Source organism: Solea senegalensis, linkage group LG13, assembly GCF_019176455.1.
Source record: "Solea senegalensis isolate Sse05_10M linkage group LG13, IFAPA_SoseM_1, whole genome shotgun sequence".
Taxonomy (NCBI): Eukaryota; Metazoa; Chordata; class Actinopteri; order Pleuronectiformes; family Soleidae; genus Solea; species Solea senegalensis.
Window position 1 is genome coordinate 17,965,177 of NC_058033.1, and position 141,395 is coordinate 18,106,571.

The window sequence follows — 141,395 nt, forward strand, 5'->3', positions numbered from 1 at the left end:
AATATTATGATCAATGGTGTCAAATGCAGCACTAAGATCTAACAGGACAAGTAAAGAAACTAGACCATTATCTGAAGCCAAGAGAAGATCATTACTAACTTTAGCTAGTGCTGTTTCTGTGCTATGGTTTAATCTAAAACCTAAAGCCATTAATGCACAAATATTCACATAATTGACTAGCCACAAGATTTTTCTAAGATTGATTTAATATAGAGCTGTTAATTAAAGGAAACACATCTTTAAACAGTTTGGTGGGGATAGGATCTAACTGACAGGTTGATGGCTTAGATGATGAAACTAATGATGTTAACTCAGGGAGTTCTATAGGGGAGAAACTGTCTAACTGTGCACCTGGTGCTTCTAAAGCTCTTGTGCTAGAAGATGAGTCTGTCCCAATATGAGGGAGGAGATGATCAATTTTTTTCTCTAATTGATGTTATTTTATTTACAAAAAAGTTCATAAAGTCATCACTGCTCAGTGTTAAAGGAATAGATGGTTCAGTGGAGCTGTGGCTCTGTGTCAGCCTGGCTACAGTGCTGAAAAGAAATCTATGATTATTCTTAGTTTCTTCAATTAAAGAAGAATAATAGGCAACTCTAGCTTTGTGTAGGGCTTTTTTGTAAGCTACAAAACCATCTTTCCAGGCTTCCTCTAGGTTATTGGAACGCCATTTTCGTTCTAATCTACGTAACACCTGTTTAAGAGCATGAGTATTGGAGTTAAACCATGGTGCTCGGCTCATCTGGTTCACCACTTTCTTTTTCAGAGGGACAACACAATCTAATGTAGTACGCAGTGAGGCTGCTGTACTATCAACAAGGTTATCTATGAGGGCGGGAGTAAAATCACAAAAGGTACCTTCAGATGTACTGACATATGGCACAGAGTTAAATAAAGGTTGCACTGTCTCTTTGAATGTATTAATATTATTATCAGACAGGCACCGGCTGTAGCTGGATTTCTTATTTATGTTATTGTAGTTCATTATTGTACAATTAAATGTGAGTAACTAATGATCAGTAAGGAGAGGGTTTTGAGGAACTATGTTTAAGTTATCAATATTAATACCATAAGTTAAAACAAGGTCGAGGGTGTGACAAAGGCAATGAGTTGGTTTATTAACGTGTTGAATGAAACCTATTGATTCCAACAGCGAGTTAAATGCGCAGCTAAGACTATCACGGTCAACATCTACATGGATGTTGAAATCCCCTACAATTATGATTTTATCTGTCTTAAGCACTAACTCAGATAAGAACTCAGAGAACTCTGATAGGAACTCTGAATAAGGTGCAGGTGGATGATAAACTGTGACTATCATAATTGGTTTCTGTGATTTCCAACTAGGATGGGATAGATTAAGAATACGGCTTTCAAACGATGAGTATCCTGGTTTGGGCTTGGGATTGATTAATAATCTAGTATTAAAAATGGCTGCTACACCTCCTCCTCGGCCTGAGCTTCTAGGAATATGGGTATTAGCATGAGTGGGTGGAGTTGACTTGATTTAGACTAATGTAATCGTCTTCATGTAACCAAGTTTCAGTTACACAGAATAAATCAATACAATTGTCAGAAATTAGATCATTTATTAAAACAGATTCTCAACTCTGGATTGTCATGGGTTTCTAATAAAATGTCCTCAGCTGCTAGATAAGAGAGCTGCTCCATCCAAAGTGGGATGGACACCGTCTCTCCTCATGAGACTAGGTTTCCCCCAGAAGTTTTGCCAGTTATCTAAAAACCCAATGTTGTTTTCTGGACACCACCTCGACAGCCAGCGATTGAATGATGACATGCGGCTATACATGTCATCACTGGTCACATTGGGCAAAGGACCAGAGAAGATTACGTATGTGGCCCCGGGAAAACACCTGACTGTGGTCGCTGGCGTCGCTATTTTCACGTTCCTCAAGATAGAGTCACCTATTACCAGAGTTGGTTTCTCAGTCTGTGTGGTGCTGAGAGGGGAAAACTTGTTTGAGGTGTGAACAGGACTTTTAGCCTTAACACTACGCCTCTTATTGCGGACAATCACCCAGCTGCCCTGTTTGTCCCCCGGCTGCATGGGAGCTGCGGAGGGAGCTAATGCTATGTGGTCCGCACGACTACAGGGGACTGGCTAACTGATTTAGCTTCTATGGTGCGGAGCCGAGTTTCTACTTCATTATGCCTCGCCTCCATCCTAGCCAGTAAGCTACACTTTTTACAAGTACTTTTATCGCTAAAGGAGGCAGAGGAGTTGCTAAACATGTGGCACACAACACAGGAGAGAGCAGGAGAAGGAGAGAGAGAAGCCATCGCTGCTAAGCTAACTTTACGCTAGCAAATAATGAAACGCCGCACGTGATCTACGTAAACGAGAGTTTAAGCAAAAGCAGCGGGTGAAATGATTAGTCTTAGTACTAGTATTAGAAATAAACACAGACACATGCATACACACACACACATGCACACGCGTACACACACGCACGCATACATGCACAAACACGCACTGAACGCGAAAACTCACGCACATACGTACATCCACATACAGGCTGTAGTATTGCAGGTTATCAGATAGACAGACACACACACGCACACACACACGCATATAATACACACACAAACACATACAGGCTGTAGTCTCGCACATAGGCTGTCAGACAGGCACCCACGCATACACGCGCACACACAGACACACACACGCATGCATACACGCATACACACTATATTAGACATCACAGAGAATACACAGAGGCGACACTATTGAATTGAATTGAATTGACTTTATTCCTCCCCCAGGGGGGAAACACACAAGACTAGATAAGTAGATACGGTTAATAAGATGAATGCACTCAGGCTTGTCACTTGGAATGTGCGTGGAATCGGCTCGAAACATAAAAAACATAAAGTCCTCAACCACCTGACAAGCAGACATTGTCTTACTACAAGAGACTCACCTCATCACAATTTCCCCATATATACACAGCAAGCTACAACTCTAGACAGAGTCGCCGCCATCATGATCATGAGCAATAGAAAATTAAACTTCACACATAAAAACACTATGATAGACCCAGAAGGTAGATTTATAATACTTCACTTATTAAACAATAATACAGACTTCTGTATATCCAACATATATGGTCCTAATGTCTTTTTTCACACTTTCTTCTCCTCACTGTCCACTTAGACAACACTGATAATAGGAGGGGACTTCAACATGGCACTCAACCCAGAACTTGATAGGCTCAGTAAGGCAGGAACAACACAGAACTGGCAATCGACAGAAACACTTAAACAATACATGAGTGATTATGGGCTTTGTGATGCTTGGCGCTCCTGTCATCCAGCTGATAAAGAATACACCTTCTCACCTGTACACAACTCCTACTCTAGAATTGACTCACCAACAGCACAATTCTATCAGACGTCACAGACACTCTGATTCACCTATCACCATGAGTGACCCTGCACCAGTTTCACTAAAAATAACTAATAAGGCCATCACACCACCAATCAGAAACTGGAGATTTCATTCATCATTAGTAGATGATCCAAATTTCATCAAATACTTCGAAAAAGAGTGGTTAATATTTCATTAATTATTAAAGTCTGAGGTGTATATGGTGAACAGGAAGGGGGACAGCACAGTTCCCTGTGGGGCTCCTACATCACTAACCACCACATCAGACAAACCACAACCCAGTCGGACAAAGTGTGGTCTGCCTGTCAGGTAGTCAGTACTCCAGGAGATGGTGGGCGTGTACACACCCACCACCTGCAACTTCTCTCCCAGTGACAGTGGCTGGATGGTGTTGAAAGCAATGGAGAAATCAAAGAAAGTGATTCTCACAGTGCCTCCAGCACCATCCAGGTGAGACTGAACTTGATGCAGCAGATAAATGAGGGCGTCATCCAACCCCAGGTTGGGCTGATAAGCGAATTGAAGCGGGTCCAGTGAGGACTTTACCTAAGGTGGGCCAAGACCAGCTGCTCCAGCACCTTCATCACATGGGACGTCAGAGCCACTGGGCGGTAGTCCCTGGGTTCACATGATGCTGATGACTTTGTCTTGGGGACAGGAACCAGGCATGATGTCTTCCACAGCGCTGGGACCATCCCCTGTTGGAGGCTCAGGTTGAAGAGGTGCTGCAGGATCACAGCCAGCTGGGTAGCACAAGCCCTCAGTAGCCTGGGGCTAAGACCGTCCAGGCCTGCAGCCTTGTTCTGCTGCAGTCTCTCCAGTGGTCTTCTGACCTGGGTGGTTGTCACGGAGGGGGGTGGCAGGAGGTGGTGGGGGAGAGGTGGAGCGGTGGAGGGGAGGTGATACAGTGTCCAAGCGGTGCTCCAGGGGGGGCAGACGGGGGAGAGGTAGAGGCAGGGGGGGAGGGAGGGAGGTGTGATGTGTGGGGGAAGCAGCAGGGGGCTGTGTGGAAGACTGTTAGCTGAACCTGTTGAAGAAGAGGTTCAGCTGATTAGCCCTCTTGACGGAGCCCTCTGTCGATTTCTTATTCACGTTAAATCCAGTGATGGTCTTCACCACACCTCCCTCATGTCATTCTACTGGAGTTTGGACTCCAGCTTCCTCCAGCTTCCTTTTTGTTGAGGAGAGTCTTCAGATCTCTGTAAACCGAAGGTTTGTTGTTGGGAAAGCAATGGACAGTCCGGGCAGGGAGAACCGTGTGTTCACAGAACCTGATGTAATCTGTGACGCAGTCTGTCATGGAGTTGATGTCCTCCCCATGTGGCAAGCAGAGCGCATCCCAATCAATAGACTCAAAGCAGTCCTGCAGGGCCATGTCAGCCTCCTGTGTACCTTCTCACTGAGCAGGTGGCAACAGGAAGCCTCTTCACTACAGGGACATACCTGGGAGTCAGCTGGACTAAGTTGTGATCAGACAAGCCAAGGGGGGAAGGGCAGTGGCTGTGTATGCATCCCTAGCATTTGCATACAAAAGGTCAATTGTTTTATTGTTTCTGGTGGGGCAGTCGACATATTGGTGGAAGGTTGGTAAAACAGAGTCCTGGTTTGTGTGGTTAAAGTCCCTAGTGATGGTGATAAATGCTGTGGGATGCTGTGTCTGTAATCTGGACACAGCAGAGTGGACAGAGTCTACTGCTGCTGCATCAGCTGAGGGAGGGATGTCGACAGCCACAACAATTACGGAGGTGTATTCCCTGGGGAGGTAGTATGGGCGCATTCCCACAGCCAAAAGTTCCATGTCCGGGCTCCACAGACGCTCCTTCCCACAGACATGTCTGTGGTGACACCACTTCTCATTCACGTATACAGCAACGCCACCCCCTTTCTTCTTTCCGCTCAGCGCAGCATCTCTGTCCGCCCGCACAGTTTTAAAGCCTGGTACTGCCACGCTGTGCTCGGTGAAGTGTGAGTGCAGCCATGTCTCAGTGAAACACATGAGGCTGCTCTCCCTGAACACCCAGCTGGTCCTCACAAGCACACAGAGCTCGTCCATTTTGTTCCCCAGAGATCTCACATTCCCCATGATTATTGCAGGTGCGGCTGGTTTATACCTCCTCGCTTTGGCTCTCACTTTGGCTCTGCAGCCCTGATGCTTACGCTTCAGTTCCTTCGGAAGTTCGGACCGTGTTGTGATCAGGAGATGCGAAAATAATAAGTTAGAAAGAAGTACTTAAAGGGAACATATTATACCCTATTTCCCCCATTAAAATAGTTCCCTGGTGTCCTAATGAACATGTCAGTGACATGCCTTGGTCAAAATACCATAAGTATGAAGCATCATAGCAGTTCAATAACCCTGCTAAACCCGCCCCTTTCAGAACGCTCGGTTTTCGTACATGGTCCCTTTATATGCAAATGTGACACAGGCAAACACACACCCACTTCTTCCAGGGGGTTTCTGATTTGTCCTCTTTACAGCACTCGCTCGCTCACCTCCATTTTTCTCCCCCTCCCTCCACTAGTTCTCTGACAATATCAACATGGCAGCGTGCGCAGAAAACAGCGAGAGTGCCATCACAGAAGAGACGTCCTACATAAAGATTGAGCCGAACAGTAAATCAGTTAAAAAGACTTAGGAATAGCAACACTGATCGCCAGCGGCGCACGGCGAGCTAAATAAACTGCCGCTGTATGTTACTGTATCAGACCGGTGACTGTGCTCCAGAGACATCGCCACCGCTGACCAGCTCCGGTGCTCCGGTCACATACAGCGGCAGTATATGGCATGCTATATGGCTATGCACACCAGTGTATACATTCTGGTGTAGGGTATGCGAGGACCTCTCAGCATGTCTCGAATACACCATACCACCTTCCCCTGCACTATGCATACTGGGTGATTTAAACGGAATACATAAAGACATGAAAAAATCAAGAAAACAAACAAGAAAACCTTAAGTTTAAACCAATACAGGAATCTAATTTTAGATCACATCTCTGTGGAGAGAATGTCTGCTTCCATAAAAAAAAAAAATTAGCTGTCTTTGATTTGACCTGTCTTTGGGCACCTCTAATTGATTATATTTCAGGGATCTGGGACGCTGGGGCTGTCTGGTGGTCTGTGTGGGTTGGTGGCCCTAGGCCCACTGTCCCTCGGTGGCTGTGGGTCTGCCCTGCGGGGGTCGGGGTGGATCTGTGGGGGGGTTGACGCCTTGGCTTGGAGGGCACGTGGGGGTTGGGGGTGGTGGGCCATGGGCTGGGCTGCCTTCATGCTGTGGGTGGGGCAGACTTGTGCGTAATAATGATAACGTAATAACGTATATCACGTAATAACGCCCTATAATGTAATAATAATTTAAATGTAATAAAACCAATAACGTAATAAATAATAATGTAATAAAGTTGTTCAGCCAATAATGTAATAAAGTTGTTCAGCCAATAACGTAATAATTTTTTGCCAATAACGTAATAACTTATTACGTCATTGACCTTGCATTTAAAAAAATCCTTTCATAATGTAATAACTGAGCCAATAATGTAATAATTGCGGTATCACTTTATTTTATTTCAATTTCTGGAGACAAAGTCTCACACTTAGCCTTAATATTGCATCTTGCAACAGATGCTTAAATATCCGACCTTATAGATACCCCTCCACCCTCAACCCCCCCCTCCACAGGAGGCCTAAAGGAGCTATTAAGAGTCAATTTTGATTTATATGTCACTCTTAGTGTTCTGTTATAGTATCCAACTCTGTGACCATACAGGCGCTTTGACAGGGTTTTCAGTATGGTATTGCAATTCACCGCCAGAACTCTAGGGGCTGCGGGAATGAGTCGTTAACTGACCAATGACAGCACCGCGGTCTCCATTGGTCTCAGTTGCCTCAACGGATGATAACATTGTTTGGAGGCACACGTCGGGCTACAGAGAGGCTCTCGGACAGGGTTAGCTACGATGGAGAGGGCTCTCCGTGGTTACAGAGAGTCATTTGCCAGTATCCTAAACAAAGCTTTACTTTTACTCTGGGATTGTAGAATCGGCCAAAACTATTTAGGTCACATGACCTGGAAGCCATTGAGCTAAAATGCTAATATTCACATTAAAAAACTATAAAAAGTATGGGAGATATTTAAATGGAATAAAAAGAGGTATGTCCTGACTAGGCAGGCTAGTACTATGTTTCTGCACTGATTTGGTGTCTTAAGGTCACATGGGCTGGAAGCTATTGAGCTAAAATGCTAATATTTACATTATTAAAATTACAAAAAAATATGACGTATTTAAATGGAATATAAAGAGGTGTGGCCTGACTAGGCAGTCTAACAATATGTTTCTGCACTGATTTGAAGTCTTTAGGCCACATGGCCTGGAAGCTATAGAGCTAAAATTCTAATATTTACATTATTAAAATTACAAAAAAATATATGACGTATTTAAATGGAATAAAAAGAGGTGTGTCCTGACTAGGCAATAATTACTTAAATGTGTCATTTATTATTTTAATACATAAATACACCATTCAATAATTACTTAAGTGTCATTAATTATTTAAATTAATAAATACACCATTAAATAATTACGTAAATGTGTCATTTATTATTTTAATACATAAATACACCATTCAATAATGACTTAAGTGTCATTACTTATTTAAATACATAAATACACCATTCAATAATTACTTACACATTGGTTTTCTTAGGTTACAAAATACTGACATGGGTTTTTTTCCTCATCACTTAGTAATAATAATAATAATCATAATATTATTCAGTGGAGCTCCACTTCAGGTTTTACTTGATACTCATTCCAAACTAAATGTTTAATTAAATATTAGTTTAAATGTCATATAATAAAAATCAAAGTGTTAAAGTTTGATTGTACACTTACATTTAAGTGTTAAGTGTGTTTTTTTCTGTTTGGTTGTTTTGAGTTTCTGTTGTACTCACACCAGCAAACCAAATCCAGTCCAGTCCGTCCATGAAATCCAGTCCGGGGTTTGTAGCAGGTTCGCGTTGTTAGACATTAAACATTGTGTCAGTGATTAAAATATATAAACGTTTTTAATAGCTGTAAAATATGTGATTTCAGCCTAATACAGCGTTATGTTAGGGAGGCAGATACACTGCTCGGGAGGCTTGATAAAAGATTCACAGGTTTTTATTTTCCTCTCGAAAATACAAACAAAATCAAAATCACTTCTTCCTCGAAGTTGAATAAACTAGAGAAAACCTGGCGCTAGAGCTCACTTAAAAAAGGCGACACAGACCGGGACATGTTCTCTGGAAGCATCAACGACGCGCTGGCACATGACAGCACATGACAGAGGGAATCAAGGGCAGGTGTGAGTGATTACTGAAGGATCACCAGGTGAAGGGATGAGGGAATGACAACTGAACAAACCACGCAACAGGAAGACATGAACGTTTACCAAAATAAAAGGGGAAGTGAAAATCAAACCCATACCAACAGTGACATGAACTTAAAGTGACTTTAAACCTAAACTAACACAAGAACTGAACTCAACAAGACAAAAACACCAACAGAACTGACGCCTCGTGACATTTCATTATTTATAGATTTTGCACCGTGGTGCTGTTTGTGCTGCATGTGAACATATTTGACAAAGTGGCCTCAACACACGCATGTGTGTGGAAGCTGGTGTCTCGCTCGCTCGCTTGCGTGCGTGTGGACACTGGCGTCTCACTTGCTCGCTTGCGTGTGGACACTGGCGGCTCGCTAGCTTGCGTGTGGACGCTGGCGTCTCGCTCGCTCGCTTTCGTGTGGATGCTGGCGTCTCGCTCGCTCGCTTTCGTGTGGATGCTGGCGTCTCGCTCGCTCGCTTTCGTGTGGATGCTGATTTATGGCTCTATGGTCATTTTTGAGGACATTAAAAGGGAAGACAGTTAAGTGAGAGGACACTGAGGTCTTTTCATGACCACACAGTCCTAGTTCATGTTTTACATTTTATAAACAATGGATTCATAAAGTAAGAAAATTGTTTTTTCTTTCATGTCAGTTTGATGTTTGATGCAAATAAAAGAAAAATGAAACGGGAAGCAGTTTCTTCACGCTGTGTGTGTGTGTACGTTTAAGGATTTTTAAAACATGTAAAGAGGAAGGAACTCTTGGTGTGGTTACAGTACACACACACACACACACACACACACAGGATATAAACCTCAGTCTTCTGATCTCAGTCTAATCTTGGTCTAATCTCGGTCTAATCTCAGCATGGAAGAGATCTACATCAGACATGTGGAACTTCTTGGCTTCGAGAAACGCGACTTCCCGACGAAGCATTATGTGAGAGTGAAAACATTGTTTGTTTGTTTGTGAGATTGAGATTGTGTTCATGTAAAGGATCACAAAGTTGTGTGTGTGTGTTTGTGTGCGCTCAGGTTTACATGATGATGGTGAAATGGAGCGACCTCTCAGAGAAACTCATCTACAGGACGTATCCTGAGATCCACACGCTACACGTGAGTCCACACGTTAATTTCCTGAACACAATCACCGATCATGATGAATTTATTATTCTAATATGAAATAGTTTCTTACTTTTTGTACTTTTGTTTGTATTTTGTGCAACAGAAATCAGTGAAGGAGATGTTTCCCATCGAGTCTGGACGCATCGAGAAGAGAGACAGAATCGTTCCTTCGTTACCAGGTAGAGAAACAAACAGGATGCACCTGTGTTTGAGCAACACTTCTGCTTTTCTGTTGTAACTCAAACTAAACACAGGAAGTTGTTGTGAGGAAAGCGTGTGTGGCTGTTTCATAACAAGTGAACATTTCTCTTCATCTGAAAATGAGGAACTGACAAACATCTGCTTTACTTTCATGGCAGATCTCCAAATAATAGTAATATTATTGTGATTAAATATTCATAGATTTTGTAATTTATTAGTTATATTAATATAAAATATGAACACGTGTTTGTGTTACTGTCATCAGCACCGCGGTGGCTCGACTCACAAAAGTCCACAGAAACTCGTCAGAGCACTTTGGTGGATTATTTTCACTCACTCATTCGTCTGCCGCCGCACATTTCACGCTGCACACAACTGAGCGACTTCTTCAGAGTTCAACCAGAGGACGAGAAACCACCTGCTGCCAACACGTCAGTGACACACACACGCACATACACACACGCACGCACAGACACGTCAGTGACACACGCACGCACGCACATACGCACGTCAGTGACACACGTGGTGACAGACACACACACATGCACACAGACACACATCGTCAGTGACACACAGAAACGTCAGTGACACATTCCAACCGTCAGTGACACCAGCAACATACACGTGACACACTCAGTGACACGACACATGACACGTCCACACTGTGACACACAACCATGACACACACACAGCAGACACACAGACAGTGACGTACACATGACACACTTGACACGCGGAACACACACACACAGAAACACAACATGACACAGCAACACGCAGTGACACACACACAGTTGACACACACGGAACACACGCGCATGCAACCGTCAGTGACACACTGAGTGACACACACACAGACATGTCAGTGACACACTACACACAGATCAGTGACACACACGCATGCGCACACGTCGGTGACACACACAGACACGCAGTGACACACACACACAAACACGTCAGTGACACACACGTCAGTGACACAGACTCAGTGACACTGCGCCAACGCAGTGACACACGTCAGTGACACAGATCGCAGTGACACACAAACACAGTGACACAACATGTCAAGTGACACAGACACAGACATGTCAGTGACACACACACGCACAGACACGTCAGTGACACACAGACACACACACACGTCAGTGGCATACAGACATGTCAGTGACACACAGACACGTCAGTGACACACAGACAGACAGACACACACACACACAGACACACAGTAAAAACCATCATTTTTCTCCTCAGACTGAAAAGCAGTGAAATCTTCGTTGTTTCCACAGAATCAGCGTCTGGTGAGTGTCAATAAAACATGTCTTTGTTTTTAAAGATGTTTTTAATTTAAAGGCGTTTTTAAGAATGTTTTAAATTTAAAGATGTTTTGAGTCTCTCAGAGATTTCTGGCCCGATCATCCTCGACACATATCGAGTCATCGCAGACTTTGCAAAGACGTCCAAACATGAGATTGAACTCAGAGTCGGAGATCTGGTGGAAATCGTGGAGAAAAATCAGAACGGTGAGAACAGTGTTGTTAGAACAGTGTTGTTAGAACAGTGTTGTTAGAACTGTGAGAACAGTGTTAGAACAAAGTTGTTAGAACTGTCATGTTAGAACAGTGTTAGAACAGTGATGTTGAACAGTGTTGTTAGAACAGTGATGTGAGAACAGTGTTGTTAGAACAGTGTTGTTAGAACTGTGATGTTAGAACTGTGAGAACTGTGACGTTTGAACTGTGACGTTAGAACAGTGTTGTTAGAACTGTGAGAACAGCGTTGTTAGAACAGTGTTGTTAGAGCAGCGTTGTTAGAGCAGCGTTGTTAGAACAGTGTTGTTAGAGCAATGTGTTAGAACAGCGTTGTTAGAACAGCCTTGTTAGAACAGCCTTGTTAGAACAGCGTTGTTAGAGCAGCGTTGTTAGAACAGCCTTGTTAGAACAGCGTTGGTGAAGTCAGAAGTCTTTGTGTCAAACAAACGTGTGACTTGTGTCTTCAGGGTGGTGGTTCTGTCAGTGCGACGCTAAACGAGGTTGGGTTCCTGCTTCGTACCTGGAGCCTCTGGATCAACCGGAGGAGACAGAGGACGCAGAACCAAACTATGAAGGTGAGACGTTGAGGTTTGATGTTTTTAACTGGTTGCCCATGACGACACTGTCTGTCTGCAGGAGAACTCTTCATCACCGTGGACAGTTACAGAGCCGAGCAGGACGATGAGATTTCTCTGGACGCCGGTCAAAGAGTCCAGGTCATTCATAAACTGCTGGACGGCTGGTGGGTCGTCAGGTGACGTCCAACATCTTCAAATTCATTTATTATCATTTCATAACTTTCATTGTTAAATATAGAAGGTCTTTGGTTTTTATTATTTTAACAAAGTAGTTTGTAACTTATTATTATGACTTATGTTACAGAACGTTTCTTTATTACATTTATGATCATATTGATTCATCATATTTATTCTTGGAGTCACTTAATCTTCCTTTAGTTTAAGACAATATGACAAACAATATTTTAAATGAAGTGACTAATTCATTCAGTTTAAACTTAAACTAACTTTTGTCTCATTTGAACAGAAAAGGAGACGAGACAGGATATTTTCCCTCCATTTTTCTACAGAAGGATGGACACAGAGACAAACTCAGGACCGGACGGACAAACCCACACGGACAGAAGCTGCCACCTCGAAGGTCAAATGTGTATATATATACATATACACACATACATATATATATATATATATACATATACATATACACACATACATATATATACACACATATATATATACATATACATATATATACACATATATATATACACACATACATATACACATATACACACACATATATACATATATATACATATACACATATATACACATATATATACATACACACATATATATACACATATACATATATATACACATATATACATATATACACACATATATATATACATGCATACATATACATATATGTGTGTGTGTGTGTTTACACATATATGTTATGTTATGTTACATGTTAACATTTCCTACAACTATCAGAGAAAAGAGCAACCAAACACAGTGTGATAGGGATCACAGGCCACAAGCCCTGTCTCACTGTCTCACCCGCCTCACCCGTCAGATCCACCATCAGAAACGTGAAGAGCGTCCACACCAGGACTCGCCGGCGCCTCAGTCAGGATTCTTACCGCAGGAACAGTCGTCGTTTCCTGCAGCTGAAGAATTCTGAGAAGAAGAACGAGGGTAAAGAAGAAGAAGAAGAAGAGAAAAAATGTCATTGACTTTTTATGTTTCAGATAAAAACAAAAGAAAGAAAAGACTTTGTTTTGATATTTCAGGCAACATTCCTGAGACGTTTCCGGTCATTCCTCCTCGTCCCAGTCCACAGCTGATCCTGGAGCGCTGCACCGACGACACGCGCCGGAGGCTCAGTGTCCACAGGTCAGAGTCCAGCAGCTAATGTGATCAGCTCTACAGCGCCACCCAGAGGACACTTTAATAAAGTCACACTCATGAAGTCAATATTAAAAGTTAGATTGACTGTTGTCTTGATTCCAGGAGTGAAAATGTCTTTGTATGAAAGTAAACATATTCTTTTCTCATCTGCTTCATACACTTTATGACAAGTTTAGCACTGATTAGCAGAGTTTACACATTCTCCCCACGTGTTTGTTCTCAGTTTTATTTGTAAAACAACTCCTAACATTCATAATCTCAAGTCTCAGAAACAACAACAGTTCACACAATGAGCAAACACCAGGGGGCAGTGGAGAGAAAAAGAGAAAAAATCAGAACCAGACTCAGAACCAGACATGTGCAGAACCAGACTCGGGCATGTGCAGAACCAGGGCATGTGCAGAACCAGACTCAGAACCAGACATGTGCAGAACCAGACTCAGGCATGTGCAGAACCAGACTCAGAACCAGACATGTGCAGAACCAGACTCAGAAGGACGAGAGGGAGGAGAGGAACCAGGAAACAATTTTTATATTATAATATTATAAGTTCACATTATTATAATAATAATAATGATGATAAAAAACAATGGTAATAATAATTCTTATTATAATTCTTATTGTTAGCATTATCGTTATTATAATGATAATGCTATCATTATATTATTATTAATAGTAGTAATAATATTTATAATAATTATGTTATTATGAATAATAATATTAATAATAATAATAATAATAATTATAGTGACTTGTTCTTAAAATAAAACAACAAAACGAACCTAAGCCACTTGAGGGGGCTGCTGTACTGGTAGTAGTTGACGCGTCATCTTTTATTAACATTTATTAATCAAAACGGACAGCGGCGGCGGTCAAAAAACGTCATGTCATGCTTCCCCAGTCAGCAGCACACCTGCCGAGTAATTACCTGTTGCTCTATTTAACACCTTCCTGCACAGTGCAGAGCACCACCTACTGTGGCCTTCAGGTAGGTATGGCTCTAACAATAATAATAATAATAATTCATCCATTTTCCATGAGTAATAACAACCCTAACAATAGAGTGAATTACAGTGACACATGTTCAGGGAAAAGACAAAAGAAAGACAAAGTGAAGAATAGTGGAAGAACTTGGACTGCACTGCCGTGAATTTAGAAGCCATTTAATCTTGAATTCAGTCGTAAAATCATACAAAAGGAGTGAAAAAGGTGAAAAGGAGCCACAGTGTGACTCAGAAGAAATCAACGTTTCCTCGCTGACGTAGACGAGTGTGGAGGAGAAGAGGAGGTGAAAACAGGAGGTTATTATTTTTAAAGCACTACAGACGAGGTGCGTCGCCCACTCACCCGCCGAACCACCGGGCGTCATCGTCTCTAATATGCAGCAGTCGCTACGGTAACGTGGATTAAATCATGTACACAATTAAAAAAAAGTCTTTGCTCCAGCAATTACATCTGCACAGCAAAAAAGAAACAAAATAAATACAATTACAAACACAAAGTGGCTACTGTTTGTTTTTTCCTCTAAAAGATAATACAGAAGACTGGTTATTATGACTATTATTATTATTAGTAGTAGTACTTTGTTTTCTGTTTTTTAGAAAAAAAAGGTTTCTTCATAAAGCGCACGTACTTCTTCCTCTTGGTCCAACACATCGGTCAGTTACTCGTCATCATCGTCAGCCACAGGATCTGCGTCCCAGCACGTGATGTCGATCTCTGAGGAGACAAAGACGTCTTCATCAGTGTAACGTCACGCGATCACGTCTCTAAGGAGACAAAGACGTCATCATCAGTGTAACGTCAATCGATCACGTCTCTGAGGAGACGAAGACGTCTTCATCAGTGTAACGTCACGCGATCACGTCTCTGAGGAGACAAAGACGTCTTCATCAGTGTAACGTCACATGATCACGTCTCTGCGGAGACAAAGACGTCTTCACCAGTGTAACGTCACATGACGTTACTGATGATGTTACTGCTGATGATGATCCTGCTGTTACTGCTTCTGTTACTGCTGTTTCTGTTGCTGTTACTGCTGTTACTGCTTCTGTTACTGCTATTACTGCTGCTGTTGTTATTGCTTCTGTTACTGCTGATGATGATGCTACTGTTACTTCTGTTACTGATGATGATGATGCTGCTGTTACTGCTTCTGTTACTGCTGCTTGATGATGCTGCTGTTACTGCTTCTGTTACTGCTGTTACTGTTACTGCTGCTGATGATGATGCTGCTGTTACTGCTTCTGTTACTGCTGTTACTGTTACTGCTGCTGTTACTGCTGCTGACAATGATGCTGCTGTTACTGCTTCTGTTACTGCTGATGATGCTGCTGTTATTGTTGTTACTGCTTCTGTTACTGCTGCTGATGCTGCTGTTACTGCTGTTACTGCTGATGATGATGATGCTGCTGTAACTGCTGTTAATGTTACTGCTTCTGTTACTGCTGTTACTGCTGCTGATGATGATGCTGCTGTTACTGCTGCTGCTGATGATGCTGCTGTTACTGCTGCTGTTACTGCTTCTGTTACTACTGTTACTGCTGCTGAACTGAACCATGATGGAAACACAGCTTTTCTTTCTCACCTGGAGGCTTGTTATAAAAGACCGGCACTGGTTTGGCTGAAGAATCCTCTGATTGGCCGAATTCTTCCTCCTGTGATTGGCTGAAGTATCCTTCACTCACCTGTGAGGAAAAAAAATGAAATCTGAGTTTGAACATAAATCACCATCATCTTCACCATCATCTTCATCACCATCTCCATCATCATCCCCACCATCATCTTCACCATCATCATCATCACCATCATCATCATCATCACCACCATTGTCATCATCTTCATCACCATCATCATCATCATCTTCATCACCATCACCTCTGACCTGTGTTCCTTCTTTCAGCAGTGTCTCTCCATTGGTCATCAGTAGCTGTCCATCATCTTGCTCTGGCTCTGCCCCTGATGCGTGCTGCAAAGCATGCTGGTAGCTGAGAGTCATCTGGTCAGAACCAGTCACGTCCACCAGACTGGACGGTTCGTCCTCAGCGGCGATCATCATCTCGTCGAAACTGAGGAGAGGCTGAGGTCGACTGCTGGCGGCGCTGGTCAGGACATCGTCGCCCATCAGGTCCACCAGATTGGTGGAGTGGGAGGAGTTTCGGGGGGGGGTGGGTGGAGCCGTGCTGCTGTCCCACAGGTTGACAAGACTGTCTGTCCCAGACTCCCACACAGAGAAGTCGGAGGAGTCTCGGGCCTGAGGAGCGACACTCTGCACGGGTTTAGAGGCTGCAGACTCCTGAACCGGAGGTTGGTGCTCCAGATCTGAAGACCACAAACAAAATCAGGTACCACCCACTCTCCGCCTACCAAGTACAGGTACTGTTCTCAGTGGAAACACAAGTCTGATCCAGGACTTTACCATTCCAATCCGTACTAAAGTGGACTGTACAAAACTTTAGTTTATTTCTAAGTGAAACAAAAACAAGGCCCAGGACCAAGGCAAAAACAAGGACCAGGCTAGCTGGTTGGCACGCTAACTTTAGTAGTTAAGTTCACAGCCTGATCATGCTAATGCTAATGCTAACTAGGTAGAAACAAGAGTCAGTCTGAAATAAAGACACAAAAAAAACATGGTCAAACACGCAGACATTAGGATTAACAGACTGAGATGAATAGATTAATGAGATGAACAGATTAACACGTCATAATCAGAAATGACATCAACACATTTAGCTGTAAATTCTTAGTCTGCTGTTAGCATTAAAGGCTAGTTAAAACTTGTTAGCATGAGACTGAGATATGGTCTCTGTAGACTAGCTTAGCATTACAGGCTAGTTAAAACGTGTTAGCATGAGACTGAGATACAGTCTCTGTAGACTAGCTTAGCATTACAGGCATCCTGATGACTGGTTGGTTGGGTCTCACCGCCCACGTCTGTGGCGTCCTCTTCCCCGCCCACGTCCTCTTTAATGGCTGTGGTGACGATTTTGGGAATGGGCGACACGGCAGACATGTTGTGCTCTGTGCTCGCTTCATCATCACCATCATCATCATCACCTGGAAATGACAACAAAATCATCAACGACAACAAAACCAGGTTAAACCAGCAAACCAGGCCAGGTCAGACCAGAAGAAACCAGACCAGAACCAGGGTTTACATTAGCTGGTATATGCCGTCTTTTGGCCGTTCAGGTCCAGTGGTAAAAACGCGGACATTCCGTCCACGCGGAGACAGATCAGTGTCTGTACACCACAGGTAAACATCAGTGGATGACTCCGCCCACACTAATGAGTAGTTGTAGTTTGATTCACACACGCACACACACACACACTCACACACACAACCTGTAAACAAACACAGAGCTCCTCCCCCTTTTCTCTGCTCTCAAACACAGGCCAATGAGCAGCAGCGACTTCAAACACACACACACAAACCTGTGTGAGTGTGATGATGTGGACATTTGTCTCATCACAACTCGTTTCTTCGTCTTTTTCACCGTCTTCTGTTGTTTTCTTTTATTTTTGGTAAAAGTACGTACCGGCTGCAGCGAGGGGCGGGGCTTTTGAGCTGCTGGGACTGTGCTGCTGCTGCTTCAAGAACGGGCTGTCCAGGCGACCTGACGGTCAGCACGACAGACACACACACACACACACACACACACACACACACACACACACACACACAGGTATACACACACACACACACACACAGGTGGGCACACACACAAGGACACAAAGCGACGCACCAGGACAAAGATGAGACGAGATAGACGACGACGACCCAGTTTAACCCAGAGGGAAAATGATGAGAGGCAGAGAGGATTATGGGGGAAAAAATGAGAGGAACCAAAGAAGTCAAAGAAAGGAGGGAGTGAACGAGGAAATGGGGAGACAAGTGAGGGAGGAAGAGAGAGAGAGAGAGACAGAGGAAGAGTGTTAGTGTTAACAGCATGCAGTTCACCAGAAAGAACACAAGGTGGCGTCTGTTGGTTTTTATAAAAGCATCAAAAAATCTCAAAATAAAATCCATTTGAAAGTTTCAAAATAAGTTTTAATAAAAAGCTTAAAAAAGTAAAGTCTCAATAAAAAGTAAATAAAATAAAATAAAAGTGCAGATATTTATCAGACGCCTCATCAGAGGTTTGTGAGGTCACATGTCTCACTCATGTCTCGCTCATGTCTCACTCATGTCACACTCATGTCACACTCTTGTTTCACTCATATCTCACTCATGTCTCACTCATGTCACACTCATGTCACACTCTTTTGCTTACCTTATATCTCTTACTTCATGTTCCCACTTCCTATATGTCACACTCTTGTTTCACCTATATCACACCCATGTCTCACCTTTTGTTTCACCCTATCTCACTCATGTCACACTTGTCACACTTCCTTGTCTCACTCTTTTGTCACACCCCTATAAATCTCTTACCTATCTCACTATGTCACACCCCATGTCACACTTCATACACCTTATGTCACACCCTTGTTTCAATTTCAAGTGTTCTCACTCTTGTGACTCTCGTCACACTCATGTCACACTCATGTCTCACTCATTTCACACTCTTGTTTCACTCATATCTCACTCATGTCTCACTCTTGTCACACTCATGTTCATGTCACACTCATGTCAAACTCATGTCTCACTCTTGTCCCATGTCTTTGTTTGCGAGGACAGGACAGACTTAAAAATGGACAGAAACGAAAAGCAGTGCAAACATGGAACAAAGACAAACGTTTACTGACGATCAAACATTTTCAAACCAGTGGAGTCGTCTACTGTTGGACATTCACAGGTGAGACACACGTCCACAGTGGTCATCCACAGTGATGTTCCAAAGTGGTCCACAGTGGTCCGGGTTAGGACCAGGGTCTTGTGCAGGATTTTTATAGAGGGCGGAGCAGGAAATGAGAGCGCGTGTGTGCGTGTGTGTGTGTCTGTGAGTGTGTGTGTCGTGGTGAGGTTGTGACGTGGTGAGGTTGTGTGTTTACCGGTCCTGTGGACAGAGACAGGGGACGTGTCCACACTGAAGGTCATCGCTCGCTCCTTCTGTTTGAAGAACTCTCGAGGATTAGCCTGACGCTGAGCAATGATAGCCTTCGCCTCCTGAAAAAATACAAAAAACATTTATTTCATAAAAAACATTTGTAACCTTTGACCTCACCCTAACCCAGTCACTTAAACTCATTATTTAAGTGACTGACTCATTATTCAGAATCACCTCCACCTCTGACTCCTTCTTGTCCAGGTTCAGGTCTTCAACGCTCGGCTCTGCAGCCTGAAGACAAACAGCAGAAAGTACACATTTACATTTACACCAGCAGGAGGCGACAAACACTGTGTCAGGATTAGCTGTCAATATTATCAACAACACATCAATCATGATTGTGTTTGTCTCCTACACAACTCAGCAGCCAATCAGCAGGCAGCGTGCGTGTGTGTGTGTGTGTGTGTGTGTGTGTGTACAAACACTCACTAAAGTCGTCTGGTTCCTCAACCTCTCTCTGGACTCCTCCTCTTCCTGCATCTTCTTCCTGTTTCACACACACACACGGACATGGTGAGGTTGTGACATGGTAAGATGGTGAAGTGGTGAGGTTGTGACGTGGTGAGGTGGTGACGTGGTGAGGTTGTGACATGGTGAGGTTTTGACGTGGTGAGGTTGTGACATGGTGAGGTGGTGAGGTGGTGGACGGTGAGGTGGTGGACGTGGTGACGGATGAGATTGTGAGGTGAGGGTGAGGACATGGAGGTATGGTGAGGTGGTGACATGGTGAGGTTGTGACGTGGTGAGGGTGGTGAAGTTGTAACGTGGTGAGGTTGTAATGTGGTGAGGTTGTGACGTGGTGAGGTGGTGACATGGTGAAGTCCACTCACCTGTGCTCCTGGATCTGAAGCTCCTTCTCCTTGTACATCTTCTCTCTGTTCTCCTGCTCCTTCCTCTCCAGCTCCATTCGCTCCTCCTCGTAACGCTGTCGCTCCTCTGCCATTTTCCTTCGCTCCTCCTCCTTCCTCAGCTCCTCCTCACGCTGAGATGTAACACATGGACGAGAGGAAAGACAAACAGACATCATTCACAGAGATCGTGGTTAATCCAGGGCTGTAGGATTGGATTCGAGCAGGGGTGTTTAACCCATGGGGGGAGTGTATCTGATCCGGCTCCCTGGGGCGTTTGAAAATAATGAATGAGTATTTAATTAAAAGATATTCATAATATAATATTTAATAATATATGTATAATATAATATTTTATTTGAATTTTTTAGTTTTTAAAATGTAATTCTAAATGTGAAGATGATGGTGATCTAGTAACATCTCGTCTCTGGACAGACAGACTGACGTTTCACCAAGAGGCCGGAATGCACACAAGTCACGAATGTTGTCAAGATCACGGCAGAAGGTTTAAATTCGCGTCAGGTCCGGTGGTTACTGGATGAGCTGGAAAGCACATATTCTGATTCTCCTGCTGGGTTAGGCCGTCCAAAGGGGAGGTGCCGAAAACTCCACTTCATGACATCTGAGGGGCAGGAGCCATGCTCCTCTGCATATGTGCAGAGGAGCCCCTGCACATGTCCAAGTCGACAGTGGTAGCCAGAGATTTACAGAAAGGAAACACTGTCATACTTCCCCAATTTGAGAGAGTTCAAAGAAGCTCACACGATAAATCTGGAGTATTCACATTTACATACACTCCCCCGAGCCACGACCCCCACCTGCAGGTGTGGAGATGGAACCGGCCGACGTCCATGTTTAAACACTGACGGCACACCTTGAACATGTTGCCGTTCTTGCTCAGAATGACAATACTGTAACATTATTATTTGTCTGATAAGTTTTCTTAAAGTGACAGATCTGTGTGTGAGTGGACAGTCTCCTCCTCCTCGTCTTACCTTAGCCTGCTCCCAGAATTCCTCTCTGTTGATCTTCTTCATCTCCACCTCAGCGTTCGTCTTCTCGTAAACTGTTCCCTGGAAACAATGGAACACTTCAACAACAAGTACACCTGTGTGTGTGTGTGTGCGTGTGTGTGTGTGTGTTCACACCACGTCTCTAAGCTCCTCCTCTTTGGTTCTCAGGCGGCTCAGAACAGGACTGGCCACCACTGCCGTCCCGTTGGTCAGTCGCTGACCGATGGCCGAGGGTTCGATGTCGTCCAGACTGCTGGCATTGACAATGACCTCGACGCCCTGAAGAGACACAGACAAGCTTGACATAACTTCACCCTTTCATCCAGTCAAAGTGTGTGTGTGTGTGTGTGTGTGTGTGTGTGTTTTTGACCTGGAAGAAGTCTGCGATGGTGGCGACGTGACTGGCACAGGCGCACTTCCTGGCATCTGGGACATCATCCCCCACCTGTGTGTGTGTGTGTGTGTGTGTGTGTGTGAGTGAGTGAGTGAGTGAGTGAGAGAGAGAGAGAGAGAGAGGGGCTGAGTTATGAACAATAAACAAATTAATCATGAAATCAAAAACAAACAGATGATGAAAACTGGGAAAAATCATGATTTTTGTCATGATTACGCTTTTTACTGGCTCATGATTATGTCCTGTGTCTGTCTGTCTGCTGAATTAAAATTGTGCTGTGACCTTTGACCCTCAGTGATACCCCCCACACACACAGACACACACACTAACCCAGTTGATGAGGATGTATCGTGGCAGAGCAGCAGTCGCTTCCTTCAGGCTGCAGAAGCCGTACATCACTCTGCTGATGTCAAAGGTCAACGTGATCTGTGCCAGTCCACCGCCTGTACCACAACAACAACAACAATGACAACACACTGTGTCACAACAACAACACAGAGCAGATGGACAGAATAAGTGACACACAGAGAGACAGACGAGGACAAACCTCCTGATGCTGCCAGAGTCAAATCATCACTGTCGTCCTCGTACGTGAACAAGGCCCTGCAGACAGACAGACAGACAGTAGGTCAATCAAATTTCACGTACACGTCAGCTGTCAATCAGAAAAAATTAAGTTAAATTAAACATGTGTTAGTGCGAGATTATTCTGAATAATGTCCCTGACAGCCCCACACCATATACAATATCTACAATATCTGTATAAACACACATATTATGAGTAGTAAATACAGAGAGCAGCTGCTCTTCTGTCCCTTAGTCTCTCTGTCTGTCCCTCAGTCTCAGCAGTTAGACACATGTTGTGCTTCATGGTGCATGTCCTTTTCTCTTGCAGGACAAACTGTAATGCTGCTTTGTCTGGGATGTTTTCAAATTCACTGTATTATTGCAGATTTTGGGGAAAAACAAGTCTCTCAGGTCTTTGTATGTGTGGCAGTGTAGTAAGAAGTGCACGTCTGTCTGTCCTCTCTTGGTTGCCAGGTCTGTCTGTGTCAGTCCTGTATGGGGTCAGGGTCTTCCTCAGTCTGGGCTCTGTGGTCTGTAGTCAGATATTGTGCTCATGTGTATTCACAGTTTAATGCCAGGTAACATTCTAGTTTGCTGTGAGTTTTCTTGACTTTTCCCAGTAAGTAATATCATTGCCCTTTTGTGTGGTGATCATTTGATTGGGCCAGATATTTTGGGGGTGTTTTGAGGCAGGGGAGGGTTGTTGGTGGTATGAGGCGGGGTCACTGGTTTGGAGGTGTTTATAGAATGAGATGGCTCTTTTCTGGATGGTGTAAGTGTATGTGTTTGTGTAAGTGCAACTGTATGTGTGTGTGTATGTGTTTGTGTAATTGTATGTGTATGTGTATGTGTTTGTGTAAGTGTGAGTGTATTGTATGTGTATGTGTAAGTGTATGTGTTTGTGTAAGTGTATGTGTTTGTGTGTCTGTGTTTGTGTGTATGTGTATGTGCGTATGTGTGTTGTGTATGTGTATGTATGTGTATGTATGTGTGTGTATGTGTATATGTATATGTATGTATGTAAGTGTTTGTGTATGTGTTTTTGTGTGTGTATGTGTTTGTATGTGTTTGTGTATGTGTGTATATGTTTGTGTGTATGTGTTTGTGTAATGTGTGTGTTTGTGTAAGTGTATGTTTATGATTATGTGTGTAAGTGTATGTGTTTGTGTATGTGTGTAAGTGTAAGTGTATGTGTTTGTGTAGTGTATGTGTTTGTGTATGTGTATGTGTGTTGTGTGTGTATGTGTTTGTATATGTGTATGTGTTTGTGTAAGTGTATATGTGTATGTGTTTGTGTTTGTGTAAGTGTATGTGTAAGTGTATGTGTTTATGTATGTGTTTGTGTAAGTGTGTGTGTATGTGTTGTATATGTGTGTTTGTGTGTATGTTGTGTATGTGTATATGTATGTGTATGTGTATGTGTGTGTAAGTGTATGTGTTAGTGTATATTGTTTGTGTATGTGTTTGTTGTGTGTTTGTATGTATGTGTGTGTTGTGTATGTGTGTATGTTTATGATTATGTTTGTGTTTGTGTTTGTGTTTGTGTATGTTGTGTGTATGTGATTGTGTAAGAGTGTGTATGTGTTTGTGTGTTGTGTATGTGTATGTGTATGTGTATGTGTATGTGTTTGTGTTTGTGTTTGTGTTTGTGTATGTGTATGTGTGTTTCTCATTCTGAAACACCATGATCTTAGTTTTCTTCTTGTTGACTGACAGAATTGTTGAAGGTGGTCTAGGAGCTGTTGTAGTCCCTCTTCAGGTCTAGGAGCTGTTGTAGTCCCTCCTCAGGTCTAGGAGCTGTTGTAGTCCCTCTTCGGGTCTAGGAGCTGTTGTAGTCCCTCTTCAGAGTTGGACAGCAGCACTAGATCATCTGCATACCAGAGACATTTGATGTGTGTGTTTTTCAGGAAGAGGCGTGGCGTTGACGAGTCATCTAATGTTTTTGCTCGTTGATTTATGTAGATGTTGAAAAGTGTTGGGCTCAGACTGTTTCCTTGCATTACTCCTCGGTTCTGGGAGAAAAAGTCTGTTCTTTTGTCTTGGATTTTGACTGCACACTTATTGTTAAGGTACATTGTTTAGATGATGCAGGATGCCCTCGTGCCAAATTGAGTCAGAGGCTTTTTCAAAGTCTACAAAACAGGAAAATATTTAAGATTTATTTTGATTTAAATGTTTCTCTATAACTTTGTGTGTGTAGCGTGTGGTGTAGCGTGTGGTTCTATGGTTGTATGAATGCAGTTTGACTGAGGATATTGTGATCAGCGAGGTATTGCTGTAATCCATTTTTGAAGATGGCCGTTATTAGTCCCTGGCTCCAGATGTCGGGACAATGTCCCCCACTCAACACCATGTTGAATTATTTCTACATGAGAAGAGAGCTGCACTTTTTAATTTGATACAAATTAAATTTGATACAAAATTAATTTTGAATGTCACTTTTATTCAAGAGACACACAGCACCTCTGATAATGAGTGTGACTGGAGAAAGGAGTGGAATGGGGAGCTGGTTTTTTAAGTCACAAGGAAAGTAACAGTGGGGGGGTCGGGATTCTCTTCTCCAGAGAATTCACACATTTTAACTTCACTGTCGACGAGGTCGTTCCAGGCCGACTTTTAAAAGTGACTGCTCAGTTTGAGAAGATGAAACTGGTTCACTCTAGAGGCAACATACTGTCTTTAGCAAGACTCGATAGGTTTTATTGTTACGAGCATCATTTTAATGTTTTTAAGAGCAGTGTGATCAGCCCTGTCGGGTTCTCCGATCACTCCCTGGTGCAGTGTGTGGTTTTTATAAAGAACGTGAAATGCAGAAGTGCGTACTGGCACTTTAACACCACACTGTTGACCGATAATGGTTTTAAAGAGTCACTCAGATATTTTTGGTTTTATTTCAGACGGACTAAGTCCGAGTACAGTTCTCTGCAGCAGTGGTGGGACGTGGGAAAGGTTCAGATCAAACAGCTTTGCTTGCAGTACACTCTCAGTGTCACTAGAGACATGACCAGGTCTATGAGAGATCTGGAGAGAGAAGTGGTGGAACTGCAAAACCAAGCAGACTCAACAGGAGACCGAGAACACATTGAAGTTCTCAAAGTCAAACGCTCAGCTCTGTCCGACCTGCTGGGTTTTCACGCCCATGGTGCCCTGGTTCGGTCACGCTTCCAGAACGTCGCGGAGATGGATGCTCCTTCTCATTGGACCTCTCTAGTTCATTAGGCTCAGAGTTTGGTCTGATTTCTCTAGATCAAGAAAAAGCTTTTGACACAGTTGAACACCATTACCTGTGGCAGACGCTGCAGGCTTTTGGCTTCAGCTCAGGATTCATAGCTAAGATCAGGGTCTTGTACAGTGACATTGAGAGTGTGCTGAAAGTCAATGGTAGACTAAGCGCTCCTTTTAAGGTCCAGAGAGGTGTTAGACAGGGCTGCTCAATGTCGGGCATGCTCTACTCTCTGGCCCTGGAGCCTTTTCTCCACAAGCTGAGGTCTCGTCTGTCTGGTCTGTCCTTTCCCAGCTGTGAGGGCTGTTTTAAATTGTCAGCGTACGCTGATGACGTCATTCTGTCTGTGAGGACTCAGGATGACATAGATGGTCTCACCCAAACTGCCGCTGACTTCGGAAAACTCTCCTCCTCCAGAATTAACTGGGAGAAAAGCGAAGCTGTGGCAGTGGGGGAGGGGCTAGAGAAGAAGCTGGTTTTACCCGGGGGCTTAGTGTGGAGAAGGGGAGGACTTAAGTACCTTGGTGTCCATCTTGGAGATGAAGCCTCCACCTCCCAGAACTGGGACCTTTTAATTGAACAGGTTGAAGGTCGTCTTAAGAGGTGGAGATGGATTTTACCCAAGATGTCCTTCAAAGGTCGAGTCCTCATTATTAATAACCTTGTGTCCTCCATGCTGTAGCACCGGCTGATGTGTCTGGACCCGCCAGAGAGGCTGCTGTCCAGGGTGCAGGCCGCTATGGTGGACTTCTTCTGGGACCGTTTGCACTGGGTCCCCCAGAGTGTCCTCTTTCTCCCAAAAGAGGAGGGGGGCCATGGACTTGTACAACTGGCCAGCAGGAGAGCAGCGTTCAGACTCCAACACATCCGGCGCTTTTTAACTGGACCCTCGGACTTGGTCTGGAGGCCGGTGGCTCGCGCCATACTGGAGCGGTGTGGTGGACCGGGTCTGGCAGACTCTCTGTTTTTAATGGATTTACGTGGGCTTAACTTGGATAATTTCCCCACCTTTTATAGAGGACTCTTCAAAGTGTGGGGACTCTTCTGCACTGGCTCCTAAAAGAACCAGTGACTCACGGGACACGGCTCCACTGCGTCGCAGGACCATCCCTACTCCAGAAACTGCGCAATGCCAGGGTCCTGACCCTAGGCCGTGTAGTTCAGGTGTGCGGACCTCGCCTGGACAATGCTGCTGCTCTGGCCCAGTGTCTGGGGACCAGGCCAGTCAGGGTGAGTGGTCTCCTGCTGAAAGACTGGAAACAGCAGCTCACTGATCCTGAACTGACTCTTTTAACGAACTATTGCGACGGCTCAGCTCAGCCTGACCCCACAGACTCTTTCCCTAACATGAACATTACTCCTGTTCTTGAAAGTGACTCTGGATTTTATTTGAAAGTGAATGATTTTATTGATTATGGTTTGTGGAACATGACGGGAAAGACAATGTATTACTTGGTTTTAAAAGCATTATTGCAAAGCAAGCTCAGGGACAGAGTGGACACTCCTTGGAGGACCCACCTGTCCCTCACAACAGCTCAGAAGCCTGAGTGGAAGGCTCTGTACAAGCCACCGCTAACCAAGAAAGCTGGAGACCTACAGTGGAGGCTTCTCCATGGTGCCGTGGCTGTAAATGCTTTTATCTCTGTTGTAAATCCAAATGTCACTGATTCATGTCCATTCTGTTCACTGAGAGAAACTGTCTTTCACTGTTTTTTACAGTGTGTCAGATTAAGTCCTCTGTTTCACTTTCTGTTTCAGGTTTTCTCTTTGTTTAATGAAACGTTTTCCCACTCTGTTTTTATTCTTGATTACAAATATGACAGGAAAAGAAAAAATCACTGTCAGCTATTAAATTTTGTAATCGGCCAATCAAAGATGGCCGTTTATTTAACCAGGAAGAATAGAGTGGACAACAGTGTGGATGTAGATGCTAAACGGATGTTTGTGCAAATGCTGAAGACAAGACTGAAAACTGATTTTACTTTTTATCGATTAACAAATAATTTGGTGGTTTTTTTGCAAGTGTGGGGGGAGAAGGGAGTTTTATGTTCGGTGAAAGACGATGATTTAGTTTTCGGTCAAATCCTGAGTTGATTATTTTATGTTTGTTGAAATTTCTTCCTCTGTTTTTTTTTCTCCTCCAGAGCCAAAATGTAATGAATAACATGCTCTGAGCAAATAAAGGAGACTTAAAAATCAAATCTCTCTCTCCCTCCCTCCCCCCCTCATTTCTGTTGTGAATGTGAGGACGAGTGGTGATGTGCCAAAATACCCCCCCCCACACACACACACAGAATGTGAAGTAGGTCAGAGGACGAGTGAATTAAAACACGTGATTTCACATTCATCCTTTCACAGTGTTAACCGGGACACCCAGAGGCTCCACCCACAAATACAAAACAAAACAATCAGTCTCAGTTTCTCTGTGCGAAGGATTATCATAAAATATTTTGAAAACATGAGGAGGAGCCACAGAAGTTCAATGTGGATGGGGGAGGAGCCACAGAGGTTCAAGGTGGATGGGGGAGGAGCCACAGAAGTTCACGTTGGATGGGGAGGAGCCACAACAGTTCATGGTGGATGGGGGAGGAGCCACTGTTCATGTGAATACACAAGAATCTAACAATCACACCATCAGACCCGAACCCAAACAATCCAGAGTCATTCACAGTCAAACCCTGAATCTGAACCAGGAAAACTAATCAACCAAAGACTAAAAATACAAATCAGGTCAAAGTTCAACAGGAAAATACTCACAGGAAATAAGGACAATGAGTTTTCGGAGTGTATGTATAGGTTCACTGGGGGAAAACAACAGGGACAGGAAGTGGGCGTGGTGTGGAGTCCATGGTCGTTCCCAAAAATGCAAGTAATACAAGTTTGCAAGTACATACTGGTCAAGTACAGGACTGCTCAAGTACATACTCGCCAAGTACAGGTGCGCTCAAGTACATACTTGTCAAGTACAGGACTACTCAAGTACATACTTGTCAAGTCCAGGACTACTCAAGTACATACTCGTCAAGTACAGGTCTACTCAAGTACATACTTGTCAAGTACAGGAGTACTCAAGTACATACATGTGACATCCGTGACATGCATAACATGTGACATATGTGACTTACGTGTTTGTGTCTCAGCCGTGAAGCTGAGCTCCTATGTTCAGTGTCGCTCTGTGCGAGGACATGCACAGAGACATATAATCTAAATATTCCTCAACAGTTGATCGCGCTGATACAAACATAGTATAGTATAGAGTTGCACGATACCCATGGTACTCCTCCCGGCTTTTCACTGCATGCTACTCCCTTGTAAACAAACCCACATTCCAACTACTGCAACCTAACGACACAGCTGCTGAATGATTGGTTGTTTGCTTGTTACTGGTGACGTTCGGGGATATGATAGGCTGTTTCCGCACGCTGGTTCCGCCCGTCTGTTAGCTGATTGGTTGTTCTTGTGTTTCTGCCGGCAAGAACGAACTCCATGAAGATAGCTCCGCTTCGATAGAAATTAGTTTCAAAACAAACACAAGCTAAAGTTCTGTCTCGCCCAGACGCGCGCACAGCTTACAGTCACAAACACAAGATAATACACTCACCATGGCAGAAGCACCGGGCCTGAGCGGCGAGTCTGCTGCGGCGTCGTCTTCAGTGGCACCACTAACTTTGCTCAAAAACAACAAAATCCAAAAGTCGCATTTGGAACTATTTTGGCTTTAAACAAGGCACAGACGGTAAAGCAATAGACGATGTCCGTCCACTGTGCAGGCACTGCCACCAAGCTATAGGAGCTAAAGGAGGGTATTTTGTTCGATATGGTTTATTATGTTGGAAAAGAAGCATTATTGTCAAATAGATTTTTTTTAAAAGACAGTAAAGTTGATTATTTATATTAGTTTAACATAAATTAATGTGCAAAGGAAAATGATTTTATATATATATATATATATATACATATATATATATATATACATATATACATATATTTATATATATATATATATATATATATATATATATATATATATATATATATATATATATATATATATATATATACATATATTTATATATATATATGTATATATACATACACACATCTATTATACAGTTAGGCTCAGAAATATTTGGACAGTGACAAAATCTTCATGATTTGAGCTCTACATGCCACCACATTGGATTTGAACTACAATGGAATTGAAGTGCAGAATTTAAGGTTTAATTTAAGGGGTTGAACAAAAATATATGATTAAACATGTAGGAATTGTAGCTATTTTTATACAAACACTCCTCATTTCAGGGGCATTGAAAAGAAAAATGTTACTTTTCAATATTTTGTTGAGAATCCTTTGCAGGCAATGACTGCCTGAAGTCTGGAACCCATGGACATCACCAAATGCTGGGTTTCCTCCTTTGTGATGCTTTGCCAGGCCTTTACTGCAGCTGTCTTCAGTTGTTGCTTGTTTGTGGGTCTTTCTGCCTTAAGTTTTGTCTTGAGCAAGTGAAATGCATGCTCAATTGACTTGAGATCTGGTGATTGACTCGGCCATTGCAAAATATTCCACTTCTTTGCTTTAAAAAACTCCTGGGTTGGTTTTGCAGTACGTTTTGGATCATTTTCCATCCGTACTGTGAAGCGCCGTCCGATCAACTTTGCTGCATTTGGCTGAATCTGAGCAGAAATTATATCCCTATACACTTCAGAATTCATCCGGCTGCTTCTGTCTTTTGTCACATCATCAATAAACACAAGTGACCAAGTGCCATTGGAAGCCATGCATGCCCATGCCATCACGGTTGGAACAAGGGCCTTTCTGCATGGAGTTTGCATGTTCTCCCCGTGTGCGTGGGTTCTCTCCGGGTTCTCCGGCTTCCTCCCACAGTCCAAAAACAACACTCTAAATTGACCATAGGAGTGAGTGTGAGAGTGAATGGTTGTTTGTCTCTATGTGTGTGTGGCCCTGCAATGGACTGGCGAACTGTCCAGGGTGTACCCCGCCTATCGCCCGATGTAGCTGAGATTGGCGAAGTGAAGAAACGTGAGACGACATTAAGAGACAATATGTCCACAGAGTCAAAGACGGAACATGACTCAGCAAAAAAACACGACACGTTTTCACTCAAATGTAACCAGATTCAAAGTACCCAGTTCAGAACTTTTAACACCTGAACATGTGATCAGATCAGAACTGTTAACACCTGAACATGTGATCAGATCAGGACTGTTCACACCTGAACATGTGATCAGATCAGGGCTGTTGACACCTGAACATGTGATCACATGAGAACTGTTGACACCTGAACATGTGATCACATCAGGACATGAACATGCCACATCAGGACCACCTGAACATGTGATCACATAGGGCTGTTCGCATGAACATGTGATCACATCAGGGCTGTTCACACATGAACATGTGATCACATCAGGACTATTGACACCTGACCATGTGATCACATCAGGACTGTTGACACCTGAACATGTGATCACATCCGAACTGTTCACACCTGAACACACATGATCACATCAGGACTGTTGACACCTGAACATGTGATCACATCCGAACTGTTCACACATGATCAGATCGGACTGTTCTGAACATGTGATCACATCAGGACTTTCACCATGTAATCACATCAGGGCTGTTCACCCTGAACATGTGATCATATGAGGACTGTTTACACCTGAACATGTGATCACATCAGGACTGTTCACACCTGAACATGTGGTCATATCAGGACTGCTTACACCTGAACACACATGATCACATCAGGACACACACACATGATCACATCAGGACTGTTCACCTGAACACACATGATCACATCAGGACTGTTCACACTGAACCTGAACTGTTCACACATGTGATCAGATCAGGACTGTTCACCTTGATCACATCAGGACTGTTCACACCTGAACATGGATCAGATCAGGGCTGTTCACACACACATGATCACATCAGGACTGTTCACCCTGAACATCAGATCAGGACTGTTCAAATCAGGACTGTTCACCTGAACGGATGTCATCAGGACTGTTCACACCTGAACAAGTGATCAGATTCACCTGAACACATCAGATCTGTTCACACCTGAACACACATGATCCAGGACTGTTCACACCTGAACATGTGATCAGATCAGGACTGTTCACACCTGAACACACATGATCACATCAGGACTGTTCACACCTGAACACGTGATCACATCAGGACTGTTCATGATCGCATCAGACTGTTCAACTGTGATCAGATCAGGACTGTTCACACCTGAACATGTGATCAGATTAGGACTGTTTACACCTGAACACACATGATCACATCAGCACTGCTCACACCTGAACATGTGATCAGATCAGGACTGTTCACACTGAACACACATGATCACATCAGGACTGTTCACTGAACACATGATCACATCAGGACTGTTCATACCTAACACGGATCAGATCTCACCTGAACGCGGATCAGATCAGGATTGTTCACACCTGAAATCATCAGGACTGTTCACACCTCAGGACTGTTCATGTCACATCAGGACCTTTCACACCAACACGCGGATCAGATCAGGACTGAACACACATGATCACATCACACTTGTGAATAAAAGCCTGAAATGGTTACCAGCTTCCAGCTGCTTCAGAGTAAACGAGTCACACAACTGAAGAAACAAAGCTGCTCCTGGACCTGGTCCAGGCCTCAGATCCAGGACCTGGTCCAGGCCTCAGATCCAGGACCTGGTCCAGGCCTCAGATCCAGGACCTGGTCCAGATTCAGACCTGCAGTTTTTTTACCCTCAGTCTGACTTTTGCTGCATCAACGCATCAAAGAGCTGAATCAGGAATGTGTGTGTGTGCGTGTGTATTTCAGTGTAGGGTGATGAAGAAGATGAAGAACAGAGCGCATAACAGCCACACATCGTCGTCAGTAAGAGCAGCGGTGACTCAGAGCAGCAGTGACCGGGCAGCGCGGCCCTCGGCCCCGCAGAACTCACCAGTCGGTGTCGGTGGTTTCGTCGATGACGTCCTGGTAGGCGGTGAGCAGAGTCAGTCTGTTCTTCCCCAGATTCACGGCCATGATGGTTCCCGAGAAGCATCCAGAGAGAGAGGGAGAGAGAGGGGGGGAGAGAGAGAGAGAGAAGAGGAAGAAGAAGAAGAGGAGGAAGATGAGGAGGAGGATGGTGTGTGTGACAGAGAGAGAGCGAGCTCTCAGTGTGGAGACAAAGAGCAGCCCAGTGTCCTCCGGGTCCTAGCGCCTGACAAGTCCTAGTACCAAAGACAGAGCGGACAGTTATTATTTATTCATCTGTCTGATTGTGTGTGTGTGTGTGTGGCACACTGTCAGGAAAATGAAAATAAAAATCTAAATGATGTTAAAAATTCAGTCATCAAATAACATTTTTTATACCTTTAAATCTTATCTTATAAGTCCCTATATATACAGATATATGTGTATGTACTGTATACATATATGTATACATATGTATATGTATACATATACCAATATGTATACATACTGTATATGTATTTACATACACATATATGTATATATATATGTGTATGCATACACATATATGTATATATATGTATATACATATGGGGCACACGGTTGTTGTCGTGGTTAACACTCTTACCTTTACAACAAGGGACTTTTTCTCCCACAATCCAAAAACATGTGATAAGGGGATCAGGTAAATAGGTCATTCTAAATTGACCGTAGGTGTGACCACAACAGCTGGAAATCAAAGATGATGATGAAGAGGTGAGGAAGTCAGAGAGCACTAACCTCAAAAAACACTGAACAAGCTCATTCAATGCTACAAGTGAAACGAGGCTGTGGATCCTCAAACCCTGACAAGAGCTCATAAACAACACATGAAGAGCAAAAACAAGCCTGTAAAGCAACAGCAGGGGAAAAGGTTCTAACTGCTGACCACTTAAAGGGGGCAGAGCATGAACTTGTCCGCTCTTGTCAAAATCAAGGGTTTCAAGATGAGGTGTCACCTTCACCTTCAGAAGAACATAAGACTTGTATTTGACTTTAGAACTTTTGCAGATGTCACAAACTCCCAAGTCGGAGCGCTGACACACTTCAGGAAAGAGGAAGTTGCTATAATGACAGATGAGTCATGAGGTAACATCCTCTGCACTTCCTCTGAAGGAGACACCAATCTCTGCACTTCCTCTAAAGGAGACACCAATCTCTGCACTTCCTCTGAAGGAGACACCAACCACTGCACTTCCTCTGAAGGAGACTTCTGCTCCCTGCACACTTCCCATACAGAAGGAGACACTAATCTCTGCACTTCTTCTGGAGACACCCACCTCTGCACATCCTCTGAAGGAGACACCAACCTCTGCACGTTCTCTGAAGGAGACACCAACCTCTGTACTTCCTCTGAAGGAGACACCAATCTCTGCATTTCCTCTGAAGGAGACACCAATCTCTGCACTTCCTCTTAAGGAGACACCAATCTCTGCATTTCCTCTGAAGGAGACACCAACCTCTGCATTTCCTCTGAAGGGGACACCGAGCAGCACACGTGGAAAATTCAGTCACTATGACGACGACGTTAAAAAAACTGTTTTGTGGAGGAAAAATTAAATTCACATTCCAAACCAATGAGACAGAGACACACACAGGTTTAATCTTTTTTTTTTCATTGTTTTCATCTAAAAACTTTATTAAATGTGATATTTGTCTCCATCTAGTGTTGACTTTGAATCATTGCAGGATGTTCAATAATAATTAGAATTATATAATTTTTAATTTCCTTAAATATGAGACACTTAACGACCCTGATAATTGTCTTTTGTTTTTGAATTGCCGTCATTTCTTTAAGGACGTGAACAATAAGAGCTTTTATGAACACATTATTTTTTATTATAAATATACAATGTTAAAATGGAATGGTACCTGACACTGATCAAGAAAAAAAAGAAATGGAAGATGACTTTGTGCCGCATCATTATCATCAAAGACCACAGGAAATCACACCCTGTAGGGGTCAAATAAACTGGGATTAAACCAGAAGTAAACCTGGGATTAAACCAGAATTAACCCTGGGATTAGTCCATTTTCTTTGTGTTAATGAATAAAAGAAAAAAATCTGTTCTGGAATTTAATTTCAAAGAAAAGGATGAAACATGTGAGACAGACATTCATTCATTCATTCACATCCAACAGTTTGAAAAGGAGCCACATGACTACATTTCCCACAATCCCCTGTTTTCTCTCACTCAGCTCACGTCTGAAATGATGTTTATTTTTTTTGGTCACTTTGTAAACAAACGGCCTCAGATTATCCACGTCACTTTGGTCAAATTAAAGTTAGAGTATGTAACTTTTCAATATTAACAAACACCCGTTACATTTTAGCAGCTGGTCCACCGCTGCCTCGTGTGGTCACTTTGTAAACCACTCACTCTCTCACACCAAACCTCATCCAGAAAACCAGTGACTTTAGCTGCAGGGACACAAGAGCTGCTGCTCCTCTGCTGCCTTGTGTGGTCACTCGGTGTCACTGAGGTCAGTCTGAGTAAAGGATTTCAAATCATTACAACTTGGTGATGGAGGATCGACAACTCCTGTGTGTGTGATATTAAAAACACTGATTTTCTCTATGAGGTTTGATATGAGAGAGTGAGTGATTTACAGTTTAACAATGAGATAAAGACATGATCATGTGACACAGAGATCGAAGATGATGATTTTATGAACAACTCTTATTAACGTGGATAAAATCAGTTTTTCCTGATGTCTCTGCTGGTTTTCACTCAGAGTGAGTCTGTGTGTCTGAGTAGCAGGGGGCGCTGTGAGTAGTTTGTGTCAGTTCATCTGTTAAACATCTGTTCAAATGTTACATGTGGCTCCTTTTGAATTTGATCTTTAATCTTCACTGGATTAAGTCAGATGACCAAGTGCCGGCCCCATACAGCCACCTCGTTTGTCCCCGTTTGTCCAGTCTTTGAGGTCCAGTTGGCTCATGCTTAATGTCGACACTTTAACTTGTGAAACATGAGACCAGGAGGAGGCGCTGTTGTCTGACATCTGGCACTTAGCGTTTTGAGCGGCGCGGCTAACGTCGTCATGTGCAAAAACACTTGAAACACCAAACGTGAACGTGTGAATCAAATGTAAACATTTTAACCAAATTCAACGTAAAGAAGAAACTTTTCAAAACTAAAACTTAAATAACCAAGAATCAGACTGGTTTAACAAGCTCTGCCTCGTCCCCTCTACACGGACACACCTCCATGAAGTCATGTGGTCTTTAGCATAAAGACATGCAGGGAAAAAATGTCTACAACTGGTCCAAAGTTATGGTTTAATCAGAACATTGCCAATGAAATTCGCACAAAATGTGTACGAAGTTCATACAAAGTTCATACACATTTTATTTACGAGTTTTCATCATGAAATAAAATGGACTGCAAACGTTTCCACAGAATTTCTACAAAATTTAATGTTCGAACGAATTTGATCCAGACTGCGTTTTTTCACAATCGTGGTTTGATCGCGATTCCTGCGCGAATCAAGACTCTCTGCAAAAGTTCGTACAAAGTTCAGCTGGTGTGATGAACAACTGCACGGATCGCTCATCTTATTCCGTCAGACTTAAGACTTTTTTTCAGCGCCCCCTGGTGTCGCAGGTGAAAAACTTTGCTGTAAAGTTTATTTCTGTAATTGTTTCATTAGAAAAAAACAACTTTAAAAAGGATTCATTTCATGTGAACGCTAACACAACGTAAAACGTGTGCAAAATTTGATGTTATAAACGCGAACTAACAAGACGTTACAAAAATGATCGCAAAAAAATGGAGTGTTTTTAACTTATAACAAGTCGTAAACAGGAAACAACGCTTCCTGTTAAACAAACATGCTAATGAGGAGGAGGCGGAGTCTGGAGCGTTGGTGCTTTGTCAACAAAACAAAAAACAAGAATAATAATAGAGAAGAATATGGCAACTAACTAACTAACTAACTAACAGCACCAGGTGATGTTCACTTTAACTCTGGAAAAATCAAAACTTGGCAAAGAAAGAAAAACAGATTTTCATGAATATAAAAAAAAATCACGACGTTGGCAAAATAAAAACTAGAAAAAGTTTCTTTTAACGTTTGAATTCTGCTGAGGAGGAGGGGCAAGATGAGGAGGAGGATACAAGAGGAGGAGCAAGATGAGGAGAAGGATACAAGAGGAGGAGTAGGATACAGGAGGAGGAGCAAGATGAGGAGGAGGATACAAGAGGAGGCGACAGATTGTTATGATGTAAAGTTGACATGCAGAAAGAACAGGAGGAGCCTCGGTCATGTGACCCTCCTCAGTCATGTGAGTGTTGAAGTAAAAAGGAAATAACAGTTTTCTTCTACAGCAAGTAGAACAGTGAAAGAACTTTGAAATTCTCAGTTTTAGAGGCGGTGCTAATGGGGCGTAACCATAGCAACAGCCACACATTTAAAAGCAGAAATTTAGCTACAAGTGAGCGAGGAGAGAAAACCAAAAAAAAAGAAGAGGAAAATGTAGTGTTTGAATCAGGTGGACATAGGCTCCGCCCCCTGATGCAGGTAAAGCTGGTGAATAATGTTTAATAATAACCTGAGGTAGTCTGAACGTTTGGGTTACAGGGTTATCATGGCGACGCTAATAGTAGACGTGGCCAAGGTCTCCACACGATGAGCATCACAACGGTAACGTTGCAGAAGCCGCAGACGCCACAGATGGCATGACTTTTAAGGCACGTGTGTGAAAAGTTTACATCTTCAAAGTAACGAGCTAAAACAAAATAAAGATATAACGTGAAAACACTTAATTATAAAAGTAACGTTTACGTTAGCGGACGCTCGTAAACGCGACTCCATGCATAGCATCCACCGCTCACACAACCACTGTCATATGACCAGGAGTCCGGTGTCATCATGGTGACGGTCATCATGGACGTCGTCGTCATTAGTTACAAAGTCTCAACCATTTAGTGATTGTTCAAAGAGAGAGGATGATGGGAAATGAAGAGAAGAACTTTGACCTGAGCCCAGAACCAGAACCAGTAGTGAAACCTCCCTGTCAAAAAAAACAACGCTGAAAACAGTGCGCGTCAGTGTTTGGGGGCGTGGCTCACTTCAACGCCGCTGGACTGGGAGCAGCTTGGTGGGCAGGGCCCATCTCCTCTACCTCCTGCTGCACTTTGTTGCTCCTCCCAGTTTCCACCACCACCACAGTCTCCTCGGCTGCCGTCACGTCCTTCTTTACGGCCACTCCTCCCTCAAGTTTCTCCGCCTCAGTCTGCTGGGCATCGGCTTCAGTTCCCGTTGGGAGGAGTTTCCTGAACCGCGCCCCATTCAGGTCCTCGTCCAGTTTTACCTGGAAAGGAGGAAGTCCAAGCAGAAAGGCCCGGATCCTGCTGGGTGAGCTCAGGTCTGCAGGTTCCTCCTGGTCATTTACATCTGATCCTGCACCTGTGGAACTGGAACGCCCCCTCTGATTGATGTCATCATCCAGCTCCACCCTGGCTCTCTTTGGCGAAGACTGCTGCTCAACATTTCCGTTTCTCGCTGCTAGGCTTGGCTCGGCTTCCTCTGCGCTCGCTCTCTTCAAGATGAAACGTTTGCTGAGGTTGAGCGGCAATGCCTGCTCAGGGGGCGGAGTTATGGGGGAGCAGGGCGGCTTGGCGCTCAGGTCCTGCGACAGCGCCTCCGACAGCCGTCGGGTGAAGGTCTGCAGCTGCGACGAGTCCAGACAGCGAGTTCTCATCAGCTGACACACCTGAACGCTGCAGTCCAGGTTCAGAGGCAGGACCCGGAGAGGAGGCAGCGGGGGGCGTGTCCTGGCGTCCCGGCCGCTGCCGTGTCTCTGTGTGTCTCCTTCCACGTTACACCCAGAGCAGCGGTTGAGGTGACCAGGCGGCGGAGCCTGGAGCTGCTCCGCACTCAAGTGAGGAGGATCTGGAAGAGGAAAGACGGTGGGACTGTGCTGTGCCGGACTCTCTGGCACCCTCTGGAGGCTGATGCGTTTCCTGAACACGTCAAGAGGACACACCCCTTTGACGGGGCTGAAGCCACCCAGAGACCCACCCACAAAGTGGCGGGGCAGTGTGGACAGGATCACGCCGGGGGGCGGTGCCACCGACGCCACCGACTTCAGCTCCTTTGGTTTGGGCGAAAACGGCAGGAAGGGAGCGGACATCGGGGAGAGGTCAGGGGTCATAGGCAGGGTGACCTGAAGAGAAGAAGAGGACGAGTTTTCAAAATAAAAGATACGTTTCTCTTCATCCACACTAAAACAACCCCCAGTTTTCAAATTAAAGATCCCTGTATTTTTAAACCACAGGTTTTTCAAGTTAAAAGTCTGTTTTATGGAGACAGGGCCTGTTACCCGGTGTGTGCTGCTGACTGATGATCCTCCTCTGCCTTTGGGGGGCAGCAGAAGACTCGGAGTCTCTAAGACTTTGGCTCTCGCCTGCTGCTGCTGCGCGATCAGCGTGGCCTTGTTACGAGTTCCTGGCGGTCGACCTCTGCCTCTCTTCACCATAATGGGGCCGTTTGGGTTGATGATCTGTTCAGACAGAATCAGAATCAGAATCAGAAGAGCTTTATTGCCAAGTACGATTTGCACATACAAGGAATTTGTTCTGGTGTCATTGGCGCATAACAAGCATACAAAATTTTAAAAGGAAGGAGAAGGAGGTGAACATTGGATCAGGACTCAAACAGAAGGAGGTGAACAGTGGTCAGGACTCTGTGTCTGACAGTGAAACACAGAACTTACAGCATGAGGAAGAGGAGCAGCAGGAGTCTTTGTGCTCATCATCTTCATCTCCTTGGGTTTAGGTCCTGGTTTCCTTCCCCGTTGAAGTGGTTTTCGTCCTCTGATCCCCCGCGGCTTCAGAGGTGACAGAGTTTCTGGGACCTTGAATTCTGTACCTCCGGTTCTGAGATGTTCTTCATACGGAAGAATCAACCTGGAACACACACACAGACACTTACATTAAGACCTGAGTGTGCGCACGCGTGCGTGTGCGTGTGTGTGTGTGTGTATCAAACCTTTCATAGTGTCTCCTGGTGCAGGTGGCGGCGCTGGTGCTGCCTGGACATCCTCCCAGCTCATTATACACCACCTTCCAGAGCCGGTCTGCTGTCACCTGTGACACACACACACAAACACACACACACGCACACGCACACACGCACACGCACACGCACGCACACACACACACGTTATGGATTCAATGTGTGAACATTGAGATGTCTATGATATTGTGCAGTTGTCTCCTGACCTTCTTGTGTCCTCCGAGACGTTTGACCACAGAGAACATGAGGAAGAGGTCGACTGAGGACAAAGACAATATGAGACACATGAAGACCAAAGACATGTCCAATAAAACCTGGCTCAGCTGATGATTCATACATACATGTGTGGTTTAAGTCTGGTTTAAGTCAGACTAACACGTGTGGTTTAAGTTAGACTAACATGTGTGGTTTAAGTCTGGTTTAAGTCAGACTAACATGTGTGGTTTAAGTCTGGTTTAAGTCAGACTAACATGTGTGGTTTAAGTCAGACTATCATGTGTGGTTTTGCTCTGAGGTGAAGGAAACACAAGTTGTCGTGCATTAAAACAACAGATGAGCGAGTTCTGCTGCAGCGCCTCCTCAGGTGAGGAGGGGAACATGTTATTAAAAGGTTTGTTTCACTAAAGTGGGAGCAAAGACTCTTAGGTGTGGTCTTCTAACAGGACGTGAACGTATATCAAAATAGACACAACTGCACAGGAAAGACACTGACTCTTCTTGAAGCCCAGGTTTGGGACTTTGAGGATGGGTGATCCGGATCGATCCATGAAAGAGAAGAGTTGATCCAGAAACAGCTGCTCCTCAGGATGAGGCAGCCAACTGCTCTCACATCCAAACTCCACACTGCCCATCACGTTCTCCTGCAGACACATGGACCAGGAGTCACATGACCCAGCTATGGTAGTCCCACTAAGGCTAGCTTGGTTTTATTCAGATTAACATGACAATGACATACATTTAAAATGATTTAACTTCATGTTTTCATGCTTCATGACATCATATTAATATGTAACAGGACAAACTTTCATCCGGTCAATCCAGGCCTCTGATTGGCTGCCGGACATCGGAGAGTCTTTGCCATCGCAGCCTCTTCTTTTACGAGGTCGACCTCGGAGACTGAGAGAAGGACATCCTGCAGAAAGACAAACATGGAAGGAACCATGAGAGAAAGACATCCTGCAGAAAGACAAACATGGAAGGAACCATGAGAGGACATCCAGCAGAAAGACAGACATGGAAGGAACCATGAGAAGGACATCCTGCAGAAAGACAGACATGGAAGGAATCATGAGAGAAGGACACCATGCAGAAAGAGAGACATGGAAGGAACCATGAGAGAAGGACATCCTGCAGAAAGGAAGGAACCATGAGAGAAGGACATCCTGCCTATGAGAGAAGGACATCCTGCAGAAGACAGATGTGGAAGGAACCATGAGAGAAGGACATCCTGCAGAAAGACAGATGTGGAAGGAACCACGAGAGAAGGACATCCTGCAGAAAGACAGACGTGAGAAGGACATCCTGCCATGGAAGGAACCATGAGAAGGACATCCTGCAGAAAGACAGACGTGGAAGGAACCATGAGAGAAGGACATCCTGCAGAAAGACAGACATGGACAGACTTCTCTTTTTAAGAAGTGTAATGGATTAATGTAGACAATGACCACACACTGCAGAGAGGGGGCGCTCTATCAGACGTAAAACTTGATTTTAAGGGGACATATTATACCCTATTTCCCCCATTAAAATAGTTCCCTGGTGTCCTAATGAACATGTCAGTGACATGCTTTGGTCAAAATACCATAAGGATGAAGCATCATAGCAGTTCAATAACCCTGCTAAACCCGCCCCTTTCAGAACGCTCGGTTTTGTGCATGGTCCCTTTACATGCAAATGAGACACAGGCAAACACACACCCACTTCTCCCAGGAGGTTTCTGATTTATCCTTTTTACTGCGCTCACTCGCTAAGCTCCTGTTCCCTCAGCTCCATTCCTCTCCTCCTCCCTCCACTAGTTCTCTGACAATATCAACATGGCAGCGTGCGGGAAAACAGCGAGAGTGCCTTCACAGGAAGAGACGTCCGACATAAGGATTGAGCCGAACAGTGCCGAAATGTGTGTGTTTGTACGTTGGTGAAATACGTTTGCTGACTAAATACGGCGACCGCTGGCCGCAGTCTGATGTGAAGTGGTATGAACACACGTTTGTTGACTTTATCGGCGCATTAGCTTCATATATAAAATCCTCTGAGGCTGGAAGTTTGTGTAAAACACTGTGCTCCACTGTGCAGCCACCAACAGCACACTTGTCCCTCCGCGTTGACATAATACCGCTCTTCCTCCCTCGCCTGCACTCTCGCAGGGACAAGGTGGCGCTAAGGTGGAGCTCTCCAAGTAAACTTACTGGTGGGTGGTAACATTTGCGGTGAAATGCGTATGCTGCCGTCATAAGCGCAGGGAATTCAACATGGCGCGTTTTATCGCATGGCGTGTTTTAAACATGACTGAGTATTCTTTTTCCACACTTTGGCGACTGGTAGGGCTTCCAGAGTCCCAAATATAAGTATTAAAATGGTTAAAAAGTTGATTTTGCATAATATGTCCCCTTTAAACAGAAAGGTCCGTGTTTGGTGAAAAACCCGGAAGTGGATTGTGTTTCTTGATCACTGTGACTCACTGAACTGCCAGGAGAAGGCGGCGCTGCTCTCCAGCGTCGGGTGGTTGAACGTGTCCCTGCAGTACATCAGTCGCGTGTGGGGCGGCACCTTCACGGCCCCCAGGGCGAGCAGGTGCGGGTCCTGCAGCCTCGGACCCGTGGCTCCGTCCTGGATCCGTCGCTGCAGGGAGCGGAAGCGGCAGTACTGAGGATAGCTGAGGACTCTGACACTCTGATGATCTGAGAGACAGAGAAGCAAACAGGTGACTGACATGTGGGAGTGTCCGGTGACGCCAACTAGCTGTTAGACACCAAGGTTTGTGAACCACTCACTCTCCCACACCAAAGGACAGAGAGAAAGTCAGTGATTTTCACATCATTGATCCACTGCTGCCTCCATCACTAAGGTCAAATGTCATTTTTGTCACTTCAGCATTTTAAATATTTCATTTAGACTTCATCCAGTCACACACAGTGACCACACGAGGCAGCAGGAGCAGCTGAGGAAGAGCAGAGGCTAAAATAACTGATTCTCTCTGTGGACTCTGGTGTGGGAGAGTGAGTGTTCTTAAAGAGACCATAGTCTTTAGTCTGGTTTAGTCACATGTTTGTAGCCACACTTTGTAGTGCTTTGTTTGACTCTCACTTTTGTCTTTGAGTGGTTTGCTTTTCTTGTCCTGGAGGTTGTTGTTGTTGTTGTTGTTGCTATCGCTGCTGCTCTGTGGAGGTTTGATGAGGCCATTAGCGCCACATGGTGGCTGCTTTACACCGCTACTCCAACTGGCACACGACCATCTGACCAGGTCGTCCACTCGCAGAACCATCCTCCTGGACACAGCCACAACCTCATCCTACACACACACACACACACAGTCATCAAAGTGTCATTTTTTAACAAAACAAAGGGTAACAAATGTCATTCAAAAAAAATCACTTGTTTCCACACAGTTTAAAAGGATGAAAGAAGGATGGAAAGATGAAAGAAGGATGGAGGAAGGATGGAAGAAAGATGAAAGGATTAAGGACGGGTGAAAGAATGATGAAAGAATGAAAAGATGAAAGCAGGATGGAAGAAAGATGAAAGAAGGATGAAATAAGGATGGAAGAAGGATGAAAGGATGAATGAAGGATGGAAGGATGAAAGGAGAAGAGACCTCTGATAATGTGACCGTGGAGAAGAACCGTGTCCACACAGGTGCTAACATGCTAACATTGTCCCCTGATGATCAGCTTTTTGTGATATTTGATGATTATAATGAATTCTAACTAACGTGACTGTGATGATGTCATTAAAGAAATAGAAACATACTCTAAAGGAGGAGTGGCCATAGCATGGTCCTATCTCACTTCTGTGTGAGATATGGAGGTGTACTGAACATCAAGTCGCTGCTAACGAGCCCATGTAAATGTCTCGTCACTGACACTCTCGTCAGCAGACTCCGGACTCCAGTGACCAGACTCCAGCGCCCCGACTCCACTGCCCAGACTCCACAAGGAGGCACTGCTGTTTACAGGAGTGTTGAGATTCACCAGTGACCTCTGGACTTTGCGGGTTTCATAGACGAGGTCATGACGCACATACAAAAAAGTGAATGTGTTAAACTTGACCTTTGACCTCACCTCTCCATGTTCCCTGGCGCGACCCTTCGGTGTGTCCTCAGGTAAGAAGTAGAGTCTGGCACTGGCCAGCAGGTGGCACTGTGTCTGCTCCTCCCACAGTAACGTCACCTGACGGACAGGCGGAGGACAACTGAGACATCATCCACAACTGTCCACATGTGTCTCTGTAAGTGTGTCTCTGTAGGTCCACATGTGTCTCTGTAAGTGTGTCTCTGTAGGTCCACATGTAGGTCCACATGTGTCTCTGTAAGTGTGTCTCTGTAGGTCCACATGTGTCTCTGTAAGTGTGTCTCTGTAAGTCCATATGTCCACAACTGTCCACACTGAGGGGAGACTGTGTGTCCTCTCTGATGACTCACCTCAGCGATGCAGACCGGATCCTCAGGTCCACAGCGGACAAAGTAAAACTCGCCCAGGTTCCACACCTGGACCGGACCATCAGGACCAGACCTGCTGCTCACAGACTTATAGAAGACAAAGCTGCCGCGCTGACAGGAGGGGGCGCCAGACCACTGAGACAGACAGACCATAATAACTCATTTGATATTTGAAACAGGACTGATGACATCATCTGTTTACAATGTTCCACATTTAAATCATCACATGATTGACGAATGAAGTCACATGACGACGAATTAGGTCACTTCTACCCTGCTCCTCAACGAAGGTGGTCGCATCTTTTCCTCCCTCCCTATCCCTTATCTTCCCTGCTTTGCCTCTCATGTCTCACCCTGTCTTGTCTCAACTTTGGAGCCTCTCTCCGCAGTGCTCTCCTAAACTTTAATCATGGAATTGGTCAACTGGTCTTTCAGCGCAATTGACAAAATTTTCTCAACGAGAATTTTGGGTTCGGGGGAACCCCGATGCCCTGAAGGAACAATCGCCGCTGGTTACATGAGGGACTCCTGGGAGGAGTGGAGGGTCGTGTGCCTGGCAATTCTTTCCGTGGAGGACATCGAAGATGTCTACATATTGATAACATGATAACAAGCTATCTGCTGATTGGATTAGGCGTGGCTCTGATGTGTCAGAAAATTCTGAAGACGGTGACAGCAGTCAAAAGCCCCACGAAGCTGCCCGATATGATTGAAGGGGCGGGCAGAGCTGTCAGCACTCAGACTGTGGTTACTAACCGCAACATGGATAACATCTTGGAGAGGCTTTCGGCTTTGCAACAGCGAATGGACCGAATTGGAGACCAGAATGCACAAACTGAGTAAGTCAAGTCTATTGGAATGTGCCTACTCGCCCTAACCAGTCATCATAATCTAATCTGTGTTTTCGGACACCGTGGCACCGGTCTCGGACAAGGCCATTGCTGGAACAACTCCCCCAGGAGATCGCTGCAGTGAGATGCTCTGTATTCTGCCCTCCCTTCCATCATGGACACCTGGTGATTGTTGACTCTGTCTGGGACCCGATCAAGGATGTCTCCATGGCAACCTACTATGTTATTGCAATGGCATGCCGCGAACTGAGACACCGATTGTGTCTCCAGGCATACATCCATCTACCCCAATCCCACGCCGTCGTCGCTTTTACTCGCCAGCACGGCGGGTGGGTTCCGCGCCGTAGAATGGCTGCGATTGCCGGAACACCTCCACCCCCCTTTCCCCTCCCTGGTGCAGATTGTCTCGAGTTCTCAATTGTAAAGTGTATTATGTGCTGATGTGCAGAGGTTTTTGTTTCTGTTCCCACGCTGTACTCCCCCACAGGAGCATAGCATTTTTTTCCTCCTCCCTCCCTATGTCTCTTCCCCTTTTCCCCCCCTCTTATATCAGCACCGGTCATCCTGTCGGGTATGTCTCTATATTGTCTTATTGTATGTATGGACGGGTTGGGGGTTGTAATTTCGCAGTACTTGTACATTCACGGTGCTTGTTTCTGTGACAAATAAAGCTCATTCTGATTTTTCTGACATGACTGACGAATTAGGTCACATGGCGACAAATGAGGTCACATGACTGACGAATTAGGTCACATGATGACAAATGAAGTCACATGATGACGAATGAGGTCACGACTGACAAATAAGGTCACATGACAATGTATTAGGTCACATGACGGATGAGGTCACATGACCGTGTTTTGCATCCCACTCATGACGTGCAACTTTTTATTTGTTCCGTTTGAGTTGCGCTGAACCACCTCTACAGTTACCGGCTGAACCAACTCTATGGTTCTGGACTGAACCACCTCTACGGTTACTGGCTGAACCACCGCTATGGTTCTGGACTGAACCACCGCTATGGTTCTGGACTGAACCACCTCTACGGTGCCGGACTGAACCACTTCTACGGTTCCGACCAGAACCAACTCTACGGTTCCGAACTGAACCACCTCTACGGTTAGCGGCTGAACCAACTCTATGGTTTCGGACTGAACCACCTCTACGGTTCTGGACTGAACCACCTCTACGGTTACCGGCTTAACTAAACCAGGAAATAAAGGGAGTTTAAATTTAATTTAATGTGACCGCGCACACACACTCACACTTCCTCTGACTGATATTAGAACTTATTAGAACTTTTTTCCGCCTCTTTTTCCAGGCTCCGGCACCGCGGTTCTGGCTCTGCGGTGGCGGTTCTTCCTCGGTTTCTCTGCCGCCTTCATTGAAAGTAGCTCCGGCGCTGACACCGACTCGTCGCCACCGCCGTTTAATTCCACCTCAATATTCCTGATATTTTCCGTGTATGAATCATTCAGTATGAATCAGTAAATATATATTAAACCAGGAAATAAACCAGGAAGTCGAGAACCTTTTTTGGCTGAGTGAAATCCATCCATGGTACCAACACAACTGGGGGCTTACAGTTTTACTATGAGACTCTGACTTTTCTTATATTATAAATGTATATATTATAAATATACATTTATGTATTATATTATTAATATACATTATATATCACATTGTGAATATACATTTATTTATTATATTATAAATATACATTAATATTATAAATATATATTTAACAGAAAAGTAAGCAACACATTCACTCATTCATCCTTTCATCTGTGTAAAATCAACCATGAGCTGATCCAAACTGACATGTTACTATCATATATATATATGCTAAGTGGGAGGGGCTTAAAGTGATGAAGAGGGAGGGAGGAGAGGAGAGAAGGAGGAGGGGAGGGTGGAGAGAAGGAGGTAGGGAGGAGAGGAGAGAAGGGGGAGGGAGGAGAAGAGAGGAGGAGGTGGGAGGGTGGCTGGACGTGAGCTGTCGCAGCCTAGTGGTGGAAACAGGCAGAGCAGGAAAATAAAAACCACATAATATAATCTGAGCAGTGAGACGTTTAATCTGCCTGCGTCAATTCTCGTGATATTTGTGTTCATATGAACAGAAGAAGACAGACACTCACATGATGATTATTATCACTATTATTGTTATTCTTGTCAATAATAATAATAACAACAACAAATGTTGCATGTGGATCATATTACAGGGTTATTGACCTTGGCTAATTTTTTCCTGTTATTCACAAACTACAGGAGGAAAAAATCACACGTTCATTTTAAACTGAATTATTCTCATAAATAGATAAGGGTTTTTAAAAAAATAACACACACACACATCATGAATGTATAGTTTGATGACAGATGAAATTGTTGGATATTTCGATGAATCCATGATTTGTCTTTGATTAAAAAACTGAACATTGTGTAAAACATGAATCAGTGTTTTCAGTGAAATCAGCTGATGTTTGCGTGAACACCAACATTCCTGTTTAAAGTCAGCTAATTACTGCGGAGACAAAATGTCGGGGCTTGAATTTCAGAGGGGGAGGATTTGATAATAATATCAATATGATGTTAAAACATTCACCACGTCATTCACACACATTTCATCTAAATCACTCACGAGGACGTTTCCGTGGAAACATTTCATTTTGAATGCGTGAAAAGCTGATTTTAAAATGTCGACGCGACATATTTGTGTTGTGAAAACTTTGCTGATATTTTCAGGCCTTTACATTTAGACAAATGTGGACGTGTTTTCTCTGTTGGACACGAGCGCGGCTCGCGACGTCAGTCCACGGACTAACTTATCGACACGACACAAAGAAATGAATGATTCATACACGGAAAATACCAGGAATATCGAGGCGGAATTAAACGGCGGTGGCTCCGGGAAGGACGGCGGCGATGAGTCGGTGTCAGCGCCGGAGCTCCTTTCAGTGAAGGCGGCAGAGAAACCGAGGAAGAACCGCCACCGCAGAGCCAGAACCGCGGTGCCGGAGCCTGTTTCCAGGCAGAAAAAGAGGCGAAAAAAAGTTCTAATAAGTTCTAATATCAGTCAGAGGAAGTGTGAGTGTGTGCGTGTGTGCGCGCGCCCGCGCGTGTGTGTGTGTGTGTGTGTGTGAAAACAATCAACGCGACACGGTCACATTAAATTAAATTTAATGGATAAACGGCGGAGAAATTTCACGGCGACACAGAGTGAAAATAATCCGTGACTTCCGGCAGAAAAACGCTGCACACACGAGAACATTTGACGGCAGAGAATGTGTTTAAATGTTTACCTGGATTTCATTGTGCTCCATCGCAGTCCTGCATTCCCTCTGCGAGGCCCCTCTCCGGTTACACCGCCGGGACAGACTGACACACAAACAAACGCACCCAGACAGAGGCGGAGGAGGGGGAGGGCTTCTAACTAAATTATATGTATTTGTATACATGTATATGTACATATATATGTGTATATATATATGTATATATATATATACACACACACATTAAAAAATAAAACATAAACAACCAGTTCCGTCTTTGTCTCCGCCCTCTTTTCTGTTTTAGTGTCAATGGAACGAAGTTTAACGCAGAGTTAAACTAAATGCTAAAGCTAACATGTAGCTTCGGCAGCACCGTGACGTACTTCCGCCTGATACGGCACACGAGGGCGGTGCTTAGGCCGAGCTACAGCAGCAGCAACAGAAGAAAAATCATTAGCATATTAGCTAAGCTTAGCTTTGATTTAAAAAGTGCTCTCCTAATACAACAATATACAAAGTACACAATACAGTACATGATACAAGTTTATGATACAAGTACATGATACAGTTTATAATACAAGTGCATGAAACAAGTACATGATACAAGTTTATGATACAAGTACATGATACAGTACATGAAACAAGTACATGATACAACAAATATACACAAATAGAGATGTTATGATTAGGCCTGTAACCATGACAACAAAATATTGTACATTTGCAGTGGTAAATAAATGTGTGTGTGTGTGTTCAGTGTTGTTCCCTCTGCTCTCCAGCAGGGGGAGGCAACTTCCTGAAGATGTAGAATGTGTACATGTATTTTAGAGGATTTTTCATTTTTGGAGGAAATGTGTGGATATTTAGTAATGTGAGTATTCATTTGTGTATTGTGTGTGAGACACATCACACGTTTGTCTCTCTTTGTGAGACACATCACGCGTTTGTCTCTCAGTGTGAGACACATCACACATGCTTGTCTCTTAGTATGAGACACATCACATGTTTGTCTCTCAGTGTGAGACACATCACACATTTGTCTCTCAGTGAGACACACCACACATGCTTGTCTCTCAGTGAGACATATCACATGTTTGTCTCTCAGTGAGACACATCACACATTTGTCTCAGTGTGAGACACATCACATGTTTGTCTCTCAGTGTGAGACACATCACATATGCTTGTCTCTCAGTGAGACATATCACATGCTTGTCTCTCAGTGAGACATATCACATGTTTGTCTCTCAGTGAGACACATCACACATTTGTCTCTCAGTGTGAGACACATCACACATGCTTGTCTCTCAGTGTTAGACACGTCACATGTTTGTCTCTTAGTATGAGACACATCACATATTTGTCTCTCAGTGTGAGACACATCACACATGCTTGCCTCTCAGTGTGAGACACATCACATTTGTGATGACATGTCCTCCTGAGTGGACACAGCAGTGACACAGGAAGTGACATCATGTTTTATGCAGAGAAACGTGGATTAAACTGGATTAAACTGGAAATATAGATTTTTAATTTGATGAAACTTTAACATTTCATTGTTTTTTTATTGGAGTGAATGTGTTGAGCATGCTTTCTCTTCATTTCTCTTCCTCCTCTTCGTCATCATCTTCACCCTCACTCTCGTCTAACAGCCGGGACTGAAGAGCGAGTCTCTGGGCCACCGCTGTTACCATGGCAGCACCTTTCCCACTGCCGTCCTCTGACACCAGGAAGCTGAGGCTGCACCGAGGAGCGAGGAGGCGCACGGTGGCCTGCAGCTCGTCACTGAAACTGAAGCAGAGAAGAACTCACTCATGTACATGTATGTCTCACTCAGTCATATACATTCATGTCTCAATCAGTCATATACATCCATGCCTCACTCAGTAATATACATGTATGTCTCACTCAGTCATATACATGTATGTCTCACTCAGTCATATACATCCATGCCTCACTCAGTCATATACATGTATGTCTCACTCAGTCATATACATCCATGTCTCACTCAGTCATATACATGTATGTCTCATTCAGTCATATACATGTATGTCTCCTCAGTCATATACATGTATGTCTCACTCAGTCATATACATCCATGCCTCACTCAGTCATATACATGTATGTCTCACTCAGTCATATACATCCATGCCTCACTCAGTCATATACATCTGTCACTCAGTCATATACATCCATGCCTCACTCAGTCATATACATCCATGTCTCACTCAGTCATATACATGTATGTCTCACTCAGTCATATACATGTATGTCTCACTCAGTCATATACATCCATGCCTCACTCAGTCATATACATCCATGTCTCACTCAGTCATATACATGTATGTCTCACTCAGTCATATACATCCATGCCTCACTCAGTCATATACATCCATGCCTCACTCAGTCATATACATCCATGCCTCACTCAGTCATAGATCTGTCTTACTTGGGGTGTTTCCTGTAGACTGTCCCGTCCACCCCCACCGTGGTCTTCAGATGGTCCAGACCGCGGCTGGTTCTCATTCTGTTGGCAATGGTTGCCAGGGCGGCACCGCAGAGGCGGGCAGAGCGTGAGGAGACGGTGTCACAGACCAGACGCACCACCCGCACATCACCCGGGTCCCACTTCAGCTCCAACTGGGTTAGAATGTTCTGGGCATTTTCCAGACCAGCGTCTTCTCTGAGGCACAGACAGCAACAGGAAGTGAAGACACATTTATGATTGACATAAAGAAGGCGTCTCATGATTGGTTCATTTAAATCAACGATCTGTTATGTGTTTGTATTAGAGGTCATGATGATGATGATGTCATGATGATGAGGTCATGATAATGATTTCATGAGGTCATGATAATGAAGTCATGATGATGAGGTCCTGATGATGTCATTATGAGTTAATGATGATGAGGTCATGATGATGAGGTCATGATAATGATGAGGTCATGCTGATGTCATGATGATGAGGTCATGATGAGGTCATGAGAAAGATGTAAATGTTTTTGTTGAAGCTTTCTGAAGCTTGTTGCGTTTCCTGAGGATTTCACTCACTCTTCGATCTCAGAGATGAACTTTGTCTGGAAGCTTCCTGGTGTCTTCAGAGCTGAAGATATTTGTCCCTGAAACAGCACTTTGTCCTCCGTCAGACGCACAAGCACCAGGCGAACGATTTCCCCCAGATACATTCCACTGATCATCTTCTCAAAACTGCAGAAAAAGAAGCAACACATTCAACGTGAGAAATGAAAGCATGAGCATAATCCATGAGACACTGAGCTCTCTACGTCTTTAAGTCACCGTGAGACAGGAAACGCACTCACTCTCCCACACCAAACCCCAGAGAGAAAACCAGTGATTTTAGCTGCGGGGGACTCAGGAGCTGCTGGTCCTCTGCTGCCTCATGTGGTCACTTTGTGTCACTGAGTTCAGACTAAATGAAATGTATCAAATATAAAACGAGCGTACATGTGGACGCCGGGGTTGATGGACATGTTGTCCACCATCAGGTCAAACTCTGTCAGGATGTCCCTCAGGGAGTGGTCGTCTCCGAAGCCTCCCCACTCTGTGTTAATGCACATGCGTCCGTCCTCACCCGCCACACGCTTCACGTTCTTCATCTCCTCCATGTAGCACGCGTTTGTTCCTGTACCTACACATGAACACATGAACACATGAACACATGAACACATGCACACATGCACACATGCACACATGAACACACAAACACATGAACACAAACACATGAACATATGCACACATGGACAAATGAACGACATGGACACAGACACATGAACACCTGACACATGAACACATGAACACATGAACACATGAACACATGAACACATGGACACACGAACACATGACATGGACACATGAACATATGGACACATGGACACATGAACACATGAACACACGACATGGACATTTGAACACATGACAGGTTACCGATGATCATGCCGATCTCACAGCTCTGGTCTCTGTAGCCACAGCTCATCATCGTGCCCACTGTGTCGTTCACCATGGCAACCGAGCCAATATCGTAGTCCTGGAGAGAGGATTTCATCAGATTAAAGATGGGTTTAATCTGACTCCTGAAATGATCAATCTGTGAATATCATGACTTTATTATGGATCATGTCATAACTGATCAATTCTTGAAAAATGTCTTCACACCTGAAGATACTCAGATTCAAATGATCAGAGAATCAATCCATAAGCATTGATCTGGGATTAACTCACTCCTCTCCTGTGAACAGCATCTTTCAGCAGCTTCACCACATCTTCTCCCTCCACTCCAGAACAGTTGAAGCCTTTAGTCCAGCGAATCAGGATGCTCTGTTTAGACCAGTGAAAATAATGAATTATTCCATGAAATAAACCAGATTAAACCATGAAATAAACCAGGATAATCCATGAAATAAACCAGATTAAACCACATATATGCGTGTTGTCTTGTCCACAAAGTCAAATACCGTAACATAAAAAAACAAACACAAATGGATCATATGACCCAATATGATAGCACTGAACCTGAACCCCATTAGAACCCTAACCCTAACCGTGCCTTGGCTTTCCCAACTGAAGCAAAATGCAGCTCTTTAAAAACCTTGTAGGTCTCCTGATAGACCATCCTCTTAGTAACAAACTTGGGGGGGGGTAACCAATCAACTTATATGCAGGAGTTACACTATTCTTCTATAAACTGAACCAGTAACAGTTTATAAACAGTGGCATATACATGCAAATGTGCTGTTTTTCAGGGAAGCATCACAATCAACCTCATATTCATGTGGCCAGTAGCCCAGGTTCAAGTTAAAGTTAACATAGCAGCGCAGTAACACAGAGGATCTAAACCTGAAAAGATTCAGATCTAGAAAATAAAACAAGACAGGAAAATAAAATAATATTGTAGGAATCTAAACAAGACCATAGATAATCCAACATTACAGCTGACTGATTCTGTTGTCTTCATTTCTCTTTGTTAAAGTCAGCAGTGGATCCCTGAACACTGAGTGCACAGACATGACTTCCCCATTCACGACAAACTTGCGGCAGATGTTTACTTTGCAACGCGGTGATCACAGAACGCCTGTGCCTCTTTCTGACGGAAATGCACTCCTCTCTGGTGAAGAACCCATTCCACACTGTGCTGAGGTCAGGGTATATTCTCAAAGTAGTCCCCTTATATTTTACTGTGCTGCATGGACCATCTCAAAGCAAAGTCCTTCTCCCGGTACCGATGGAAACCGGCTGCGGGCTTAAGTAATAATAATAATTATTAGGAAATACAGATAGCAGGGTCATGGCCATCTTCACTCCCTTCGGGCAAATTCAGGATGCGGAGGTCAGCTCTGCAATCTATTTTCAAGGTTTTCAAGGGAGTCCAGTAGGGTTGCATTCTGGGCCTGAAGGGATGTGACAGAAGCTTCAGCTTCACAAATCCGTTGAAAATGATCACCTGTCAGGTTTTCTGCTGCAATGAGTCTGCCCTGAAAGGAGCTAACTTCATCCCGTAGCCCACCCACTGAAGCTTGACTCCTGGATTAAAGTGGTCACATCTTCCTTACAGTCGGTCCGCTGCTGAGACAGTTCTGTCATCAGTCACAAACACAGAATCTCCGTTTGCCACCGCCGGGTTTTTCCATGTCAGTAGACACAGCCGCCATTCTTGCTAACTTGCTAGCTATGCTATGCTATGTTGTCTGGTGGAAGTTGAGAGTCTCTGTGATTTAGGATTATTGCTCTTCATCTCACTGTCGTGAGGGTTCAACAACGATATTCATGTCAGTGTGACACTTAATATTTGTGTAAAACTTTGATAGTTAAAGTTATTAAGAGAGTTGATCGAGAGTCCCTCAATCCATCCGATCATTTGACTGATCAGATTAACAGGCTGTGTGTGTCTGTGTGTGTCTGTGTTTGTGTCTGTCTGTGTGTGTGTGTGTGTCACCTTGTCGATCTCAAGCTGCTCACAGGGGAATGAGAAGGTGAATCCCAGAGGAAGAGTTTGTCCCTTTAAATTCTGAGCATCAATAAAGTCACTGAGGCAGGAGGCGATGTGGTCAAACAGCTGGATACATGGACACATGAACACATGAACACAAACACATGAACATGTGAACACATGAACATGTGAACACATGGATACATGAACACATGAACACATGGATACATGGACACATGGACACATGGATACATGAACATACACAAACACACACCTGTTCTCCAGGTCCCAGCATCATCTCCTGTGGGATAGAACAGATCTGACTGTCCATCTTTAACACTTGCTGCTCGTCCTCGCAAACACGAACATGAAGAACACGGAAGTTTGTTCCACCGAGGTCCAACGCCAGGAAATCACCTTTCTCTGTCACAGCAAACATGCAAACGTGTACATGTGTAAGAGTAAATGTGTAAACGTGCACATGTGTAAGCGCAAACATGTAAACGTGTAAATGTGTAAACATGTAAATGTGTAAACGTGTAAATGTGTAAACGTATAAATGTGTAAACATGTAAATATGTAAACATGCACATGTGTAGACGTGTAAATGTGTAAACGTATAAATGTGTAAACATGTAAATGTGTAAATATGTAATCATGCACATGCGTAGACGTGTAAATGTGTAAACATGTAAATGTGTAAACGTGTAAATATGTAAACGTGCACGTGTAAACGTGTAAATATGTAAACATGCACATGTGTAGACGTGTAAATGTGTAAACGTGTAAATATGTAAACATGCACATGTGTAAACGTATAAATATGTAAACATGTAAATATGTAATCACGCACGTGTAGACGTGTAAACATGTAAACGTGTAAGTATGTAAACATGCACATGTGTAAACATGTCAATAAAACATGTTACCTGTTCCGTCAGGTGTGGCTCTGACAAACGTGGGCAACATCTTCACTGCAGCTCTGTGGTGAGAATGTTTCCCCAAACCCAAGATCAAAGACTTATTCAGTCGACAAGAAATGTCTGCAAGTTTCTCCAGAGACAGATGAAAGGGCTGTAGGTGTGTCTGCACCTGTCCACATACACACACGCACACAAACACACATAATAACCCAACTGTCAGTGTTTTGTATATTTTTACAAACACATTGTTAAAGGGGACATTTTATCCAAAATCAACTTTTTAACCATTTCAATACTAGGGCTGTAACAATATGCAATATGAAACCGAAATCGCGACACTCAGATCCACGATCCTGTGTCGCGGTGTGAGAAGGCAGAATCCAACTGCCAGTTATCCCTCCCGTTCAGATCCAATGAATCATGTGACGCCTGCCTGCAAAAGTTGAGCTAGTTGAAGAACGTGAGGAAACATGGCAACCAACCCAGAAATAGGTTTAGCAGGGTTATTGAACTGCTATGGTGCTTCATCCTTATGGTATTTTGACCAAAGCATGTCACTGACATGTTCATTAGGACACCAGGGAACTATTTTAATGGGGGAAATATGGTATAATATGTCCCCTTTAAACTAAAATATTATAAATTATATCTACACACTTTGTCCACCAGAGGGCAGTGTTTGTCACGGTGAGCCTAAACACTTGAAGTTTATTTAAATTAAACAAACTTTTTTTACCCTAACCTTTAACCTTAACCTAATCTCAAGTATATCCCTAAAACCAGGTCTTAGAAGAAGGATATTTTGTCTGGTCCTCACTTTTTTTTCAGGATTAAGACACACACACATAAGGTGTGTGTGTGTGTGTGTGTGTGTGTTTTCATGTTTCAACACAGAGGCTGAGTGTTGAAACACTTTCTTCACTGTGTGTGTGTGTGTGTGGTTTTCCACTGCAAAAAGTACCTACTCAACATGGGCGGAGTCATTACTGCACAGCTGCACGAAACTGCCGTGGCTCATTAAATACACCAGAGTCCTCTGTTAAATACTGACATTAAAGACATTTCCTATGAAATTAAAGACATTTCCTCTGACATTAAAGACACTTCCTCTGTTAGATACTGACATTAAAGACACTTCCTCTGTTAAGATACTGACATTAAAAACTTCCTCTGTAGATACTGACATTAAAGACACTTCCTCTGTTAGATACTGACATTAAAGACACTTCCTCTGTTAGATACTGACATTAAAAAAACTTCCTCTGTAGATACTGACATTAAAGACACTTCCTCTGTTAGATACTGACATTAAAGACATTCCTCTGTTAAATACTGACATTAAAGACACTTCCTCTGTTAAATACTGACTTTGAAGACACTTCCTCTGTTAGATACTGACAATAAAGACATTTCCTCTGTTAGATACTGACATTAAAGACACTTCCTGTTAGATACTGACATTAAAGACGCTTCCTCTGTAGATACTGACATTAAAGACACTTCCTCTATAGATACTGACATTAAAGACATTTTGTCTGTTAAATACTGACATTAAAGACACTTCCTCTGACATTAAAGACATTTCCTCTGACATTAAAGACATTTCCTGTTAAACTGACATTAAAGACACTTCCTCTGACATTAAAGACATTTCTCTGTTAAATACTGACATTAAAGACACTTCCTCTGTTAGATACTGACATTAAAGACATTTCCTCTGTTAAATACTGACATTAAAGACACTTCCTCTGACATTAAAGACATTCCCTCTGACATTAAAGACAGTTCTGTCATCATAGAATCAGATCGCTCTGAACCTGAATTAGGTTAACAGGTTGTCATGCTAGTGGAAACACACCTGAAATTAACCATACGAGGCGGTGGAAACACGCCATAAGATCAGCCCTAGGATGTGAGACTGTGTTTCAGGTCTGTGTTTGTCAGTAATTTTCCACAAACACGTTCGTTCACGTCTCGTCTGCTTTGGTTTTTTTTTAATCTGTTTACCGGGACTTGCCTTCACCTGCTCAGATGACAGTGTGGGCGGGGCCAGACTTCATTCCTGCCTTCACCTGCTCAGGTGACAGTGTGGGCGGGGTTAGACTTAATTCCTGCACCATGACACTGCTCATCTTCTAAAAACAAGACATGTATTTTCCGCAGCAGTGAATAAATATGACGATAGCAACTAATTCATATTTTTATTAATAATACAAACATAATCTAAGTCATGTGACTGACACGCCCTCTGGCTCCTCCCATTGACTTATACATGAGACATAGTAAAGATTGAAGAGAGCGACTGTCTCTCAGAGACAGTCTCTCAGAGACAGGCTAACAAGCTAACAGGATAACAGAACATATTTCACAGAGGTGAGTCACTGATATGAGTAAAATCAGATAAAAAATCAGGTAAATCAGGTACAATCTCTAAATTGACCGTAGGTGTGAGCGTGGACAGTTGTGTGTCCCTGTGATGGACAAGTGATCTGTCCACAGTGTGACCCCACCTATCACCTTATGTCAGCTGAGAGTGGCACAGCGCCCCCGTGGCCCTCATGTGGAAGAAAAAGAAGAGTTCTCTGACACACTTCGATAAGGGAGGAGTGGGAGGAGCCTCTGCAGTCACACGTTCATAAACTCAGGTCATGTGATGTGTACCTGACTGAGTTTGTCCGGTGGGATCCCGTCCATGTGCAGCATTGCCATCTCTCCACTCATGTTGCTCACCAGAGATCAAAGGTCAGTTCACCTAAATCACAAAACACCAACAGCTGTTTTTTTATTGATTAATAACATGATTAAACCACATCAGTGATGACGTCATCACAGGACTACATTAGTGATGATGTCATCACTGAACAGCTGAAGCTGGGCTACAAGTCACTCACTGACTGTGTGACTGAATAACTGATAGAGAGTGAACTCCTCAGTAAAGGTTTTGTCACTGTCACCCCCTGCAGGTGCTTCTATCACATTTCAAAGACCACACCCATTTCTACAGTCTAAATATTGACAAACAGATCTTATATTGACCAGGGGGCGGAGCCACAGGACAGACAGGATCTTCCTGACGGACACGTTTCAACAGGAACCTGATGTTTGTGAGATACTGTGTGTGTGCATGTGTGTCTTTGTGTGTCTCACCTGCTCTGAAGAATAATGTGACAAACATCTGAACATCAACTGAAACAGGTTTGGTTTCAGTTCAGAAACAAAGATAAACTGAAGAAATGCACTGAACACATGAAAATGACAGGATCATCACACTAAAGGATCAAACTGTAGAAGCATGGTGATCCAACATGTTCTTTTTCAGATCTTTGGGGTTTTTTGTTCCACCACCCCCTGGTATAATGCTTATACACTGCTAAAGAAAAACAATAAAAAGAAAGTATCAAAAAAGGGATAAACTCTGAAGGCAACACGCACACGCACTCACACGCACGCACACTCACTCACACGCACGCACGCACACGCACCTCAACATTGTCATCAGGTGAAAAGTAAAGATGAAAAAAAGTCAAAGTGTCACCTGTGATTGTGTTGCTGCTCAGACTGAGTCCACTTCCTTTATGAATGAACGACTGAGTGTGTGAAGGTGTGAGTGAGTTTACACCCACTCTGCTTCAGGGGCGTGACCACATGAATGTTTCCTAATTCTTCTTCTTGTCATGACGACAACATTTAAAGTCAAACGTATTTGTTTGTAAAGTTATAGGCAGGTAACCACACCCACACCTGTCAATCACATGTGATCAGCTGATCAGGAACAGGACGTTAAATGAAGAGTCTGTTTTTGTTTTATTTGATTTATCGTGTTGATGTTTTTTGTTTTTTACACAAACAAACAAGAGTGTGCGTGTGTGAGTCAGTGAGTGAGTGAGTGAGTGATGAAAGACAATATTGTGTCACCGTTACAAAACAACATTTCATCAGTCACAGGAAACCAAGTGTGTCTGTGTGTGTGACTTGTCAGAACCAGTCGTGCTCATGGAGACTAAAACCTGGTCCTAATGAGACAGAACCTCATTTCTGAGGAACTGGTTAAGTTTAAGACTAAGATTTTAATGTGATTAAAGTTATTAACGTTCAGTGAGAACCTCCTCCTCGTCCTCAGGCTCCTCGTCCTCAGGCTTCTCATCGTGGTCTCTGACCGGCCTTCTTCAGTTGCAGGTGTTTTCTGAAGTGGACTGGGTGGTCTGCAGCTTCTGAGGTGGGCGTGAACGATGTGATCGCACTGATAACAAGCTCCTCCCCCTCCGGTCATCTTCATCGAACCGCAGGTCGATAACGTCACTGTTCACAGGCAGAAGAGTTCAGCTCTCACAGGACAAGTGAGGTGCAGGGAACAAGAGGTTGTGAATTGGTGAATCTTACTGTGAGTGAAGTGTGGATCCAGACGCTCGGCTCTCTGTGAGAACATGATGAATGGATGAATGAAAGCAAACACTGTTCACTGTCACTCATTCACACGCCAGTCATAAACTCACCTGATCGTCTGCTTTCCGTTTGCTCCAGAGCCGACAGCAGCTTTCCTGTCTGTCACACATGGAGGAGGAGGGGTTTAAACATACATCACAACCATTCAGCATGACAGATGATGTGTGTTTGTGTGTGTGTCTCACAGTGTGTGTGTTGCACTGATGAATGCACAGCTCGGTGTGTCGACTGTAATCTCTGAGAGGAAACACTTTGTGACAGATGTAACATTTCTCCTGTTTTCTGTCGCAAAACAACAAAACACATCCAACATTGATTTAGATCAGGACAAATGGGCGGAGCTTTGATGAGCCTAATGCTCCATGTTAGTTTGAAAGTGGGCGGAGCCTCATGTCCGTACCTGCCGCCGCTGGTCTCGTCAGTTTCGGCGCGGTTTCCTCTACGTGGTCGTTTCCTGCGCGGCTTCAAACAAACTACAAAGTAGAGAAAGTGTAAGTGCACTCCGCACTGCTGCCACCTGCAGGTGAAATGTGGGCATGTCCTCTCACCTTGGACGTCTCCGTCGCAGTACGCCGCATGCAGCTCAATCTTTGTCACGGAGAACGATCCCTGACACATGGGACAGTCCACATTAGTGTCAGAACTCTGAGGGAAGACGACGGGCGCTTCCGGCTCTGGAGACGTTGACCTCTCTGACTCTGCCCTCTCTAGCTCCGCCTTCTCGTTCATCACATATGGACTCACATCATCTGCGTCTCCCTCCATCTTTTCAGACGATGGATCTGAAAACACACTCAGCTTTAATCAGATATCACAGATTCAAGCGTTCAGCAGCAGGGGGCGCTCACACTCACAGTCAGCGTCCGTCTCTTCCTGCTGTGGAGAATCATCTGTGACCATCATCACGACCTCAGGAGGATCCACACGTCCAGGTGTGAGCTGCAGACAGGTGACAGGTGACAGGAGAGAGGTGAGAGGTGACAGGAGACAGGTAAGAGGTGACAAGTGAGAGGTGAGGAGACAGGTGTGAGGTGAGAGGTGACAGGGGAGACAGGTGAGAGGTGAGAGGAGAAGGGTGAGAGGTGACAGGAGACAGGTGGAGAGGTGAGGTGAGCTGGCGACAGGTGACAGGAGACAGGTGGAGAGGTGAGAGGGACAGGTGAGAGGTGACAGGTGACAGGGAGACAGGAGACAGGAGACAGGGAGACAGGAGACAGGTGACAGGAGTGAGGTGAGAGGTGACAGGTGACAGGAGACAGGTGAGAGGTGAGAGGTGAGAGGTGAGAGGTGACAGGTGAGAGGGTGACAGGAGACAGGTGAGAGGTGACAGGAGACAGGAAACAGGTGAGAGGTGAGAGGTGATAGGAGACAGGTGACTGGTGAGAGGAGAGGAGACAGGGGTGACAGGAGAGAGGTGACAGGTGACAGGTGAGTGAGGAGAGTGAGAGGTCACAGGTGAGAGGTGAGAGGTGACAGGAGACAGATGAGAGGTGAGAGGTGACAGGTGACAGGTGAGAGGTGAGAGGTGAGAGGTGAGAGGTGACGGGTGACGGGAGACAGGTGAGAGGTGACAGGTGAGAGGTGAGAGGTGAGAGGTGAGAGGAGACAGGTGTGAGACAGAGGGACAATCAAATCCTAAAAATGACTTGGTCCGTGTTTCAAGACGATTTACGCACGCACGCACACAGCGCGTCCTCACCTGAGCTGCGGCGTCAGTGAGCGCGGTCAGATCTTGTGTGCTGTCGCTGTCATCGTTGTTCATTTGAGTTTCTGTGATTCAAAGAGAAAATAATCATGGAGTAAATAACAAGTTATGATGTAACAGAAACAATCAACAATGTCTTCAGTACCTGCACAAACGTCACCGTCCACCTGTCCTTCTGTCTCCTCCTCTGTATCCACTGCATCGCTCTGCTGTTTGTGTCTCCGTCTGAGACGTCGTCTGAAAACCAGGAGGAAAATACTTTGATCACACATACTGTATATATGTACATATTATATATATACATATATGCATATATATAATGTGCACACACATTATATACGTACACATATATACATAATGTGTACATATATATGATGAGTGAAGTTGTTTGACATGAAGTTTAAAGACAGTAGCAGCGTTTTGACCTTGCGTTCACGTTGTTGTGTTCAGGTGCAGTTTCAGCAGGTGACTCTGGTGATGGAGATTTCTAGAAAAACAACAAACAACACATTCGAGTTGCCACGATACCAAAATGAGTAACTACGATACTATACCAGACAAAGTATCACTGTTACGGGTATTATCGCGATACTGCGGCCTTTATCGATTTTTGTTTTTATATATTAAGTTATAAATACTTATTAATTATAATGTTGTTTGGTGCATGTTACACATAATACTGGTGAAGTAAGAATTAGACTGAAACAAATATTTTTATGAATTATTAAAAAGTGAATTTATGTTTAACTAATATAAATAATCAACCTGTCTTTTAAAAAAATCTATTTGACAATAATGCTATTTTGATGCATGTTCTATGTGTTTATACTTTGACATCCTTTAACTCTTCATTCCTCAGCCTGTACACGGAGCATAGAGCCTCATATTAGCCAATGAGACAATAAACAGGGCATACATAAATGTGGGTGACGACACTGCAGGTGTTTTATGAGGTTGGATGTGTGATTGGTGGCAGCGCCTGCACAGTGGACGTTTTACCATTGCTTTACCGTCTGTGCCTCGTTTAAAGCCAAAATAGTTGTGACTTTTGGAGTTTGGTTTTTTAATAGTATATTATACTATACTAGTATATAGTATAGTTAGTGGTGCCACTGACAACGACACCGCTCGGGCCCGGTGCTTCTGCCATGGTGAGTGTGTTGTCTCGTGTTTGTGACTGTTAGCCGTGCGCGTGTCTGGGCAAGACACAACTTTAGCTTGTTGTTTGTTTGTTCATAGAGAAACACACCAACAGCCAATCAGCTAACAGACAGGTGGACCAAGCCTATCATATCCCTGGACGTCACCAGTAACAGGCAAACAGCCAACCATTCAGCAGCTGTGTGTTCGGTAGCAGTAGTTGTCATGTGTTGTTTGTTTAGGGAGTAGCATGCAGTGAGAAGCCGGGAGGCCATGTAGCGGAAACTGGCACCGGTAATAGTAATCTACGGTAGTATAGTAATCTACAGTAGTATAGTAATCCACAGTAGTATAGTAATCTACAGTAGTATAGTAATCTACGGTAGTATAGTAATCTACGGTATTATAGTAATCCATGGTAGTATAGTAATCTATGGTAGTATAATAATCCACGGTAGTATAGTAATCCACGGTAGTATAGTAATCTACGGTAGTATAGTAATCCACGGTAGTATAGTAATCTATGGTAGTATAGTAATCTACAGTAGTATAGTAATGCACAATAGTATAGTAATCCACGGTGGTATAGTAATCCACGGTAGTATAGTAATCCACTGTAGTATTGTAATCCACGGCAGTATAGTAATCTACGGTAGAATAGTAATCCACGGTGGTATAGTAATCCACGGTGGTATAGTAATCCACGGCAGTATAGTAATCCATGGCAGTATAGTAATCCACGGTTGTATAGTAATCCACAGTAGCATAGTAATCCACGTTAGTACCGTCGTGTAGAATTTCTAGTATAGTAGGAACCGTTATAATTTGACACCGTGGGATACCGTGGGTACTGTGCAACTCTACAACAAATACATGAATGAATGAATGAATGAATGAATGAATGAATGCAGAGACCACACACAGAGAGTTCATGCAGTGGTTTCCTTTCAAACATCATCTGTGATCATAGTAATCTACGGTAGTATAGTAATCTACGGTAGTATAGTAATCCACGGTAGTATAGTAATATACGGTAGTATAGTAATCCATGGTAGTAAAGTAATCTATGGTAGTATAGTAATCTACAGTAGTAAAGTAATCTATGGTAGTATAGTAATCTACAGTAGTATAGAAATCCACGGTAGATAGTAATCTACAGTAGTATAGTAATCCACGGTAGTATAGTAATCTACGGTAGTATAGTAATCCACAGTAGTATAGTAATCTACGGTAGTATAGTAATCCACGTAGTATAGTAAACGGTAGTATAGTAATCTACGGTAGTATAGCATCGGTAGTATAGTAATCTATGGTAGTATAGTATAGTAATGCACGGTAGTATAGTAATCCACGGTAGTGAAGTAATCTATGGTAGTATAGTAATCTACAGTAGTATAGTAATCCACAGTAGTATAGTTATCTACGGTAGTATAGTAATCCACAGTAGTATAGTAATCTACGGTAGTATAGTAATCCACAGTAGTATAGTAATCTACGGTAGTATAGTAATCCACGGTAGTATAGTAATCCACGGTAGTACCGCGCGTAGAATTTCTAGTATAGTAGGAACCGTTATGATTTGACACCGCGGGATACCGTGGGTACTGTGCAACTCTACAACAAATACATGAATGAATGAATGCACAGACCACACACAGAGAGTTCATGCAGTGGTTTCCTTTCAAACATCATCTGTGATGCTGAATGAAGTGAAAATGCTATTTTATATTTGAAGTGTAAAAGCGATGCACTGACATGAAGACTACACTATATTTCCTGTTTTCAAATCACATTTGTGTCATTTCAGTATGAGGAGCGCAGAGGAGCATACCTGGGGCGGGGGCAGGATTGGCGGGCCCCACGGTGCTTTCCTCAGCAGTGTCCTCTGACTGTGTTTCAGAGTCTGTGTGTAAACGTCCATCTGAGTGATGATGACCTGAGACACACGTGACACTGTTACTGCACACATACATTCATCACTTCATGGACAATGTGAGCGCATGAGGACAAGGAGGATGAGGTTCTTTACTCACTCAAACTACGACACAGCTTTATAAAGGTCAAAGTTCATCCATCCCTCACAACAATCAACGAACAAAGCCAACTTAAAAAAGAGACACAAATAAACATCGTAGTTCTTCATGGTTCACCTGTGTGTAGGAGTCTGGGTCCAGACCTCGAGGACAGAACGGAATCCCCCAGTAGTAGTGAACTGTTGGCCCGACTGGCCCCGCCCTCTCACTGCTGATTGGCTGCAGCTCTCGCTCTGTGGTGGAAAGCTGCTGTTGACAGACGATGCTGGAGAATCACAAGGACAGAATGTATGAGAGGCAGCAAGAGGATGATACGGTACCTGGTACCAGGTTACTGTGCTCATGGAAACGCTAGTTAAACTGTGCCCAATACGCCAATTGTGTTTCCTCTACCTGCCGTCTGAGCCCGTCTTCACTGGACCCCCCGTAGGACACCCTGTAGGACACCTGTGGTTCAGGTCAGCAGCGTTGACACGTGTCTGACCCACTGACCACTCCTCTGGGAAAACTGGACTTTCATAACCTGTTGGCTGAAGAGGACAGAGGACAGTGAACAGAGGGCAGAGAACAGAGGACAGTGACTCCTGACAACTGTCCTAGTTTACATGTTGCCCTTTTTTGTTATATGTTACCTTTGTGCGTGCCTTTGCATCTATCTATCATCAGAACCTGTACGACTTGTCGGTTTTACAACCTAACGGACTGCTGTCTAACTAACTAACTAACTTCTAACGAATTGTACCCGCCATACTTGTTCTGGCTACCCTTTCCAGAAGGGAGTATTGAGCTGAAAGGATCAGCCAGTAAAAATCTGGACAGTTGTAAAACCGTTGCTGGCGCTGTATCTGTGGAGTAAGGACTGCTGAGCGGAAGACGGCGATCGTGAAGTACCAGGTCCGGAGTACTGGTGAAGCAGTCGTGAATCACTAAAACGGAGGACAACAACTGTGAACTGAGCAACACCCTAGCAAAGAGAGAAGCCATTGTAAAAAGGCACCAAGAGACTATGGAAATACAAGGATGTGACACAGTTCAATTCGGCTTTCGATTAGGTTGAGGCACTCAAGAGAGAAAATATACTGCCGTGGAATCAGAAAGAGGCCAAAAGAAGACAACTGGATCAAAAACTTAATGGACTCAGAGAGGCCGTATATGCTAGGAAAGGCTATTGTGGTGCGATGCTGCACTCTCTGTGTCACCGCTGATCGCCAGCGGCGCACGGCGAGCTGCCTAAACTGCCCGGAGAACTGGAGCTTGTCAGCGGTGGCGATCAGTGGTGCCGCCACAGTTCGCCACCGCTGATCGCCAGCTCGCCGGAGCACCGGAACTGGTCAGCGGTGGGGTGGTCTCGGGAGCACAGTCTCCGGTCTGATACAGCAACATGCAGTTTATTCAGCTCGCCGCGCGCCGCTGGCGATCAGCGGTGGCGATCAGCAGTTCTGTTCCTAAGTGTTTTAACTGATTTACAGTTCGGTAGTTTTCGGCTCGATCTTTATGGAGGACGTCTCTTCCTGTGCCGGCACTCTCGTTGTTTTCTGCGCACGCTGACATGTTGATATTGTCAGAGAACTAGTGGAGGGAGGGGGAGACGAATAGAGCTGTAAAGCGCTGTAAAGAGGACAAATCAGAAACCCACTGGAAGAAGTGGGTGTGTGTTTGCCTGTGTCTCATTTGCATGTAAAGGGACCATGCACGAAAACCGAGCGTTCTGAAAGGGGCGGGTTTAGCAGGGTTATTGAACTACTATGATTCTTCATCCTTATGGTATTTTGACCAAAGCATGTCACTGACATGTTCATTAGGACACCAGGGAACTATTTTAATGGGGGAAATAGGGTATAATATGTCCCCTTTAAGTCAGACTAACATGTGTTATTAAGTCAGACTTAAGTCAGACTAACAGTTATGAACAGTGTAAAGTGTACCGTGATGACATCATCGTCCTGATCTGACCACACCAGCGTCATGTCACTGGTCAGCTCCATTTCACCTGCTTTCTTGTCTCTCAGTGACTCCATCACATCCTGTGCATGGCCTTAAACAAGAAACAAGACTTGTTAGTGAGTGATGACCTCTGACCTCTGAAACAAAGGTGACATATGACTTTACCTGACGTGTTTGAGCAGATGCCTCCATCAGGATCAGTGCTGCTGTGCTGCGTTCAAATATAAACAGATATAAAAAATACAACAATGTTACAATGTCTCCTCTACCTTCTACTCCTCCTCCTCATCTACCTCCTCCTCCTCACCTGGGTCAGACAGTGACTCGTCGTCTCATCCTTTGCGTGAGATGAAATTTGTCCGTGTGTCTCTTCTTGGTCCATCTCTGAGGTCTTCCTGGGGCTTCCTGGGAACACTGGGCTGTTAGGACTAAGGGAACAGGAAGTGGTTCTGACAGGTGACTGTCTCTGTGACTGCTGAGAGGACATCTCACGCTGCATGTTCCCACTAAATGTTGGACTTTTCAAATACTCTGGACTCAGCTGTGTCTCGCCATCATTTCCAGGCTCAGTCTCTGAGAAGGCGGGGCTGTTAGGACACAATGCTGTTTCACCTGGGCTTCTGGGAAACTTGGGGCTCTTGGGTTGGACAGTGATTTGTGAGGATGAGCAGCTTTTCTGAGAAAACAACACAAACCCAGACGTCCTGCAGGATTCCAGAAGGTTCTGACTCAGTCGAGGAACGTGAACTGCCACCCTGCAGCCACTCGCTGGGAAGGTGGGGGAATTACGGAGAGGAGAGACCTGCGCCGAGTTATCAGCGAGCAGTGGCGAGTCATCGGCGAGCAGTGGCGAGTCATCGGCGAGCTGCGGCGAGTCATCTGCGAGCTGCGGCGAGTCATCGGTGACCTGCGGCGAGTCATTGGCGACCTTCAGGGAGTCATCTGCGACCTTCAAGGAGTCAACCGCAACTCCTATCGAGTCATGGGCGAGCTGCGGCGAGTCATCGGTGAGCTGTGTTATCTATATTGACATCATGTCAGATGTTTTTTGTAGGATTTTATTGGCACTAATCTAAACATCAAACAGTTGATGAACAGATGATAAATGAGAAGTCATTACCTCAGCTCCCTCCATACTCACACCTCCTTCTTTCTTCTTCCTCCGATTCTTTGCAGTTGATATTAACTCTGCAAAAAGAAGAGTTTTTAACAGGAAATGATTTATCTGTGAACAGCAGAGTCACATGTGAGTTGCTGTGACTCGCCTTGGTTCAGGTTTGTCGTCGTTGTCCTCCTCCTGCTCCAGCGCAAGCATTTCCTTTGAGAGGAGAGACTGACAGTTGTGTCACCATCAGTGAGGAGGCTTCGACTCTGAGATGAAGTCTGGTCAACCATCTACAAGCAGAAGAAGAGAAGAAGACAAATCATAGGACATGAAGAACAAGAGTAATCCTGTTATGTTTAAGAAAAACAGCAGGAACCAGGTTCTGTCACTGATTGAGAAGAATAAAAACAGCAGGAACCAGGTTCTATCACTGATGGAGAAGAATAAAAACAGCAGGAATCAGGTTCTGTCACTGATGGAGAAGAAGAAAAACAGCAGGAACCAGGTTCTGTCACTGATGGAGGAGAAAAAACAAACGAGTGGACCTGGAAAAGCATCAGGTTCAGGATGAACTCACGCTCTCTTGGATGGCCTTCATCACAGCCTCCTCTTCCTGCTGAAGTCGACGCGCCGTGTCACTGGCTTCCTGTTCGCTCAGACGCACGGCCAGCTTCATCATTTCCTCCTCCGTCATCTCTGAGGACACAGGTGGCGCTTTGTTGTTACAGTGGAATCATGAGGACCCTTGTTTTCAAAGTTTGTGTTTTGATCTCTTCTCACTCAACACGCGTGTTTATGATGAAACAGCGATGATGAGTCAAGAGAAACAGTTCTGTAGGGCTGTAATCAACCAAAGAAATTCATGGTCGACTGAAGCCCTGAAATTTCTACTCAAAATCGACTAGTCGATTTGACAAAGAATACAAAGTAACATACAGTGCAGGAAGAGGCAGAAAGCCTAGTGGGCTTATTTGAAGCCTCTACCGAAATAGTGTTGAAATTTGACAATATTTAAAAGAAAACACAAAATTAAGATACAAAAAAAATTATCTAACTATATAAAACTGATAACAAACTAATAATCACAAATTCTATATAATAAAAAAAAAAACATTAATATAAAAGCAAAAGTGTGAGTGTGTAATGTGTGCGTGTGTGTATGTATGTGTGTGTCTCCATGAGGGAAATATTGGTTTATACACCTAAATTATTGATTCCTTGAGCATGTGTGAATCAAAAATAAAACACAGAGACATGAACAACACACGAAGAAAAGCAAATTACAAAACAACCGTTAAATAATCTTTTAAGTGTCTTTTGTAGAATTTTATGGAAGAACAGTTTTTTGTCAGATGGGAAAAGCCATTCCACAATTTAGTACCCCTAAATCTTATTGAAAATTGACCTCTGCAAGATATGATCATTGACATCATTTGTCTCATGTCCTCACACAAAGACACTCAACACAGGAGCTCAGCTTCACGGCTGAGACACAAACAGATTGCTGCAGTTGTTTGCGGGCGAGTGCGCAGGCCTGCAGTCATACAACGAATCAATGATTGATGAACTAAAACATGGAAATATGACAATTCTGATATGACCATGTACTCAAAACAGACGGAGCAACGTAACAAAGACAAGTTAGCTTAGCGTTTTATAAGATATGTTTGTAGTTGAGTTGTGATATGAAAAATGTTGCTGGCAAACTTTGCATTTGACTTTTTTGTCAACATCTATTTTTGTAAAATGCTGCCACACTGCCGATGTCTTTAACATGGATGTTAGAGGACGACTGACTGTAGCTCAACATGAAATAAAACCACCAGACTTCTGTAGTCTTTCTGTCTCTGTGGGTTGGGCTAATCCAAAATATGATCTGATCTGACATCATGATCTGATCTGACATCATGATCTGATACTGACGTCATGATCTGACACTGACGTCATGATCTGATACTGACGTCATGATCTGATACTGACGTCATGATCTGAAATCATGATCTGACACTGAGATCATGATCTGACATTATGATCCGATACTGACGTCATGATCTGACATCATGATCTGATACTGACATCATGATCTGATACTGACATGATCTGATACTGACATCATGATCTGACACTGACATCATGATCTGACATCATGTTTGACAAATAGTAATACTATTATATTATTATTGTGATTCACAGGAAACACACAGTTGAATGTGAAATAACTGGCGCCCTCTTGTGGCCTAACAACATCAATGACATGGACTCTGTGTTATTGTGATGATGATTGTGAGAAATACCTTTAAAGCACAGTTTTCACACACGTGTAGACGATGAAGATCCGGAAGTGGGTTTTTCTGACGTTTACACGCGTCCGTCAAAGTTTCAGTCACCGACACGTTCAAAAACGTACAAACCGACAATTAGCACTCGTTTCATGTATTACAGTATGTTCACAAACACGCGCTCACATTCTTCAACAAAAATAACAAATACCTCGCAGGAGATTCAGTTTCTAAACTCAGCGCAGTTCGCCTTAACTTCGCGACGCCATGTTTGCTTCTGTTGCCGTGGTCACGTGACTGCTGTGACGTAAACGCTGCCTTGACGTGTGTGTGTGTGTGTGTGTGTGTTTGTAACAGCGCCACCCTCTGGTCTGGAGTTTAGATGACAGGCTGAAAACAGAGGAAGCCGTTTCCGGTTGTTCGTGAGTGAACATTCACGAGCAAATTCCTGTTAAAAACTCTTTACTATTTATATTTATATATTTTTTTCCTTCTGAGGAACGAAGTAACGGACAGGAAGTCAGGTGACCCAAAAGTGAAAGCAAATACTTCAAAATAAAAGCCAAGGGGAGCGGAGAGAAACAATAATAGCCGATTAGATAGACGTACAGACGATTAGTCTGTCTTAGTTTACCCTCGCTACCAGTAGGTGGCAGTATGAGTATATGAGATGTTTAGACCCGTATACAGCATGTATTTTATCTGTGTGTTTTTATCATTTCAGATCCACACATACCTCCATGAAGAGAAGAAGATGTGTTGATGTGTAGCAATAAATGAACTATTTGGACTATTGAAAAAATAACGAGGTATTTGGTCTTAACAAACACCCTTCAGTAGACCTGGCTTCACTTACCACATAGTTCTTCATCACTGTATCATATCATCATCATCATTCACCCTCAGCTCAGATTTACACCTGCATGTACTTCTGGCCTAACACTGTCATCTTCTAAGAATCACAACATGACAATGTGTTATTTATTTTGATTTACTGACCATTTCACACCTGTGGACATTTACGTTCAGATACAGGGCGACACCTGAGACTTTGACATGAGACTTTTATCCCTGTGTGCGACAGGAACAGAGAAGAATATCATACTCGCATTGACTTTTTAACACAGAAATGTAGTTTCTGTGCAATTTGTGAATAATCACTTTGTAAACTATGAAATGTTATAGCCAAACTGCTTGAATATATAAATGTCAATTGGAAACAGGCACACAGTTCTTTCAACATTTAATTATCACGTTGATACAATATAGTAGCACATTTATATAATTGTTACGTTTATATAATTATCACGTTGATACAATATAGTATCACGTTTATATAAATATCACATTGATACAATACAGTATCACGTTTATATAATTATTACGTTTATATAATTATCACGTTGATACAATTTAGTATTACGTCTATATAATGATCACGTTGATACAATATAGTATCACGTCTATATAATTATGATACAATTTAGTATTGCTATATAATGATCGTTGATACAATATAGTATCCGCTATATGCGTTGAAATATGGTATCCGTCTATATAATGATCCCGTTGATACAATATAGTATCACGTCTATATAATTATCACGTGGAAACAATATAGTATCACGTCTATATAATTATCACGTTGATACAATATAGTATCACGTTGATAAAATATAGTATCACGTTGATACAATATAGTATCACGTCTATATAATTATCACGTTGATACTATATAGTATCACATCTATATAATTATCAATGTATCTGGAATATAGTATCCGTCTATATAATTATCCGCGTTGATACAATATAGTATCGCGTCTATGTATTATCAGGTTGATACAATATAGTATCGCGTCTATAAAATTATCACGTTGATACAATATAGTATCACGTCTATATAATTATCATGTTGGTACAATATAGTATCACGTCTATATATTTATCAGGTTGATACAATATAGTATCCGCGTCTATATAATGATCACGTTGATACAATATGTATCGCGTCTATTATTGATCAATATAGTATCCGTCTAGCGCGTTGATATATATTATCATATAATATCCGTTGATACTATATAGTATGCGTCTATATATTATCATACGTATAGTATCATATAATATCGCGGTATATCGCGTCTATATAATATCGCGTTACTATATAGTATCCGTTATAATATCACGTTGATACAATATAGTATCGCGTTGATACAATATAGTATCACGTCTATATAATTATCACGTTGATTCTATATAGTATCCGCTGATACAATATAGTATCCGCTATATAATTATCGCGTTGATACAATATCCGTCTCTATAATTATCCGCTGATTCATAGTATCCGTCTATATAATTATCGCGTTTGATACAATATAGTATCACGTCTATATATTATCAGGTTGATACAATATAGTATCACGTCTATATAATTATCACGTTGATACTATATAGTATCACGTCTATATAATTATCACGTTGATACTATATAGTATCACGTCTATATAATTATCACGTTGATACAATATAGTATTACGTCTATATAATCATCACGTTTATACAATATAGTATCACGTCTATAAAATTATGTTGATACAATATAGTATCACGTTGATACAATATAGTATCACGTCTATATAATTATCACGTTGATACAATATAGTATCACGTCTATGTATTATCAGGTTGATACAATATAGTATCGCGTTGATATAATTATCACCTTGATACAATATAGTATCACATCTATATATTTACAGTAGTATCGCGTCTATAAAATTATTACGTTTATATAATTATCACGTTGATACAATATAGTATCACGTTTATATAAACATCACGTTGATACAATACAGTATCACGTTTATATAATTATTACGTCTATATAATGATCACGTTGATACAATATAGTATCACGTCTATATAATTATCACGTTGAAACAATATAGTATCATGTCTATATAATTATCACGTTGAAACAATATAGTATCACGTCTATATAATTATCACGTTGATACAATATAGTATCACGTCTATATAATGATCACGTTGCTACAATATAGTATCACGTCTATAAAATTATCACATTGATACAATATAGTATCACGTTGATACAATATAGTATCCGATACGCCATGGTATCCGTTGATTCTATATGGTATCGCGTCTATCTCATTATCCGCGTTGATACAATATGGTATCACGTTTATGATATAATTATCACGTTGATACAATATAGTATCACGTTTATATATAATTATCCGCGTTGAGTTAAGTAATAGTACAGCAATTCATCGTTGATACAATATAGTATCGCGTATATATATTATAAGGTTGATACTGGCCGCGGTATAAGTCACATAAAGTATCGTTAATTTTCATATGCGTCTACTTATATTATCAAGGACATTTTAATATAGTATTACGTCTATATATAATTATCACGTTGATACAATATAGTATCACGTCTATAAAATTATCATGTTGATACAATATAGTATCACGTTGATACAATATAGTATCACGTCTATATAATTATCACGTTGATACTATATAGTATCACGTCTATATAATTATCACGTTGATACAATATAGTATCACGTTTATATAATTATCACGTTGATACTATATAGTATCACGTCTATATAATTATCACGTTGATACAATATAGTATCACGTTTATATAATTATCACGTTGATACAATATAGTATCACATCTATATATTATCAGGTTGATACAATATAGTATCACGTCTATAAAATTATCACGTTGATACAATATAGTATCACGTTGATACAATATAGTATCACGTCTATATAATTATCAAGTTGATACAATATAGTATCACGTTGATACAGTATAGTATCACGTCTATATATTATCAGGCGCCTCCATCAGTCAGTGTCTCAACATGCCTCCATCACGGTCTCAACACACCTCCGTCAGTCTCAACACGCCTCTGTCAGTCAGTGTCTCTACACGCCTCCATCACGGTCTCTCAGTAAAATTATCACGTTGATATAATATAGTATCACGGTTCCGTCATCAACAATATACGCCTCCATCACGTCTCTATATAATTATCAAGCCTCCATGTCAGTGTCTCAACACGCCTCCGTCAGTCAGCGTCTCAACACGCCTCCCTCAGTGTCTCAACACGCCTCCGTCAGTCAGCGTCTCAACACGCCTCCGTCAGGTGTTTGCCACAAAACATAACAGAGTAATGATGATGAGACTGATGTTTATTGATTAAATTGGGGCTAATGCTAAAGCTAACAATGTTGAACAGCTTGAATCATGTGCCACATCCAGGAACAGATGAAGAGAAAGAAGAGACTTTCAAAGTAAAGGTCAAATGTGCGAGTGGAAGAGTAAGAACATGTTTCAGTATCTGGACACAGTTTCAAAGTAAAGGCTCATTCTGTACAAATCTGACAAGTTTAAGGACATAACATGCATTTGTCCACATTTCAGTCCATAAATGATGTGTGTCTGTGTGTGTGTGTATGTGTGTGTCTGTCTGTCTGTGTGTGTGTGTGTCTGTGTGTGTCTGTCTGTGTGTGTGTGTGTGTCTGTCTCTGTGTGTGTGTGTGTTTGTCTGTGTGTGTGTGTGTGTGTGTGCGTGTGTGTGTCTGTGTGTGTGTCTGTCTGTCTGTCTGTGTGTGTGTGTGTGTGTGTGTGTGTCAGTTCACAGCAGCGTGGCTGCAGTTCAACTTGCTGAACCCCGGCAGTGTGACGCGTCCCTGTGTGTAGACGTCGTGGTCGGAGCCTCGGTTCATGCGCTTCACCAGGTTCTTCTCGTAGAGCAGAGGATGGTACGCCCCAAGCGTGCAGGCGGAGTCATAGAAACGCTGGTAATAATGACACAGCTCCGTCTTTCTCCGAGACGGCAGGAACTCGTAGACGTGTACGACGTCACACAGCGACATCATCAGCACGGTGCCTGACGGTACACAACGAGATTATATGACAACTGAAGAACAAATAACCCAGGATTAATCCAGGACTAACCCAGGACTAACACAGGATTAACCCAGGACTATCCTAGGACTATCCCAGGATTAACCCAGGACAAACTCAGGATTAACCCAGGATTAACCCAGGACTATCCTCAGCCTATCCCAGGATTAACCCAGGATTATCCTTGGACTATCCCAGGATTAACCCAGGACTAACCCAGGAATCCGGAGGAGGGCGGGTTCTTCTGGATAGGTTCAGCCATGTTGTCCTGGATTCGCTGCCACAGCTGCCACTCAAAGTGAGGATGAAGAATGTAAAATGGCTGCAGGGGATGAAGTCGGCGATATCTTTGGTACTGGATGAAGATTGGATAATCTGTCCTGTTGTACCACTGAAGAAAAGACAAACTGGATTAGTGATCATTGGTCATTTGACTATTTATTTACACATGAAACTAGGGCTGTAATCAACCAAAGAATTTCATGGTCGACTGAAGCCGTGAAATTTCGACTCAAGATCGACTAGTCGACTAGTCGCTTATACATCGCATTTATGACTAGCACTTCATAGTTTGGCTTACTTGAAGCTCTTACTTACTTCTAGCTCTTATTTGTACCCAAATGTTGAAATGCACTTATTGTAAGTTGCTTTGGATACAAGTATGTTTGTAGTCACGCTGTGATATGAAAACTGTTGCTGGCAAACTTTGCATTTGACTTTTTTTATCACCATCTACTTGTAAAATGTGTCAAAAAGTGACGTCTGTGACATGTTAGAGGACAACTGACTGTAGCTCAGCATGAAATAAAACCACTGGACGTTCTATAGTCTTTCTGTCTCCTGTGGGTTGGGCTAATCCAAAATACTGAAAACAAGGGGGGTGTTCTCTGTGGACATGAAACCATGTTTATTCACTCTCTTCAAATGTTCTCTCACTTATTCACATTCACCCGTTTTCACATTAAATTATGTTCAGTTATTCTTCTTCATTCTCGTCTTTTCACATCTATTCACAAGATTCAGTTATTGTGTGCATTAACAAACACTGATTCACACCAAGGATTCACGATGATGATTCACACTGATTATATTGATTCACACTGATTATGATGATAATTAACACTGATTATTCACACTATTGATTCACACTAATTATAATGATATTCAGACTGATTATGCATCATGATTCACACTGATTATATTGAAAATTCACACTGATTATTCACGAAGATTCACACTGATTGTAATGATTTACTGATTAGTCACAATGATTCACATTGATAATTCACACTGATTCACAATGATGATTCACTGATGATTCACATTGATTATTCACACTGATTCACATTCACTCTCAGTCTGTCACTACGTCACCACAAACACCTGAGTGAGGTCAGCGGAGAAGGGGGCGGGGTCCCAGGCCACCAGAGCACCTGAGCTGTACAGAGAGCTGGACAGGAATCGATGATCATCGGACGCCATCACCTGTCACCATGGAAACATTCTGTTATTACATTTGCTCTGTGTGTGTGTGTCATACACTCTGACCTTGTCAGGACCAGTCGTCCTCATGGAGACCAAGACCTGGTCTGAGTGAGACATAACCTAATTTCTGAGGAACTGGTTAGGTTTAGTAAGATTTGAATGTGGTTAGGTTAAGGTTAGTGTTAGTCATGAACTGGTTATGGTTAAGATTAGTGACTCACCTGTGAGTTGATGAGGCGGATGGTGGTTTTTGAGCCGACGTCTTTCTCGTAGCCGTTGGTGGGTGCGGTGTTGAAGCGCAGCACTGCATCATGGGAGTCTGCAGTTTGACAGAAGAACAAAAACCGTGACGTGACACCGTTCCCAGTTTGTGTCAGGAATCTGCCGAGGACAGCACTCACCGATCTCTTTGCCGAGTCCAGAGTGGCGGAGCGATCCTGCTGACGACACCACAGCGCAGCTCCTGTACGGCCCCAGGTCAGAGGTCAGCGGCTTCGATGGCAGCAGGGAGGCCCATGGCAGTGATGAGAAGGGCTGAAGTTCAGAGGTCAAGGTTGCGACCTCTGCCTTGTCCCTCAGCTGGCAGAGAAGCTCGGGGCCGCTGAGCTTCGGCCGACTAGAGACACCACCGGGACCTGAAACCTCGACTCCATATTTGTTCATCGCCTGAGAACAAAAAAAAAACCCATAATCTGGATTATGATCATGTGGTTCAAAGAGTAACTGATGATAAAGTAACTGAGTAACTGATATAAAGTAACTGATGTTAAATAACTGAGTAACTGATGTACCTAATGATAAAGTAACTGAGGTTAAAGTAACTGATATAAAGTAACTGAGGTTAAAGTAACTGATATAAAGTAACTGATGATTAAGTAACTGATATAAAGTAACTGATGATAAAGTAACTGATATAAAGTAACTAATATAAAGTAACTGATAAGATAGTCCTTTATTTGTCCTGCAGTGGTGAAATTGATATTGCCACAGTTAGCTAAAGCTAAAGCTAACAGTGTTAATGAGGTGATCATAGCCACAGAACTGGTTGAAATTGATGGATCATGTGTGTGTGTGTTCTCACTGTGTCTCTTCAAAAGATGTTGGACCTCCTCACTCTGTGTTCACACACTGTTGTTGTGGCTGTTTGATCTCTGACCTCTCTACTGACCTCTCCAGGCTACAAACATGGTTGCGAGTTTATTCATGCAACCAAACCTGCTTCATCTTTCCTTTTCTTGTTTTTTGTAACAATGTTGAGGGACTGAATCCAACGTTCAGTCTATCGATATCGCAGAAGTGTCTATGGCGATATATAATGTTCTGGTTTTATCGCCCAGCCCTGGTGTCAGGTTCTTCTGATGAAACTTTGAAAACCGTTTTATTTTATTCACCTGATAGTTCCTCACCACCTTCCTCAGACGGTTTCCCAGCATGCTACTGGACATCTCGTCATCCCACACCTGTCCCAGTGGCCCGCTAGGCCCAAAGAACTCGGCGTCGCCACCTCTACCGCTCAGCTCGCCCCTGCGACGCCGTCCAAACAGGGTTTCCAGCGCACGGGTGAAGGGGCGTGGCAGCAAATGAGCAAAAAACCTGGAGGGCTCACGCTCTCTGGACTTCCTCCTGGACGGAACCTCCCTGTGGTCAGTGGTAAAGTTTGGAGAGGAGAGGACAGGCATTGGCTGGTAAGGGTCACCTGGGACGACACCTTTCTGAGGGTCGATGAACGCTGGCTTAGCTCCGCTCCTCAGCACCTGTCGGTATCAGACAGACAGGAGTGAGAGGAATCGATGTGCAGAGATGGAAAAGTAAACCAATAAAAGAAGAAACTGACCTTGATGACAGAGTGTGTACGAGGCTGAGCCCGCGTCCTCGCCCGCACCCCGAAGATGGCATCAGTGACGGGAACGCTGTTTTCGGCACAGATGGCATAGAGCAGCGCCATGGAGACGCAGAAGAAGGCCATGCAGAGGGCACCGCGGCGAGCGCGACGCCTCAGGCGCCACAGGAGGCTGACGCGGTCCATCGCTGCTCCAGGAATCTGAGGAGGACACAAATGTTGACGGACACAAAATTCCTCCGTCCACAGTCAATTAAAATGTATTCACAGAACCAAACAGTCCCAGACCCAGACCAAACCGACCCAGACCAAACCAACCCAGACTCACCCGACTCACTCTAATCCCTTTGTTTCTAAAATCTTAGAAAAGGCAGTTGCTAATCAATATGAATATTGATTAATGCACATGTGAATATTTGTGCATTAATGGCCTGTTTTCAGTCAGGTTTTAGATTAAACCATAGCACAGAAACAGCACTAGTTAAAGTTAGTAACGATCTTCTCTTGACTTCAGATGATGGTCTAGTCCAGGGGTGTCAAACATACGGCCCGGAGGCCAGAACCGGCCCGCCAGAGGGTCCAATCTGGCCCACAGGATGAATTTGTTAAAGTTTCACACTAATCTAAACGTAATGTCAAATGCTCCAGATACCCGTGACTAAATGTTTGTGCCTTTATAGATCCAATGTGCTGTGTAAATAGTAAATTTAGGCATGATATTGTTGAAATTGCACTTATATTTCTCAAGAAATTTCATGTTTTGTAAAATTATCCTTCATTAAATGTAAAACAAAGGAGAAAAAACAAAGGAGTTCTTGTTGTGCATAGGTTATTATTCTATTATTTTGCTATTTTTACTGATCCGGCCCCCTTGAGATCAAATTGTGGTGTATGTGGCCCCTGAACAAAAATGAGTTTGACACCCCTGGTCTAGTCTCTTTACTTGTCCTGTTACATTACATTACATTCCTGTTAGATCTTAGTGCTGCATTTGACACAGGGATCACAGGTGCTGCCCTCTGCTGGTTTAAATCATACTTATCTGATGGATTCCAGTTTGTTCATGTTAATGATAAAGCCTTATATATGCTTCCTCTAGGGAACATTATTAGAAAACACAACATACACTTTCATTGTTATGCAAATGACACACAGCTATATTTATCAACGAGGCCCGATGAAATAAATCAAGTTGGTCAACTCCAGGACTGTCTCAGAGACATTAAGTCCTGGATGACCTGTAACTTTCTACTTTTAAACTTTTATACTCGGCCCTAAACACCTCAGAGAAAAACTTTCCTGTGATGTTTGTGACGTTACCTCTGATGTTTGTGATGTTACCTGTGATGTTTCTGATGTTACCTATGCTGTTTCTATGTTTGCATGTTACCTGTGATGTTTGTGATGTTGCCTATGATGTTTGCATGTTACCTGTGATGTTGCCTGTGATGTTTCTGATGTTACCTGTTCTGTTTCTATGTTTGCATGTTACCTGTGAGGTTTGTGATGTTGCCTGTGATGTTTGTGATGTTACCTGTGATGTTTGTGATGTTACCTGTGATGTTTGTGATGTTGCCTGTGAAGTTTGTGATGTTGACTGTTATGTTTGTGATGTTACCTGTGAGGTTTGCATGTTACCTTGTAGCCCATGATTTTTGTTGCCACACACTATGTTGCTGTTGCTTAGAAACAAGCTGCTGTGTTCAGGTTCCCCTCATTGTCGCTGTGAACACAGTGATTCAGCATTAAAATGTGTCTGTAATTTAGCATGAAAAGGAATGAAAGACATTTATTGTGACACTGGACACTGATGTTATGGAGACAGAGGGACAGAAGTCATTCCCTGCTCTTCTTCCTTCTATTCTCTTGGTCCAAAGTATATTAACTTTAGTCATTAATCAGTGGTTTCAGCTGCTGGTCCTCTGCTGCCTCGTGTGGTTACTTTTAAGGATGTCCCGATGCAACTTTCACTTTCCGATAATGCAGCCTTGAGTGTTGGCCGATAGCGATATTGATCCGATACGATATCAGCACGATTTATACATACTTTATTGACTTATTTTGTAGTGCGGAATGTTAGAATAGGCTTGATCAAGTGATATTACTTAAACAGAGAACACTGGTGCTGGTTTATGAAATAATGTTGTTTTAGCTGCTCGCCTCAGGATGAGCTAGCATGGTGCTAACTCACGCTTTCTGTGCGGCTTTGTAGCCTCTGAAATATCAGTAGCACACATACGCTGTTGTTGTGATCACATGGGCTCTACATGCATCCAACACACAGAGCCCACGTGATCACTACGGGCGCTGGATAGAAGAGCTGGAGCAGGATGGACTGTTGTATCGGAGCACTTACATCCGAGATTTTAGAGGCACTCCGATATATCAATATCGGATCGGGACATCCCTAGTTACTTTGTGTCACTGAGCTAAATCTGAAGGATTTCAAACACGGAATCAACAAAATGAGAGACTGGTTCTCGCGACTGTGGACTCTAAACTGACTGTAGGAGTGTAGGAGTGAATGAGTGAATGAGTGAATGGTTGTTTCTGTGTGTCTGACCCTGACAGACCAATGACCTCGCCTTTGGCCTTGTGTCCACTGAGATTGGCCTTGTGTCCACTGAGTGACAACACCAACAGTGTGTGGGATTTAGTGCCATCTAGTGGTTAAGATGCAGATTGCAGCTATTTGATTATCTCATAATATAATGCAACCGTACCTTAGAATTATACATTATACATACATCTGTAATTATAATTACATCATATACGATGATGATGTAATTATTGAACAACAACAAACACAACTGTGAATGAATTATAACTGTTAATTTATTACTATGACAACATCACAGTTCATATTCACACATTATAGATACATGTATGTAGTTTGGATGGACGATGAACGGATGAAAAGATGGATGAATGGATGATGGAGAAATGGATTGATGGACGGATGAATGAATGAACGTATGGATGGATGGACGTATTGTTCGTTGACCTGTGTCTGTTGTTAAGTGAAGCTCCTCCTCCTCCTCGCGCCGCCTTGCTTCTTCTCATCTACGGCACCGAGCAGCTCGTTGTTCCCGCCGTCGCCGCCGCCACCATGTTCCCGGGGTCCGGTGTCGGTGTCCGGCTGCTCGTTCATGTACATGTATGTGCGTGTGTGTGTGTGCAGGAGTCTTCTCTGCGTGAAAAGAGCAAACACCGCACAGGCTGCGGCAGCAGCAGCGTCAAGTCTGTCGGTTACCGGTGGTGTTTTCAAAATAAGAGCCTATGCTTTTACTGACTTGTCTTATTTTGCCACGTGAATTATTCTAAACGTTTAGACTCATATTTGATCTTCTCTTCTTGTTTGAAAAAAATGTCAATCAAAGAAACATTTGTTACAGCAACACTCGTCTGCTTATATTTATACTTTATTCTGAAGTTAGGCAGGCACTTCCGGTTTTGTTCCATCGTGATAGGTTTGATTTGACGTAAATTTCTGCAGCAATTTCTCAGCAGAGAGAGAGAGGGAGGGAGAGAGAGAGAGATTTGATTTTTAAGTCTCCTTTATTTGCTTCAGAGCATGTTATCCTTTACATTTTTGGCTCTGGAGGAGAAAAAAAAACAGAGGAAGAAATTCAACAAACAAAATAATCAACCGAAAACTAAATCATCCAATGTAGGTCTCCGGCTTTCTTGGTTAGCGTGGCTTGTACAGAGCCTTCCACTCAGGCTTGGAGGAGTGTCCACTCTGTCCCTGAGCTTGCTCTGCAGTAGTGCTTTTAAAACTAAGTAATACATTGTCTTTCCCGTCATGTTCCACAAACCATAATCAATAAGATCATTCACTTTCAAATAAAAACCAGAGTCACTTTCAAAAATAGGAGTGATATTCATGTTGGGGAATGAGTCAGTGGGATCAGGCTGAGCTGAGCCGTCACAATAGTACGTTAAAAGAGTCAGTTCAGAGTCAGTCAGCTGCTGTTTCCAGTCTTTCAGCAGGAGACCACTCACACTGACTGACCTGGTCCCCAGACACTGGGCCAGAGCAGCAGCATTGTCCAGGCGAGGTCCACACACCTGAACCACACGGCCCAGGGTCAGGACCCTGGCATTGCGCAGTTTCTGGAGTCAGGATGGTCCTGCGACTCAGTGGAGCCTTGTCCCGTGAGCCACTGGTTCTTTCAGGAGCCAGAAAAGAGAGTCGCAGTCCGTGGCCCCCCTCCTCTTGGGGAGAAAGAGGACACTCTGGGGGACCCAGTGCAGTTGGTCCCCCAGAGCGTCCTCTTGGACAGCAGCCTCTCTAGCGGGTCCAGACACATCAGCCGGTGCCACAGCATGGAGGACACAAGGTTATTAATGATGAGGACTCGACCTTTGAAGGACATCTTGGGTAAAATCCATCTCCACCTCTTAAGACGACCTTCAACCTGTTCAATAAAAAGGTCCCAGTTCTGGGAGGTAGAGGCTGCATCTCCAAGATGGACACCAAGATACTTAAGTCCTCCCCTTCTCCACACTAAGCCCCCTGGTAGAACCAGCTTCTTCTCTAGCCCCTCCCCCACTGCCACAGCTTCACTTTTCTCCCAGTTGATTCTCGCGGAGGAGAGTTTCCCGAAGTCAGCGGCAGTTTGGGTCAGACTATTGATGTCATCCTGAGTCCTCACAGACAGAATGACGTCATCAGCGTATGCTGACAATTTAAAACAGCCCTCACAGCCAGGAAAGGACAGACCAGACAGACGAGACCTCAGCTTCTGGAGAAAATGCTCCAGGGCCAGAGAGTAGAGCATGCCTGACATTGAGCAGCCCTGTCTAACACCTCTCTGAACCTTAAAAGGAGCACTTAATCTGCCATTGACCTTCAGCACACTCTCAATGTCACTGTACAAGACCCTGATCTTAGCTATAAAACCTGAGCTGAAGCCAAAAGCCTGCAGCATCTGCCACAGGTAATGGTGTTCAACTCTGTCAAAAGCTTTTTCTTGATCTAGAGAAATCAGACCAAACTCTGAACCTAATGAACTAGAGAGGTCCAAAATGTCCCAAATTAGAGTAATGTTGTCAGATATCAACCTGCCGGGCACACAGTAGGTCTGGTCCACATGAATGACCTGGTCCATCACCTTCCTGAGTCTCATGGCCAGCACCTTAGAGAGCAGTTTATTGTCGGTACACAGCAGAGACACAGGACGCCAGTTCTTAAGCTCCTGCAGGTCTCCTTTCTTTGGGAGGAGGGTGAGGACAGCCCTCCATCAGCTCAGAGGCAGCCGTCCCTTGCTCAGACTGTCCTGCAGGACACACAGAAGATCCTCCCCCATGACCGTCTGAAAAAAAAACAAAACTATCTGAGTGACTCTTTAAAACCATTATCAGTCAACAGTGTGGTGTGCCAGTACGCACTTCTACATTTCACATTCTTTATAAAAACCACACACTGCACCAGGGAGTGATCAGAGAACCTGACAGGGCTGATCACACTGCTCTTAAAAACTCTCAAACTCAGCAGTCACTTTTAAAAGTTGGCCTGGAACGACCTTGTCTACAGTGAAATTAAAAGGTGTGAATTCTCTGGAGAAGAGAATCCCGACCCCCCCACTGTTACTGTCCCTGTGACTCAAAACCAGCTCCCCATTCCACTCCCTTCTCCGGTCACACTCATTGTCAGAGGTGCTGTGTGTCTCCTGAATAAAAGTGACATTCAGTTGTTTGGTTTGGATCAAGTTAAAAAGTGCAGCTCTCTTTGTGTCCTGACAAGCACCGTTAATGTTTAAAGAGCCCAGTTTGATTTCATACATGATTAAAAAGAGCTGCAAACAAACAAAAACACACCCACCAAACTAAAGATAGAAAAAATAAACACACTCATCCATTGTTTTCCTTCTCTAGCTGGAGTCAAACTTTAGTTAAAAGATATTTCAGCCGAAAGATCTCTGTTTCGATAAAGACAGGTTGACCGAGGTCTCCTTTGTTCTTCATCAGAGACCTCACTGACTGACTGAAGAGACGCAGATCAGGGAAGAACTCTTCAATGTTCACTCCCTTCTCTCCTTTTGTGTCAGCTAAAAACTTTCTGACACGAGAGAAGTAGTAATCACTGTGTGTCTCCCCTGCCTCCTCATCACCCTGTGTGCTCTGTGTGTCCTCCAGTGTGTCTTCCTGTGTGTCTTCCAATGTGTCACCCAGAGTGTCTTCCTGTGTGTTGTCCTCTGACCCCTCAGAGGACACCTGTGAATTCTCTTTTGACATTTTCTTATTTTTCGTGCTGGTTACTTTAGTTTTAGTGTTTTGATTGCACATTTGATCATTTCACCCATTGAATCATCAATAATATCATCATTATGGTCCAGAGCGGCCTCTGCCACTCTGGTCACTGTCTGTCCTCTGACTGCAGAGGACTCAGTCTGGACACTCTGTCCATCAGGGCTTTCCCCTGTCTGTCTGTGTGTGTCTGTGGTGTGTGTGTCTGTGTCTGTGGTGTGTGCGTCTGTGTCTGTGGTGTGTTTGTGTGTGTTGCGCGAGGACCGTCGGCGCTGGCTTTGTGTACATATTACGTCTCTGCTACGTGTCATTCTTCAGACCTCGTGGCGCAACGGTAGCGCGTCTGACTCCAGATCAGAAGGTTGCGTGTTCAAATCACGTCGGGGTCAGAAAGTTCTTTTTATTTTGATTTTCTACTATTATAAAATCAGCACGTGACTTTGTGTCAAGGTGATTATTTACGTTTCATGAACTAAATCAAAGAGTTTTAAAAAATAAAATGAATCAAAGCAATTATTGTAAACGTCACTGAAAATAAATTAATTGTATAGTTTCTCTATAACCTATACATTTAAACTAATTTATTCTTATTCCACATTTGTTTACGGTACGTGGTTGGATTATCAGCGATGAACACATGAACCCTGACCCTGTGGACAAACAAGACATGAGTGCAACTGTACTTTCACCAGCAGGGGGAGCCCTTTCATGATGTATATATTCATAGAATATCTCAGACATTTATAATCTCTAATATTTATAATCTGAAGTAATATTGTAATCTGTAATATTTACAATCTGTAGTAATATCATTATCTGTAATATATAATCTGCAGTAATATTGTAATCTGCAATATTTACAATCTGTAGTAATATAATAATCTGTAATATTCATAATCTGTAGTAATAGTTATAATCTGTAATATATTTAGTAAAAACTGTGATAAACACTGTGATAAAGATGAAACACTCACCTTTTTCACGTCCACTGATGACCAACTCAAAACACCTGAGTCTCGGGGGGGGCGGAGTCAACCTGGAGGAGACAGAACCAGACACACCCACACCAACCAAGCACTAGTTTTGGAACATATCTCATTACAGATCGTCATTGATTTATTCTGTGTAAGTGAAACTTGATACATGAAGATTATGTTGACTCCGCCCACTCATGCTCGCTGTCAATCACAGAAACCAAAGACAACACCTCAGTTTGTGTTCGTACTAAAGATAAAATCAGAATTGTTTCCAATATTGAGCGTCTTAGTTAGAATCAACATGTGAATAAACTTCAGTCTCGTCCACAGTGGACAGAGACATTTCCTCCCTCGGCTGGAGTGAGACAGGAAGTCTCTCTCTCTCTCTCTGATTGTTTCTCTTTTCATCATATTCAGCTATGTGTGTGTATGTGTCCTGTCATAAACTCTGACCTTGTCAGGACCATAGAGGTTTGGTTCTCATAGAGACCAAAACCTGGATCAAACATCAAAGAGAAAAGCAGTGATTTTAGCAGGCGGGGACACAGAACTCATGGTCATGTGACCTGTATTGTCTCCCTTTAAATTAACGTATTAACTAAACTGTGAGGCTGTGATATAACAGTGGGCGGAGCCTGTGGGTGTATGTGCTTGCCAACATGGGGGGGGACGGGCAACCACTGGGCAGTGGGTTGCCGTGGTAATGTGACAGAGTGTTGGAAGGGTGGGCTAATGTTCTCTCTGTAACACATGTAAACAAGGCTGAGTGGTTGTTGCTAGGCAACAGATGCCATGCCAGTGAGCTTCAGAGATTCACACGTTCATATCTGTCCATGAGTAACCAAGATTCACACGTTCATATCTGTCCATGAGTGACCAGGAATCACACGTTCATGTCTGTCCATGAGTGACCAGGATTCACACGTTCTTGTCTGTCCATGGTGACCAGGACTGACCAGGTTCATATCTGTGCTTGAGTGACCAGGAGTCACACGTTCATAACTGTACATGAGTGACCAGGATTCACACGTTCATATCTGTCTATGAGTGACCAAGATTTACACATTCATATCTGTCCCTGAGAGAGTGATGATGATTCACATGTTCATAACTGTCCCTGAGAGAGTGATGAGGATTCACACGTTCATGTCTGTCCATGAGTGACCAGGATTTACACGTTCATATCTGTCCCTGAGAGAGTGATGAGGATTCACACGTTCAAATCTGCCCATGAGTGAGTGATGAGGATTCACACTCATACAGAAACAGGCTACTCTGATTAAAGTGATACATTTATTTCATGTGATTCAGAATTTTCTACAGAAGTAAATTCACTGTTTGTTTCCTTCAGGTAAAGTTTACACACTACATGTGAGAATGAATGACTGAATGAATGAATGAATGAATAAATCAAACATATCCATAAAGAAGTTTTTTTTCTGAACAGAATAAACAAAAAATGGTAACTGCAGTAGTTAACAGTGGTTAACAGTAGTTAACAGTGTGGTTAACCACTGTGAACAAACTCCAGGACAAACTCGTCCTGGTCCTGGTCCTGGTCTACCCTTAAAGACGTGACTTTGTCTCTCATGTCTGTGGCAAGAAGACGAGCAGCAAACAAAGCGTTCAAACATCACAGATAAAAGACCAGAGGTTGTCGTGGGCAACAGGACGTTCAGTTCCCGGGAGTCATGGCAACAGCAGAGTGTGGAGGTGAAGGTGGAGGAGAGAAGGAGGTGGAGGAGAGAAGGACACACAGCAGCTCAGGAAATCCTCTGCTGACCTTCACCATGAGCAGGAAACAGGAAGTCCATCAGTGACTGACAGTCAGAAGCATGGATGTAGCTCCGCCCCTCTGGCTCACTCAGCACATATGCCAATAAAGTTTCTGACTTGGGCATTTATTTGCGGGTTGTGTAGATCATGAGCGTGTGCAGCAGTTATTCACATTTCTCAAGTTTTCACATCGTACGCTTCACTGACAGCGTTCCTGAGATGTCACATGACCGTGCTTTGCTGTGCTCGTGCACAGCCGTGACGTCACGTGACCATGCTTTGCTGTGCTTGTGCACAGCCGTGACGTTACGTGATGTCACTCTGGGAAATGTTTGTATTTTTTGTTGCAGTACCAGAAGTGGCCACCATGACAAAATTGTCTTCAAGGCAGAGAGGACGGAGCTCTATCCAGTTCTTATAATACATCCATGGTCAGAATCTAGACGGCCGTGCTGCGGCCCAGTAAACCACACACCTGCAGCCCCTGAAACCTGCCTGGGAAACCCTGTATCCCTCCTTGTGTTCCACCTCTGAGTCCATGTCCACCATGTTGAGCCCTGAGCTCTCGGCGTGGCATGGTTGCCATGGCGGCAGTGGTTGGCATCATGAGGTTGTTGTGGTTCAGGTCCATGTTGGACAGGAGACGACCCAGAGAGTCCCAGCGCCGGGACGACGGCAGGCGAATCAGCGACGAGTAACCGCGGTCGGGGAAAAGCACGGCCGTGGGCGGAGACTTCCCCGTCTTAGACTCGAACGCACGATTCTGGTTTTCCCTCAGAGGAGGCGGGGCTGCTCGGAGCAGGACAGGCTTCTGATAGGTCCCGCCCTGAGGGTCGGCCAAGATCTCACTGTAGGGTGGAGGAGGATCCGCCATAAGGACCGCCTCCTCGTAGCAGGGCGGCTTCCCGATGACATCAGCGTCTGGAAATGAGAGGAAGACTTCCTGTCACATGACAAAAGTGTGTGATGGTGGGACCTGAGAAAACTACGGTGGCCAGTTGTTCCTTTCTCCAGGAGGGGGCGTGTTCTAACATGATTGACATGTGCATTACCTGGCAGGCTGACCCAGGTTGCCTGTGGCAGCGGATGAGGAAGCTGCAGAGGAAGAGGCGGCGAGACGGTGTGAGGAGGAGCGGGGCGGAGCTGTAGTGGTGGCTGCAGAGGAGGAGGAGGAGCCAGGAGTGGTGGCGGTGAACAGCTGAGCGGCTCCGTGTCCACAGACTGCAGACGGTCGTCGAGACGACGTTTGAGGCGACGTTGCAGGAAACTGCAGAAACAGCAGAGCATGACGACGACGGCCCAACCCAACCAGAAACCAGAGAAACACAACAGGAAGGTGGACGCGCCCTGTGACATCACCATGGCACTGACGGGATTATAATCTGTTCCTCCAACCTACTAAAGACAAACAGCAACAACAATAACGTCACATTACATTCATCAGATTATCAACATTCTGTGATCAGATTAACAGGAAAAGCGATTATGTGACTGGCAACAAGAATCTGGGATTATCTTTGAAAAAGAGGATTCATATTAATACTGAGATATAATCTAAAACTTAATCAGATATAATCCACATACCTGAAGCTTCATCAGATATAATCCACAGACCTGAAGCTTCAGCAGATATAATTCACAAATCTGAAACTTCATCAGATATAATCCACAGACCTGAAGCTTCATCAGATACAATCCACAGACCTTAAGTTTCATCAGATATAATCCACAAATCTGAAACTTCAGAAAATATAACCCAGACTTGAAGCTTCAGCAGATATAATCAACAAACCTGAAGTTTCAGCAAATATAATCCACAGACCTGAAGCTTCCGCAGATATAATCCACACACCTGAAGCTTCATCAAATATAATCCACAAATCTGAAGCTTCAGCAGATATAATCAACAAACCTGAAGCTTCAGCAGATATAATCCACGACCCTTAACCTTCAGCAAATATAATCCACAAATCTGAATCTTCAGCAGATATAATCCACAGACCTGAAGCTTCATCAGATGTAATCCGTAGACCTGAAGCTTCAGCAGATATAATACACTGAAGAGGTTTCCTTCTTGTGTGATGGAAAATAAATCCTCATCACTTCATGAAAAGAGAATTTGGTCCAAAAACAAAACAAACATCACGTCAGTTGATAAGTGAATCCTCGTGACTCTGCTTCATCCAATCAGCTGCTTTCTGGACTGTGGAGGGCGAGGCATCCTCAGCTTCACGCTGCTGAACAAAGACAAAGAGCATCATCAGATTATCAGCCAAAATACAAACATGTCACTAACATACAAACATGTCACTAACATACAAACATGTCACTAACATACAAACATGTCACTAACATACACACATATTACAAATGCACAAACATGTTACTAACATGTCACTTAAATACAAACATGTCACTAACATATAAACATGTCACTTATGCACAAACATGTTACTAACATGTCACTTAAATACAAACATGTTACTAACGCACAATCATGTTACTAACATGTCAGTTACATACAAACATGTCACTAACATACAAACATGTTACTAACGCACAATCATGTTACTAACATGTCAGTTACATACAAACATGTTACTAACGCACAATCATGTTACTAACATGTCAGTTACATACAAACATGTTACTAATGCACAAACATGTCACTAACATACAAACATGTTACTAACATACAAACATGTCACTAACATACAAACATGTTACTAATGCACAAACATAGAAACATGTTACTAACATACTAACATGTCACTTAAATACAAACATGTCACCTGTCAATCATTCAGCCACAGCAGCATCAGCTTTTCTTTCTTGTCATTGTCATCATTGTTTATTGTGATGTAAAATAGGGAAAGAACTCACCTTCATGTGCTGATGACGTCACAGAGCAGAGAATCCGAGTCCACGTTAGGAAACAAGAGGAACGGGAGTGTGTCCACTCACACACACTGAGCCCCGAGAGACGGAGCCACAGAAAGAGAGGGAGGGGGAGGAGCCAGTCTGTCAAGGTGAACGTCTCTCTCTCTCTCCCTGGTTCGTGACTGTCTGATGATGATAATTTACACTGACTCTCTCTCTCTCTGTGTGTGTGTGTGTGTGTGTGTGTGTTAAAGGTATAGTTCTCTGTTTTAAATGTGCTTGTACTGACACAGTCAGAGTTGACTGTGCAGTGAGCGCCCCCTGCTGCTGAAATCAGCATTAAACATGGTGCTGGTGCACTGCTTCCCCGTGTGGTCACTTTGTGTCAGTGCAGCAAAGTTATTATTAAAGTGTCACTCAGGAGATTTGGACTCATGTTGTCACAGGTTTCATCAGTTCATCACAGCTGATATTTATACACATTTTTTTCTAGTCTTGATGACACTGATAGCTGCTTCACCATTCACTCACACATTCATACAGTGATTCTATGCATTGTTTCTATCAAACAGTCAAACACTGTCTTGCCCAAGGACACGTTGGCATGGAGACGACTGGAGCCAGGAATCAAACTCACAACTTTCTTGTTGAAAGACGACTCGATCTACCACTCATCCACCGCCAACTGGTGTGAGGAGACTCCTCTGATTGGACGAAGTCTTTGATCCTTTATCACAGAATGATGATTCACATGTGATGACAGAGCTGCATCAACATATGACTGAGGTGGTTTAGGAAGAGAATGTCTTCCAGGATGGTCCTTGTGTCTCTGGTCCAGGATGGTCCTTGTGACTCTGGTCCAGGATGATCCTTGTGTCTCAGTATCACTTCTCTCAGTTTGAAAAACAACAGGACACATGTTTACATTCAGCAGCAACCTGGCTGAGGAGCTCAACCACTTCTTCACACGCTATGAGGTGAGCGGGAATGAGACTGACCCCACACCACCCCCACGCACAAACACCCCAACACTCTCTGTTAGCACAGAGGAGGTAAGGCAGGTGTTCTGCAGGGTAAATCCCAGGAAAGCAGCTGGCCCGGACAGGATTCCAGGGAGAGTACTGAGAGACTGCGCTTACCAGCTGGCAGACGCTCTTACCCCCATCTTTAACCTCTCCCTTTCCACCTGCACTGTCCCAAAATGCCTGAAATCTGCCACCATAGTCCCGGTCCCCAAGAAAACAGTTATGAGCAGCCTAAATGACTACAGACCTGTGGCGCTCACTTCCACTGTGATGAAGTGTTTTGAAAGACTGTTGCTAAAAAACATCAAAGCCTCTCTCCCCCCCAGCCTTGACCGGCACCAGTTTGCGTACAGGGCTAACAGATCCACCGCAGATGCCATCAACACAGCCCTCCACAACATACTGACACACCTTGAACACCCTGGCACCTACGCAAGACTGCTGTTTCTGGACTTCAGCTCTGCATTCAACTGCATCATCCCCAGCCAGCTGGTGTCCAAGTTACTCAGCCTGGGCATCAACCAGAACATCTGCAGCTGGATCAGAGACTTTCTGACAGACCGCCCTCAGTCAGTGCGGATGGGCCCTCACCACTCATCAGTCCTCACACTCAGCACAGGGGCCCCCCAGGGCTGTGTGCTGAGTCCGCTACTGTACACACTGTACACCTACGACTGTACACCGTCACACAACAACAACATCTTTGTCAAATTTGCTGACGACACTACAGTAGTGGGGCTCATCCACAACAACGATGAGTCTGCTTACAGAGACGACATCCATAAACTCATCACCTGGTGCTCCACAAACAACCTGGCCCTCAACTCCTCCAAAACCAAGGAAATGTTGATTGACTTCCGCAGGAAAAGAACAGACCCTGCCCCTGTCCACATCAGAGGAGATGTAGTGGAGAGGGTCAGTGACTTCAAGTTCCTCGGAACACACATCTCCTGTGACCTCACCTGGTCCACTAACATCTCTGCCCTGGCGAAGAAAGGTCAACAGCGCCTGTACTTTCTAAGAACAATGAGGAAAGCCAATCTGCCTCAGAAACTGCTCCAGACATTTTACACCTGTGCCATACAAAGCATCATCACATACAACATCATAGTGTGGTTCAACAGTTGTACTGCGGCTGACAGAAAAGCCCTGGACAGAGTCAGGAAGTCAGCCCAGAAAATAACACACACACAACTGCCGTCACTTTTTGACATACACCACACCAGATGCCAACAACGAGCACAAAACATAATCAAGGACAGTTTCCACCCAGGCCACTCCTTGTTCTCGCTGCTGCCCTCCGGGAGGCGCTACAGATCATCACGGTCCCACACATCCAGGCTGACCAACAGCTTCTACCCCAGCGCCATCAGGCAACTGAACTCTTGCACATAGTTGTCTGCCCACACTGACTGACACTGAAAACACTGACTGCACTTTAAAAATTGACTGTGCACTTTAGGAAGCTGTGCAATATTGAATTTTACTGTCTTATTGTTGTTGATTGTGTGTATGTCTTTTTGTTTTTAAACCACATGGAGGTTTGCATTTTAAATTTCGTTTGTACCTTGGTATAAATGACAATAAAAGGATTCAATTCAATTCAATTCAATTCATTCAGAGGTATTTCATTTTAATAGCTTCAAATCAGAGGCCACACATTTGTTTGGAGGAAGTCGTGGACAGTACCAGCTGAGTGACCTATGACCTGTGACCTGTGACACTCATCGTCATGGTCACAGTGACACTGATAATAAAAACAAACCCTGAGATAAAAAAGATGATGATGTAGAGAAACGTTTTCTTTCATTAAAGTTTCTTGTTAAATCTGATTAAATTTAATCTGATTAAATGTGAGGTTTAAAGTCACGTGACATGATAATGATAAATAAATCACTGATTTAAAAATAGTTGGATATAAAACATGTTTATGTTAAACCTTGATTAGAATGTAAGCTAACAATGGTCTACAGTAAATGATCCCAGGTCAAAGATGACGACAAAAAAAGTCTCCTGAGCAGGATGAAAGAAGTCTGCTTTCTTTTTTTTAAAGAATAACATGAAAATATAAATTCTGACGATTTTATAAGAAGAATCTTTAAAATACAAATGTGCAAAAGACGTAAACAAGTGTGTGTGTGTGTGTGTGTGTGTGTCACAGCCTGGTAGGCTCCTCGTCACTGTCACTGCAGTTACCACAACATTCCTGCAGGGGGTGTAGAGAGCAGAGTGTCAGTTTGATTCTGTTTCAATACAAAGTTTATGAAAATCTTTAAATAACCCGATATTTTATGTGTGTGTGTGTGTATAGCACATTACATAATAATACATTATATTTAGTGCCGTCAAACGATTAAAACATTTAATCGTCTGTTGTGTTATTTCCGGTCGAGCCAGATCTGGTCTGGTTGTAGTTTTTCTAACGTTACTAGTTGTTGCAACAGCATGTGAAAAAAACTACAAAGTTTGCTGGACCAAAAAGAACGGTAATCACACCATTAAAATGGGTTTGTGTTAACGCCGTTAATAACGAGTTTAACTGACAGCACTAATTACATTATGTTATATTATATTATTATATTATAATATAATATAATATAATATAATATAATATAATATAATATAATATAATATATTATAATACATGATGTGATTAATTCTAATGATTATAATGAGACCTGTCTTCCAAACAGCCACTGCAGGAGTCCCTGTTTGGGAGGAGGAGACGGTTGTCCTCTCCAGTCCAGGTCCACAGGAAGTGTCCCGTCCAAGGAGAAAACGTTGAGTTCAGTAAAACACTCGGTCTCGATCATCTACACAAACATTTGTTATTTTCACAAACAGTAAAAATGTGTTTATGAAATGATCATGTTTGCGTTTCTGACCTCGTTCTGCCAGGGAATGGAGACGCTGCCTGTGGACACTTTACTGTAGAAAGACTCGTCTTTAGGCTCCAACTCCACTCCTTTGACTGACGAGAACTGCTCGATGTCCAGCACGTCTTTACAGTAGATGGCCTGAGGCTGAAAGAAACACAACAACCAACAACAACAACGGCAACAGCAACGACAAAAACAACCTGCAACCACAACGGCAACCACAACCACGGCAACAACAACCACAGCAACAACGGCAAAAAACCACAACCACAATGCAACCACAATGACAACGGCAACCACAACGACAACCACAAAGGCAACCACAATGACAACCGCAACCACAGTGACAACGCAGAGACAATGGCAACCACAACCATAACCACATCGATAACGACAACCACAAAGACAACGGCAACCACAACCACAACGTCAACCACAACCACAGCAGCAACAGCAACCGCAACAGCAACCACAACCACAGCGGCAACAGCAACCAAAACAACAACCACAAGGACAACGGCAATGACAACCACAATGGCAAGGGCAAGCACAACGGCAAGCACAACGGCAAGCACAACCACAACCACAACCACGACAACACGTCAGTGCACTTGTAAGAACACAAAGTTTCACACTCAGATGGTCAAACTTACGTCAGGGATAAAGGGAACCTGCAACATTCCTGCCTCCAGACGTTTGAAGTTAATGGACCTAAAGATGGGATGGGCTTTGACCTCTGAGGCCCCGCCCCCCTGGCAGCCCATCCTCTCTGTGGGGTCTTTGGCGAGCAGCTGAAAAATCAACATTAAATGAATTTTAAATCAACATTAAATGAATTTTAAATCAACGTTAATCAATTTTAAATCAACATAAAGTAACGTTAAATTAAGGAGAAAATCTGAGGATAATGTAAGTTTCTACTCTGAAGAAGAACTTAATTTATTTAAAGCGGCCATAGCATGGTCCTATCTCACTTCCATGTGAGATATGGAGGTGTACTTACAAACATGAAGTCAAAAACGTCCTAGTAGCTACAAACCAGTCGATGTAAATGTCTCATCACTGACGCTCTCGTCAGCCGCGCTGTTTCAGACCAAAATAATTGAGGTGATGATTACATGATACTTAGAGGACACAAGGACAGGAGGAGGACATTATAATTAGAGGACACTGTGGCTCAGGAACATGAGGAATGACCAGAGGGAGACGTTTGGGACAAAGTCAAATGTCCACCCACCATCTTGCAGAGGGACTTGGCGTCCTCGGAGAACTTGCATGAATACTCCTCGTCCACCTCGGTCACCAGCCGCTCCACTTCCTCCCTCTTAATCTTCTTCTTCCTCTGCTGAAACGGAGACTGTCCCTCAATCATCTCGTACAGGAGACATCCCAGTCCCCACCAGTCTGGACTGAGGCTGTAACGCTGGTTCATCACCACCTCTGGAGCTGAGAGACAGAGACCAGGACGGACAAACTTGTGGTTACAGTAAATCAGCTCCGAGCGGTCGTCGGTGAAGGTCAAAGTTCGCGCCTACCCATGTATCCCACTGTCCCCACTCGTCCTTTAATGGTTTGTCCCTCTGGGACATGAACAGCCAGACCAAGATCTGATATTCTGATGTGGCCTAAACACACAAACATTAATTTGATCAATGATTAAACTGTAAAAAATTTTTGGGTTCAAATAAAATAAACCTTTTCATTATCTTTAAAGAGAAAATGTCTTTTATTTTACTTATTATTATATATTTCAATAATTTAGTCAGTAATGAAATGAAGAAGAATTGAAAGTTTTATAGTTTTGTGAGTTGAACATACTGCCCTCTGCTGGTGACAGAAATCAGACTCTGACCTTTTTATTAAAGCTTTTACAAAACTCTACATTTAAAACCGTTAGTGAATGAAAAGTGAACGGTTGACTCACCGAGGTCGTCCAGCAGGATGTTCTCTGGTTTCAGGTCTCTGTGTGAGAGAGGGAGGGACAGCATGAAGAGACAAGCCAAATATTGGCAGGGACAGCGTGTAGGTGTGACCTCTGACCTGTAGATGATCCTCTCTCGGTGCAGGTCCTCTAACCCGCAGCAGATCTCTGCAGAGTAGAAGACGGCTCTGGTCTCGTCAAAACCCGACTCGCCCATGTGGTAGATGTGGAACTTCAGGTCTCCTCCGTTCATCAGGGTCAGAACCAGACAGAGCGCTTCCTTTGTCTCATAGGCGTACGCTAAACTCACCTGGAGACAGACACATCTTCATAACTTTGTCCTAACTTGGTCTTAATGTCTTCATAACATGGTCCTAACATGGTCTTAAGTGGACCTGGACTGTGACAGACGAGTCCTGAATGAAGACTTGATTCTTACGACAAATCTGCTGTTGACTTTCTCCAGAATCACTTTCTCGTTCAGAGCCATCGATTCTCCTTTTCTCTTCTTTATTCTTTTCTTCTCCAACTTCTTACACGCGTACATTTTCCCCGTGGCTCGAACCTGACACGCACACACCTGCAGGGGGCGCAGCACAGGTTACACACACACACACCTGCAGGGGGCGCAGCACAGGTTAAACATGCAGTTTTATATATGTGTATGTATGTATATATATATATATATATATATACATATACATATATACATACATATATGTGTGTATATACTGTATGTGTGTATATATGTATGTATATATATATATATATATATATATATATATATATATATATATATATATATAGGGGATCAAATATGTATTTCCTGTATATATATGTATGTGAATATAATAAACACAGGAAATATAAATGAAGTACACTCACTTCTCCAAATCCTCCTTTTCCTAAAACTCTGTACTGTCTGAACGTGTTTTTAGTCACTGGACGTCTGTGGAAGAGACACAAACACAAGGAAACACTCAATGATACCATTTCTACTAATGATACTAGTTATACTAATGATACTAATTCTACTAATGATACTAGTTAAACTAATGTATCTTTGTTTAAATCAAAGTGGACGTCCACACTGTGCTGAGACACAACTGCAGTTGACTTTATCCTCCACATGAGTCACAGGGAGGTGGAGCCAGATCCTGCTCACATGAGGCGAGGGGCGGAGTCACAGCCTGGACAGGTCACCGATCCATCACAGGTCAAAGACAGACATGTTCACACCTGTGATTAGTTAAACTCAGGTGACCCACGGGCCAATGAGCATCTAGTCTAGTTAAAAGGGGTTGGGTCTACAGAATAAGATGCTTCAGTTGGAGGCGGTTCTAAAGAATAGGATATTTCAGTTGGAGGCGGGTCTAAATAACAAATATCAGTTGGGGGCAAACAACATGAGAAACAGCATGAGAAACAACACAACAAACAACATGAGAAACAACATGACAAACATGAGAAACAACATGAAAAACAACACGAGAAACTAAATGAGAAACATGAGAAACAACATGACAAACAACACGAGAAACAACATAACAAACAACATGACAAACATAACAACATGACAAACAACATGACAAACATAACAAACATAACAACATGACAAACAACATGACAAACAACAAACATGAGAAACAACATGACAAACAAAATGAAAAAACAACAACATGACAAACAAACATGAAAAAACAGAACAAACAAACACAACAACAACAGAGAAACAACAACATGAGAAACAACATGAGAAACAAACATGAGAAACAACATGAGAAACAAACCTGAGAAACAAAATGACAAACAACATTAGAACATGACAAATAAAAAAGAGAAACAACATGACAAACAATACAAGAAACGACGGACAAACATGAGAAACAACATGACTAACAACATGACAAACACGAGAAACAAACATGAGAAACAACATGACAAACATAACAACATGAGAAAAAACAAAACAAACAAACATGAGAAACAACACGAGAAACAACATGAGAAACAAAAATGAGAAACAAACCTGAGAAACAAATTGACAAACACGAGAAACAACAAAACAAGCAACATGAGAAACAAAAATGAGAAACATGTCAAACATGAGAAACAAACATGAGAAACAACACGAGAAACAACAAAACGTGAGAAACATGAGAAACAACATGTCGAGCAACATGTCAACAACATGAGGAACAACACAACAAGCAACATGAGAACAACATGAGAAACAACATGACAAACATGAGAAACACGACAAGCAACATGAGAACAACATGAGAAACAACACGACAAGCAACATGAGAACAACATGAGAAACAACATAAGAAACACAAGCAACATGAGTAATCTACATAACAAGCAACATGAGAAAAAAACAACATGAAACAACGCGACAAGCAACATGAGAACAACGACAAGCAACATGAGAACAACATGACAAACAACATGAGAAACCATAAGCAACATGAGAACAACATGACAAACAAACATGAGAAACAACCGACAAGCAACATGAGAACAACATGACAAACAAACATGAGAAACAACACAAACATGAGAAACATCATGAGAAACAACACGAGAAACGAACATGAAAAACATGAGAAACAAACATGAGAAACAACACGACAAGCAACATGGGAACAACATGACAAACATGAGAAACAACAAACAACGACAAGCAACATGAGAACAACGACAAGCAACAGGTCAACAACATGAGAAACAACACGACAAGCAACATGAGAACAACATGACAAACATGAGAAACAACAACGAAAAACAACATTAGAAACAACGAAAAGCAACATGAGAACAACATGAGAAACAACAACAAACAACACAACAAGCAACATGAGAACAACATGAGAAACAATATGACAAACATGAGAAACAACATGACAAACAAACAACACAAGCAACATGAGAAACAAGGAAACAAACAGAAACAACACAAGCAACATGAAAAACAACATAAGAAACAACACGACAAGCAACATGAGAACAACATAAGAAACAATATGACAAACATGAGAAACAACATGACAAACATGAGAAACAACGCTACAAGCAACATGCATGAGAAACAACATGACAAGCAACATGAGAACAACATGACAAACAACATGAGAAACAACACGACAAGCAACATGAGAATATTAGAAACATCACGACAAGCAACATGAGAACAACATGAGGAACAACATGACAAACAACACGACAAGCAACATGAGGAACAACATACAACACAAGCAACAAACAAGCACAAGCAACATGAGAACAACATGAGAAACAATATGACAAACATGACAAACAACATGACAAACATGAGAAACAACGCGACAAGCAGCATGAGAACAACATGACAAACAACATGAGAAACAACACAAGCAACATGAGAACAACATGAGAAACAATATGACAAACATGAGAAACAACATGACAAACATGAGAAACAACGACAAGCAACATATGAGAACAACATGACAAGCAAATGAGAACAACGTGACAAACAACATGAGAAACAACACGACCAAGCAACATGAGAACATCTTAAAACATCACGACAAGCAACATGAGAACATGAGGAACAACATGACAAACAACATGAGAAACAAACATGACAAACAACACGACAAACATCATGAGAAACAACACAAGAAACGAACATGAGAAACAACATGAGAAACAAACATGAGAAGCAACATGAGAACAGCAAACAACATGACAAACAACATGAGAAACATGAGAAACAACATGACAAGCAACAAGAGAACATGAGAAACAACACGACAAGCAACATGAGAACAACATGAGAAACAACACGACAAGCAACATGAGAAACAATATGACAAACATGAGAAACAACATGACAAACATGAGAAACAACGCGACAAGCAACATGAGAACAACATGACAAGCAACATGACAAACAACATGAGAAACAACACGACAAGCAACATGAGAACATGAGAAACATCACGACAAGCAACATGAGAACAACATGAGGAACAACATGAGAAACAAACATGACAAACAACACGACAAACATCATGAGAAACAACACAAGAAACGAACATGAGAAACAACATGAAACAAACATGAAAAACAAGAGCAACATGAGAACAGCATGAGAAACAACATGAGAAGCAACAGAACAACATGAGAAACAACATGACAAACATGAGAAACAACCGCGAAAAGCAACGAGAACAACATGACAAACAACATGACAAACATGAGAAACAACAGAGAAACAAACGAGAAACAACACCACGAGCAACATGAGAAACATGACAAACAACAGGACAAGCAACATGAGAACAACATACAAGCAACATGAGAAACAACGACAAGCAACATGAGAACAACGAAACAACATGACAAACGCGAAACAACATGACAAACGAACAACAAGCAACATGAGAACAACATGAGAAACAACAGGACAAGCAACATGAGAACAACGAAACAACCGACAAGCAACATGAGAACAACTTGAGAAACAACATGACAAATATGAGAAACAACAAGACAAGCAACATGAGAACAACATGAGAAACAACACAACAAGCAACATGAGAACAACATGAGAAACAACACGACAAGCAACATGACAAACAACACGACAAGCAACATGACAAACAACATGAGAAACAATATGACAAACATGAGAAACAACATGACAAACATGAGACATCATTTTCACCACAGAGTCCAGACCTTAACCCCACTGAGAATCTTTGGGACGTGCTGGAGAAGGCTTTGCTCAGTGGCCCGACTCTCCCATCATCAATACAAGATCTTGGTGAAGAATGAATACAACACTGGACGGAAATAAATCTTGTGACATTGCAGTAGCTTATGTAAACAATGCCACAGTGAATGAGTGAGTAATCAAAGCTAAAGGCACTCTAACCATGTGACCCTTTGTTTTAGGTGGCGACTTTATTTTTGGCCAGGCAGTGTACTGTACTATACTATACTATACTACTGTGGTGTAGTGCAGTGACCACACCCCACTGCACACTTACACATACACATATACATATATATAGACGAATAAGTGAAAGCATGTCTCACATCCTAAATGGTTGCCATGTTTACATATGTAGGCATAACAGAATTGTGGATTTGATATCAGCAGATATCTCATCTGTGTTCAGGTCTTCCATCGTGCTGTAAAGCTCAGTGTTCTCTAATGTTACAGCTAACACCACTGATGATGTTATTGTTGTTCATGAAAAGCACAGACAGAGGTGCTCATTCTGGAGGTAGGCTGTACCTTTGATTACAGCCTTGACGAGGCCTTTCTAACCAAAGTGCTAAAATATCAGCAGCTGAAGCAGACCATCTCTCAGCGAGGCTACAAATGTAAACTTTCAGTCTTTATATTTGGTAGTCTGGGGCATGTGCACAAGTTGGTTGTGAGGGGCCTTCAGATGGCCGGCCTCTCTAAAAGAAGAGCTAAACAGTTAGTGAGGTACTGCTCAGTATCAGCTATTATTGGAGGAGACGATGTTTTCTGTCTGCCTCTATTTGACCTGTAGGTCGTCATATATGTAACTGTGTGTAACTGCACTGGCAGTGTTGTGTTCCTTGTGCAAGAAACACCTATAGTTTTTATTTATGTGGGCATAAATAAATATTTCAAATGTGCGTGTGTGTGTGTGTTACCTCTCCAGCCATTTCCACTGTAAGAACCTGTTGAAGAACATGCTGTCCAGGTAATCTGCGAATGGTGCCACACTGAGGTAATCGTGGATTAATCTGGAAACAACAGATTAAAAAACTGTTACTGTGGCTACACGGCACCACCTGTGGTCAACTGATGCAATTACAAAAACTCACTCAGTTTAGGTTAACAATCTCGTGGCCTCACTCAATGTCATGTGACCTGTGTATGTGACCTGCAGCACACGTGTGTACAAAGTTTCGTCATTTTGTGAAGTCAGTAACTCTCCTTCATTTATTCAAATGTTTAATAATGAATAATAAGTCATGAACCACCAGAAGGAGCTGTTGTTGTTGTAACTTTTTCTAAATATTCGTGCAAAACTGTACGAATACAAATGAACTTTTGTGTTGAGATTTTTGCTTTGTCATTAGTTTGGACGTCTGAAGGTGTCATACCGTTCATAACCTGAAGACGGCGACAGCAGGTGGCCCCGCCCCCTTGTATTTAGTGATGATGTGGAGATGTCATGTGTTTTCTCTTAAATCTCTGTGTGTGGTGAAATGTGTCCTCAGTCACAGTGACTGAGCAGCTCTCTGCTGCCTCGTGAGGCCACTCTGTGTCACTGAGGGTTGGTGTGGGCCCCCCTGTGCTCTTACTTGGTACAGTCCTTGAAGAGGTCTTTGCAGGCGTCCTGCTGCAGCCGCTCCCTGCACTGGACCATCATGGCATCCTCCACCTCTGACACGTGATTGTCCGACTGCAGCACAAACACACAACCACACAGGTAAGGAGGAGTAGGAGGAGCAAGAGGAGCAGGAGGAGGAGGAGCAGCAGCAGGAGAGAGACGTGACCAAGCAGGGACAGACTGAGGAGGACGTTGTTTTCCCACAGCAATGCTCTTTACGGCACAAGGTGCCTGAAAGTGTGTATGGGGTTAGCACAAACCTTTCTGAGCAATAAACGTCGGGTTTATTACGAGTAACATTGGTAGCAGAGGATGGTTCAGAACGGCATGTAGTTACAAAGTTTCGCCGAAGTTTGATGAAGCCAGACCATACGAGAAAAACGAAGTTAATATCTGGACGCAGATTCCCGAGCTCCCGACAAAAAGTGTGTGACAATTGTCTTACCGTTGTGTTGAAGTATTTGTCGATCGCTTCTTGACCGCTCTCCTTCCTCTTCTCGTCAGGTGTCACCTCGAACTCTGCCTGCAGACACACACTTCTTCATTGTCTGTCTGCCTGCCTGTCTGTCCTCATAAACAGGTCATGTGATCACACATCATCATACTGAGTGGAAAAATCAAAGTGCTTCCTGTTCACGATGAAGAGAAAAGACAGCAGAGACTTTCTCTTCATCTTCATCGTCAACAGGAAGTGCTTGTGTGCTCAAAGACAACAGAACGTCTCCAGTCCAACTGATGTTTGTCCCCATAACACAGCTGTCAATAACCTCTGACCTTTTAACCACCTGCAGGTCATGTGACATGGAGATTATACGTCTGTCTGTAGCTCTACACTGACACTGTGTGTGTGTGTGTGTGTGTCTCTCTCACACACACACCCACACCCACACCCACACCCACACACACTCACCACAGCATCCAGGAAGTTGACGCAGCGTCGTAGCTCAGGTCGAGTCTCACAGAAAAGTCTGAACAGTAAACGTCCGATAGGCTGACGCTCACACAGGCTGCTGTAGTCTTTGTCTGCAGGGACATGTGAGGACCTCATCATAATCATCATCACATCATCATCGTCATCACATCGTCATCGCCATCATCATCATCATCACATCGTCATCATCATCAGCATCACCACATCGTCATCATCGTCGTCATCATCATCATCACCACATCATCGTCCACATCGTCATCATCACATCATCATCATCAAATCGTCATCGCGTTCATCATCATCATTACATCGTCATCATCATTAAATCGTCAGCATCATCATCATCATCACCACATCATCACATCGTCATCATCATATCATCGTCGTCATCATCATCATCATCACCACATCATCATCACCATCAACATCATCATCACCTCATCTCATCATGATCACACACACACGACCAGAGGTCTGAGACTGAGGAGGATCAAAAGTCTGAGACTGAGGAGGACCAGAGGTCTGAGACTGAGGAGGACCAGAGGTCTGAGACTGAGGACCAGAAGTCTGAGACTGAAGACCAGAAGTCTGAGACTGAGGAGGACCAGAGGTCTGAGACTGAGGAGGACCAGAGGTCTGAGACTGAGGACCAGAAGTCTGAGACTGAGGAGGACCAGAGGTCTGAGACTGAGGAGAACCAGAGGTCTGAGACTGAGGACCAGAAGTCTGAGACTGAGGAGGACCAGAGATCTGAGACTGAGGACCTTTACAAACAATTTAAATGTACAAACTTAACACAAAGATGTTACCACAATGTCACCACGACGTCACCACGACGTCACCATAGAAACCACAGACTCTGCTCTCTTACCTATGGTCTGTCGCAGTTCTTCACACACACTGATGTGAGGAAACTGAAGCATCTGCTTCCACTTCTTACTTTTCCCTTTTCTGCTTCCACCTCCTCCTACAGAACACACACACCATTCAGTTTAGAGGATTATAATCCAGGTTATATTCCAACAAAAATCACTCACAAAAACACACTGACTCAAGATAGAAACTGAAGTTTGTAAACCACACACACACACCAAACTTCAGAAAGAAAATCAGTGCTTTTAGCTGCTGCTCCTCTGCTGCCTCGTGTGGTCACTTTGTGTCACTGAAGTCAATCTGAATGAAGGATTTTAAAAGCAGTAAAATAAGACATTAGAATTTAGTGATAAAGGCAGCAGTGTGTGCTTTACAAACTTCAGTTTAACAGTGACATAAGGACGTGATCATGTGACGCAGTGACTGCTGGTTCTCAGCAGCAGGGGCTGCAGGGGGCGCTCACAGTCACTGTTTCATCAACGTCAAAAAACATGTTTGAAGTTTAGAAATTGAACGAAAAAAAAGTTTCCTAATGGACCACAGTTTCAAAGTGATGACATCACTGGTTGCCATAACAACGCTGCAGAGACATGCTGTGAATTATTTACTGACAACAGTTGGTGATTCATAAAATTTCATTCAATCCAAACTTTATCAAACATAAACTTCTTTTTATGTTTTTAAAAAAAAAAAAAATCATGAAATCATCTCAGTTTTTGATTTTCCTCCTGTCACTCAAACCTCAGAGGTCAGAGGTCAACGCTTGACCTCTGACATCCAGACTTCTGTCAGGATTTATCTTCATCATCATCATTGTAGAACTTTCTAGCAGGCAAAGCTAGTCAGGAGTGAACTTGCCAGCCTCCTGGGAGGCCTTCCTCACAAGAATCACACCTTTTTGCTTCACAGGTGTTGTTAGATCGACAGGGTCGTACAATCCAGTGATCTGGTTCAGTAGGATGCGACAAGTTAATGGGTTCGGTGCTTTTACATCCACTTCTCCTTCAGTAAGGAGAGTCATTTGGTCAGGCTTTGCCTCGTCCTTCCTCCCACTTTAACCAGAGTTGTGGAGGCCCATCCTGATGTGAAAGGCGTAGTTCGAGGCGTTAAAGTGAGGACGTGCCAAAGTTGTCTGGTTTCCAGTGGACAAAGTGGGAAAGGCAAAGAGAAAGAGAACTGTCCCTCCACAACCATCCTTCACAGAGATGTCAGGAGGCTGGTGGTTCTGTTACCAGTGGAGGAACAGAAATAGATTCCCCACCACATGATGGTGTGTTTTGGAAAAAGGATCAAGACCCCCCCTCCATCATCCTCCACGAGAGGCTGGTGGTGTGTTTCGGAAAAAGGATCAAGACCCCCCCCTCCACCACCCTCTACGAGAGGGTGTAATACGTTCGTACCCAGCGATGTAGCTTTATGTACCCACTTTGAAAGGCAAAATTTGTAGTTGTTGTGGCCTACTTGGATTTAGGAATCAGTAGGCCAAGTGGGAGGTGTAGAACTTTCTAGCAGGCAAAGCTATTTGTCTTTCATTCTATTTATTTGTTCATTGTTGTAATTGGTATCAAAGCACCGTTGCCTTTAAAGAGCCTTTAAGGTGCATTGTCAAAGCATGTTTTGTTATATATTGCCTTCGTATACAGCTTTGTAAATCTATCTATCATCAGAACCTGTACGACTTGTCGGTTTTTACAACCTAACTTCTAACTGTCTAACTGCTAACTGACGTCTGCTTAACTGTGTATGTGGAATAAACTTTCAGAAAGACAGTCGAGTTGTGCCCGCCGTACTTGTTCTGGTCACCCTTTCCAGAAGGGAGCATTGAGCTGGAAAGACCAGCCAACAGAAATCTGGACAATCATCATCATCTCTACAGATTATGATTTATGATGTTGATTAAGATTCGCCTCATCTTCATAATGTACAATCTGTGTGTGTGTGTGTGTGTGTGTGTGTGTGTTTAGAGTCACTTCAGGTGAGACACACACACACACAGCTGCTTCTGCCTCAACATCCTGTTTCGCAAAGAAACTACAGGACGATGCTGCAACAGCAGCTTCCGGACTCGCTCTCTCTGCCAAACCGAACCCCGTTCACAAACCTGTACATTTGACCTGTTTCTTGTCACCCACACACACCGGCGAACATCTAGAACCTTCCAGAGCCGCTCGTTGATTCGGCTTACACCAGGAAGCAGTCAATATTGAACCTGTTAGATTTGCGTCGCCTCCGTCTTCCTCCAGAAGTTTTACAGCCAACTATCACGATCACTTCAAAAGTATTTCACGCATTCATTTCATGAGCGTGAACTCCGGAAAGAACCACACAAGTAAAAGTTGTAAATGTTGTTCGGCAGCTGACACAAGCGTTTAAAGTGATGTTTAAAGAAGCGCAGCATCAACACATGTGATCCGCGGCCAAGAGGAAGTGCACAGGCGGGTCACATCAGGCGCGTCCATCCCTGCTGCTGGGGTTAGAGGAGCCTTCACCCTGCCGTCTCCATCCTTACCTTCCCGCGCCTTTAGCAGCACCGTATTGGCCACGATGTTCTCCAGCTCCATTGCAGCGGCAGCAGCAGCAGCCCGAGCTCCTGGTTCCCCGCGGCGGCTTCAATCTCAGCTTTTCCTCCCTTAACTCCGTCCACCACCTACTCCCGCCGCCGAGCAGAGGGGCACAAATCCAACTCCCTCGTCTGAGCTGTGTATGGTGCTGTCCGGTGACCTCTCACTCTGTCATATCTTTTTCAGACAGCCCTCTCACTCTGTCATATCTTTTTCAGACGGACCTCTCACTCTGTCATATCTTTCAGACGGACCTCTCACTCTGTCATATCTTTCAGACAGACTCCTCACTCTGTCGTATCTTTTTTAGACAGACCTCTCACTCTGTCATATCTTTTTTAGACAGACCTCTCACTTTACCACATATTTACAGACAGACCTCTAACTCTGTCATATCTTTTTTAGATGGACCTCTCACTCCGTCATATCTTTCAGATGGACCTCTCGCTCTGTCATATCTTTCTCAGACAGACCCCTCACTATGTCATACCTTTTTTAGACTTTTTGTCATACCTATTCTCCCGCTCCTATCGAGAGTGTATGAACATATTGCAGTTCAGTGTGGTTCCCTCATTCACTGAGGCAGAGCGGACTGTCGGCTGCCCCCTCCCCTTCCTGAAGCACAGATCCCACCCCACCCACCACCTCTTTGAACTGTTGCCCTCATGCAGGCGCTACAGGCTTCTTTCCCCAAAACATCACCAGATCCAACTCTCATGCGCACTAAAAATGTTGCATATTAACGTCCAGACTGATTATTGATTATTACGATAATCAATACCGTCCCAGCGTCTTTGATTATTATTTATTATTTGTCTATCTTTAAAAAACAAATAAGAATGAAGAGATTTTGTAAAAAAGACAGAAAAGTGGGTGGAGCTTCATCTTTAGTAATTTAATTTAAAAAAAGCATGAGATGATCAGTTTATAAATGTCACATGATTCTCATCTTTACTGTTTATCATTATTACAGTAGTTGTCATCATTATAGTCACATGTTGTGATTAAGTGGAGAAGTGTGCGGCAGTCAGTGTGACATCACATCCTGTGGACAGGGTTGATGCCCAGGATCTCAAAGCCTTTAGCCATTATGGCCGCCGTCGCTTCACAGAGTAACATCCTGCACATGTTTACCTTTATCACCTCACCTGGAAAACAACAAACAAACAGCAAACACGGTCAGACTTTCACAGAAAACACTGCTAACATTGCAGCTAATGCTAACACCGCTAATAGGGCTAACATGGCAGTTAATGCTAACACCGCTAACATGGCCGTTGCTAACAGTGCTAACACATGACCATGGCTGTTTAACAGAAAGTAAAACTCAATTGGTTCAAATTTGTGCTGAATTGAGATATTTCATGTTGTTTAAGTGACGTCATATATTATTGATGGACAGACGTTTGTCCTCATGATCTCCTGGTTCCTGCTCAGTGGAGAACCTTCACGTACCCGTCTGCCTGTCCTTCTCCACGCAGTAGCAGCTGTCATAGAACTCGGTGAAGGTGGTGGCCAGCTCGTACAGGAAGTCGCAGAGCGTGTGCAGCAGCAGATCTTCCAGAATCTTCTGCAGGATTTCTGGGAAACGAAGGATACACTTTCCCAGCTTCCACTCCTTCTCATGGTCCAGAAGAAGCTCGGTGCTCTCTGCCGCCCTCTTCAGCACCGTGTCGTCAAGGTTCGCCAGGCGAGCGATGGACCTGCCACGATACAAGGTCAAGGGTCACGCTCACAGATGTGGAGGAGCAGAAGGAGAGAGGAGGAAGAACAGGAAGGAGATGATGAAGAGGAGGAGGAGTTAGAACAGGAAGGAGATGAAGCACAGTTCTTTAGCAAATGTAATGATCCACTAACTAACTGAGTAACTAACATGTGTTACCTGATGCGTGTGAAGGCGTAGAGTAGATACGCCGCCGTGTTTCCTCGGTCGTCTAACATCTTGTCAAAGGAGAACACGTAGTCGTTGATGCGGTTGTGACAAAGGTCGGCATATTTGATGCAACCGAACGCCACTGACCTCTGAGCTGTGATCAACTCATCATGACTCAGCACCTGGACACACACACACACACGCACGCGCACACACACACACGCACACACACGCACACGGGGTTAAATGTGTTCCAATAATATTAGTATATGTGCATAGGCTGATCCACACATATTTCTGGATTCAAATGCGTGTTTTTAGATCCCCAAATAATAAAATCCCATTTGTAACTTGTATATTGATTTTTACAAATAATATGGCATTTGTAAAACTGAACATTGCACTTGTGGATCGTCAGCACACGCATTCCTCCCTTTCCACAGTGAGGGATTTCTGAGACGTTATATTTGTCTCAGTAATGCCTCCCTTCATCAGCAGGTGGCACTGTTTTACAAGTACAATCTAGCTCAAGTGACAATGCACTCCATGGCATGGATGTATTATGAGAACTGGATAGAGCTCCGCCCCTTTCGGCACGTCCATAAACAGTGAAATCCCCGTGTCAGTATGACGCTACACAGCAGCTCGTGAACTGATATACGTCACATGACCGCGCTTTGCTGAGCTCGCACACAGTGCGTGACAACATGTCTTCTAGGCAGAGGGGGCGGAGCTACTTCCAGTTCTCATAATACATCCATGCCATGGAGTGCATTGTCACTTTAGCTAGACTGTACTCGTAAAACAGTGCCACCTGCTGATGAAAGGAGGCAATACTGAGACATATAGAATAGAATAGAATTCCCTTAATTCCCTTGCGGGAAATTCTTTCGTCACAGCGCTCCAGTGTACAAAGGTAACGAATATTATAGCAGCAATTTTTTTTTTTTTTTTACAAAGTTAAGAACTATAAGAATAAGTGAGAATAAACCTAAAAATAAAATTACAAAGTTAAAAGAATACGAATAAAATAAGAATAAATTTAAATAAATTTACAAACCTGCACCTCCCCCTCCCCCCATATTAACAATATATGCAGAGGAAATATAACCCTATTTATCATACATATGACGTATTTCCACCAGCTCTACTCACCTCGCCACGATATCTCCACTACAAAAAAGTACCTAGTTAACGTGGGCGGAGTCATCACTGCATGGCTGAGTGAAACTGCGTTGACTTGTTTTATACGCCACTTCAATGATTTCCTACATTCACAGCAGGTGGTCATCATGTGACCATCTCTCTGACCTTGTCTCTGTCCTTATCCTTCAGTTTGTCCATGGACCTCTTCAGTCCCTCCTCCAGCAGGTCCATCAGTCTCACTGTGTCTCCTGACCGCGTCTTAAACTTCTTCCTGGACACCAAACAAAGACAGCGTCAGCTCACCGTGATGTCACAGTCACCCCGGCAACCGCAGTGTTTAACACTGCACACACAAATAAGTTAACTGATAAAAATTAGGCCCTGCCCCCTGCATGGAAACTGTGTGTGTGTGTCCTCACTTGTCCTCTCCCAGCACGACTCCAAACCCGGCGTGTTCCACTCGTGTCACCTGAGGATCATACCAGCCAATCATCTGAGCCGCAGCGAACACCAGTTGGAAGTGAGAGGCCTATGGGCGGAGTCAACATACATATACATCACATGACCTAAACAATCAACTGTCTAAACATTTAAACAAAAACGATACAAGACCGTACCATGTGTGGTGATATCACCTGCTTTCATACTCCGCCTCCATCTCACCTGGGGCCCGTTTCAGAAAGCAGGTTTAGTGAAAACTCTGAGTTAGTTATTTGTGTTGTTGTTGTTGTTGTTGTGTAATCTGACCTGTTATTTGTGTTGTTGTTGTGTAATCTGACTTGTTATTTGTGTTGTTATTGTGTTGCTGTGTAATCTGACTGGTTATCCGTGTTGTTGTGTAATCTGACCTGTTATTTGTGTTGTTGTGTGACCTGACCTGTTATTTGTGCTATTGTTGTTGTGTAATCTGACCTGTTATTTGTGTTGTTGTTGTGTAACCTGACCTGTTATTTGTGTTGTTGTTGTGTAACTAGGGGGGTATTCCATCAGCGTAGCAAAGAATTGCCAGATTTAGGTGTAAGCTTGAAGCTTGACTAAGCTCCACTTCCCAATCTAGCTCCAAGTCGTTCCATCAAGTGAAATCAGCTGGCTCCACCTGACGCTTAGTAAAGCCTCAACTTGTGCACGCCCACAGGGAAAATAAAAAGCCCATCTAGTCGAGCGTGAAAACTGTGAAAAATGCCGAAAAGCAAGGGAAAAGAGCGTGCAGAGATGTTCTCCGCAGCGGAGCAAACCCTCCTCATGGAGGTATATGAGGATTACAGCCACATAATCCGAAATCAGGGCAATACCGCTGCAGAATATTGCCGACAGGCTGAATGCGTAAGTGACAAAGAAAATGAAGTATTTCAGCATCATCATGTTATATAAATCCCCCATCAAAGGGACAAAATATATGGAGACAATAATCTACCAATTGATTTCTTGATGGTTTTTGTTTTAAACTAATCAAATTATGTGGACCTATTAATACAACCAAATCCCTAAAATTAAAAGGAAAATCCCCAAAGAACAAAAAGACAGCCCTAATAAGTAACATTCATATGAACATAATTAAAATAGCATTATTGTTTCACTGCAATTTATGTGAAATTCTCCATATTTTATCATTTGGCAGCCCTAGTAGTAATGTTAGAAAGTGATATTCATCACATTTATCAACTGATTGTTATGCAAATCGATGGGATAGCTTTCATTTATTTCCTGCATGGCCAATTGTATAGAATTTATATCATTTTCATTTAAGCCTGTCATTTTTACAATTTTACAATTTATTGTTGTTGTGTTGTTGTGTAATCTGACCTGTTATTTGTGTTGTTGTTGTTGTGTAACCTAACCTGTTATTTGTGCTGCTGTTGTTCTGTAATCTGACCTGTTATTTGTGTTGTTGTTGTTGTGTAACCCGACCTGTTATTTGTGTTGTTGCGTAACCTGACCTGTCCACTGTCAGTGACATAGATGATGACATCAGCCTTCTCCTCATAGATTCGTTGTCTCAAAGCAGCAAGATCTGATGTGTCATAGGTGAAACCACCATCTGACTTGACCACAGTGAGAGGGACAGATTGACCGGGACAGAAGACGATTCTGCGTCCCTCGTCCCACTGCAGCAGACCTGTGTGTGTGTGAGTGTAGAAAGTATACATTGATTAAAGGGGTTGAAGACATTTGTGGGACAATGTTGCCCCCTGGTGGTTAATCCAGGTAACTGTAGAGCATATTAAATGCATGTCATAGAATCAAAGAAAATGTCCCTTGACCTTTGACCTTTTTTTAAACTGACCTCTCTCCTCAAACTCCTTCACCACCTGAGTCATCAGCTCTTGGTAGAAAGACTCTCCTCTCTCCAGGATGTGGATGTTCAGACAGTCGTAGACCTTCTGAAACTCTGCAACACAGAGATTATCGCTTTACATACAGAGATTATCGTTTTACATACAGAGATTATCGTTTTACATACAGATATTATCGTTTTACATACAGATATTATCGTGTTACGTACAGATTTTCGTTTTACGTACAGAGATTATTGTTTTATGTCCAGAGATTTTCGTTTTAGATAGAGAGATTATCGTTTTAGATATGCACCTCTCCTGGAAACATTGCAGATTAGGTTCCACGCTTTGATGAATTCGGGTTCTTTGCTCTGCAGTCGGACGACGCACTGGTACGCTCGTCTCTTAAACTCCGCCTCCTCGTCAAAACGCTTCTTTGACTCCTGATGAAGAACAATTGAACACATCAGTGGATGACAACATGAACACGTCAGTGGATGACGACATGAACACATCTCTGGATGACAACATGAACACGTCAGCGGAACATGTCAGTGGATGACAACATGAACACGTCTCTGTATGACAACATGAACACATCAGTGGATGACAACGTGGACAAGTCTCTGGATGACAACATGAACACGTCTCTGGATGACAACATGAACACGTCTCTGGATGACAACATGAACACGTCAGCGGATGACACATTTATACATGTCAAATACCAGGTTAGTATTGGCTAATATTAGGCTATATGCTCCATGTCAAAGTATAAAGCACATAGAAAAGCCATAAAAGTACAGTTTTCACAGGGAATCAGTTCCTGTTTATTGTAGTTTGTTCTCTATGGTTTATTATGTTGGAAAATAAGCATTATTGTCAAATACATTTTTTAAAAAGACAGTAGATTTGTTATCCTAAATTGATTATTTATATTAGTTAAACATAAATTAATGTGCAATTAATGTCCGGGCCTAATTAGCCTAGTCCACAGTAATCATGACAATGGGAATGACAGAGGTGGGTCTTGATCAAACCCCCTCTGTGTTCCTTTTCATGGGCAAGAGAGTGGACTGTTTTGTATTTTTTTGACATCTAAGCATACGTACTCTGTTTCAGAGTCTGTCTTGTTATTTGTGTATTAATTACTTGTTATATGTTCCCCCATAATTGTAAATGGTGCTGGCCACCTGCTATATGTTTGTGCGTCCAGTCTATGTCAGTTAGTCTGGACTATGTTGCGTGTTAGCACTGTGACTCTCGGAGTATTGGTTAATGAGCGGATTTTGGAATTTTTGCTGACTTTTGACTTTGTGCCTATTTATTTTTGTTCTTTGTTTAATTTCATTGATTTATTTGAATTTTGCCCATGGACACTTAATGCTTGATTTTTTTTCTCCCTCAAGCCTGAATAAACCTTTATGTCCATATTTTCACTCTGCTCCTGATTTTTCCTGGCCAAACCCACACCCACTCGATAGCGTACCCTCAGCTACCATCACAATATATATAGACACACACACACACACACACACATATACATATATATATATATATGTATATATATATATATATACATATACACACACACACATATATATACACACATATATATATATATATATACATATACACACACATATATATGTTTATCAACAGCATTATAAGTAATTAATAAGTATTTGTAACTTGTACAAATTACATTGCAGTTCATAAAAATAATAATAATCAAAAAAGGCCGCAGTATCGCGATACTACCCGGAACCGCGATACTTTGTCTGGTATAGTATCGTGGTTACTCATTTTGGTATCGTGACAACTCACAAACTGACCTTGTAGAACGCCTGCAGGTCACTGATGGGTGGAGACGCCGTAAGGTAGTCGGGGAATTTATCCTGCAGGTGAGCGATCAACATCCCAAACTGCGTCCCCCAGTCCCCGACGTGGTTCAGTCTGCGAACAACAGAGTGAGAGGGTGAGGTGAACACATGAAAGTTCGCAGACATCGCTTTCGACATTTTCTCGTCACGTTCACACAACAGGACGGTCTTCTGGATGTGCGATCTTATGGATTTGCGATCTTCTGTGAACTGACCGGAGAACGTCGTAGCCCAGGAACTCAAACAGTCGACACATGCTGTCTCCAATGATGGTTGAACGCAGGTGACCCACATGCATCTCTTTAGCGATGTTTGGAGACGAGAAGTCCACGACCACCTACACACACACACACACACACACACACACACACACACACACACACACACACACACACACACACACACACACACACACACACACACACACACACACACACACACACACACACACACACACACACACACACACACACACACACACACACACACACACACACTTTTTACTTTCACTGTAACTTTAAACTAAGCCTGCCTTTTTTTGATTAAGGTGCGTCCAAGATTAAACTGACACACCTTCTTCCTGTTGGCCAGTGGGGGGGGCTGCACACCGTTCATCAGCAGGTTACTCAACAGTTTGGACACAAATGTCCTCTTCAGGTGGATGTTGATGAAACCTGAAGAGACAGAGGAGGATGATGATGTCCAGAGGACGAGACAGAGGAGACAAAGAGGATGATGTCATAGCAGAGTACAGAAAATAAATCTGGGTTCAAAGACAAAACCAGGTTTTGGTTCAGGACCTGGTCCTGCGATCTCAGTTTTCTGGATGAGTTCGTTGTCGGGAAGATTGAGGACGATCTTCTCTGCGATTTCTCGCGGATTCACTTTGATTCCTTTGGCCTTCAACATCTGCAGCAGAGAAGACACGTCAAACTGGAGGACAGAGGTGGACAGAGGACAGGAGTGGACAGGGCAGGACAGAGGAGGACAGGTGGACAGACCTGGGCCATGGACATGGCGCTGTTGCACTGATAGTCTCCAAACTTGGCCTGCTGGTTAGGCGTGACGGCGAGCGGAGCGTCGTCCAGTTCAGGACACGAAGCTCGAATGGCTTCAGCAAAAATGAGCTGCAGCTGCTGGTTGATGTTGATCATGGACTTGGTGCTGAGGGACACGTCCTGGAGACTCTGAGACGTCGACAGAGGTCGAAGGTCAACCCACACACTTCAAACGACTATAATAAAAATACTATTACTATAATAAATAATAATATATAACTATAATAATAAAACTATAATAACAAACATAAAACTATAACTATAATAATAATAATAAAACTATAATAACAAAAATAAAACTACAACTATAATATTATTCCATAATAATAAAATTGATAAAATAAAACTATAATAATATTATTACTATAATCATAAAACCATAACTATAATATTACTATAACAAAACTATGATAACAAAATAAAACTATAATATTATTAATTTAATAATTAAACATAATAACAAAATAAAACAATAACTATAATAATATTCTTACTATAATAAAACTAAAACAAAATAAAACTATAACAGTAATAATATTACTATAATAAAACTAAAATAAAACTATAATAATATTACTATAATAACTAAAACTAAAATAAAACGATAACTATAATATTATTACTATAATAATAAAACTAAAATAAAACTATAACAATATTATTACTATAATAATAAAATAAATATACAATTATAATAATATTATTACTATAATAATAAAACTAAAAATAAAATATAACTAATATTATTACTATAATAATAAAACTATAATAACAAAAATAAAACTATAACTATAATAATATTATTACTATAATAATAAAACTAAAATAAAACTATAACTATGATAATATTATAACTATAATAATAAAACTAAAATAAGAAATAAAACTAACTATAACAATATTATAACTAAAATAATAAAACTAAAACAAAAATAAAACTAGTTATATTAAAACTATAATAATAAAACTAAAACAAAAATAAAACTATAACTATAATAATATTATTACTATAATAATACAACTATAATGACAAAATAAAACTACAACTATAACAAAACAATAACAAAATAAAACTATAACTATAATAATATTATTATAAAACTATAACAAAAATAAAACTACAATAATATTATTACTATAATAAAACTATAACTATAATAATATTATTACTATAATAATAAAACTATAATATCAAAAATAAAACTATAACTATAATAATATTATTACTATAATAATAAAACTATAATGACAAAATAAAACTATAACTATAATAATATTACTATAATAACAAAATAAAACTATAACTATAATAATAATATTATTACTATAATAATAAAACTATAATGACAAAATAAAACTATAACTATAATATTATTACTATAATAATAAAACTATAACAAAATAAAACGATAACTAGCATAAAAATACTATTACTATAACAATAAAACTATAATAACAAACATAAAACTATAATATTATTACTATAATTAAACTATATCAAAAATAAAACTATAACTATAATAATATTATTACTATAACAAAATAAAACTATAACTACAATAATATTATTACTATAATAATAAAACTATGACAAAATAAAACTATTACTATAATAAAACTAATAACAAAAATAAAAATATAACAATATTATTACTATAATAATAAAACTAAAACTAAACTATAACTATAATAATATTATTACTATAATAATAAAACTATAATAACTAAATAAAACTATAACTATAATAATAAAACTATAATAACAAAATAAAACTATAACTATAATAATATTATTACTATAATAATAAAACTATAATAACAAAAATAAAACTATAATATTACTATAATAATAAAACTATAATATAAAAATAAAACTATAATAATATTACTATAATAATAAAACTATAACTATAATAATATTATTACTGTAATAATAAAACTATAACTATAATAATAAAACTATAATAACAAAAATAAAACTATAATATTACTATAATAATAAAACTATAATATAAAAATAAAACTATAATAATATTATTACTATAATAATAAAACTATAACTATAATAATATAATTACTGTAATAATAAAACTATAATAACAAAATAAAACTATAACTATAATAATATTATTACTATAATAATAAAACTATAATAACAAAAATAAAACTATAATATTATTACTATAATAATAACAACCCTATTTCATAAGTGTTTATACCTGAATATAATGAACACTTTTTTCTAATCATGACCTGTTGATGTTGAAATCTAAAGTGTCATTACAGTTCATTACATGTCATCACATGTCATTTAGCAGACGCTTTAATCCAAAGCGATTTACAATGGAATTGAGTTCAATCAGCCGGGTGGAGTCAAACTTTTAAAAACTTTGAATTAAACTATAATTAAAATATAATAACTAAACTATAATTAAACTATAATAATGAAACTATAATAACGAAGCTATAATTAAACTATAATAATTAAACTAATAATGAAACTATAATTAAACTATAATAATTAAACTATAATAATTGAACTATAATTAAATAATAATAATTAAACTAATGAAACTATAATGAAACTACAATAATGAAAGTATAATGAAACTATAATAATCAAACTATAATAATTAAACAATAATAATTAAACAATAATAATTAATCTATAATAACACTAATAATTAAACTATAATAACAATAATCATAACAATAATAATAATATAACTACTATTATTATTATTAAAGACATCAGCGCCGCCTGCTGTCACTCACCCTCTTCAGGATGTTGAGGCGATATTTCAGTCGGCTGTTTTCCTCTCGCAGCTCGTCCAGTCGTGGAGACGGACTCGGGTTCTGAGGGGTTTTCAAGTTGTGGATCTCAGCAGAGAGACTCTGGATCTCCTGCTCCTATAAACAAACACATGGCTTTGATTCCTGATACACACCAGAACCCTGCAGACCAGAACCCTGTGGGACCAGTACCCTGTGGGACCAGTACCCTGTGGGACCAGTACCCTGTGGGACCAGTTCCGTTTTACAGAACCCTGTGGACCAGAACCCTGTGGTGTGTTTTATTTACATTTTTGATGATTTTACATTTAAGATTTCGCAGAACTTCCAGAAGAGAACTAAGCTCCATAGAAGAAGTCTTGGAAAGAACAGTGATCAAGGGTGAGAGTGCAGAGGTGGATCCAGGTCAAGGGGAGGGGCTAAGGTGCAGGGAAGGGCTAAGGTAAGTGCAAGGACAGAAGATGCTCTTGGAAGAGCTGGGTTTATAGAGTTGTTCCGATTCCGATATCGGAAATGCCTCCGATACTGCCGAAAATGTGGATCGGTATCGGCGAGTACTGGAGTCCATGCACCGATCTGATACCACGTAATTTAATAGAGCTCCGTTAGCTCTGACGCGGTTCTTCTTCGCCGCTCTTGAAACAGTTGCGCTGTGCTGTTTTAGTGGTGTGAAGAAGAACTGAAAGAAGCAAAAGCTTATTTAGTCCCGCCTCATTACCCACAGAATACATATTTTCATCATACAATAAATCAATTTTCTTTTTCTTATGACATTTTGACAAAAACATGTTTCAGCATCAGGTAGCACTCAGAGATGCAGTCTAGCTCTAGACAGTCAATCAGACTCCATGTATGTCAGCTGTTGTTTGGTTATATTTGCTTCCACTGCCGTATCCACACGATGTCTACAGATTTCTGTCTCTGACCTTTGTCATGCTTTCCTCCTGGGTCATTTTGTATCGATTAATGGTCATCTCTACATACTTCTACTACATCTCCTCATCCAGATTATTCCACTGTCTGACACCCGTGACTAATACGGTAAAGGATTTGATGATAATCATATAACAGTCATGCAGGCGTAGTGTGATATTTTTTACCCACAGCACAAGTATCGGAATCGTATCGGGAGGGAAAAAATGGTATCGGAACATCTCTAGTTTACAAGAGCCTCTTGAAGACAGACAGGGACGTCCCATGTTCTGTTAGCACTTAGTGTGGAAGCACACCTGAGAAGAGTCTGGATGGTCTTGGACGAGGTGTTGGCACAGTCAGACCATAATCCTTCTGAAACTAAATGAAACCAAAAGTTCTTCTCTTATCATCAGATCCTGTGACTTGAGCTTAGACTCTGTCCTTCACCTGCCATCAACAACAACAATAATAATTATATTTTATCTCACGTTAAGACCAAAGAAATAAGATTCATTTGGAAATATTTAACGAAAAATAACGATTTTATTTACAGGTTTAATTATTCAAAAATAATAAATAATGTCTAACAAAACCACTGGGGGGCAGCAACCATGACAAAACAGTGTTAAACTTGAGATAATAGGAAGACTTTCATTTAATAATAAGTCATAAGTAAGATCCTGGCAACAAACTACATTAAGGGAAATGTGCTTAAACGAGATTCCGATCAATCAAGACCTAATTTAATATTTATTACGCAATATCTCAACTATCAGTGGCGGCACATAAATGGTAAATACAAAAATAAATACAAAACAGAGATTTTTGTTAAATCGGCATCAACAACAGACCGTAAAGCTGATTTACGGCCACCCAACGCTTGACGTCCTTGCACACAAGTGAAACCAAAAAGAAAAAGAACGCTAATATACTACAAAGGTACGCTCAATTAGTGTAAAACACGATGGCCGAATTCAACAGAAGATAAAATGCTCTCTAAAATCAAGATTGACTTTAGAGAATTTGGTCGAGTCGTCTTCTCTAGCAATTAAGCGAAACATCTTAAATTAACAATGAGTTAAATGAGGTTTGGCTCAGAGGAGGAACGTGAATGATAGCGGTATTAGCCTGGAAGCTCACTGAGCGCGGCTCCCCCACACTGACGCGGCCGCTCACCTGCTGCTGGAGCCGGGCTGTGTAGTCCGTCACTGGGTCTCCCATGGTTCAGACTGCGGTGACGAAGACGACCAAACTCGTGGCTGATGAAACTAAACTGAGACACAAGGAAGAAGTTCACAACTTTCTGACGTCATATCCGGCGACTCTTCTTCGTCGGTGGCAGTGGCTAAGAGAACATTATCCACAGCGCCGCCTCGAGTGTGACGGCGTGTAGATCACGTGAACCGCAAATAAGTCTCACAAAAAAACAACAGAAAATAGAAGAGAAGAAATTTTGTTTTTATTTGTTGTGAAAACTACAAAAGACTTATTTCATTATTTCGTGCTGGTGAAATATTTACAAGAATAAAATTCACAGCTTCTCGGGATTGAAAAGAAAAACAGAATAAAAGCAAAACCCAAATCACACGAGTGCAATAAATACAAGCTGTTTGTGTGTTTGCCTGCACACAAACACACATTGATCACAATAAAAAATCATCACAACGGAAAACGAAATCATCAACGACAGCAGATTTTTCTCTCAACGATTCCTTCATCCACGTTTTTACAAACTCATTCAACATTCTTTCAATCCCAGCGCTCGTTCCATCGCAATAAATGTTCCGTGGATTTAGAGGACGCTAGTTCCAATGGCGACAGACGTTCCGTGGATTTAGACGACACTCGTTCCATCGCGATAAATGTTCCGTGGATTTAGACAGCGGTCGTTCAATCGCGATAAACGTTCTGTGGATTTAGACGACGCTCGTTCCAGTGCTACAAACCTTCTGTGGATTTAAATGATGATGTTTGTTAAATCGCGACAAACGTTCAGTGGATTTGAATGACGACGTTAGTTCCAGCACGACAAACGTTCCATGGATTAAAATGACAACGTTCACATGAAAACAAAGAAATGAAGAAAATGAAGAAAGAACTCTGACAGAAAACGAAAAGAGCCACAAAAAAATATAAAAATATTTAATTTCAGACTTTTTTAAAAATAGAATTTATTTTCTGTGGCTCTAAAGTGTCAAAGAATCGCCTGGAGGGGGCGCTCTGACTCTGACCTGTTTCTTTTTCTCTGAATTTGACGTGGAGTCGTGAAACTATGAACACAATGAAAGAAAAGTGATCACGAAGTTTAGCTTAAAAAAAATGCTAAAACTAAAATCTTGCTCGGTAGAATTCGTACCTTTGTTAACACCTAAAAATATAAATTCACTCTTTTTTGTTTCCAGAAATGCGATTTTCTTTGCTGACTATTGTTATTTATGTTTGCAACGGTTTGTGCCAACACTTTTTTGTGCAGCTCAAAAAAGATCGGAACTGTCAAACGGAAAACATACAAACTCTGTCATTAAGACCTGGCCCCGCCCCCTAATGTTGTTTCTATTTTATGTTTTTTGCCTAAACTTCGAGTCTTGAAGGAAAAATATTTAACTTTTAATTCAAAGCTAATTTTAAGAAAAATTGTACGATTAAAGAAGTGTGTTAACTTATTTGTTTGCGTGTTTGTTTACATGTACGCTGTAAACATTTGTAGACATCTAAAGTTAAAACTGTGATGTCGCTCGTTTACTAAATAAAAACAACCTTCATCCGTACAACAAGAGCAGGCTTTGATTGGCTGCAGTGGGCGTGGTCAGTATGGTGTGGGCGGGGCCAGAGGGTGGTGAAGGAGGTGCTTTGAAATGCTTCTCTACATGTCGTCGGGTGGCAGATCAGGGATGCTGCTCTTTACTCGTGTGAAAAACGCCATCTTCTCTCTGTGAAACAACAGCAAATCATCACATTAATCACACGTTCATCACATTTAAATCACGCGTGCATCGCGTTAATTATATTTAAATCACATGTTCATCACATTTAAATCACACGTTCAACACTTTAATCATACATTCATCACCTTAATCACACATTCATCACGTTAATCACATTTAAATCACATGTTCATCACGTTCATCACATTTAAATCACATGTTCATCACGTTAATCACATTTAAATCACATGTTCAACACTTTAATCACATTAATCAAATTAATTCATGGACTGAATGAGGACGGGAGCTCGTCTTCGTCCATGTCTTTGTCTTTGGTGTCTCCACGTCTGTCCTGCGTGGGCCTGGTATATGGCAAGGACCCGTGAACCCTGTAAACCCCACACATGAATGACTCCTCCCACCTGAATGTCTGGACCTCAGGGACCTCTGTGCGGCTCTGGACTCTGATCTTGTGGACGTCTTTGGCTGCCGCCCTCATCATCTTCTCCACACGCTTCTCCTGCAGCTGCTCCTCACGAGTCTGAGCAAGAGAAAAGCGTTAGTCTGTGGACACTCTGTGACGCTGTGAGACGCTGTGACACGCTGTGAGACTCACCTGTTTGTCGGCCTGTTTGAGGAGGAGACAGAAGCGTTGGTCCTCTTGGATCCAGGAGGGCAGTTCTCGCTGACCCTGCTGTCGCGCCTCCTCCAGCTGAACCTTCAGCTCCCGAAGAACCCGCAGCTCCTGCGTCAGCCGGGCCTGCCGCGTCCGCGACACCTGCAGGTCCAACTCCAGGTCCAGAGACGTCCGCAGCAGACCGTCCAGACCTTTGACCTGCACCGGAGGCTGAACACACACGCGCGCACAGGCTCAGATGCTGACTCGTGGACTCAGATTTGAGGGCAGTTTGATTTCCTCACCTTTTTCACGCGCACGCTGCGTCGCTCTGAAGCATTTCGGACAAATGGAGACTTCTTGGAGAGCGTGGAGCTGTCGCTGTCACTGCGATTGATCTGAAAACACAGAGACAAACGTTAGCTTGTCGCGCTCTCTGATGCTGATGTCCAGGTGCTGGTCGCCATGGTTACCCTGCAGATGTACTGGCTCTGAGGTCCAGGGGAGAAGGTCTTGGAGCGGATGATGGTGTTTCCTCTCATGAACGGGTTCTGACGCTCCTTGGGTCGAACCACAGAACCATGGTGTGACGACGACAAACCGGCCACACTGGTCTGTTTGTTCACCTGAAACCCAGAGGGGAGGGGCTTAACGTGTGAAGAAAGACTAGAGGGAAGGAGCTTAATGTTTAATTGATTAATGAAACAAACACCTTCTCTGTGACTGATGATGTCACTGTAGTCACAGGTTCAGGCTCCTCCTCTTCTTCAGCTCCCCATTGGCTGCTGTCGGGATAAAACCCTGGCTCGACAGCGCCCTCTGCCTCCACACTGTGTCCTTCTTCATCATCAAACATGTCAGCTGACCTGAAGATGTTTTCATTTGTGTAAACAATGGAACGCACTTAAACAAAGTCAACAAACCAAACAAACAAACACACACTCACCACTCATCAGCGTCGGCTCCTCCCACTGTGTCACCAGTCTACAAACAACAACAATAAACAACTGTATTTACATGTGCAGCAAACACCTGTGAACATGTGAAAGGAAGGGGACGTGGCTTATTCTGTGTCGTCATGTGTTTCTTTTCTATTTGAGGAAACAATTTGCAGTCGCAGTAAAAATGTTAAGATTGTAACAGTATTGTATTTTTGAATGTTTTATTTTATTTCAGTGACCTCTGATCTCTGACCTTTGGCATGTGGCTTAAACTTACTGTTTGTTCTTTAAAGGGTTTGCTGTACTGTTCTGGGGGAAACCCCGATGACATCACAGAAAAAATATCCAGATATATGTGGAGCATCCTGATCACATGACATGATGTCACTGACAAAGCGAATGTGTGAATAGCGTGTGAATAACGCGTGAATAATGTGTGAATAACGCATGAATAACGCATGAATAACGCGTGAATAACGTGTGAAGGCTTCAGTACCACATGGACGTCGTCGACCGTTCGTGGCTCGTCGTCTTTGTTGCTGATGTCACTCATGTAAACACGATTCAGCAGATTGTACAAGCGTGTGCGTCTGTCCTCTGAACAGCTGACGTCAGCCAGACTGACCTGTGCCCCCGCCTGGAAGAAAGGTTCGTCAGTGCTGCCCCCTGGTGTTTGTCTGTCAAACAACAAACTCAATGCACAGAAACAGGAAACAAATGTCAGCTCCACCCACCAAACACTGCTCGTGACCCGACATGCTCATGTGACAGACGTCCACCCTCAGCGTCTTCTGCCGCAGTGCACCCTGGGAAATCTGCACGCCAAACACCTCGTTCACCTGCACAGCATCCTGAGGGGAGGAGCCACACGTTCTGAAAAGGCAGCGACTGGTTTCTACACACGGCAACACGGCAACACGCACATGTCTGTGGAGGACACACACACACACATGTTCACATCAGACAGGTCTGAATTCTTTAGCTTTAAATTCCATGTCAGAGGTCAGTGAGCGGTCGTACATGTGGTGGTCAGCTGGCAGACAGAGGGCACTGCAGTTCAAAAGCTGCATGACGTAGATGGTGAAGCGCTGGTCTCTCAACTCATAGCGGAATCCGAGCTGAACCTGTGAGCAAACAGGTGCTAACCTGTTAGCATACGAGCTCAGGAGGAGGTCAGCGGGGAGGAGGGGCCTAGAGGAGACGCATCATCATCATCATCATCATCATCATCACCATCATTATCATCATCATCATCACAAGACAGAGGGCATATTCATCATCATCACAATCATCACCATATTCATCATCATCATCATCATCATCATCATCATCATCATCATCCACAAGACAGAGGGCATCTTCTTCTTCATCATCATCATCATCACCATATTCATCATCACAATCATCTTCATCATCATCATCATCATCACCATCACAATCATCATCTTCATCATACCTGCTTTCTGAAGGCTCGTACACGCCACTGTCACCTGCCACAGACTCATCAGACACCGCAGAAGACACACCCATCTTCTTTGTCCCCGCCCCTTGCAGCTGTGGGGTGGAGTCTGAGAACAGAAAAAAAAAACATAAAAAGTCAGGGAACAATAACAGAGATTTTAAGTCCTAAACCTTAGCAGTTGGAACTTTTGCTCTGACGGTAACCCGGACTCATTTTAATGACGTACAACAACAAAATCTACCCTGGTGACGAGGTTGGGATAACAAGTCAAAGCTTAGTGAATGTGGGAGGAGACAGAATGAAAGCCCAGAAAGAGACGCTCAGTATTATAGCAGCTCAGCCTCAAACTTCCGCTACTGAGGTTTCTGACTCCGGATGACCTGGTTGACGCGCTTTGCCTTGGAGATCGCTCTTTTGTACTCTGATTGAATGTCCACGCTGTTCGTTTCGTTGCAATATATTGGTTTATTGCTGTGCGTTTTCTTTGCATAATGAAATTCCTTCAAACAATCCACAACCATTCACGAGTAGCGCCTCCGCGGTACAGCGGTCGAAAACCGTTTGCCCTTCCGGTTCACAAACCTGACAAGGACAGTGATATTGCCACCTATATACACACCTGAGCTCCCCCTCTGAGAGCACAGCGACCCCACACACACATTGAGTGAATTACACCAAACCCTCATACCACAATCAAACACATTCGGCTTCTATACTCAGAGTTATGTTGATTTCAACAGGAAACTTTATGAAGTGGATACACGTTATTTTTAATGCTGAAGCAAAAATGTTATTTGCACAGCAAATGATTACGTTGGTTCTAATATTTCTGTTTCTTTCAATAAATGTCTTGTATGACATCAGAAAGAGAGACTTTTATTTTGTTATTTTTGACACACTGAAATGACAGCTTCCTTTTACCTTTGACCTCACAGCGCAGCGTCACGCTGACGTCCTGCTTCTCGTCCAGTTTTTCTGGACCTTCATGACCTTCTGGCTGATGCTCTTCAGAGTCCAGGCCCAGCTCCAGGTCAGCTAGGCGGCCGTGCAGTTCCAAGTCCAGACCTAATCCACCACCAGACCCCGTCTCACCAGACAGGAAGTTAGTGTCCGTGACGAGTGGCGAGCAGGGCGGAGACAGGGAGGAGAGCGAGGAGCGCGGTGATAAGGAGCTCATGGAGTGAGGAGTTTCTGACAGTCTGAGGTTCTGGATCCTGGACGAGCCCAGTTCTACTGCTCCTCCAGCGCTCTCTCCACCAGAACCTGCCAAGTCTCCTCCCATTTTATTCACGGGTCGCCCGGCGTCTTGCCCCCCGCCACCTGTCACCACCTCGTGCTCGTGGATGGTGGTGATGGAGCTGGAGGGGCGGAACCCTCCGGACACGCCTTCCTGCAGGAGAAGGTCCAGTTTGTTCTGGAAGTCTGGGTCAGAGAGCTCGGGCTGCTCCAGGTAGATGTCGGTGAAGCTGAGCGAGGAGGTGGAGCCAAGACTGGAGGTGGTGGCGAGAGAACCGCGACTGGACGTGAGAGAACCACGACTGCTGCCGGACGAACACGACAGAGTACTGGTCGAGAGACTGCAGAGAGACAGAGGTCAAAGGTCAGAGCACAGTAATGCTGAGTCATGGCGTGCAGATGTACACACCTCTTCAGTTGTGTGTGTAGTGTTGTGTTGTACACACCTCTTCAGTTGTGTGTGTAGTGTTGTGTAGTACACACCTCTTCAGTTGTGTGTGTAGTGTTGTGTAGTACATACCTCTTCAGTTGTGTGTGTAGTGTTGTGTAGTGTAGTACAAACCTCTTCAGTTGTGTGTGTTGTATAGTGCAGTACACACCTCTTCAGTTGTGTCAGTTTGTGTGTGTAGTGTTGTGCTTGTGTGTGTGTTGTGTTGTGCACACCTCTTCAGTTGTGTGTGTGTGTAGTACACACCTCTTCAGTGTGTGTAGTGCTCTTCAGTGTAGTGTGTGTAGTGTTGTGTTGTGTACATACCTCTTCAGTTGTGTGTGTAGTGTGTGTAGTGTAGTACACACCTCTTCAGTTGTGTGTGTAGTGTTGTGTAGTGTAGTACACATCTCTTCAGTTGTGTGTGTAGTGTTGTGTAGTGTAGTACACACCTCTTCAGTTGTGTGTGTTGTGTAGTGCAGTACACACCTCTTCAGTAATGCTGAGTCATGGCGTGCAGATGTACACACCTCTTCAGTTGTGTGTGTAGTGTTGTGTTGTACACATCTCTTCAGTTGTGTGTGTTGTGTTGTGTAGCACACACCTCTTCAGTTGTGTGTGTAGTGTTGTGTTGTGTAGTACATACCTCTTCAGTTGTGTGTGTAGTGTTGTGTAGTACACACCTCTTCTGTCAGGTGTGTGTTGTGTAGTGCAGCTTCAGTGTGTGTAGTGTTGTGTAGACACCTCTTCAGTTGTGTGTGTAGTGTAGTATAGTACACACCTCTTCAGTTGTGTGTGTAGTGTTGTGTAGTATAGTACACACCTCTTCAGTTGTGTGTGTAGTGTTGTGTTGTGTAGTACACAGCTCTTCAGTTGTGTGTGTATTGTTGTGTAGTGTAGTACACACCTCTTCAGTTGTGTGTGTAGTGTTGTTGCTAGGCGAACCATCTCCTCCAGTTCTCTCACCAGTTTGTTGCGTCTGCAGTGGAGCCGCAGCCTAAAATCATTCAATAACAAAAAATGTATTGATTTTCTGTGACAGACAGAAACGTCGTCATCACTCATTCATCAAACACTTTGGTGAGATGTTTAACATCAAATTCGACCCTACGGCAGCCTGAAGGGACAAACCAGCCAGAGCCAGGGTTTAAAGTGGACCACAAACAAAGATAACAAGAGGAAAAAGCAAATGTTTACATCCTTTGTGGTCTGTGAAGGCCACTATAGTTTCCTGAGCAAAGGAGGAAATACAGTCTGACCACTAGATAACACTCTAGTGTACTCCTGTGTACTTGTACTTGTGAAAACGTCATCAGTATCAGTCCAATTCTCAAGTCCATGAACAGCGAGGATGGTTCTCCCGGAAGTGTTCTTGCTCCGCCCATTTTTACCCAGCATGCATCGGGTGGTGACTTGAGCGTACTTGGGAAAGCCATGTATCCCAGAATGCATTTCAGTGGAACATAGCAGCAGATAATAGAAACATAAATCTGAAATAAATAATTTTCTGTGTCCTGAACAAAGTTTTCAAATGATTTGAGGCGATAAATCATCATCAAACGAACATGTGGTTTGTGTAGATCTTTACCCACCACGGACTGGCATTTGTAATATCTTGCTGACCACTCTAAGGTTCCTAACGATGTCAAGCAAGGAAAGTGGCTCGGTTCCGCCCAAAAATCAAAGTAAATCTCAAAGCACGGCGTCCGCCCCAGACCCGTCGTCATCAAACTGCACAACTCCGGGGAGAAACACCGGATCATTGTTGCACTGAGAGATAGACGACTGCTGACATATGAGGGATAGAAGCTGTACATTCCACAGGATTTCTCAGCTGCCGTGAAGGAGAAGCGGCGCAGCTTCAACAAGGTGTGTGAACGTCTGATCGGGCTGAACATCCGCCTCTCCATGCGGTTCCCCGCTATCGTAACCTTCACGTACAACGGAAAGAAACCTGCTTTCCAGTCCCCCCGAGCGGCGCAGGCATTTGTGGATGGTCACTCTGTAATTAGTGCCTGCAGCCGCAAGGCATACTGCGCTGCAAGCATCTCTTGTAATCCTACGCGTTTATTTTCCCCGCTTATTATTACGCTTCCTCACGTTTTTTGCCGCGCTACTCCTCCCGCAGCTTTGAGAAAACCCCAACACAAGTTATATCAAAACGTGCGGCCTGATCGGGACTGGTGTGCTATGACTTTTATAAGCGTTTTAAGTAACCCTGGCGACAAAAATCGCAAAAAACTGCAAAATAACTTCTCTCTCTCCTTTAAAACTTGGTGTTTTCATCTTGATGTACTGTATCTTTTAAAGGTTCAATCCTTTAATCCTTTACCAGCAAAATTCCTGCACCCGACGACACATGCCGCCAGAACTGCAGGCACACTCGAAATTTCGGCACGGAATTGCCACTCTAGTTTTAGTTTGAGCTGCTATATTAAAGTCTAAGTTCAGCTGTGCATATTAAGCTTGAAAAAAAAAAATGTTTAGCTAATATAACCATTCTGCACATACATGGTAAGTCAGGGCTGTGGTGGCTGTGATAACTCAAAAGGTTAAAAGTTGAATTAAGTTTTTGTCTGGTAAAAAGGGGATGACTGTAATTTGGAGCTGAGACTACAGCATCATAGCCCCTGAGAAGCTTTAATTATTATGTTAGGGCTCTAGGGGTTGTGAATCTATCTGGGTCGAGGGGCGGGAGTTTCTTGAAGAGACTGAGGTTGTTGCTCTTCTTCGGTGTTACCTGCGCTTTCAGCGTCATACAACCACTTGTAACTGTTACACAAACCTGGTTATTAGGGCTGTGGTTAATGCCCATCGTTTAGAGGCAGATTGTTTGTTCATAGTGCTCTGAAATGTAAGACTACCTCCTCACCACCATTACATCCTGCTCAATATACATGTATTTTTTCATTGCTCAGGATCCCAAACCTTATTTGGCCTGTGCATTATTGGCGTATCTTATTTTCATTTAACAACCATGAGTGACATCAAGATTATTTCTTTAAATGTCAAAGGGGTTGGCCATGTTGTAAAACGGCAGAAGATTATTTCTTTATTAAAAGAGAGAGAATGCACAAATCGCCCTTCTACAAGAAACACATTTGACAGATTTGGAACACATTAAATTAAGGAGAAGCTGGATAGGTCAGGTGTTCTATTCATCCTTCAATTCACGTAGTAGAGGAGTAGCCATTCTCATTCACAAGAAATTGCTGTTTACTCCGGACGAGGTTATTAAGGATGATGAGGGACGATTTGTTATTGTCTCAGGCTTCCTTTATGGGGAGCGGATCCTCATCGGATTTGTCTATGGTCCTAACACCAGGTATAAATCCTTCCCTGTTATGGGAAACTGCTAAGGCGTTCATGAGGGGGTCCATTATAGCTTACACAGCAGCCCATAGGAGGAATACAATCAGGAAGCAATTGGAATTAGAACATTTGCTCCAGGATTTAGAAAACAAGTTTAAAAGGTCTCCATCTAAACAGAATCTTAAAGGGGACATATTATGCAAAATCAACTTTTTAATCATTTTAATACTTATATTTGGGACTCTGGAGGCCCTACCAGTCGCCAAAGTGTGGAAAAAGAATACTCAGTCCTTTTTTCGTGGTCCCCCTTAGTGTAAGTATAGGCGATAAAACACTCGATGTTGAATTCCCTGCGCATTATGACGGCAGCATGCGCATTTCACCGCGAATATTACCACCCCACCAGTAAGTTTACTTGGAGAGCTCCACCTTAGCTCCACCTTGTCCCTATAAATGCGAGAGTGCAGGCGAGAGAGGAAGAGCAGTACTATGTCAACTAGGAGGGACAAGTGTGCTGTTGGTGGCTGCACAGTGGAGCACAGTGTTTTACACAAACTTCCAGCCTCAGAGGATTTTATATATGAAGCTAATGTTCCAGATAAAGTCAGCAAACGTGTGTTCATGTGTTCGCACCACTTCACGTCAGACTGCGGCCAGCGGTATTTATGGTATTTTGACCAAAGCATGTCACAGACATGTTCATTAGGACAAAAGGGAACTAGTTTAACTTGGGGAAATAGGGTATAATATGTCCCCTTTAAAAACTTAGGAGCAGCAAGATCGGTGCTTAATCAACTCTTAACAAGCAAAACAGAGGCTTCTATCCTTTTTGCCAGGCAGAGGCTATATGAACAGGGCAATAAGCCTGGCCGTCTTCTTGCCCGACTGGCAAAAGGCAGAAATGCCAATAATTTAATATCATCACTTGAAGATAGTAATGGAGACAAAGTTCATGAATCAAAAAAAATTAACAATATTATAAGACAGTTCTACTACAAGTTATATTCCAACGAATGCAATACATCGGATGAACTAAGAAAATCCTTCGTGGATCAAATCAGTCTCCCCTCTCTCACAGAAGAACAGCGGTAGCTCTTGAATCGGCCGATTACCAGGGAAGAGGTCTTGGATGCTATTCGCACACTTCAAAGTGGGAAAGCACCAGGGCCTGATGGCTATGGGCAAGAGTTTTATAAGAAAATGAGCAGAGTTGTGGTTGGCCCTCTGACCGATACGTTTTTGGACTCCTACAGGAATAGATGTCTCCCCCCTCCCTAAATTTAGCCAATAGCTCTTTAATCCTGAAGAAAAATAAACCACCAGATGAGTGCGGTTCTTATAGACCCGTCAGCCTTATAAATGTGTTGGCCAGGAGATTGGAAGATTATTTACCTTCGCATATAAATGACGATCAGTCAGGCTTCATCAGGGGGAGGTTCTCGTACTGTAATGTGAGAAGACTTCTTAATGTGATACAGCATTCCTCAGAGATGCAGCACCGGGCACTAGCTATATCATTGGACGCAGAAAAGGCATTCGATAGGGTGGAGTGGAGGTTCATATGGGATGTCCTGGGCAGGTTTGGATTAGGAGAGGAGTTTATAAATTTGATAAAACTTATTTATCATTCAGCAGAGGCCTGTGTCTTGACCAATGGCATGCGTTCTTCTCCCTTCCCACTTGGTAGAGGGACAAGACAGGCCTGCCCACTCTCCCCCCTCCTTTTTGCCCTCACTTTAGAGCCACTGGCGGAACGCATTAGGAATAATAAAGAAATACACAGCGTTACTTTAGGCAAGACCGCTCACAAGATAGCATTATATGCTGATGACGTTTTACTTTTTCTTTCCAAGCCTGAGGCATCAGTCCCGGCGACTATGTCAATTATCAAGTCATTTGGTTCCATATCTGGCTATAAAGTAAATTACACAAAATCTGAGGCCATGCCACTGGATGAAGTTAAATATTGAAAATGTGAAAATAATAACTATATATATGCATTTATTAAAAGGATTTCATATGTTCATTTATCAACACTGTAGGTGGCGCAAATGAGACTTAAGCACTCGGCGCCACCCGCCATTCAAACAGCAGAACAATACATAACATACAGAGAATATAATAATAATAGAAACAGCCTCATTCTTACAAACTGGACCTTTAAACCACAATGATGGTTTTTGTGTCACTTCACTCGCCTCTCACTCAGAGCTTTGCTCTGGTTGGATGGTTTAAGCCCCTCCCCTCACCTCTCACTCAGAACTTTGCTCTGGTTGGATGGTCTAAGCCCCTCCCCTCACCTCAGAGCTTTGCTCTGGTTAAGCCCTCCCTCGCCTCTTGCTCAGAGTTTTGCTCTGGTTGGAAGGATTAAGCCCCTCCCCTCGCCTCTCGCTCAGAGCTTTGCTCTGGTTGGATGGTTTAAGCCCCTCCCCTCACCTCTCGCTCAGAGCTTTGCTCTGGTTGTCTCGGGCCGCCTGCAGATCTCTCTCCAGACGTTTCTTCTCAGACTCGAGCTTCTGGGCATCATTGGGCTGCAGGTGTTGGCGAGGACTGACATACTGCAGCTCCTTCAGAAGCTCCTCCTTCTCGTTGATGAGGATGAGGCGGTCACGCTCTGGGTCGAGCAGCCCCGGCCACGCCTCACTGTCCAGTTTGGCAATCTGCACCTCGATGGTGGCGATTCTACGAGGAGAGAGACAGTTAGCGATGGATTGGTGGATTGACATTGATTTATTGATCAAGAGCTCACCTTCTCTTCACCTCCTCGTACTTCAGACTCAGACGAACTTTCTCTGCCAGTTTGTTGCTGCTTGTTACAAACTAACAACAAACAAATCCACATTCAATCAAACAATTCACACCATCCATGTTTACCCAGGTTCCTGCTACATGTGACTTCATGTTAGATGACATCACTTCCTTCTGGGACTCACCTCAGCAGGTATGTCCGTCTGAGAGCCGGCATCACAGTAAAGTGGAGGGACGGACAACAACCGACTGCTGCTCCACAAATCCTGCTGCGAGTCCGAGTCCAGCTGGAAACTGTCCTTCAACACGGCCAGTCTCTGAAGAAACACGCGAGTCAGGGAAGAGTAACTGCCGAGTCATGTTTCACTTCAACATGGCCGGTCTCAGAAGAAACACGCGAGTCACTGCCGAGTAACTCCAGACGTGTGGACACAGACATGTGGACGTCAGAGAACTGTCCTCACCTGCATGAGCTCCTGCTTCTCCTTTTCGCCAGAGCTGATGGCTTCTCTGATGGAGCGCACCTCACTCAGAATGGCCTGCGCCTCCTGCAGCTTGTAGCCGTATGATCTGCTCGATACCTTCTGGTCGATCCTGGAAGTACAGGAGGAGACGCATGTAAGACACGTTAGAGTTCTTAACGGGCCTGAAAATAACACTGTATATAATACATTACAAAAAGTTTATTTATAAGGCATTTTCATTAACAAATGTTGCAAAGTGCTTTACAGTCCAATCAAGATGAACAGCAGAAGCAACTATGTACACAATGTCATCAGCCAGTCATGTGACCAACAGGTTCATCCACATTCTTGAGAGAGAGAGAGAGCGAGAGAGCGAGACCAGTGTAAATCAGATCTGAGACATCACATATTAGACTTTATAATAAGAATATGAATCCGTTTTCATAATAATCAGCCACTTATTAATTATGTTTATTCTATCATGTATTTAATATTAAGTTTCTCCATTGTTGAAAATACAATAAACAATGTTGTTAATTGTGTGTGTTAATTATCTTTGTACAAAAGGTGACATCACTGTGCTGCTTTTGATTGCAATGAAATCAGACTCTGTGTATGAAGGAGAGTCTGTGTGAAATCTTATCACTGCATTCCAGCCTGAGCTGATTGGTGTTTGTGTGAGGAGTGATTGGCTGTCAGACATGGTCAGGTGACTGTAATAGGAGAGGAATGTTGCCGGACAGCTCCGCCCACCTCACCTCCTCTTTAATCCTCCTGACACTCTCACTGAGCTCAGGGAAACATTCCTGTTCTGATGTTCTGTTCCTGTTCACGTTCACGTTCCTGTTCTCATGTTCTGATGTTCACGTTCTGTTCTTGTTCTGATGTTCTGTTTACATTCTGTTCTGTTCCTGTTCTGATGCTCTGTTCATGTTCACATTCTGTTCCTGTTCTGATGTTCACGTTCTGTTCCTGTTCTGATATCTGTTCCTGTTCTGATGTTCTGTTCCTGTTCTGATGTTCTGTTTCTGTTCACGTTCCGTTCCGATCAGCCATCATCTCTGTCCTCCATCTTCACTGGTGACTCAGCGGCGGCGTAGCGTGTCGTCTGGTCCCGCCTGCTGAGGTGGATGAGGTGGACGCGGCACAGGTTCAGGTTCAGGTGGAATGGGCGGATCCACATTCCTGAGCTGCTGCCGTTTTTATGAACATGTTTGTGTTTAATGATGGAGTGGAATGTTGAGGCAATAACGGAGCAGATAAGAACTTTGCTGCTCACTCTCTGATCGTCTCTACTGCTTCTCATGTTGTCAGAGGGGTCAGAGGTCAGGTCCAGGTGAATCATCTTTAATAAGCTCAACTGCTGGTGCCGCTGTCAGTGAATCAAGCATCATGCTACTTCTGTTAAACCTCTAATGAGCATCAGGAGCGTTTATTTAGCTGTTCTGACTGAAGAACGTCACAAACCTTCACATCTGTTAGAGAAGAAGATGTGAAACTGGTCTGTGAAGTCCTGATGTGGACATAGATGTGGACAGTGCAGTGGACATAGATGTGGACAGTGCAGTGGACATGTGGACTTACTCTGTGAGCGTCTGGAAGCCTTGTTCTTTGAACTGCAGCTCCTGCTTCATACAGGCCAAGTCTCTCTTCAGCTTATTCACCTGAGACACAGAGGACACTTTACAGCAGGGCTACTCAAATACAAAACTCAAAGTTCCATTTATTGAGGTCAGTCAGGCCACATGTGATATACTGTAATATTCAAAAGAAAATGTCCTTTTTTTTCAAAACACATGTTGTACACAGAGTGCATGCCGCTGACGCGCGGCTGCGCTCTGTGCAGTATCGTTACGAGGACACTGCTAATGAATGTGCATACACAGTGGACTCACGTTTATTATTATATTCAGAAAATACCACTTTTTATGCCGGTCGTATCATTTTGTATTGTTGTATTTATCCACCACACTTAAAGGCCGGTCCTTGAAAATATTGTAGTGACCGGAGCAGTACCGTTTGTGGACGGTGAGTGCTGATGGCGCAGAGACTCATGGGAATGGATTCTTGTGTGTTGATAAACTGTTGTTGTTGTTATTTAAACCCAAGTTAACTTTAAATTCAGTTTTGGTTGAAAAGAAAGATACTATTAGAATCATTTAATTGGATGCTTGAGAAGGTGATAGCCCCTCCTTCCTGGAGGGATGCTGTGATATCTGTCATTCCGAAAGAAGGGGAAAATAAAGAATACTGCGAGTCATATCACTCAATATCTATTCTGAACGTAGATTATAAACTGTTCACATCCATCATTACTAAAAGACTGGAACGTTTTTTGACCTGACCTGATACACAAAGACCAGACAGGTTTTGTAAAGGGACGGCAAACACAGGACAACATCAGGCGCACACTTCATATTATAGAACATGTCAATAAACACCATACAAGCGCTGCACTGATCAGCTTAGACGCTGAAAAAGCATTTGATAGGGTCAGCTGGGCTTTTTTGTATAAAGTACTGGAAAGGATGGGATTCAATGATAAATTCATAAAATGCGTAAAGGCACTGTATACTGACCCATCAGCCAGAGTACAGAGAACCCTCTGTAAAACATGAACGAATACAGCAAATGGACATCATTTATTTTTACCAGTGATATGTTATTTCGTTTTTCAGCTTGTACGTTTGTTTTGACTGGTCCAAACACCGCAGCACTGGCAGAGCTTCATGTTTCCATGACGACTGACCGGGAAAGGACGTGCGTGACGTAATTTTTACATGACTCCAGATTGTTAAAATGAGTGTCTGAAGTAACGCTAAACTTTAAAAACAGAGGCATACATACGCAGGACACAGGTACGTTGGTTAGTTGTCGCGCTGCTCTTTTCGTTTAATAAACGGGCTGCTCCAGTTTGACTGTAGGCGTGCTAACGGAGCTAGCGCAGCTAACAATGCTAACGGAGCTAACTGGTAAATACTGCCAAACTGCCAACATGATGAGCTAATGTTAGCTCCTTGTCTACAGGTGTCGGGTGATAAGTTCTTCTTCACACCTCTAAAACAGCACAGCGCAACTGTTTCAAGAGCGGCGAAGAAGAACCGTGTCAGAGCTAACGGAGCTCTAGGAAATTACATGGTATCGGATCGGACTCCAGTCGGCATGGACTCCAGTACTCGCCGATACCGATGCCCACATTTTCGGCAGTATCGGAGGCATTTCCGATACCGGAATCGGAACAACTCTAACGACAAGGTTGTTGTGCTAGTCCTGCCCTCTTCGCAATTTTCATAGAGCCACTTGCTCTACTAATCAGACAAGAAGATGACTTGACAGGAATCAGGATAGCGGGAGATGAACACAAAATAGGATTATTTGCTGACGATATAATTACGTTTCTTCAAGACCCGAACACAACGTTTACCAAATTATTAAAGATAATGGAAGAATATGGATTGATGTCGGGTTACAAATTGAATATGTCAAAAACTCAGGTTTATGGATTTAAATTGGAATGCTAAGTCAATAAAATACCTAGGAGTGATAATAACTCAAGAATACGACAGAATTTACGAGACAAATTACAGGCTAATCAACGATAAAATTCAAAAAGATGTAGCAAAGTGGTCATTGTTAGTGATGTAATTCAGCTCAAGAATTGAGGTGATCAAGATGAATCTTTTACCCAGGTTGTTTTCTATCTCTCCCAGTTAGAGTACCTGTATCACAATTCTCAGCATGGGACAAGCTAATATCCAGGTTCATCTGGGCGGGTGTCAGGCCTAGGATACCATTCAAGACCCTTCAACTAGACAAAGAACATGGAGGATTGGCATTGCCAAGTCTCAGAGAATATTACTATGCTGCACAGTTGAGATATGTTTTCTCGTGGGGCTCTCCGTGTTATCAAGCCAGATGGAAGGACATTGAGAAGAAATTCGATCAATGGAACAAAATGGCACAAGATAGTAGTGTATTGATTGAAACATAAAGTTAAAAAAAAAAGCGTCACAGCGTGACCCAGTAGCAGGCTGTCTGTGTATCGTTGGCATGGAGACAAGTCCCGATACACGTAATGACCCAACCAAATCCCATAGTGAAGAAATAACAGTTCGGGGGCCACAAATAGGTGGCCGGCCGCCTATTGAGTACCGATGCTTTACAGCAACAGGAGTGTGTGTGTGTGTGTGTGTGTGTGTGTGTGTGTGTGTGTGTGTGTGCGTGCGTGCGTGCGTGCGTGCATGCGTGCGTGCCTGTGTCTTACCCGACTTTTAGCTGTGGATATTTCTGCTTTCAGAATGTCGGGGTCGTACTTGCTGGAACACGACGATCTTGAATTCACTGCAGGAAACAGAAGATTTTATGAATCATGGTTTTTACTGAAGAAGAAATGTCACAAAGACTTCAGAGACAGAGGACAATTGTAAATGATTTGGACTCACAGCTGGTCTGGGATGTGGACTTGTCCTTCCATGCGTCGTTGAGCTGCAGGTACTCCTGCTGCGCCAGCTGCAGCCTCTGCTCCTTCACCTGGTAAATCTCCCTCTGAGCGCTGAGAGCGTCGCGGGCCACGGCCAGGTAATCACGCAGCATGGACTCCTGCTCCCGCTGCCACTGGACACGCGGGTCCTCCAGCTGAGTGCTCTCTGCAGGACAGAGACACATTCACATTCATGTGAATGACCGTCCCTCTCACTGTCCCTGACCGTCCCTCTCACTGTCCCTCTCACCGTCCCTCTCTGTCTATCACTAGTTTACAGAGAGATACAGCGCCACCTACGGAGGCGGAGTCACACACACAGGTAACCTCAGACCCTGTAAGTGGTCTGATTGTCTTAGTCAGACTATGACTTTAGTCTGATTAGTACATGATTAAAAGTTTTTTAATCATGTACTGTAAGGTGACCTTGAGTGCTTTGAAAGGCACCCTTGAATTAAATCATTATCATTATTATTGTCATCATCATCATCATTATCAAGTGTGACAGAGCAGAGCAGGTAAACTCACTGGTGTTGTGGTCGACATAGTACGAGCCGACCACGGGGTCGTACGCCTCTTCCCAGCCGACCGGCAGCTCATCTCCGATACAGTCTGCAAACGTCAGAGGCTTCGTCTGCCTACAGGAAACAAGGTGTGAACACAGGAGACAAGGTGTGAACACAGGAAACAAGGTGTGAACACAGGAAACACAGGATAAAGAGTAATTTTTTTATTCAGACTCATCTAAAAGAACATGAGATATAACAATGAAATATTCCAAATGCCGAATTTGACAAAATCAGACATGTGAACTTAGTGATGGAGGCAGCAGTGGATCAACAACTCCTGTGTGTGTGATGTTAAAATCACTGGTTTTCACTATGAGGTTTGGTGTGGGAGAGTGAGTGCTTTACAAACTTCAGTTGAACAGTGAGATAAAGACGTGATCATATGATGTAGAGATCATAGACTTATCAGCTGACGTTCACCTACAACAAATAAAAGATTCAATATCTTAAATTTTTGTTTTTTAAATGTGTGTGTGAGCAGATCACAGTCAAATGATGGTCTGTGTGTTTATTAAGAAGCTCATCTGAGACAGAAAATGTTTGATTTGTGGAGCGATATTTTTAGAGAAAGTGAAACAAAGACATGTTTTGCATGAGCTGCATGTTCTGCATGAGCTGCATGTTCTTCATGAGCTGCATGTTCTGCATGAGCTGCATGAGCCGCATGAGCAGCATGTTCTGCATGTTCTGCATGAGCGCATGTTCTGCATGTTCTTCATAGACGCATGTTCACCGACAGCATGTTCTGCATGAGCAGCATGTGCCGCATGTTCTGCATGAGCAGCATGTTCTGCATGAGCCGCATGTTCTGCATGAGCAGCATGTTCTGCATGAGCCGCATGACTGAACACTGAGTCACAGTCTCATTAACAGCAGCTCAGAGTCCAACAGTAAAAGCAACGACACGTACAAAGAAAATCGATAATCAAAACATCCACGTGAATAAAAGGTGGATTTACCATAAAAACATTCCTGCGATCAGAGCGTCACCCAGACCACGCACAACATCACTGAACAACTAACACGACAAACACAGCAGCTTGTCTTCATCTGTGGCCTCACTAACAACCAGGACTTATTTTCCATGAGCTCAAGAAAACGTGGAAATTATTTTCTCAAACGTCTTTGCTTTGATTCTTCTTCAGAGCAAAGGAACCAGAACATATTCACATTTAAGATAGTGAAAATTCACAAAAACACTCACACAACTGACTGATGAACTGACCGTTTATAATATATTGTTGTAGCTCTACAGAATCTCATTTTAAACATTTATTTTGCTGTGAAACTTCAGTTTTCAGACGTATCATCATTCTTCACTAGTGCAGCTGCAATCACTTCACATCCATTATTTTAATTAATCTATTCATCGACTATTTTAAATGATTAAAACCAGTTTCTGTCATTTTTCAGCTTCTAAACTGTGAATATGTTCTGATTTCTTTGCTCCATGAACAAATAAATCATTTTGTGTTTGTGGACAAAAACAAGACGTTTGAGATCATCATCATTTCCAGGTTTGACAAACACTGATCAACAAAAACTCATCAATGAACGCAGAAAACAATCAGCTCAGCTGTGTGTCTGTGCATGTGTGTGAGTGTGTGAGACTGTGTGTGTGTCTTCATGTTGGTTACATATTTAAACTCTGCAGCTGTGACTATGATCAGATGAGGTTAACAGTCTGCAGGGCCTCACACTGAACCTGTGCACCTTGGTAAAGGGTGAAAAAAACTTCAGATGAATCAGTTCTTTAGCTGCTGTGTGTGTGTGTGCGTGTGCGTGCCATGTGACCTCAGTGACGTGAAACACAAAAGCAGCACAGATGTCTCATATTCACAGATGAGACCAAAGTGAATCTTATGACTCAATATCATCAGTTTCACTGATGATGTCCAACTGCCTGTGACACGACAGACAGACAGGCAGGCCGACAGACAGACAGACAGACAGACAGACAGACAGACAGACAGACAGACAGACAGGCAGGCAGGAATTCATGCTTCACTCAATTTCATGAAGCAGTGTTGCGTCGTGTTGTAGATGAAGCAGTGTTGTGTTGTGTTGCAGATAGAGTTGTTCCGATTCCGATACCAGTATCGGAAAAGCCTCCGATACTGCCGAAAATTCTGGTATCGGTATCGGCGAGTACTGGAGTCCAGGCACCGATCCGATACCACGTAATTTACTGGTTAGCTCCGTTAGCGCTGATACAGTTCTTCTTCGCTGCTCTTAAAATAGTTGCGCTGTGCTGCCATCGGCAGCTGCCGTTTTAGGGGGGCGAAGAAGAATTGATCAACCTGGGACACGTTAAATCAGAAAAAGGAGCTAAGTTGGCGCATCATGTCGGCGGTTTGGCAATATTTTACAGTTGAGGCTCCCACAAGTAAGACAGCAACATGCAACATCTGTAAAGACTCAATTTCGAGGGGTGGCACGAGTGTCGCAAGTTTTAACACCAGCAATTTGATTAAACACTTGAAGACGCGTCACGCTAAAGAGCATGAAGAGTTTAACGCTACTAAAGCTAAGGGGGGAAAGAGGGACAAACTGCAGCAGCAAACTCTGGAAGGTGCCTTCAAGCGTTTTGATAAATTCCCCAAAGACAGCCAAAAAAGCGACGAAAATAACAGACACAATTTTGGAGTTTATTGTCCTGGATGACCAACCCCTGTCTGTCGTCGAAAATGTGGGATTTCGCCGCTTAATGGAGCATTTGGAGCCAAGGTACTGTTTGCCAGGTCGTAAATATATCTCCGAAACTGCTCTACCCAAATTATACGAGACAGTTAGGGAACATATTTCGTGTATGCTGAAAGACGTGGATGCAATCAGCTTTACCACGGACATTTGGACCTCCGACGTGAGCCCAATGTCTTTACTAAGTTTAACGTCACACTGGGTGGACAGAGAGACAGCATTTACCCCTCGAAGTGCGGTCCTGCACGCTAACGAGTTCCGAGGGTCACATACTGGCACATTAATTGCCGAAGCAATTGAGGGGATGCTAGTGAAGTGGAAAATTCCCAAGTCCAACGTCCATGTTGTTTTGCGCGACAACGCTAGCAACATGAAGAAAGCCATGGACGAGATGGATGTACCAAGTTTGGGATGCTTCGCCCACACTCTCCAGCTTGTGGTGCATGAAGGGCTACTGTCACAGAGAAGTGTGAGTGATGCACTGGCGAATGGTAGGAAGATAGTCGCCCATTTCAAACACTCGCCACTGGCTACTTCACGCCTGGAGGATATTCAAAAAGATCTCCAAATGCCCACCAAACGTCTGCACCAAGACGTAGCAACAAGGTGGAACAGTACCTATTATATGGTCGAGAGTTTACTGGAGCAGAAGCGGTCAATTTCAGCATATGGAGCTGACCACGACCTGCCAGTTACCCTTACGGCTAACCAGTGGGCTTTACTGGAGAAAACAATCACTGTTCTTGTACCATTTGAAGAACTGACCAGACAGATTAGCTCCTCCACCTCTTCTGCAGCTGAAGTCATTCCCTCAGTCAC

The 141,395-nt window shown here is 43.0% G+C and overlaps 11 protein-coding genes and 1 non-coding gene across 35 annotated transcripts in view; 3 read left to right on the forward strand and 9 right to left on the reverse strand.

Annotated features, from left to right (window-relative positions):
- Positions 1–9,124: 9,124 nt before the first annotated feature.
- Positions 9,125–13,649, forward strand: ncf1 (neutrophil cytosolic factor 1). 4 transcript variants are annotated; one of them, XM_044041692.1, is made up of 12 exons: positions 9,125–9,318; positions 9,647–9,719; positions 9,815–9,895; positions 10,008–10,083; positions 10,371–10,536; positions 11,357–11,403; positions 11,485–11,625; positions 12,102–12,209; positions 12,271–12,388; positions 12,679–12,792; positions 13,237–13,358; positions 13,454–13,649. In XM_044041692.1, exons 2-12 carry the CDS (start codon positions 9,648–9,650, stop codon positions 13,573–13,575), a joined length of 1,167 nt encoding a protein of 388 aa, XP_043897627.1. In that variant the 5' UTR covers positions 9,125–9,318; position 9,647; the 3' UTR covers positions 13,576–13,649. The 4 variants fall into 4 exon arrangements, with proteins under 4 accessions (XP_043897627.1, XP_043897628.1, XP_043897625.1 ...); XM_044041693.1 differs by lacking the exon at positions 9,125–9,318 and adding an exon at positions 9,325–9,402; XM_044041690.1 differs by lacking the exon at positions 9,125–9,318 and having other exon boundaries at positions 9,507–9,719.
- A 1,069-nt stretch (positions 13,650–14,718) lies between these two features.
- Positions 14,719–32,812, reverse strand: dbn1 (drebrin 1). Of its 9 annotated transcripts, XM_044041681.1 has the most exons (16): positions 32,662–32,812; positions 22,424–22,479; positions 22,207–22,319; positions 21,853–21,927; positions 21,618–21,761; positions 21,465–21,542; positions 20,452–20,603; positions 20,051–20,108; positions 19,796–19,852; positions 19,566–19,680; positions 18,110–18,187; positions 17,463–17,627; positions 16,456–16,892; positions 16,159–16,258; positions 15,205–15,290; positions 14,719–15,026 (listed from the first exon to the last, which is right to left on the reverse strand). In XM_044041681.1, exons 1-15 carry the CDS (start codon positions 32,742–32,744, stop codon positions 15,235–15,237), a joined length of 1,767 nt encoding a protein of 588 aa, XP_043897616.1. In that variant the 5' UTR covers positions 32,745–32,812; the 3' UTR covers positions 14,719–15,026; positions 15,205–15,234. The 9 variants fall into 9 exon arrangements, with proteins under 9 accessions (XP_043897616.1, XP_043897617.1, XP_043897618.1 ...); XM_044041682.1 differs by having other exon boundaries at positions 14,719–15,290; positions 19,802–19,852; XM_044041683.1 differs by having other exon boundaries at positions 14,719–15,290; positions 17,496–17,627.
- A 2,552-nt stretch (positions 32,813–35,364) lies between these two features.
- On the reverse strand, positions 35,365–48,687 carry zgc:77151 (uncharacterized protein LOC337153 homolog). Its single transcript, XM_044042808.1, has 12 exons — positions 48,536–48,687; positions 44,371–44,523; positions 44,012–44,119; positions 43,038–43,242; positions 42,413–42,631; positions 40,757–40,866; positions 40,447–40,594; positions 39,941–39,993; positions 39,708–39,805; positions 39,433–39,625; positions 39,040–39,219; positions 35,365–38,883 (listed from the first exon to the last, which is right to left on the reverse strand). Exons 1-12 carry the CDS (start codon positions 48,554–48,556, stop codon positions 37,783–37,785), a joined length of 2,589 nt encoding a protein of 862 aa, XP_043898743.1. The 5' UTR covers positions 48,557–48,687; the 3' UTR covers positions 35,365–37,782.
- A 348-nt stretch (positions 48,688–49,035) lies between these two features.
- Positions 49,036–58,967, reverse strand: LOC122780044 (hexokinase-2-like). Its single transcript, XM_044042814.1, has 11 exons — positions 58,906–58,967; positions 58,032–58,122; positions 55,377–55,539; positions 54,722–54,870; positions 54,454–54,573; positions 52,743–52,838; positions 52,449–52,548; positions 51,969–52,152; positions 51,555–51,710; positions 50,953–51,186; positions 49,036–50,294 (listed from the first exon to the last, which is right to left on the reverse strand). The coding sequence occupies exons 2-11, from the start codon at positions 58,089–58,091 to the stop codon at positions 50,102–50,104; spliced, it is 1,455 nt and encodes a 484-aa protein (XP_043898749.1). The 5' UTR covers positions 58,092–58,122; positions 58,906–58,967; the 3' UTR covers positions 49,036–50,101.
- A 199-nt stretch (positions 58,968–59,166) lies between these two features.
- On the reverse strand, positions 59,167–70,328 carry uimc1 (ubiquitin interaction motif containing 1). 4 transcript variants are annotated; one of them, XM_044042811.1, is made up of 21 exons: positions 70,231–70,328; positions 70,035–70,091; positions 68,318–68,436; positions 67,901–68,030; positions 67,756–67,823; positions 66,943–67,656; positions 66,801–66,846; positions 66,617–66,726; positions 65,085–65,221; positions 64,809–64,956; positions 64,490–64,594; positions 61,944–62,005; positions 61,664–61,755; positions 61,513–61,583; positions 60,668–60,752; positions 60,362–60,595; positions 60,214–60,286; positions 59,999–60,095; positions 59,864–59,912; positions 59,751–59,784; positions 59,167–59,669 (listed from the first exon to the last, which is right to left on the reverse strand). In XM_044042811.1, the coding sequence occupies exons 3-21, from the start codon at positions 68,432–68,434 to the stop codon at positions 59,537–59,539; spliced, it is 2,505 nt and encodes an 834-aa protein (XP_043898746.1). In that variant the 5' UTR covers positions 68,435–68,436; positions 70,035–70,091; positions 70,231–70,328; the 3' UTR covers positions 59,167–59,536. The 4 variants fall into 4 exon arrangements, with proteins under 4 accessions (XP_043898746.1, XP_043898747.1, XP_043898748.1 ...); XM_044042812.1 differs by lacking the exon at positions 70,035–70,091; XM_044042813.1 differs by having other exon boundaries at positions 66,943–67,626; positions 70,035–70,328.
- A 4,360-nt stretch (positions 70,329–74,688) lies between these two features.
- Positions 74,689–81,545, reverse strand: st6gal1 (ST6 beta-galactosamide alpha-2,6-sialyltranferase 1). The gene is made up of 9 exons (XM_044041241.1): positions 81,315–81,545; positions 79,949–80,033; positions 78,305–78,511; positions 77,862–78,224; positions 76,872–77,136; positions 76,692–76,789; positions 76,369–76,470; positions 75,202–75,376; positions 74,689–74,968 (listed from the first exon to the last, which is right to left on the reverse strand). The coding sequence occupies exons 2-9, from the start codon at positions 79,958–79,960 to the stop codon at positions 74,709–74,711; spliced, it is 1,482 nt and encodes a 493-aa protein (XP_043897176.1). The 5' UTR covers positions 79,961–80,033; positions 81,315–81,545; the 3' UTR covers positions 74,689–74,708.
- Positions 81,546–84,879: 3,334 nt separating this feature from the next.
- trnaw-cca lies at positions 84,880–84,951 on the forward strand. Its single transcript has one exon. It is a non-coding gene; the product is annotated as a tRNA-Trp (tRNA).
- Positions 84,952–86,813: 1,862 nt separating this feature from the next.
- LOC122779533 (proline-rich protein 7) lies at positions 86,814–90,321 on the reverse strand. Of its 8 annotated transcripts, none has more exons than XM_044041994.1 (4): positions 90,199–90,321; positions 88,900–89,549; positions 88,368–88,710; positions 86,814–88,236 (listed from the first exon to the last, which is right to left on the reverse strand). In XM_044041994.1, the coding sequence occupies exons 2-4, from the start codon at positions 89,029–89,031 to the stop codon at positions 87,755–87,757; spliced, it is 957 nt and encodes a 318-aa protein (XP_043897929.1). In that variant the 5' UTR covers positions 89,032–89,549; positions 90,199–90,321; the 3' UTR covers positions 86,814–87,754. The 8 variants fall into 8 exon arrangements, with proteins under 8 accessions (XP_043897929.1, XP_043897928.1, XP_043897932.1 ...); XM_044041993.1 differs by having other exon boundaries at positions 88,900–89,552; XM_044041997.1 differs by lacking the exon at positions 90,199–90,321 and having other exon boundaries at positions 88,368–88,713; positions 89,318–89,640.
- A 2,967-nt stretch (positions 90,322–93,288) lies between these two features.
- On the reverse strand, positions 93,289–107,028 carry grk6 (G protein-coupled receptor kinase 6). 3 transcript variants are annotated; one of them, XM_044041990.1, is made up of 16 exons: positions 106,702–107,028; positions 104,191–104,286; positions 103,299–103,411; positions 102,834–102,911; positions 102,360–102,460; positions 101,703–101,795; positions 96,906–96,969; positions 96,460–96,600; positions 96,140–96,330; positions 96,024–96,061; positions 95,635–95,724; positions 95,337–95,545; positions 94,753–94,890; positions 94,106–94,243; positions 93,899–94,033; positions 93,289–93,426 (listed from the first exon to the last, which is right to left on the reverse strand). In XM_044041990.1, the coding sequence occupies exons 1-16, from the start codon at positions 106,751–106,753 to the stop codon at positions 93,376–93,378; spliced, it is 1,728 nt and encodes a 575-aa protein (XP_043897925.1). In that variant the 5' UTR covers positions 106,754–107,028; the 3' UTR covers positions 93,289–93,375. The 3 variants fall into 3 exon arrangements, with proteins under 3 accessions (XP_043897925.1, XP_043897926.1, XP_043897924.1); XM_044041991.1 differs by lacking the exon at positions 106,702–107,028 and adding an exon at positions 106,294–106,395; XM_044041989.1 differs by lacking the exon at positions 106,702–107,028 and adding an exon at positions 105,087–105,484.
- A 599-nt stretch (positions 107,029–107,627) lies between these two features.
- On the reverse strand, positions 107,628–119,992 carry rars1 (arginyl-tRNA synthetase 1). Its single transcript, XM_044042826.1, has 15 exons — positions 119,874–119,992; positions 117,765–117,899; positions 114,933–115,118; positions 114,732–114,840; positions 114,505–114,605; positions 114,147–114,268; positions 113,884–114,004; positions 112,362–112,491; positions 112,057–112,161; positions 111,710–111,888; positions 110,192–110,301; positions 109,938–110,043; positions 108,636–108,808; positions 108,209–108,456; positions 107,628–107,901 (listed from the first exon to the last, which is right to left on the reverse strand). Exons 1-15 carry the CDS (start codon positions 119,916–119,918, stop codon positions 107,792–107,794), a joined length of 1,980 nt encoding a protein of 659 aa, XP_043898761.1. The 5' UTR covers positions 119,919–119,992; the 3' UTR covers positions 107,628–107,791.
- Positions 119,993–120,134: 142 nt separating this feature from the next.
- wwc1 (WW and C2 domain containing 1) overlaps positions 120,135–141,395 on the reverse strand; it is a 25,617-nt gene continuing 4,356 nt past the window's right edge. The window contains exons 2-22 of the mRNA XM_044041747.1: positions 137,836–137,945; positions 137,270–137,473; positions 137,092–137,168; positions 134,412–134,491; positions 132,828–132,957; positions 132,549–132,680; positions 132,365–132,435; positions 132,052–132,297; positions 127,211–127,300; positions 125,562–126,217; positions 124,635–124,746; positions 124,199–124,369; positions 123,913–124,105; positions 123,675–123,815; positions 123,184–123,221; positions 122,950–123,103; positions 122,711–122,863; positions 122,543–122,635; positions 122,238–122,468; positions 122,044–122,162; positions 120,135–121,627 (exon numbers count right to left, since the gene is read on the reverse strand). Of these exons, the coding sequence (XP_043897682.1) occupies positions 121,561–121,627; positions 122,044–122,162; positions 122,238–122,468; positions 122,543–122,635; positions 122,711–122,863; positions 122,950–123,103; positions 123,184–123,221; positions 123,675–123,815; positions 123,913–124,105; positions 124,199–124,369; positions 124,635–124,746; positions 125,562–126,217; positions 127,211–127,300; positions 132,052–132,297; positions 132,365–132,435; positions 132,549–132,680; positions 132,828–132,957; positions 134,412–134,491; positions 137,092–137,168; positions 137,270–137,473; positions 137,836–137,945 (3,268 nt within the window). The 3' untranslated portion in view covers positions 120,135–121,560. The remainder of the gene's footprint in view (positions 121,628–122,043; positions 122,163–122,237; positions 122,469–122,542; positions 122,636–122,710; positions 122,864–122,949; positions 123,104–123,183; positions 123,222–123,674; positions 123,816–123,912; positions 124,106–124,198; positions 124,370–124,634; positions 124,747–125,561; positions 126,218–127,210; positions 127,301–132,051; positions 132,298–132,364; positions 132,436–132,548; positions 132,681–132,827; positions 132,958–134,411; positions 134,492–137,091; positions 137,169–137,269; positions 137,474–137,835; positions 137,946–141,395) is intronic.
- LOC122779412 (zinc finger BED domain-containing protein 4-like) overlaps positions 141,149–141,395 on the forward strand; it is a 1,206-nt gene continuing 959 nt past the window's right edge. The window contains exon 1 of the mRNA XM_044041748.1: positions 141,149–141,395. This exon is cut by the window's right edge and continues 159 nt beyond it. Coding sequence (XP_043897683.1) covers positions 141,202–141,395 — 194 coding nt within the window. The 5' untranslated portion in view covers positions 141,149–141,201.

Excerpts from the sequence above, each read along its gene's own strand:
- dbn1 (XM_044041681.1), bottom strand. The coding sequence starts at position 32,744 with ATGGCCGTGAATCTGGGGAAGAACAGACTGACTCTGCTCACCGCCTAC. Across the intron at positions 21,762-21,852 it reads CCATCGCAGACTTCTTCCAG|GGCGTCGAGGTCATTGTCAA; the intron begins GTCAAAAACACA and ends GTGTCTCTTCAG. Across the intron at positions 19,681-19,795 it reads AGAAGGAGTCAGAGGTGGAG|GAGGCGAAGGCTATCATTGC; the intron begins GTGATTCTGAAT and ends GTATTTTTTCAG.
- ncf1 (XM_044041692.1), top strand. The coding sequence starts at position 9,648 with ATGGAAGAGATCTACATCAGACATGTGGAACTTCTTGGCTTCGAGAAA. Across the intron at positions 10,537-11,356 it reads AAACCACCTGCTGCCAACAC|ACTGAAAAGCAGTGAAATCT; the intron begins GTCAGTGACACA and ends TTTTCTCCTCAG. Across the intron at positions 11,404-11,484 it reads TTCCACAGAATCAGCGTCTG|ATGTTTTGAGTCTCTCAGAG; the intron begins GTGAGTGTCAAT and ends TTAAATTTAAAG.
- LOC122780044 (XM_044042814.1), bottom strand. The coding sequence starts at position 58,091 with ATGAGTGGAGAGATGGCAATGCTGCACATGGACGGGATCCCACCGGAC. Across the intron at positions 54,574-54,721 it reads TGCTGGGACCTGGAGAACAG|CTGTTTGACCACATCGCCTC; the intron begins GTGTGTGTTTGT and ends CCATGTATCCAG. Across the intron at positions 52,839-54,453 it reads AGCAGCTTGAGATCGACAAG|AGCATCCTGATTCGCTGGAC; the intron begins GTGACACACACA and ends TGGTCTAAACAG.
- st6gal1 (XM_044041241.1), bottom strand. Across the intron at positions 78,225-78,304 it reads GTACACACTCTGTCATCAAG|GTGCTGAGGAGCGGAGCTAA; the intron begins GTCAGTTTCTTC and ends TGATACCGACAG. Across the intron at positions 76,790-76,871 it reads TGGACTCGGCAAAGAGATCG|ACTCCCATGATGCAGTGCTG; the intron begins GTGAGTGCTGTC and ends GTCAAACTGCAG.
- grk6 (XM_044041989.1), bottom strand. The coding sequence starts at position 105,213 with ATGACTCTCCTTACTGAAGGAGAAGTGGATGTAAAAGCACCGAACCCA. Across the intron at positions 96,331-96,459 it reads AAGTCAACAGCAGATTTGTC|GTGAGTTTAGCGTACGCCTA; the intron begins GTAAGAATCAAG and ends GTCTGTCTCCAG. Across the intron at positions 96,062-96,139 it reads CGAGAGAGGATCATCTACAG|AGACCTGAAACCAGAGAACA; the intron begins GTCAGAGGTCAC and ends TCTCTCACACAG.
- LOC122779533 (XM_044041994.1), bottom strand. The coding sequence starts at position 89,031 with ATGAAACTTAAGGTCTGTGGATTGTATCTGATGAAGCTTCAGGTCTGT. Across the intron at positions 88,711-88,899 it reads TATATCTGATGAAGCTTCAG|GTTGGAGGAACAGATTATAA; the intron begins GTATGTGGATTA and ends TGTCTTTAGTAG. Across the intron at positions 88,237-88,367 it reads AACCTGGGTCAGCCTGCCAG|ACGCTGATGTCATCGGGAAG; the intron begins GTAATGCACATG and ends TCTCATTTCCAG.
- uimc1 (XM_044042812.1), bottom strand. The coding sequence starts at position 68,434 with ATGACGGAGGAGGAAATGATGAAGCTGGCCGTGCGTCTGAGCGAACAG. Across the intron at positions 65,222-66,616 it reads AGGACGATGATGTCATCACG|CCAACAGGTTATGAAAGTCC; the intron begins GTACACTTTACA and ends TGTCCTCTTCAG. Across the intron at positions 60,753-61,512 it reads TCACTGACGCCGCAGCTCAG|CTCACACCTGGACGTGTGGA; the intron begins GTGAGGACGCGC and ends ACCTGTCTGCAG.
- rars1 (XM_044042826.1), bottom strand. The coding sequence starts at position 119,918 with ATGGGAGACCCAGTGACGGACTACACAGCCCGGCTCCAGCAGCAG. Across the intron at positions 115,119-117,764 it reads GCCTCAACATCCTGAAGAGG|AGTCTCCAGGACGTGTCCCT; the intron begins GTGAGTGACAGC and ends TCGACGTCTCAG. Across the intron at positions 114,005-114,146 it reads CTGGGCTACGACGTTCTCCG|ACTGAACCACGTCGGGGACT; the intron begins GTCAGTTCACAG and ends TGTTGTTCGCAG.
- zgc:77151 (XM_044042808.1), bottom strand. The coding sequence starts at position 48,556 with ATGGAGCACAATGAAATCCAG. Across the intron at positions 44,524-48,535 it reads TGGAGCACAATGAAATCCAG|TGGTCTGGCGCCCCCTCCTG; the intron begins GTAAACATTTAA and ends TGTCTGTCTCAG. Across the intron at positions 39,220-39,432 it reads CTGCTCCTCTTCCTCATGCT|ATCATCAACCCAAACGGCCC; the intron begins GTAAGTTCTGTG and ends CTGTCTGAACAG.